A 144179-nucleotide genomic window follows, 5' to 3' on the forward strand; every position below is an offset into this window, starting at 1 on the left:
GTGCAGACAGGCAATGCATTCTGGGAGATGTAGTCAGGGAACCTCCAACCATGAAGTGAATAGCACAGGACAACAATGCATGGTACACACATTAGCCAAAAGAAGGCAGAGGACAATGTGAGAGTGTTACATGAATTTATTGTGATGCTTGCAATGCAGCCCTTCAGGTACACTGAGCTGATGTTGCATTTCTGTCCACAGATGTGACATCGCGCAGGACAGGACATGCTGCAGGAGAGAGGGCACACCGGCCAGACAGATCATCTCTGGCCAGCACAAGTTCAGCCCAGGGAGCATTGCCACAGACAGCCGCACCACTACCACAGGCAGCCTCACCACTACCACAGGCAGCCTTACCTCAACCAGAGCCAGCCTCACCTCAACCAGAGCCAGCATCACCTCACCCAGAGCCAGCATCGCCACTCATGTTTGAGTCACCGGCCACATCACCGCCTGCATGTGTGAGGTCGAGGAGGCGTGCTGCTGCCAGGCTGCGAGCCTTAGACACCTCGTCTGACGACAGCAGGGGCCCTGAGCAAAATACGATGCCCCAGGATGGGAGCCATGCCACTGTGCCCTACACCTCACAGGTAGAACACACGGGTGCAAGACGGCGCCGCAGGTCGCGTGTGCAGAGTCCACCAGCAACCACTGACAGCCATGGGGTCTTCTCGGGGCTCGAGGGCAACATGTTAAAGCAACAGCGCCTGCAAACAAAGGCAGTCATGTCAGTCCAGAGGCATATACGGGGCATGAAATCAACTTTTGTCAACATGGACAAGAACATCAGCACAATGGCAGTGGGGATGGGTGAAATGGCAGCGGGCATTCGGGACATGTCCCAGTCAATCCAGCAGTTGTGCAGCAAATTAGATGCTGACAGAGATGCACGGCGCCGGGAACGGCAGAGGAGGGACAGTCCCACCAGGGCACTCAACCGTCTGGCAACTGCCACTTCTCTACTCTGCCGGCGCTCTGTGTCGATGCAGGAGGGCCTGACACACTGCTGCACCGACGTGTCTCGGGGGATGGTGCAGGTCACAAGTGCACTTGAGGTGCTATTAACAAGTCAGGCGGCCACAACTGCTGCAGGGGATGCTGCGGAGAGCATCGACTCCAGCAGCAGGAGCAGCATCACACCCTCCAGATACACGCAGGAGCAGCAGGCGGCTTGGGGTTGGCAGTAGTGAGGATGCTCAATCCGTGCCATCCCACACTGCAGCGCATGTGCGCAAACATTGAGGCAGCCCTGCGTAGCCAATACCTAATGGGTGACGTAACCCTGGACTTACTCCTTGTAAATATGCAATGTTGCCAGATTGGCTTGTTCTTGTTGTAATGGCTTAGTGGCGCATTATTAAACTACGTCATGACATCCAACAACTGGCTGTGTCCCCTTACTTACTCAGAAATAGTTGCATGTGATCTCTGCCCGTCTCTCTCTCCCATCTATTGCAGTTGGCACTCCAGCTGCGTTGGCCTCTGGCTGGCCTGACTCATCCTCATTGTCCTCAAAATCTGTTAGTTCCACCTCTGTACCTCTCTTCGTGGCAAGGTTGTGCAGCATTGCACAAGTGGCAATGATCTTGCAGCAGATGATGGGTGTGTACTGGCGTGCGCCTCCGCTCTTGTGGAGGCAGCGGAACCTGCTTTTCAGTAGTCCAAACGTGCGCTCCACCACATTGCGTGTAGATTTATGTGCCACGTTATATCGTCTCTCACTCTGGGTTGATGGGTGTAGGTAGGGAGTGAGGATGAATGACCGGCAGGCATATGCACTGTCGCCTAGGTGAGTAAAAGGGAACCATCAGTCACATGCCTCAATACACTATGATTTGCAGGTTTCATGGGGCGTCACTGTTACTTACCTAGCAGGTATCCCTCTCCAAATTCTCCGGCAAGCAGTCGTGTGTAGATCCCACTGTTCTGGAAGATGTAGGAGTCGTGGGTGCTCCCAGGAAACTTCGCAACAATATCAGTGATGATGTTCCCTGCATCACAGATTACCTGCACATTGATGGAGTGGGTGGACTTTCTGTTCCTGTAGATGTGCTCAGTGGCAGCTGGTGGGCAGATTGGGATGTGTGTGCCATCAATACAGCCAATGACATGGGGGAACTGTGCCATGTGATAAAAGTCAGTTTTAGTTTTCTGCAGTTCAGCCTGTGTGTTTGGGAAGATGATGTAGTGGTGCATTCTCTGCATCATGGCATCCAGGAACTTCCGGAAGAAACGGGACAGGCAACTCTGGGATACACCGCCCACCGCAGCTATCACCCCCTGGTAACTGCCAGATGCCAGTAGATGTAGGCTGCAGAGCACCTGCACATGTGGTGGTATGGCATGCGCCCTTCTTGTTGGCTGGTCCAGGAGTGGGTGCAGGTCCCTTATCAGGTCCATGATGGTTTGTGGGTGTAGCCTGTACCTTTCATGTATCTCTGCGTCAGTCAGTTGGAAGAGTGTGATGCGCTGTCTGTAGATGCGTTCCTCCCATCTCCATATCCTCAGACCTGCTGCCTGTAGACGTAGGCGCCTTGCAATGACATACAGAGCGGCCATGTTGTCCACGCTGTTGCATTTTGGGATTGCTTATATGCACTGTTGATGCTTACCACCTGCTTTCAATCCGTGTTAATTACCGACTCTTAATTACCGAATTTCATGGATTTCTTAATTACCGAATTTACCTACATGTCTTTTTCAGTTTTACCACTTCATATTTACCACTTCATATTTACCACTTCATATTTACCGAAAACTGCTTTTTGCCCTCCTACATCTCACTTGACTAAATACCGGTCGGTAACGGCATATTTACCGAATTTCGGCCGTTACCGACCAGTATTTAGCTACCTACATGAGGCCCTTAGTGTGTAACTGCATTTCTGATATATACACTTCTACATCCAAAAAACAAATACTTTCTTTGCTGATATCATAAGTAAAATGCAAATTTAGTTCATTGATGTTAATCTGATCAACAAAGTTTTGTGCGCTCTCTTCAGATCCCCGCCATATGACAAAAAGGTCGTCAATGTACCGAATTCAAATAATGATGTTATTAGAGAGAGCATCAACAAACTTAGTATTCAGTAAGAGTTCTTCCCACAAACCCATATGGAGGCAAGCGTAGCTTTGCGGAAAGCTTGCCCCCATTGCTACTCCTCTTATTTGTTGGTATAGTTGTTGGTGGAACAAGAAATAATAGTTATTTAGGCAGAATTGAATTAGATTGATAATCATCTTGTTGTGTTGATGATATTCCAACTGCCTATTATTCAAAAAACGTTCAACCGCTCGTAAACCATCTCTATGGTGTATAGAAGTGTATAAATTAGATACATCAAGAGATAGTAAAACAAAGTCATTCTGCCATACAACATTTTGGATTTTTCTCAAAAAGTCTGTTGTATCCTGTACATATGAGGGCAATGATTTGACATGATCCTGCAAGAAAAAGACTATATAGATTGATACATTCTCCAGTAAACTTTTCTTAGCCGAAATGATTGGCTTGCCCGGAGGATTGTCTATGTTTTTATGGACTTTGGGTATAAAATATATGACCGGGGTTATCGGATAGTCAATTTTCATATACTTGTACTCGTCCCGATTGATTAAACCCAGACTTTTCCAGGCCAATAGTTTTGTATGGAGTTCATGCTGAGCAGCTAGCATTGTTTGTTTATTACTCAGTCTATAGCATCCACGATCATTTAGTTATATAAAGATATATATAATTTTTTTTACATTTTCCAAAACCTTCACTGACTAATTAAGCATGTTAACAATACACTTGAGTCAAATCAGAGCATCTTACACATCAGGCAATCCTCAGAATACAGTAGGCATATGAAAAGTCTAATCCCATAGTTGCATTGTCCTGTACAGCACGTCAGAAATACCATAAATAACAAAAAGCCAGAGGAGGTGATATCGATCCTTTAGGGGGAAAAACAGGCCCTGCCAGGGGAGGAACATGATCCAGGAGGTAGGCAATTACTGTCCTACACCAGCGGCCGCTGAAGGCGGAGTGCTGGTGGTGAGTGTGGGAGAGGCAGTTCTGCTCGAGTGGGAGCGTGAAAGGAGATATGTTACCAGGAGGCCCCAGATGTCATGTGGGCTTGTCTGGGGCCTCATCAGGTCCCAGAACTCAGACAATAGGGACTGACACCGCGAAGTATCTTTAAGCCAGTGCTGGGCGCCGGTCTACGACCCTAACACATGGCCACCCTACATCTTGCAAGAACGAGCAGCATTGCCGTCAGTCGGCGAGTGGCGTCCGGACAGAACTTGACAAAACCCAGCAGGCACAGTGGTGAGTCGGGAATAACCCGGGTGGAGGTAATTTCAGAGATGGTGGCACTGACCTCCAGCCAGAAATCCGACACCCTGGGGCACAACCAAGCAAGAGGAGTGAAGTCCGCAGCAGGGGCAGAGCAGCGCATACAATTATCGTTGGGTATGAGTCCCAGTTTTTGTAGCTAAACGGGTGTGCGATATAGTCTTCCATGCGGGAGATATTGGTGGACTCTGGAACCCCAGTTATGCGGAGATTGCTCCGACGGAAGCGCGCCTCCAAGTTCTCGTTTTTCTCCCGGATGATAGCTAGGATTTTTTCCATCTGCAGCGATTTCTGATGATCCTGAGTGGCGGAATCCTCGGCGTCCGAAACCCTGGACGCGACGTGGAGGAGTGGATTGTCATGGGAATCAACACAGGCCTTTACTGAGTCCAGGCGGGCGGAGAGTTGGTCCAGTTGGGTTGCAATTCCAGTGACCGTTGATTTGACATCAAGCATGATTGCCTTTAGGTCATTGTCACGGGAAGGAGGCACGTCCATGGAGGTTGCAGGGTCACCACTGTCCGAACTAGCGCCGTCTTGGCGAGTTGACCTGCGCTGATCAAAGGCAATTTTGTGCTGCTTAGGGTCAGTCCTTCCCATGATAGGTAATCCTAGACAGCAGGCGCCACCAAGGAGTGGGGGGGGAGGTGAAATGACCAAGAGAGGCAGAGGCAAAGGGTACAGCGCGCAGGCCAAGCCCCCACAGTGAGTGCAGAGAAACCAGAAAAGATGGTCAAAACGCCACTAAATGGGGGCAGCCACCGCCGGCCTCCAAGAGTGGTGAGCACCGGGATGGCGGCAGAAAAGTGTGGCCGACAGCGTGGGCAACAAAACGACAGTGCACCCAGGGAATGCCCCACCGGTGCAGCGCCCCACTTGATCAGAGGGCAAAAATGGAGGCAGGCGAGCACAACAAAACCCCACAATGAGGCTAGGCAATGTTCAAGCGTGGGGCCTACCCTGCAGGGCCAACGATGGCGGGGTTGAGCAGGAGGCCGGGGAAACAGTGAAAAATGCAGGGGGCCTCACAGCACGATAAATGCTTCCTCCGTGGTAGTCAAACGTGGAGTGGGGGAGAGGCAGGTGCCATTAGAATGAGCTGCTGATATTGAATCACAATGTGCAGAGTAGCCGACCAGGGGCCATGACGTGGCGAGATCCCGGCTGTAGTAGGTCCGGCCAGTGAAGGGGAGCAGGCCCAAGGACAGAGGAGAGCAGCGAGTGAGGACCGGGGCTGGCGCCACCTCAGGGACCGGAGCGGCACCAGGCACCATCAGCGGGGGCAGAGAGGCAGTAGGCGAGGAGATCAGCAGAGGTGGACCATGGTAGATGGGGGCCAGATCACAGTTCCAAGTGCAGAACCGACCCACAGGGCTGAAGCGGTGCCGGTCCACAGTCAGGAGCCACCAGAGCAGTGCAGGAGGCAGTTCAATTTGGGACCCAGGATCAGGCGCCTTCGATCAGTAGGTGGAGCACCGGGTGCCAGGGGTGGTGGTGTCCGGGCACGTCGGTCCGCAGAAGGCCGAATCCAGGGCGAAGCAGCGGCGAGGGCACCTTGCAAAGCAGAATAGGGGAGAGGCTGAGGGGCGCACGCCTAACTAGGGCCACACCAGCGGGGAGATGCGGGGGGTTCGCCGCTCCCGTCACCGTGCCCGGGAACCCACGGCCGCTGCGGAATGCAACCAGGAGGTGGGGAAGATGGCACCCAAGCCGCAGTGGCCCGGGCCGGGGGTGCAGATCGCGAACCCCCAACCCCACCAGAGCCAGCCGCCGCAGCGGCACCACTCACCAGATCCTGCAGCGCGGAGTCCAGCGGAGTCCTGCAGGCAATGAAGAGCACCAGGAGCCCAGCTCCGCAGCAGAAGGAGGAGGGTCGATCACGGCTGACCCCGATGCGCAGACCAAGCGCTGTGGTCGGGCAATATTTCTCAGCCCCAAGTTGTCGCTGAGGAGCAGTAGCAGGATCGATCGACGGCACCAGTGACGCCGAGTCAGGAAATGCTGTCCACGAGCAGGTACCGTGTAGATGTCATACTACAACACATATATCCATGGGTCTACAACTATAGTTTAAGCAAAGAGAACTCTAGAAATAATGAAACTCAGTACTGATTGTCTGAGTCAGAACCATAAAAAAATGGAAAAATACTTTTTAAGACTGATACCCATCACTCACCAATGGTGACATGCTTCATCATCTGGGTCTCCTCTTTATGTCACTCAATGACATTCAGGGCTACAACCCCTTACTAAGGAATGGGGAGCCCGAGGATGTTATAAGATATAAGTGTGAACATAACAAAACTGTCAGTTATATTCAATAGACAACCAGATGTGGATTAATTTTCTAAGTGTGGGCATTAAGTGCAGTGCAATACAAACTGTATAAAGTGGGTTAAAATGGAAAAATGAGAGAAAAAAAACTTTATTAATATCCCTCAATATCCAACCTAAAAACAGTGCAATTGACAGTATTTTTTTTTAATGTCTGGTGTATATAAAGGGTCAACATGTTTCAGCTTTCACCGAACAGATTAATTCCATGCTTTCTTCAGGACCACAAATATTTTGCTACTGCAACTAAACAAATAAAGTGTATAGAAAGGTTGGAACTAATACAACCAATTTACCTGTAATCAGGACACTACAATACTTCCGCCGCAAATTGTGTGTTGCAAGTGACATCTGTAAATAAATAGATTGAGGCAAGTACTGTAAAATCAAAGTGATAGAGTTCTCATAATACTAAAACCTAACTAACATCATAGTGACCATATATTGATCATATATGGACTACAACAGTGAGTGTAATCAGTACATTCTTACCCGAAATGCTTGGGAAGAAGACCTCTCCTCACCTGGCTGCGGCTCAGGATAAAGGGGAGGCACCGCTCTGTATAAAAAAAGTGGGAAATACCATACACATTATGGTTCCCTACTCAAATCATTATCCATCATATCATCTCCAACTACCCAAAGCAAAATGTGCAACAGCACTATACGTGATATATGAAAAATGGCTGTTAATTTGCAGTTAGAAGTTACCACTAAAACCCATTATCATCTGAAAATGCTACAGTATCAACTTCAATTATGAGTAACACGCCCTGTGTTCGTGCCATTCAGCCATATCTTCTCATTCAACAACCTACTGGTATCTCATGACAGACACCAATAACTCGTGTTTCCTTTGTGAGCGGCTCAGTTATTTGTAACAATCATATGACACTGCAGCGGAAGTGTACACTTCACTCGCGGCACTACTCACATATGAATCATATGACGGGCATCTGAACCCCATAGGTATAAATCTAATAAATACACTCAAGTTCAGCCAAACATATGCCGTGCAAAGATTTAAAAAACACTGAGAGCAAACCCACCTACCTCTCCGTCGGTACCTCTGGCGGTCATCTAAGACGTCTGGGGAGGTGCCACGCGAAGCAGGAAGCCATGTTTATATCACATTCAGCCAATGTAAAGAGCGTCAGTGCATGCATACGTATTATGATCACGTGATATTGTCATTCCCCACAATACTATGAATGTTGAGAAAGGTAGTCCCTCGCTCTAGTTGTACAGAAAACCATTAAATGCGCGAGGCAGAAAGCCATAAATATATCCCATTCAACCAATCGCGTCATTCCGCGCATATGTATTGTTGTTATTACGTAATACCATGGTTCTCCGAAACCGCTATGAATGTTTGGGATTGTAGTCCCTCATTTCAGCTATACTCAGACTATGTGGTGCAGGTTCTCCAATGCATAGGGCTGTAACTCCATACCCTCAAAGATTAAAAACCAACGCGTATTCTCGATCTAATGTAAACACAGCAAAGCTCGTAATGGTGTCATGACTCAGCTCAGACTACTTTTTCAGTCATCTTCCCATGTATATTAAATCAAGAGTTTGGCCAATTGTTTTTATTCATCATTAATATGTCTGAAATGTATAAGACAAGGTAATGTGCTCATCATGTTGTAATACATCCTCAATGTCACTTATACAACCAGTGGACCCAGATTCACCACAATAAAGACACTCCTCAGAATAGATTAATTTGTCAGACCACCTCAGCGCTGTATGAGTATTTTGCGCTACGTAATAAGAGAATATATATAAGAACTCTCCTATAGCATAACCCAAGGTATGGCATCATTCAGATCCAGGCTATCGCTACGCAACTTGAAAACCCATTTTTGCTCTCTAAGTAATAGAAACTTGGAGATATCTGTAATGTGTTCTGGAATGTGCGGCTGTTCTAGCACTGTCCATTTAAAATCATCCGGCCGGTGATTCACTTCCAAGAAGTGATTGTAGCTTGTTTCCTGCATCTTATAGTACTCTTATGTTCAGAGATTCTCAATTTCACTCCACGTATTGTCATGCCCACGTAATTCAAATTGCATGGACATGTTATCAAATAAATCACTTTTTCACTGTTGCAGTTTGTGAACTTCTTTTGAACCCATGGTCTGTTTGTACCAATATCAATCGTCTTGGTTTTCTGTTTTTGTGGACAAACCACACACGAACCACAAGGATAGTGGCCTTGTACAGCCAGAAGGTCCCATAGGGTTCCTACTGTGTGTGTTGTCTGGGACCTTGGTCTCGTGTGTACAAGTTGGTCACATAAATTTGTGCTTCTTTTAAAAGAGAATAATGGGGGTGGCACATGTATATCTCGAATATTCAGCATTTTCCAGTTCTTACGGACGCTTTTTTGAATGTCGTTAGAAAACTTGCTAAAGGAATTCACAGATGTGAGTCTTGTAAGTTCCCCATTTCATTCTGAGGGTTCTAATAGAGACTCCGTATTATTGTTCATAGCTCGTTTGATTGAGCGTCGAACCAATCTTTTGGGGTATTTCCTGGCATGCAATTGTGATGAAAGGATAGTCGCATGCTCTACAAACCCCTTCTTGGTGGAACAGTTCCTGCGGACTCGCAGAAATTGTCCGTAGGGTAAGTTATCTCGAAGAGATTTAGGATGATGACTACCATAACATAACAAAGAGTTTTTTGCCATCGGTTTCTTGTACAATTCTGTCTCTAGGGCAGTAGGAGTGGCCACTATTAATAGATCCAGAAAAGATATTTTCGAGATTACTAACAATACATGTGTGTTGGTTGAGCTGGACCTTGGTCGGTCATTCTAGTTGCTTTTGTTTTTCAAGATCCAGAAAAGATAACTTGTGTTTGGCAAATTCCACAGTGAATCTCAAGAATGCAATTTTGCTGTTTAACCATTTGAGAAACTCATTAATGGATTCTGTATCCCCATGCCAAATCACAAAGACATCATCTATATAACGTCTCCATAGATGTATAGACTTGTAAAATGGGTTAGACTGTGTCAACACATGTTCTTGTTCAAAACCGTGTACATAGGGATTTGCCAGGCTGGGAGCAAAAATGCTTCCCATACTGGTACCGGAGACTTGAAGGTAGATAGTGTCTTCGAATTTTAAAAAGTTCTCCCTCATTGCAGTTTGTGCACATGCCATAATGAAATGAACTGGAGTGATAGAGTCTAAATTTCTTTGAGATAATTGCATTGTGATGGCATCAAGTCTTTCATCTTGGGTAATTGAAGTGTAGAGCGACTCTACATCAAAGGACACTAGAACATCAGTTTCCATATTGAAATCAATTTCTGGCAATAATCTGAGCACATCCTTAGTGTCCTGTAAGAGGGTTGGCATCTCTTTTACCATTGGCCTCAAAAAATAATCAACAAAGGTGGATAAGGGTTCTAATAATAAGCCAAGGCCCGATATAATGGGGCGTCTCGGTGGTGGTCTTTGTGATTTGTGTACCTTGGGGAGTACGTAGAAATAAGGCATAACAGGATGTTTAGTTTGTATAAACACAGACTCTTGTGCCGTTATCCATCCTTCACTTAATGCCTCTTCTGTCATTAACGAGATGTTATTCTTTATTCTCTCTGTAGTGTCTTCTTTCAGCGGGCGATAGGATCTCCTATCTCCTAGCTGCCTTAAACATTCAGCGCGATAGCTCTTAGTATCTAACAGCACTATCGCTCTGCCCTTGTCGGCCGGTTTGATTGTAATGCGTTCATCTGATGTAAGATGACGTAGTGCTGTCTGCTTGTTCTTAGGGAGATTGCAAAAGCTTTTCTCATCTTTCTTTAAGAGGGCTGTTATGTCATCAGTTACGGCTTGTTCAAAAGTCAACACCTGTGCTGGCATTAGGTGTGTAGGAGGGATGAACGTGGATGGATTTTTAAGCCCTGTATTGGTATCCATCTGTTCTCTTAGCTCATCTTTCTCTTTATTAAAAAAGTAAAGTAAGCAAACTTTTCTAAACATTTTTGCAAGTTCCCAATGAGTCTGGAATGGATCACCCCTAAAGGTAGAAACAAAATCAAGACCTCTATTCAACACTCTCTGTTCATCCGGTGTTAGAGATCTTGAACTCATATTTATTACTAGTTCATTTCCGCACTGGTCCCGGGTTGATTGGGAAGTTTCTTTTTGTTGCTGCGCAAACTCCTTGGTGATGGCGGGGGGCTCCAGTGGACCTGGGCCTGTTGGTTCCACCACCTTCCTCTGGAGCGCCCGCGGCTAAACCCTAAAAAAAAGCTGGTAAGTAGTGTTGTTAGGAAAAATTGGTGGTTGAAAGGGTGGTTGAAAAGGTCCCATCGAGCGATGAAAAGGAGGGGCTGGAAAATTCCAAGGGTTTGGTTGCCACCACTGTTGATATTGGTTTGGTGGGCCACCTGCCAATTAGACTGAGAATATTTTCCGCTTCCTCTATTGTATTGACCACTTTTTGTGGAAGAATCCGAATCCGTTGATCCCTCATCTGAGCTCGATGTGCCCTATGAGGAGCCCAGCTTGTGTCCTTTGCTATTAAATTCTGGAGGGACGTAGCTATCACTCATATACGGATATACTCTCTCTAATGTAAAACGTGCCAAATCCTTCTTAAACTTCTCGATTCACACGCTTTGCTGTCTTGGTCTATTAAAATTAACCAATCGCTCGTGCAGTGCCATGCTATTAACGACCAATCTTTTAAAAACAATTTATCAGTAAGAAACAATCTAGGGGCATTCGTTACTAATAGACCGGTCGGGGCACAATTACCATGTAAGTACTCAGTCATTATTGTCCCATGTATTACTGTACGTGTAGATGTCTGCAGGATTATGATGGATTCTGTAGCTTTTGTGGGAATCCAGCGGATGCACACATACAGGTACAGATTTAATATACAGACAGATAGGGGGCGTGGCTTGGCCGGCTTCAAGATGGCCGCACTCTAAGTGGGCTCTGCCGGCCAAGCCACGTCCCCTATGTCAGGGCTGTGGTAGGCGCAGCTAGATTTCCGACATTTTACATACACCCTAGGAGTCAGGCTGGTCTTTGGGTAGGTAGGCGTAGAAAGGTTTCAGTTCGATCGCTTACTGCCTTCTTGCGATCCTTTAGCGCTTAGGAATCAGGTACCACTCCACCCCCAAGATGGCCGCTGGCTGGTACATCTGCTTTCCAGCTATTGTCAGGTGCATGCTGCGGTGTAGTCTTTTCTCAGTTTTGAAGTGCGCGAGCGCGTCCTCAGCGCGGCGCACTTGAACCGTCAAAATTGGTCTGACTAGACTGAGTTTCCTATCGCTCCGTATTTCCTAGGTAGAAATCCCCGTCAAGATTCAGTCAGTCAGTTCAGAGAGAGCCTACTTCCCCTTAAGGTTCCTTCCCAGCCCCTAGTCTTTTGGGTTCCAGTTATTTGTTCCCTCACCTCACCTCAGGAGTACAGTTCGAGTTTCTAGTCACAGCATGAGGGGAAGAGTCCAAATTCCTTCTCGTTCTACAACATCTGGAAAAGGGACCCGACACCGGACAACAGGACCTCCTACAAACTGGCCACCCAGAAACACCACCAGCTGATCCGCGCCGCCAAAAGAACAGCATTCAAGGACCGGCTGGACAACAACGCACACAACAGCAAGGAACTCTTCAACATCGTGAAAGAGCTCTCCAACCCCAACGCAGGAAACAACGACATCACCCCATCACAAGACCTCTGCAACTCCCTCGCCTCATACTTCCACAACAAGATCACGGACATACACAGCAGTTTCAACAACCAACCAACGCACACCACGGCCGACCAGCCACCCCCCCCCACCACCACCCTCCACGCCTGGACCCCGATCAGCACAGAAGACACCATCCGCACGATGAACTCCATCCACTCCGGATCACCAACCGACCCCTGCCCTCACCACGTCTTCAACAAGGCCGACGCTGTCATCGCACCCCACCTGAGAGACATCATCAACACATCCTTCGACACCGCCATCTTCCCTGAAAGCTGGAAACACGCCGAACTCAGCGCTCTACTCAAGAAACCAACAGCGGACCCCACCGACCTCAAGAACTACCGCCCCATCTCGCTTCTCCCGTTTCCAGCCAAAGTCATCGAGAAGACCGTCAACAAGCAGATGGCCGCCTTCCTCGAGACGAACGGATCCCTCGACCCCTCACAGTCCGGCTTCCGAGCCAAACACAGCACCGAGACCGCCCTCATCGCCGCCACAGATGACATCCGAGCCCTGATGGACAACGGAGAAACAGCGGCCCTCATCCTCCTAGACCTCTCCGCGGCATTCGACACGGTCTGCCACCGCACCCTAATACGGCGCCTCAGCAACATCGGAATCCAGGACAAGGCGCTGGAATGGATCATCTCCTTCCTCAACGGAAGAACACAGCGAGTCCGCCTACCACCGTATAAGTCAGAGGCCTCCGAAGTCATCTGCGGCGTCCCCCAAGGATCATCCCTGAGCCCCACCCTCTTCAACGTCTACATGAGCCCCCTCGCGGCCATCGTACGCAAACACCACCTCAGCATCATCTCCTACGCCGACGACACACAGCTGATCCTCTCCCTGACCAACGACCCCGCCGCCGCCAGAGCCAACCTGCACGAAGGGATGAAAGAGGTAGCCGAGTGGATGACGACCAGCCGCCTGAAACTGAACTCGGACAAGACGGAAGTCCTCATCCTGGGCCCTTCACCCTCCGCCTGGGACGACTCCTGGTGGCCCCCCGCCCTGGGCACCGCACCCAAACCAACTGACCATGCACGAAACCTGGGCTTCATCCTGGACTCCTCCCTCTCCATGACCAGACAAGTCAACAGCGTCTCCTCGGCGTGCTTCAACATCCTACGCATGCTACGGAAGATCTTCTGGTGGATCCCCACAGAGACCAGGAAGACCGTCACCCAGGCCCTCGTCACCAGCCGACTGGACTACGGCAACGCCCTCTACGCCGGGACCACGGCCAAGCTCCAGAAGAGACTCCAGCGGATCCAAAACGCCTCAGCCAGACTCATCCTCGACATCCCACGATCCAGCCACATCTCCGGACATCTGAGAGGCCTTCACTGGCTCCCCGTCAACAAGAGAATCACATTCCGCCTCCTCACCCACGCACACAAAGCCCTACACGACCAAGGCCCGAGCTACCTCAACAGCCGAGTCAACTTCTACGCTCCCAAACGCCACCTCCGATCAGCTAACCACGCCCTCGCCGCTGTCCCCCGCATCCGAAGAGCGACTACAGGAGGAAGATCCTTCTCCTACCTGGCCGCCAAGACCTGGAACTCCCTCCCGTCCGACCTGCGCCTGACCCAAGACCACCTCTCCTTCAGGAAGAAGCTGAAGACCTGGCTGTTCGAGCAGTAGCGGCACCACCCCTCCCCAGCGCCTTGAGACCCTACGGGTATGTAGCGCGCTCTATAAGTGTCACTGATTGATTGATTGATTGATTGAACATCTCGGCGGACAAGAAGAAGGTAGAATCAATTCTTGAACTTGCCCTGCTGGAAAGTAAGTGCTGATTTTGTTCCTATTTCTCGTGAACTCAGGATTCCACAGAAGGCAATTGTGACTTTCTATCAATTAAAAGAGAAATGAGTCAATCTCACTGTTGGTGAAATCATAGCGGCAGAGAGAGAATAGAGATACGCTATCGCTGAAAATACACAGAGCTCCAGAACGTTTTCAGAAAAAAAAACTAGAGAGAAAGAAGTCGCAAGAAACAAGTAAGGACTACATGAGACCATGCAAGAGATGCAGCAGAGCATATATAATATATATATATATATATACATATATGATTTGAACTTTCAACCTTTGTTTTTCTGCATCGCTCTGGAAGTAGAAGAAAGAGTAGTCCGCTAATGTATTTGGTGAACATTTTAATGAAAATCACACTATCTTCTGGTAGAATACAGGTAACGACGGACTTCTAGGGGGAGGTGGTGTGGAAGGGACATCAGGTAGATAAGGTTTACATGTGTTTCTATTTGCAGGAGTGGTACCCACCTTCAACTCCACTACACAGCCACTAGAAGGTATCTACTAAGCACGAGCAGAGAGCGGCTAAACACAGTGTCAGGACAGGTACAGTAGGTTAGAAGCCAATGTCTTATAAGTGTAGAGAGAGTGGTAAGAATTGTTGTTAAGTAATTCTCGTTGCAGGAATCGGAAGACAAGATCCGAGTCCAGTCCAGGAAGAAGACGCAGTGTTGTCTCTCTTTTCTGTCCAATTCCCCTTTCCCCCTCTCTGCTGCTCGTGAGCCCTTGAGCTCGCGGTAGCGGAGTGGAGGAGTGGAGATCAAGCATCGGCTCCTGTGGAAAAGGCACAATCGACTCAGGTACCTTGACAGAACCTTGACAGATTGAAGTGCCCGCAATTAAAATTCCACCCGAGCACGATGGCTGAGGGAATTGATGTAAAGGCTCTAGCAACGGTGTTAGATAGTATACAGAAACAGCTAAGTGACACCTTGGAAGATAACAAGTCCCTGAGAGAAGAGGTTAGGAAGTCTGCCCAAGAAGCTCGTTATTTGCGTCAGCAGTTTGACGAGTTTTCCGGGGGTCCTCATTCCTCAGTAAAGGAAGATAAGCCTCCTTCTTTTGCTCCTGCCCCGTCTGCTGCAGAACTCACTACTCAGGTAATTCATGCTATCTCCCCGACAATTCCATTGGCAGCTCCAGAAAGATTTAGTGGGGACCCACACAAGGCCCAAATTTTTCTCACACAATGTTCCTTACACTATCTCTGTCGGCCAATCATTTTTAAGGAAGATCAATCTAAGGTGGCGTTCATGCTGTCGTACCTGAGTGGAGATGCTGCTGCCTGGTCCATGCCCTTGGTGAACAACAATGATTCCATTTTGTATGATTTTGAAGGATTCAAGAGAGAATTTTTACGGATTTTTGACAGAAGATCCATCTCCCAATCCACAGACAATGAGCTGTTAGATCTAAAGCAGGGGAATCGTGAATTAGTGGCATACCTGGCCCAATTCAACAAACTAATTGTGGAAACCAGTTGGCCCGAGGCAAAACGAGCTGCAATTTTCTATCGAGGTCTAAAGGATGAGTTAAAGGATGGTCTATCACAGATCCCAAGGCGTCCCACTGAGGTTTCTGAATTAATTGACTTAGTCCTTCAGATTGATCAGCGACAAAGTGAAAGAAAGAATGAGAGACGTAAGGAATTTAGGAACGTCCCGCCTCGGTTTGACAGAATAAAATCAGAGGGATCAAGGTTAAAGGAAGCTGTGTCTGAGGATGAGCCTATGCAAATTGGTTCTGTAAGAGGGCCTCTGACGAAGGAAGAAAGGGAGAAGAGACGATTGGGCAAGTTGTGCATGTACTGTGGGAACTCTGGTCATTTTGTGCGGGAATGTACAAAGAAGCCCAAGAACAATTTTGGGTTAAAAGATCGGCTCCACCAGTAGAAGGGGTTGCCCTGGTGGAAGCGAAGGAACAGTCAACTCCAGAACCTAAATTAGTGGCGAATACCTTGCAATCATCGGCGCCACATTTGATCATATCTGTGCAAATAAGATTCGGAGGTCGGATCAAGGATGGGATTTCTGTCATGATTGACTCAGGGGCAACTGGAAATTTTTGCCACATAGGTTTTGCCAAGTCTCTCGGAATCACTTTTTTGAGACAAGAAAGGCCTGAGCCGGTCCGCGCAGTGGACGGTACGAGCTTGTCCTCCGGACCTATTGTGTATGATTCTGAGAAGATCCTGTTGAGTGGACCCGGACAACATCTTAGTTCCTTGCAATTTATTCTGATCGACGCTCCGCAATTTCAGCTGATTTTGGGTCTGCCTTGGCTCACTGAGCATAATCCGCAAATTGATTGGGCCAGACGTTCGATTTGCATGAACTCTGAGTATTGTCTACTTCATTGCTTTCACACGAATCCAGATCCCCCAGAAGTTTCACAATCCCAACTCTTAGCAAGCTTCCCCAAGACAATTTGTGCGCTAGACACCCAAGAAATTCCACTTGAATACGAAGATCTTGCCTCAGTGTTCGACGAAAGAGAGGCAGAACGTTTGCCTCCTCATCGGGAGTATGACTGTCGAATTGAGCTTGAGCCAGGAGCCTCCCTTCCCTGTAGTCGGATTTACGCACTGTCTGAAGCGGAAAATGCCCATCTCAAGGAATATCTGAACAGATACCTGGCCAACGGTTTCATTCGCCCTTCCCAGTCACCGGTTTCGTCCCCACTTTTTTTCATCCCCAAGAAAGATGGCCAATTAAGGACTTGCATAGACTACCGCGCCCTTAACTTGGTTACCAAGAAGAACCGATATCCGCTCCCCTTGATTTCGGAGCTGTTGGACCAGGTGAAAGGAGCGAAAGTTTACTCTAAATTGGATTTGAGAGGGGCTTACCATTTGGTACGCATGGCTGAAGGCGAAGAGTGGAAAACCGCCTTTCGTACCCGTTTTGGTTTATTTGAGTACCAAGTCATGCTTATGCAATGCTCCGGCTGCATTCCAGCATTTTTTGAATGATGTTTTGCGAGAATTTTTAGATCGCTTCGCAGTGGTTTACATAGATGATATCCTCATATTCTCAGCCAGCGAGGAAGAACATATCCAGCACGTCAGATCCATTTTGAAGAAATTGCTTGAAAATCAACTTTTTGTCAAACTGGAGAAGTGTGTTTTTCATACGACTCAAGTTGAGTTTTTGGGATTTGTGTTGTCCTCAGATGGAGTTTCGATGGATGAGTCTAAGGTGCGAGCAATCAAGGAGTGGCCCTCTCCGCGTTCAGTAAAGGAAGTACAGAGTTTCCTTGGTTTCGCCAATTTTTATAGGCGATTTATCATCAACTTTTCTGAGCGAGTTTGTCCACTCACGAGATTATTGAGGAAGAAGACCAAATTTGAGTGGAATGCAGAAACGGAATTAGCATTTAACGAGCTCAAGAAAATCTTTGTATCATCTCCAGTCTTACTCCATCCGGATCCGGGAGAACCATTTTTTGTGGAAGCAGATGCCTCCGATTTGGCCATCGGAGGGGTTTTGTCCCAGCGCCATAAGCAGACAGGTCAGCTACATCCAGTAGCTTTTCACTCTAGGAAGTTGTCTGCTGCTGAAATCAATTATCCCATTGCGGATAAGGAACTGTTGGCAGTCAAGGATGCCTTCACTGAATGGAGACATTATTTGCTGGGAGCAAGGCATGTGGTGACGGTATTTACTGATCATCGGAATCTCCAGTTTTTGAAATCTGCCCGTACCTTGACCCCACGCCAATTGAGATGGTCTCTATTTTTTGCAGATTACGACTTTGTTTTAACTTACAAACCTGGATCGGCAAATGGGAAGGCAGATGCCTTATCTCGCCTAAATGTGAGCGCTGACAACAAGACTGCAGAAAAAGGAGTCATAATTCCAGCAGAACGGATAATCGGAACACTCTCCTACTCCGACATAGAACAGAAGTTACCAAACTTGCGGTCTCTGGAAGAAGTTAGAGGTTGGACGGCTAAAGGGAAGGAATATCAAGTCAAGGATGGAAGACCCGTCTACCAAGACAAGTTGTTCGTGTCTAGTCGGGAGCTGCAAGAACAAATCATTGAACACTTTCATGACAATATGCTGGCCGGGCACAAGGGAGTGAAGAAAACTACAGAACTGATTCGAAGAGAGTTTTGGTGGCCAGCAATGGAAGCTCAGGTGCGGCAGTATGTAGCTACTTGCGAGTCTTGTATCAAGGGAAAGACACTTAGAAGGGCTCCCCAAGGGTTATTGCAGCCATTGCCCCCTGCCCCGTACCCGTGGCATACTATTTCAATGGATTTCATAGTGGATCTACCTTCCAGTGAGGGTCTATCTGTCATTTGGGTTGTGGTGGACCTTTTTTCTAAGATGAGTCACTTTATCCCTTTAAAGGCCCTCCCTAATGCTACACAGCTGTCCAAACTGTTCACACAGCACATTGTCAAGGCCCACGGAATTCCAAAGGTCGTAATCTCTGACAGGGGTCCTCAGTTTGTCTCTCGTTTTTGGAGATCCTTTTTGAAAAGATTCGGTGTAGACTCTCGTCTGTCTTCCAGTTTCCATCCTGAGACTGATGGACAGACCGAGAGAGTGAATCAGGAGCTGGAGCAATTCCTGCGCCTGTTCTTGATGGACCAGGAGGGAGATTGGCCAGACCTGATTTGGGCGGCAGAGTTCGCTTATAACAATGCTGAGCATGCTTCCACAGGTTACTCTCCGTTTTATTTAAATTCTGGTCGTCATCCAAACGCCTGGGTAGACAAAGAGTCTAGTGATGTTCCTGCCGTGGAGACAGTGGTTCAGGATTTACATAAGGCCTATCAATTAGCTTCTAGAAATCTGTCTCAGGCTAAGATTTCCTACAAGAAGCAGGCCGACAAGAAGAGACGTCCAAATCCTGTGTACAAGAAGGGAGATCTAGTCTGGTTGTCTACTAGAAATTTACGTCTGAAGGGAAATAGAAAGTTTCAGCCGAGGTACATAGGTCCCTTTCAGGTAGACAGAATGGTGAATCCAGTCAGTGTGAAGTTATGTCTTCCTCCTACGTTGAGGATACATCCAGTTTTTCATGTTTCCTTGCTTCAGCGTAGTCCAAAAGGAGTTAGGTCCAGAAATTCACCTTCCCCAGTTTTGGTACAAGGGCAGGAGGAATTTGAGGTGAAAAGAATACTCGACTCTAAAGTTCAAGGAGGGCAAATTTTCTATCTTGTAGATTGGAAAGGTTGCGGTCCGGAAGAGAGATCTTGGGAGCCCCAATCCAATATCCATGCTCCACGTTTGCTGAGAGATTTTCACCGCACACACCCCACTAAGCCCAAAGGGGTTAGGGAGGGGGTTTTGGTGGGAGGTACTGTCAGGGCTGTGGTAGGCGCAGCTAGATTTCCGACATTTTACATACACCCTAGGAGTCAGGCTGGTCTTTGGGTAGGTAGGCGTAGAAAGGTTTCAGTTCGATCGCTTACTGCCTTCTTGCGATCCTTTAGCGCTTAGGAATCAGGTACCACCCCACCCCCAAGATGGCCGCTGGCTGGTACATCTGCTTTCCAGCTATTGTCAGGTGCATGCAGCGGTGTAGTCTTTTCTCAGTTTTGAGGTGCGCGAGCGCGTCCTCAGCGCGGCGCACTTCAACCGTCAAAATTGGTCTGACTAGACGGAGTTTCCTATCGCTCCGTATTTCCTAGGTAGAAATCCCTGTCAAGATTCAGTCAGTCAGTTCAGAGAGAGCCTACTTCCCCTTAAGGTTCCTTCCCAGCCCCTAGTCTTTTGGGTTCCAGTTATTTGTTCCCTCACCTCACCTCAGGAGTACAGTTCGAGTTTCTAGTCACAGCATGAGGTGAAGAGTCCAAATCCCTTCTCGTTCTACAACATCTCGGCGGACAAGAAGAAGGTAGAATCAATTCTTGAACTTGCCCTGCTGGAAAGTAAGTGCTGATTTTGTTCCTATTTCTCGTGAACTCAGGATTCCACAGAAGGCAATTGTGACTTTCTATCAATTAAAAGAGAAATGAGTCAATCTCACTGTTGGTGAAATCATAGCGGCAGAGAGGGAATAGAGATACGCTATCGCTGAAAATACACAGAGCTCCAGAACGTTTTCAGAAAAAAAAACTAGAGAGAAAGAAGTCGCAAGAAACAAGTAAGGACTACATGAGACCATGCAAGAGATGCAGCAGAGCATATATAATATATATATATATATATATATATATACATATATGATTTGAACTTTCAACCTTTGTTTTTCTGCATCGCTCTGGAAGTAGAAGAAAGAGTAGTCCGCTAATGTATTTGGTGAACATTTTAATGAAAATCACACTATCTTCTGGTAGAAAACAGGTAACGACGGACTTCTAGGGGGAGGTGGTGTGGAAGGGACATCAGGTAGATAAGGTTTACATGTGTTTCTATTTGCAGGAGTGGTACCCACCTTCAACTCCACTACACAGCCACTAGAAGGTATCTACTAAGCACGAGCAGAGAGCGGCTAAACACAGTGTCAGGACAGGTACAGTAGGTTAGAAGCCAATGTCTTATAAGTGTAGAGAGAGTGGTAAGAATTGTTGTTAAGTAATTCTCGTTGCAGGAATCGGAAGACAAGATCCGAGTCCAGTCCAGGAAGAAGACGCAGTGTTGTCTCTCTTTTCTGTCCAATTCCCCTTTCCCCCTCTCTGCTGCTCGTGAGCCCTTGAGCTCGCGGTAGCGGAGTGGAGGAGTGGAGATCAAGCATTGGCTCCTGTGGAAAAGGCACAATCGACTCAGGTACCTTGACAGAACCTTGACACCCTATCTGTCTGTATATTAAATCTGTACCTATATGTGTGCATCCCCTGGAGTCCCACAACTGCTTTTCAGGGTCTGGAGCATTTTCCTGTATCTCTCTTAGATACAGGTGAGCTGTTTCTGTATAATGCCTAGAAGGGTCCAGGGGATCATAATATGCATCTGTGTTGCTAGCTGCTGTGTCAGTCATTAATAGAATTGTGACAGCTATATTGTTTAGAGGGAGTTTGGCTGCTTCCTTGGCTGCCCAATCGGCCAAGGCATTTTCATGGAACACAGAGTCTTGAGTATTTGTGTGAGCTGTGCATTTTACTACAGCGACTGCATGTGGTAGAGCTAGAGCTACAATCGAGTCTTTTAAAAGGGGGAGATGCATGACAAGGCTTCCGTCGGATTTTAGGAATCCTCGTTTGCTCCACCACATAATGCTGGAATGCACTGTTGTAGTGACATAGGCTGAATTACAATACACGGAAGTTGTTTTACCTTCACCCTGTTTAATGGCCGCCACCAGTGTTACTAGCTCGGTAGCCTGAGCACTATAATGGGATGACAAAGTTATGTGTTCTGTTATCTGCAACGTATCTGAAGAATCATGCTGCATGGCTCTGACCACTGCTGCCCCTGTATGTCGTATTCCTGTGTCCTAATCTATTGCGAAAGATCCATCTATAAAATATACGACGCTACCTGGAATAGGGTCTTCTCTTGCTTGGCTACACTCATCTGGAGTATATGTTGCACGGTCATGGGGGGGTCACTATCTGCATCTTCAATAGGGGGTGCAAAGAAAGTAGCAAGGTTGACAGTATGACACTTGACTACCTTGAGAGATGGTAGTGATAAAATGATCTCATAGCCTGATACTCTCTGTGTTGTTAGTGTCGTCTTAGCCTTCTGAATTATTGCAAAACCTGCATGTTCTCCATACAGCGTCAGAGGTGAACCCATGACAATGGGGGCTCTTTTCTCAACCGAAAAGACTTCTGTTGCCAAAGCTTGCTCGCAGGGGTAATGGCCTTTCATAACAGAATCAAGTAGGCCACTAAAGTATGCAATTGGTTTGTAGCCTAAAGGATACTTTTGGGTGAGGACAGCCGTTATCACCTGGCCATTGCAGTGGCAAAAAAGGTAAAACTATTTAGTGTAGTCTTGTGTTCCTAACACGGATTCATTTGTTATCTCTGCCTTTAGATTATGAAAGGTTTCCCGCATTTCTGCAGTCCATGTTATTCTGTCTTTCTGTAACAAAGGAGAGAACAAGGACCCCCTGATCAGCAAATAGTTCAAATCCTAGGACAGGGTAATTTTAGTATAATGAAAATAACTCCTAGGCAATCTTAATATAATGAACCAAATTCTATCACAATAAAATATAGGGAAACATGAAAGAAATTCATAAAAATACTATAATGATTAATAATTTATTTTTTCATTATTCATTTTATGAAAAAAGACTCATAACACATTACATTCAATTTTGTTTAAAAAAGATAAGTCAACAAATATAAAAACCAGTTCAACATAAAGTTAAAAAGTGGCAGTTTTTGAAAAATCGACGCGCGTTTCGGCGTTCACAACGGCTTCATCAGGAGTAGCCACACAAGTATCTACAATAATAAAAAAGACATATACAAATTCATTAACTAAATAAATAAATAAATCATAATTAACAATATAATGTATATTAAACATCATCAACATATTTCTTAAGAAAATATCTATCCTTACATTGCAAACGAATCCATAATAATAAAAATTTCCAGGATTCCCTATATAAACATCATAATTCATATCATGATATATTGTCTGTCGTATTTGAGTGCTCATTTTAACTGATCTATTCAAAACCAGAAAGAGGAAGAAATAAAAACTAGATTGGATGAAGTGAACAGTATTTCCTATTGACTTACTTAAAATTGATTCACTTAAAAGAAAGCTGCACTTCGGATTTTGTCTTTCCGTTTTTAAGAATTGCTGCAAAAACGAAAATATCGCTATAAGATTATCTTTTACGATTCCATAATACATATTTGTAACAGTGTTATAGTTTATACTAAAGCAGAGAGACTTACTTCCACAAATAATAGGATTACGAATTCTTCCAATGAGCGACCTGTGTCTGCTACAGATTTATTAAGGGCTCTAAAAATGAGAAATCGTATTTTATAATACTAGTAATGTTTAATACAGAGGTCTATAGCGAAAAAGGATTGGCCTATAGATAGCAATACTAATATTGATAGTTATGAACATGATGATTACCTTTTAAATTGGAAAAGATCGTAAATCAAAAATGGGAAGTAACTGGTATCTTCTTGATTTTCAATTTTGTGATGATTTAATTTGACTGAAGTATGGTTTCAAAAAAAAAGAAGAAATTACCATAAAGCTAAAATAGCTAATTTTCGTTAACATGAACGAGTATTCGGAAGGGTAAAAATAACCAACATTACCTCAAATATGCAGCTATAGAAATACACGCTGTCTCTAAGGTATATTTTGATTCAAGACTGTATTCCAAAAAACGGCTCTTCTAAAATAAAAGAATGATACATTTGTCTAAGAGACAGAACTCAAATTAATGTCTCCGCAAGGTAATTCATGTTGATAGAGGAATATTTAGAGGCTAAAAATACCTGGTTCCGTTCGTGTCGGGCTGAAAATGGCCTCCAGCGTTTTAGGCATTAAAGAAAAATGGATAACACAGCATCTAGACCAGCCATATGGATAAATACTCTATGGTATGTCATGTGACGAGTCCCATGACACACCTCACTATCGTAGTGTTCAAAGGTATGTCACGTGACGAGTCACATGTCATTCTTCACTATCGTAGTATATTTATAAAATGTGATAATAAATGTACAAGGGTAAACAATTAATTATCAGATACCTTAGTACTTTACTCAAAAAATGTACGTCAATCGATAACTCCATAAAAAGGAGAAAATAGAAAAAGGACTATTTTTTGTAAACGTTCACACTTGCTTATACAGGAAGTCACAATCCTGTAGTAACAAGGAAACAGGCAAGATAGAAAGAGGACTGTTCACATAGTCTTCAAATTTCTCAACAAACTTTATTGATTCCTAATCTCAATTATATGGGGCGAGAATTATATTTATAAAGTGTTATTAAAAAACATACCAGGATTCTAAAAAATTAGAAAATATAAAACAAATTAATCTTGAAGTATTATACAGTAAAGATTATGCATCTGAGTAATTCGGCATGTTAGAAAAACCGATACCGTTACATGATAGATTATGGATGTAACTATGGCCAGTTCTCTAAATCAGAAAGTAATCACTTAAAAGTTTTCAGATAATAGCGTTCTCCCAGGGTATCTCACTGTTTAATCCATTTTTAAATGTATTAAGGGAGAAAATCCAAAAAACCACGTTTTTTGCGTATTTTCTCGCCACCCTTACTATTAGGAGTCCTGATTTTTTCCAGAATCTTCCATCGAAAATCTTCTGGTTTGTGGTTCATTTCGATGAAGTGCTTTACTAGAGGTGCCAAGAGTTCAGCTGTCCTAATAGCAGAGCGGTGTTCAGTAATCCTAGTATGAATAGCTCTAGAGGTTTCTCCGAAATATCCAAGATGACATGGACAAAGAATAAAATATATAGTGTTCTGTGTTCTACAATTCCACATCCCTGTTGCTTGTATAGTGAAACCATTGTGCACAAAGGTTTCTCCTTCTAGAATCGAGTCACATGATTTACATGATGAACACTTAATTGTTCCTTTAATGGGCATGTTGCTATCAATAGATTTCTGAATAAAAACTCGACTCTGTGTCTTTTTGTCGAACCTAGAATGAACAATTAAATCTTTAATATTCTTGTTACGTCTATGGGCAAACAAAGGTTTTATTAGTTTTGGACGTTCAGGAATACTATTTAAGATATGCCAATTTGCATTAATGATTTGTTTCACTTTGGAATCCAAAGTAGAGTGTCTAGCAATACATACAAGCTGAGTACTTTCATTATTTTCTCTAGATTTAAGGAGATGGTCCCGATCATAAAACCTGGCGCGTTTGTAGGAGTCCCTCACCAGCCGGTGGGGATATCCTCTGTCTAAAAATTTCTTTCTCATATTGGTTGCCTGTCGATCAAAATCCTTCAGATTAGTACAATTTCTGCGAACTCTCAAAAAATGGGAGAACGGAATACTCTGTTTTTGGTTGCGCGGATGAAAACTATTAAAATGTAATAAAGAGTTCCTTGCTGTTGGCTTTACAAATAAATCTACTTCTAATTTACCTTGTGCATGTCTTATTATAATATCTAAAAACTCTTCTTTTTCAGTACTTTTTTGAGCTGTAAATCTCAGATTCAGATCTGCAGCATTAAGCCACTCCAAAAATTCAGAAAGTGAGTGTCCCCCATCGGTCCAGATAGAAAAGATATCGTCGATATATCTGTACCAATGGGAGATTGACTCAAAGAATGGTGCAATTTCATTATATATGAATTTAGTTTCAAAGGCAGCCATATAGATGTTGGCTATCGATGGTGCAACCGATGCACCCATACTGACGCCTTTCACTTGCCGAAACAAGATTTGTCCAAATTCAAAGATATTTTCAGTAAGTACTATGTCAAGACATGCATGAATAAGTGCTTTGGAACACGGTATAGCAAATTCATCAATGAACCACTTTGTAGCTTTCATAGCTCCATCTAGAGGGATGTTGCTATATAGTGACTATATCTAGAGTCACTAAAATGTCTCTATGAGGATTACATCTATTATTTTCAACTTTATTAATCATTTCCCTAGTATCCTTGATATAAGATGTCATTTTAGGAATATAGAGACGTAATTGATAGCCGACAAATTTAGATAACGGTTCAGTAATTGTTCCAATCTTGGAAACTATTGGTCTATAAGGGGGATCCTTAGTGTTCCTATGTATTTTTGGCAACCCATAAATACATGCTGTTTTATTTTTATTGTGATTTAAAAAGTCATATTCTTTATTGGTGATTTCTCCTGTGACTAAAGCTTGATGGATTAAAATTTGAATCTTTTTGGATATTATAGCTGAAGGATTGGACGATATGTTAGAGTAAAACGTATTGTCACTAAGCATGGTAATCATTTTGTGCTCATAATCATGAGTATTAACGACTACTATCCCACCTCCTTTATCACAGCTTTTTATAATCAAATCTTTATTCTGAGCTAAGGAATGCAATGCTACAAATTCATCTCTATCTAAGTTCTATAGTAGTTTGGGGATGAAGTGAAGAGCTTGTTCTAACCTCTGTAAGACCACTAGTTCGAATGCCGCTACTTCGGGTCCTAATTGTTCTAGAGAAGGGCAGAAGGTAGATGGGAGAGCCAGAGGTCTGATAGTAGAGTAATCAAAATTTGAATTAGTATCATGTTCAAAATATTTCTTCAATCTAATTTTGCGGAAAAATGAAATAATATCTTGATATAATTCAAATTTATTAGCATGAGTATGAGGTACATAGGATAGACCTTTGGACAGTAGATTAACACTATGTTTGTCTAAATTATGAGTTGATAAATTAAAGATAGGGATTATATCCCCTGTTTCCAATATTGTCTGTTGCGTGTCTCAGATATTGAGGGTCCTGCCGTTGATGGTGTTGAGGTTGATAATTGCCTCTGTTTTGTGACTGAAATCTGACTCTCGATCGTCCTCTGCGTGACCCTCGATTGGCTAAAAAAGATTGTGGCAAATTATGTTTTGCTGCAAAAGAATTATAATTCTCTTCAGATTCATAATATGTAGCACTTCCTTCTCCTTCTGATTCAGAGGTATCGGAAAATGTGGTCACTCGTTGCTTGGATCTGTTTACATCCAAATAGTGATTCTGTTTATAAAAATAGGTGCTCTCCAATGAATAAAATCTTTTATCTTTCATAAAATTATCACCTTTACGTTTATTCAGAAAGCTGGCAAAGGATTCCAACTCTTTATTGGAGTCCTCCAATTTTTTCTTAGCCTCCTCTACATTATTAATTCTTTTGATTTTTTCTTCTAGTTCGTCTAACTCCATTTTAACCGAAGCAGCAAGTTCTTTAGCAGTTTCGATTATTAATATCATTAGATCTCTAGAACACCTTTTCATAAAATGAATAATGAAAAAATAAATTATTAATCATTATAGTATTTTTATTAATTTCTTTCATGTTTCCCTATATTTTATTGTGATAGAATTTGGTTCATTATATTAAGATTGCCTAGGAGTTATTTTCATTATACTAAAATTCTGTCTTTCTGTGTCTTTGCATGTTTGATGGCGGTGAGCAAAGGGTGCTATAGTCAAACATCCATTGCCTGACATGTTGCCATACCAAGATAGGACACCGTTTATCTACAGAAAACTGTCATCTGAGGGTACACTCCCCTTAAGGAAGAGGTAAACTAACATTACCTCTTAGACATCGGACCTGACTGAAGCTGGTGCCTTTGTCCAAGAATTACCATATTCAATCAAGTATGGTTTTGTATGTCTATTTTATTGAGTTTATACACAGAGTGACAACATCATAGGTCCTGATGAATGCCGCGAATTTATGTTCAAACTGGCAGAAACATGTCGACCATTGATAAATAGGATATTCTTTCAGTCCTTTATCACATGCTTTTACTTTAGCCCATGGGGACTACTATTAAACTTTTTTTTGTCACCCAGGAGCTAATTTTAATGCACCTTTTTGTTTTGTACTGTGCACTCTGTCCCTTACTCCCATTGCCTAAATTGGTAACTCTGTAAAAACACCTCACGCTCCTCTCATTTTTTGGGGAGAGTTGTAGCCCACACTGTCTATCTTGCGGTGGCAGTGCGCAAGAGGGGACCCAATGATGAAGCATGTCACCTCTGGGTGAGTGAGGGCACTCGTCTTTATAAATTAAGACATTTGATTCTATTTCTTGTCTTCCTGTTAATAGACACAGTAGTGACCTCTCTAGGTCAATAGCATTCCATCACCTTTGTGAGATATATAGTTACATAAGGCACAACATTTTTACATTCCCTTCACTGTCTCAGGCTAAGTCATCTGTCTAATTGACGCTGCTCTTTCAGGTGTCACTCGGTATCCTGAGGCCAATAGCAATTGTCCCAAATAATGGACTTCTTCCTGACAATATTGTAATTTGTCTCTGTCTACTTTGTAGCCTTGTTGGGCGAAGATGAAAAGCAGGGTCACAGTGTCTTTTCCTCACTGTTCTTCTGTGGCACTACAAATTAGTAAGTCATCGACATACTGCAGTATTGTGCTGTCACTTTGAAAATTAGCGAGGTCATTCTTGACTGCTCTGTTGAAGATACAAGGGAATTCACAGTACCCCTGAGGTATACAAGAATGGAGGTACTGAGAGCCACAAAATGAGAATGCAGTCAAGTAATGACTATATGGGTGTAGTGAATGCTACAGAATGCATTTTTTAAGTCTATGACTGAGAAGTATTTAGCATCTTTAGGTATGTTAGTCAGGATAAAGGAAGGGTCAGGTACCACAGGGAATTCCGGTATTACTATGTCGTTAAGGGGGTGCAGGTCTTGAATCATGCGCCATGAATTACCTTGGCCTTCTTGACCGGGTAAATCGGGATGTTGCAGGGGGATATACCTGGTTATATGACTCCCTGCTCTACCAATGCCTGTATAACTGGGGCAATGCCCTCATCTGCTTCTTTGGATAGAGGGTATTGCCTTACCCTTGGTAGTATTGCTCCCTCCTTCAAAGTTATTCTGAATGGGGCTGCTGTGCGGACGAGGCCCACATCGTGGGGGCCTTTCGTCCACAAATCAGAAGGTGCTTGCGCAAGGTCATTGTCCTTACTAGGACCAGAAACAGTCTTTGGTGTTGCAGACCTTGTTTCCAGTGTAGTACACAATGGAATACTGTCTTGAAAAACGAACACTGACCTTGTGGGGTCATCGGCAAACAACTGGTATTCTGATATAGCTTTTACTTTTATATTGGGGTCATGAAAGATGACACAGGCCCACATCGTACGAATATAGCACATTTCAACGTGTGCTTTTACTGCGCAGCATTTAACAACGCGGTCGTTACAATGACCGCATTGTTACAATGCAATGCCATTACTACGCAAGTCATTACATTGACTTTCAGTAGATGGCGCCGTAACATTAGGAATATATCATTTTATTTTCCAACTTCAGCCTACGCAACAGTAGGTAAGGTTTTGGAATAGTAAACTATACTATCCCTTATGTTACAGCGCTATCTACTGCAAGTCGATGTAATGACTTGCCTAGTAATGGCATTGCGTTGTAAAAACGCGGTCGTTGTAACAACCGCGTTGTAAAGGCATTGCGGTCTAATGTAATTGCTGGCCATCGCCATCCCCCAGGTGGAAGATATCTCCACAGCTTCCACCTCCAGTATGAGATCTTTACCTGACACTTCAGAATTCAGCTTGGCCAGGGGCTCTGGCAGCAGAACAGAAAGTTCCTTGGCAATTCAACTAGCTTTCCTGTTAGTTCTGGTGTTTCAGCTATGATAGTATACACTGCTCTAGTAAAGGCAGGGATGTCTATAGGCTTAGCTCTGGTTCGGTCACTGTCTGGGTGGTGAGTGACCACTGTCATGATACGTGTGTGAGACATTCCTGGTGTTGAGCAGACCATTGTCCCATCCTCCTCGAAGTGGATGGACATGTTTAATTTTGCCATTATATCATGTCCTAACAAGTTTGCTGGGGCTGTGGGGGGGAGAATAAAACACTGCTGTTAACGTACCTCCCCCCTATCTCCATCTTTACAGGTTTGGTGAATGGAACTCTCATCACTTCCCCTGGAGAACCCCTGTGTGTCCATTGATGAATTTGACAGTGGGAGTCCTCTCTCACAGATACAGGACCTAGTGGCCCCAGTGTGAATGAGAAAGCTGTATTCCCTATCATTTATGGCTACTGTCACAGTGGGTTCCTAGTCTGGCCTGGTAGTTATCGATAGTACTGGACACATGAGACTACTCCGTGGGCACCTTCATTGAGCATATCCTCCCACATAATTTTGCTGAAAGGGTTTTCCTCCTCTGATCGTTACCCCATCTCGTAAAGTCTGGTGTTGTACAGTGGGCTACACTGCCTGTTGTTGCCCATACTGCATTTGGGGCACGTGTTGTTTGGCCATATATTGATCCCTCCTTACCATCTTATATATCTACCAGTATATTGTTCTTTACCGAGGTATAGGAGGATAATTTGGGTAAACCCCCACAATTCTTTACACATAATTGGTTGCACCCTTTTCGGCTAGAACTGTTGTTGAGGCTGCATTTGGGGCCTTGGAAGATTTATCACTTGGGCGCTCATGGCAGGCTGTGCCACAGTGCGACCAGGTGGTACCATTTGTTGGCCGTATATTGCCCCTGCCTTTTCATTGTTCTTTTTGGTCCTACATTCTCTAATGAAATGTCCTGGCATCTTACAGTAGTGGCATGTTTGCCCCCCCGAATGTGTTTTGCCTATTTCCCCCAAACCTTACTCGCTCTCCTTGCCCATTCCTGTTATTAAATCTGGGGGCATATTGTTGGGGTTGCGAAGTGGTGTTTACAGGTGCCACACCCAAAGACACTGAGGCAATCTGGGTAGCCAGAGTGGCAGGTCCTCCCTCTGTCCTCTTTGCTAGTTTCTGTTGTACTAATTTAGCTGCTGCTTTCTCAATTTTATTCTTCTTGCTCTTTTAATTATCCTGTCTTCTTTTACAATAATGTATTATGTATTATGTGAGCCTGTATCTCAGTCCATGGTTTGGCTTCTAAGGCTACTATGTTGTCTAGTTTGTCCTGCACTTCAGCTGGTAATCCCTTCTTCACTATGTTATGGAACAGTATTGCATTTTGGCCAGTCACATGTCACGTCCTTTACTCCTGCTTCTGTTTCATCTCCTATAAGGGAGCTTAATAAACTTTTGATGTCACCTATTGCAAGGGGTATCCCTGCTGTGTGTTTTTCAAAAGGAGCTATCCACTTCTCCGCCCCTTCGGCAAGTGGTGATAGCTGTTTTTTAAGATTTTCTTTATCCACCTGGGGCCATGGTATGTATTGCGGCGTCCCTGAACCTTTAAATATTAAGGGCAGTTGTGACAGGACCATGTCCCTATGTCCAGTAGGATAACATGAGTCATACTCTCGGGCATATCTTTGCCATATTCACAGACTGTTCTTCATACAAGAATAATCTCACTCAGGATCCCCTATACAGTGAAGGATGCACATCTCCGCATTTACCATGTCTCGTGGTTCAAAAAACCATCTTGTGGCCATGGTGTCATTTGTGGTGCTAGTCTTTCTGTCTACCCTGCTAGATTGTCAGTAAAAGGGACAACATTGTACCAACTTTTTTCGGGTTGGACCACTATTTCATTGGGTGTCGGGTCACTGCCTGGGTGCACAGGGAGCAGGCGTGCTGTGTCTTTTCTCAATGTCATTCTTCCCATCATGTTAAATGTCCCCTGCTTCGCAAAGGGGCGTGCATGCATTCCATCAAATCTCAATCTGTTTAAATCTCGCAATCTGCTCTGTAAGGCCTGAGCAACCATGTTGGTGTCTCCCCCCTCACGGGCAAATTGTGACTGTTCTCTATCATAGTCGTTAATGATGGACATTCTACTAACCTGCTCTGTAACATCATCTAATGCCCCATCTGATCCTATGTAAGATCTGTCTGACCTCGGGTCTCCTTCACCTAAGAGGTTATGTGTAGGGGTGGGCGGAATTTGTGAAAGTGACTTTCGCAAATCATTGTGAAAATGTTAAATATCTCCGCAAACAAGTGGAAATATCGCGAAGATGCAGAAGTTTTTTTCCTGCCTGTTCGGGGTATTTTCTGCGTGGTCGCAGCTCGCCAACTTACCCATGCGGTTGCTCGCGGGCGCGGCCATCTTGTTTTCACTCTTCTCGCGGTACATGATCGCGAGAAGAAAGACGTGATCGCGCGACCAATGACATTACTGCGGGCGCGAACTGTCGCGAGACTGTGCAAATGGCTACCAGCAATCCAACATCTCGTGGAGAACACGACCGGATTGGGAAAACTTGTCGGCGAACGCGGGGATTCAGGTAAGGCGAGAATGTATTATTTTACAGCGCGAACAAGAAACAAATTATCGCTAAGCTGCGGAATGTGGAAATTTTGACACGTTTGCGCTCTCCGCGGAACGCGAAAATGTCAAATTATCGCAATTTCCATGAGCGGAACGGAAATTTAGCCCAGGCCTAGTTATGTGCACGAAGGAAGTCCTCCGAGCTTTGGTGTTCCATCATTTGTGACCTGTCTCGTAACCTCCGATGCCACAAGGGCACCTCCTCATTTTCCCACGTCATTCTTGTGTCTATCTGTCCAACTTCCCTTATCTTGACCCATTTGCTATCACCACCCTCCGCTGTCAGCCTCCAGCGTGCTGCTTGTCGGCGAACACGGGGATTCAGGTAAGGCGAGAATGTATTATTTTACAGCGCGAACAAGAAACAAATTATCGCTAAGCTGCGGAATGTGGAAATTTTGACACTTTTGCGCTCTCCGCGGAACGCGAAAATGTCAAATTATCGCAATTTCCATGAGCGGAACGGAAATTTAGCCCAGGCCTAGTTATGTGCACGAAGGAAGTCCTCCGAGCTTTGGTGTTCCATCATTTGTGACCTGTCTAGTAACCTCCGATGCCACAAGGGCACCTCCTCTTTTTCCCACGTCATTCTTGTGTCTATCTGTCCAACTTCCCTTATCTTGACCCATTTGCTATCACCACCCTCCGCTGTCAGCCTCCAGCGTGCTGCAGGAGGTGTTTTTTGTGTAAAGGCTAACTTTCCTGTCCTCCTCTCACTCTTGGGACTTGAATTTCTTGGACCGCAGACTGTTTCCCTAGTAACACCTCCTCTCTGTGTGTCCTTTGAATCTGATTTTGGGTGCTGACCTTCATTTAGAAGATGAAACCACACCTACCAAGAAATAAAAAAGTGAAGTGGAAAGGTAGCATCCAGTGTACACATTTATTGGCGTCTCCCCCCAACATTTCCCGAGGTGTGCTAGCCATTCGTGGGCATGGCATTAGCCGGACATATTGGGAAGATGATTCCTATGGTGGGCTACACTCAGGGTCTGAATATCCCACAGCAGGTAGATGTGAGGAGGTGGGAAGTGCATTTGATGTATTAGCCTGCATATTATACATGCCCTGTACCTTTGCAATGTCTAAACTTGCTTGTGCCTCTCGGGACAGGGGTGGAGGAGCTGAAGGAGGGGACTGGGGCCTTTTCTCAGTCTCATTTCTGTGTTTTTCCCACAATACCTTCCACTGATCTAAGATGGTCTTCCTTTTTTCTAATTTCTTCCCATTATATTTGCTTTGTAAGAGGGTAGCTAAATGATCTACCGTTATGTTGTCAAATGAGCCCTTTTCAGGCCATGCATGTTCAAGTTTTGATGTTGCCTTATGCCACTCCTTACAATATTTCTCAATTTTTTCCATGTCGCCAAGGAACACTTTAACCATGTGTTCTAAAGGGGTCCCCATTATTTATGCGGTGCACTTGGCCCCTGTTTAGGCTTATATTTGGGCCTAACTTGTCCCTATTATAAGTGTTCACTCTTCCTAATAATATTGCTTATTCTTAGTTCTATTATACTTTCCACCTGATACCCTTATCTACCTCATGGGGTATTTCCTGACTTCACGTACATTGTGGTCAGCCCGTGAAGGTGGACAACGGAAATGCCTATCCATAATCTCTGTAGAACTTCAGTTATGCATATGTCTTGGGCTGGAGGCTGGAGCATTGATAGGTGGCCTATATTTAAGTATCTATCCTTGGTGATTATGGATTATGGTAGATTTCCTTCAGGCTATTCTCCATGATACTCATATAGGTAATGAGTTAATTTCTTGGGAGGCCTTCAGTGGGGTGTCTCATTGTGGGGTGAACCACTGCAATATGTTTTGTAGAATTCAAAACCAATTCCAATATTTTAAATACGGAAAGGCCCTGTTCAGGCTTATTTGCAAGAAAATTAGGGAAGTTCCTATCAAGTCTATCTGTTAATACTTCTATAGTATGTGTTCCTTGAAATTAGCTATTTAGGTCCTCATCTATACTATTTGATAGTTCTTCTAGGCTCTAATCTGGAGGCTCAATGGTTTGACTATAAGGGTAATAATTGATAGCATCAGTATTTGTTGTGGGGTTCATGAGGTTACTGTACCCTACTCTTAATCACTGTAATGTGGAGGACAATGCCTTTGTGTTTACTTCTTTGGGACCGATCTTTTTAGTTATCTGACAGGAGTTTTATTGTCACATCAATGTATGTTGTCAGGAGACCCAGCGGTGATCTATAGGCAATATCTAGAGGCTCACAAGTCTCTGACATTAAAGGGTTATCAGATAGTACTGGGATTGCTGGCCAACCAGGTTCAGTACCATTAGAAAGGTCCACAGGGAGACCGTTATAAAAATGCATGATTAATTCAGGAATTGATTGTGGTTGGGTACCTGTGCGCCCTTGAGACATTTTTCTAAATAAAAAATACTTTTCATAAAACTCGACAGTATTTCACACAGTTAAGAAATCCTAAGTATAAACAGCACCAAACTACAAAATGACATTAATATGTGTCCTTACTTCTATTTACATCTGCATAGGCATATTAATGTACTCTGAAACTTCATATTAGGGCAAAAAAACACTATTGCTGCTGCAGCTGGTCGCTTCTCCCGAACTCACAAGGAGGAGATCCTTCACTGCCTGTAACATCAAACTGTGACTTTCAGACTTAAAGTCTGAGATGACTTGAATTGTTCTGCTCTTACTCAGAATAAAGTTCCAATGAACACCAGGTTTTCACCTGTTTCTTTGCCACAACGTCAGAAAGTACGCTGGCTGTCCAGCTTCAAGTCCTACTCTTTCCTGACCACTTCTGGCTCTTTTAGCCAGGTCCCCTAGAACCTTCTGGACTTACCACTAGAGCTCTAGTCCTTGTTATTGTGTCAATGCACAATCATGCATGCATTTCCCCACATATGAACATTAATAAACATAATACCATAGGACACATCATACTGTCAACATGCTACCTGTAAGGTATAAGGGACAACATTCACACTGTTCTCACCTTTGTAGAATGCCAACTCCCAAGCCCCACCTGTCGCAGAGGAATGTGAATACTTCCTAAACAGCTTCTTACCTTCTTTTAGTTGCGCAAAACCATTTCCATAAGGACAGGCGGTGTCCAGGGTGTGGCAGGAGGCGAGAAGAAGTGGAACTCCTGGTTGAGGCTCATCACGATGTTGGAGGGAAAAATCTCTGTAAGAATAACAAAGAAGCAGGTTGACAATACAATATGGTTTAATCCATTAATCAGCTTGGGAGATCAGCCAGGCTCAGCCGAGACTGGAATCTGATGTCCGACAAACAGTCAAAAAGCAGTGGCTTATAAACTCTAAAACCGCAATAGAAAAAAGTTACAAGCATAGGATTTATGTCACAAATGAGTAGATTGAAATCAGCAGAAACAAAGCACATATAGATATGGCCCACATGGCCCTCGCATCTCATATTGGCGGAAACCCCCTCTGTGTTTTTTCTGTTCTCAGACTTTAAACGTTATTAACAACATTTTAGATACATCTGTTTTCCTGCGAAGCGAGTGATTATATTTTTGCTTAACGCTTATGGGCTACGCTTATCTGACCTCTGGCCTGTGGTTTCATCCATCATGCTTAGCATTGTGTAAGTGTGACATGTGGTTTTCAACTGAAGCAACATTCATGTCATTATGAACAGTGGCAAGGCTTGCACCTGGGCCTGTCCATCCAGTGCGCGTGCTTAATCTATGTGTGTATGCATTAGTAACACGATTACAAAAGACATGATTGACACCTTTCAGCTTGTCGCTCTAGCAGATGGACTTGTGGTAACCCAATTTTGCAGTTCCAACATTTAAAACACTACAGGTTTCCCAAGTCTGGAGGAAGATATAATCTACGCATCATGCAGTAGCTTAGCTTTGTGACCGCAGGCTATGTCCTGAACTTTCAACAAAATGTGTGACCTGATAAGTTCAGCTAAACACATTGTCCACTGTAACATGCTATTTTCTGACCTATTTCTACTGAGGCCTTAAGCTGCTTTTAACTTGAAACTTATGCATAGAAGTTGCAGGCCTTAGATCTGTGTGTGTTTGCGCAAAATGGATCCTATTATTCCCTATATCATGCCTTTAAAAATGCTTGTCTTTATCTTGCGGAGGTTTCCAAAACAGGGTCACAGAGCAGCGGTCCGGTGTACTTTCCAGATTCAGTAGTGCCATTGGGATTTAGTATCCACTGGGCCAGGGATTCAATTATAGCCAGGGTTGACAAAGGAGAGCCTGCTCCAATGAAGGATAAATGCAGCCAAGCACAGATGAGTGCTACTTTATAGTCTGCACTTCAAAAATGGCAGCCAAGTATTGCAAGACTTCGGGGATCTTGGTTCCACAAGATCTCGAGTAAGAAAAGGAAACCGGAGTGTACCCTTGCTACAGTACTGCGCGCTGGAGGCCCCTGTAAGCTGTACAACAAAGACAGCGACATCCCAAAACTTAGAATAGTCACAGCGCGATGGAGAGTGAAGGACTCAGTGCGTTCAAAGGGTGACTGGGGAGTGTCTGTGGGCTTATAGTCATACCTGCAAGTGTATGTGACCACCCATTGGAGGTACGGTGTAAAGTGCAACAAGTCTAGATGTAGGCAACAACTGGGCCCACCCAGGTACTATAGACTGTGCAAGTATCGGGAGCCATAACAGCCAAACTGCTGTATGTTTGAGGAGGAGCAGGGGAGTAACCGGGATGAAGTAGATGCATCCCCGATCACGTGGGTTTTGTCCTGCCGTGGTTCACGTTCATAAGACGTCACCCTGATGGTATTCATTTGAAATGGGATTCGTGCAAACTCTTTGAGTGACAACCATTTGCACTGCAATAGGTCTCACATTTACATCAGATTTAGCTATTGGCATTGTAAATGACAATGCCTTTTATTTATGTTTTCGTTTTTAAAACATAAATAAAAGGTATTTTCATTTACAATGCTAATAGCTTAAACTCTCACAAATTCGAGACCTATTGTTTTCCAAATTCTTGTTTCTAAAAGCGCCTTATGCTGTGCTTTCATGCTAATGGCGGCCATGCGCCTTTCTTTAGACGACCCATATCTAAAGAAAGGTCGCAATCGCCATTGAAGTGAAAGCCCAGTATGGGGCACTTTTAAAAATAAAAAGCATTTGTTAAGCAGCAGAGTACGTGCAGAAGTGCTAGGCTGTGCAGGGAGAATTCTTGAAAGATAAAGCACAGGGTCCATGATCGGGTGCCACACTATCATTAAAGAAAATAGTGCTCAGACTTTAGCTAAAACAGACTGTGTAACAACACAAGTAAAAAGTCTAGTCTTCATGGGAGGTTACAAATGCAGACAAGGCATTACTAACGCGGGACTAACAAGCCTATTAACGAATCAGAAGCAACCATTTACCATTTATAAAGAACAGTAGCAAGAGACAATTGAAAAGATGGGAGGAGAGTGGTTGGAGCTTCAGGTCCATGCCTGAATACAGCATGCCACTCAGAGCAGCGAATTAGCTGCCCAGGCTTGACCTAAAACAGACTTCAGTCATCAGAATGTTTCGGGGGTCGCACAGTAGACCAGGAGAGTACAAGTTGCTTGCATGACTGGTCCAAGAGTATCGCTTTCCCCAGAGCAAAACAAGGCGTGCACTCCCAGTTTAACATACATTGCACTTCTATTTACGACCATTAGCAAGAATGCATTTCCAAGATCCCAGCAGATTTCCTAGTGCCTGGGGACAGGTGTCAGATAAGGATAGCTCACAGACGTTTTCCTAGGAAAGGCCAGCTCTGGGTGACAGTATGTATTATATTTTAGGAATAGGATTGCACACTAACCAATACCGTGGGGATCGATATGTTAAGCAATAATTACATATTCACACCCCTTTCATAGGTCAAACTAATCCTAATTTAAAAGGTGACTGCAGGGAGCAAGATCAGCTTTTTGAGTGGTGGAGAGTCAATGAGCGAGTCCGCTATCCCCTAGGCATAACCTGTTAAAATGCGTCCAGGCTCAGCATTCTGCCTCCAGGTGCTTCACAAAACCTGAAAGTGTTGCCTTATTCCAGGTATCAACCGCCGGGCTGGTTATGGCTGTGGGATACACCTTCGCAAGAACAGCTCTATCCGAGAGAGTTGGTATATCCCACAGTCATAACCACACTGTTAAATGGTAGCGGCAGTTTCAGTCGATAACCTTTCAAGTATTGCCCGGTGGTAATCGCCTCTTATACCATTCGATAATTTACCAATGAAAGAGGCAGGCGCCGGAGACTGGAAGGCAGGAAACAAAGTTTTTATTCCGTCGGAGCAGAACACATCAGATCAGACAGCAAGGTATCGTCACGAGGTGCTCTAACTGCATCTCTGAGGCCTGGCCTCTTATACACAGGTTTATGACTTTATTGCAGGTTTATCACACATGGCACATTCTTGAGATCACTTTGATGCATAAAAGAACGTCTTCAGAATCCTTGGCTCAGATCCGATCCCACGCATAGCTACAGTAGAAGTTCCCACCCCACCCGCAGTAGGAGATGGCTATCACACAGCAGGATATTCCGCCAATTCCCGGGGGTGTGTGTGACCGGTCGGGTCTCAGGGGGTGGGGGGCCTTGATCTACTGTAATCCCTTTGATGTGGGGCGTTTCCCTTACAGTAGGGACAATAAACTGCATCCGTAGGGCTAGGTGATGGCCTGGGATCGGTTCGGACAATGGGGCGCAGAGGAAGGAGGTTATCAAAGGGATGCATGACCATGTATGGGATGTCGGTCAGGCGTGGGATGCGGTTCCATGGCAGGGTCGCGCAGAAGGAGAGGGTTTATGGCCCGTGTATGAGAGAGCGGGGGTGGCCGGCGCGCGGGGGATGCTTGCAGCGCCAGGGGGACGCGCTGGCGATCGGCAATGAGCAGGGAGAGACCAGGGTGCCTAAAATGGCTGCCGTGCGCTTTCCTGTGTGTCGCACTGGGGAGAGACAAGATGGGGCAGATAATGTTCAGTTTGCAAGCTAAATTTCCACAGTCCTCCCTTTTAACATATCTCGCCAGCTTGTCTAGTTCGGATCTATCCCCATAATACTACGAACTTCCACCTCATACAGAGCTTTCATTCGTTCCGCTTCAAAGTTCAAAGTCTTAGGGCAGATGCAGTTCATAAAAAGCGAACATAAAGGTGGCAGACACTGAATCCCCAAGCAACATCCACATAGTATCACAATCGGTATTAGGATAAATTAAAACAGCCTCCATCCCCAACTTTTAATAGTGTCCCAAAACCAACTCCCAAGGGACCATCCTTCTTGCTCCTGAAGAACCTCTGCGGAAAGTCTGTGGAGGTGTTCAATTGCTTTGTAGACTGAGGGTGAGTTATCCGGTACGTAGGTACAACAGCTGGACCCAATGATGCAGCATGCTCCTCCACGATCAGCCAGATCCACATCTAGAACGAGGCGGTTCTGAAGAGCCACCAGGCGGACGGCCTGAAGCTCGGCGGTGTTGTTGGCGAGGATGCCAGCCGTAATGTTCATCGCCGTCTCGACTGCCTGAGTTAAGTGGCGGATGGCACGGCTGTTTGCCATTGGACCCCAGAGTGGAACAAGTCCCTTTACTGCATCCAGGAACTGTGCCCCGGTGGAGTCGGCTTGTACAAGGTCTTTGGCACGTTTCTGTCGGTGATGGATTGCTGGAGCCACATATGTCGGAGGAAGGACAAAAGCGATGTAGCAGGTGCCTCCCGAACCTTTCGGGAGCCAGGTGTAGGCCTTAGTACCACAGATGAAGTACATATTCGGGGAGGCAACAAAGGAGGGTGGATCAACTGAGTCCAATGTTCGGGTGATGAGGCAGGAGCTGTGGCCCACCAGCTGCGCCCCCAGGCCTTCGAGGCACACAAATCCAGTGATGTTGATGACGGATAGGGCCACTGTCAGGGTGGCGGCCGTTTCGTTTCCGGAGGTAAGAGAAGGTGGGTCTGGCTGGGTTGTTGAACACTTGCATTTCAACTCGTTCTTTGGCAGGGATGTTCATGTGAAAGGAAGTGTTTGATCTCAGAGGGCAGAAGGGGGCAGAAGTTTTTCCAGTTTTGTTCAGCCAGAACCCATGGTAGAAGTGCGACACAGTTTTGCCGGAAGTGGCATTGTCCCTGTAGCTTTCCTGCAGGAGGATTAGCCAGGCGAGGCAGGAACCATGGACAGAAAAAGGTGAAGGGATGAAAGGGATAGAGTGTCCAGTGGCATGTGGTAGCAATCCACAGATCCAGCAATTAGTGGCATTGGCGGCAAGATTGTGTTGGTGGAGCAACTGTACAAAAGAGTTATTCCAGAACTCCTTACGCCTTTCTCGGAGTTGGGGTGAAAGTGAGATCAGATGGTGTTCTTTCATGGTGGTAGGTTGAACGGTGGTCAGCAATGTCTTATGAGCGGGTGTGCTCTCCTCCATGATCCAGAAGGTGACCATGAGGAGAAGGCAAAAGAGAAGGGTAATGAAAAGTGCAATAGTCTTTGAGCTGTGCATTCTGTCAGTCTTTGGGTTTTTGTAGTAGATCTTCGGACGTCCGGTTGCTTCCATCATCTTCATGTCGGGCGCTTCCATCACCTTCAAGGGACTCGGTAGCGGGCAGAACCACAGACTTTGTTTAGTTTCTCTCCTGGTGGCCTTTGAGGTGACTAGGCTACCGCTCTGAGATTTCCACTTAGTTTGTGGTCTGCTTAGCCGAAGTTCTCTCCTTTCGTCGCAAGTTATACCCTTCCTTGGATGGCACGGTGGGATCGGGATATTTCACTAACTCAAGTGTCTCCGTATCTGGGCAGCGGCTCAGGGATGGTCGGTCTTTGTCCAGAAGTTCTTCTTGGGCGGTGATGTTGTCCGTGGTCGTCAGGGTCGGTGATACCTTCTTGCAGTGGTGTGCATGCAGCCAATTGCGTTTCCCCTCCACTCGAAGAGCTGATCGGGTGGTGATCAGGACTTGCAGGGGGCCCGTCCACCGGGGCTCCAGACTATTGGTGCGCTGGAAGTTACGCACTAAGACAAAGTCGCCGGGTTGGATGTCGTGCCCGGGGCCCCTGGAAACATCGGGAATGGCTTGCAGCACCTGCTGATGGATAACAGACAACGTTTTAGTTAGGTTATACAAATAGTCAGACATGAGGACGTCCGGGACGTCGTGGATGGATGTTGGCTTTGGTGCAGTCCAAAGGTTCATGGGCCGCCCGAAAATGACCTCGTAGGGGGTTAAGTGGTGTTTAGTGGGGGTGGAACGCATTGATAGCAATGCTAGCGGGAGAGCGTCTGGCCATTTCAGTCCTGTGGTGGCAACTATTTTTGCTATCTTAAGCTTCAATGTGGCATTATGTCGCTCAACCAAGCCTGCAGATTGGGGATGGAAGACCGCATGGAATTTCTGTTTTACACCCAGCCCCTTTAAGATGAGTTGGATAACCTCGGCTACAAAGTGGAGGCCGTTATCGCTCCACAAAATTCGACAAAGGCCGTATCGGGGGAAGAATTCTTTCAGTAGTACTTTTGCGGTAGTCATAGCGGTGTTGTCGTGGGTTGGGTAGGCTTCCACCCACTTGCTGAAGGCACACACAACGACAAGTACGTACTTAAAACCTTGGCACCTTTCTAACTGGACATAGTCCATTTGTAGGACTTCAAAGGGGTGATTGGGAACCCCAAACCCTCCCCGGGGTACAGCAGTTCCTTTCCCAGGGTTGTGTTGGAGGCATACCAGGCATTGTTGGACCAGACGTTTGGCTGAGTCTGGGATTTTGTCGTTGTGCCAGACTTTGGAGATGAGTTCGATCATGGGGGCAGACCCTATGTGTGCGGGAGAGTGTGCCATGGTCAGCATGGGGATCAAGTATGAGTCGGGTAGCAACCATTTGTTCGAGTCTTTAGTTCGCCAGCAACCGTCATCGTCCTTCAATCCCACTTGGGCCCATTCAGTTAATTTGTGTGGTGTGCTGGCTAGTTGGATATCCCTAATCCTTTCCCTAGCATCCTTCCATTTCTCAGTTTGTGACCTGGTCACGTACATATGGGTCGTGGACCTATTCTCGGCTGTGGTTCGGGCAGTAATGTCAGCTAGTGCATTTCCCTGTCCTATAATGTCTGTCACCTTCTTGTGTGCCTGGCATTTGTTCACAGCCAGTCGTGTGGGGAGGAGGACTGCTTCGGTCAGGGCAGAGACTAGATCTCCATGCAGGATGGGTGTGCCATGGGAAGTCAAGAATCCCCTCTCTTTCCATAAGAGCCCAAAGTGGTGAACTACCCCGAAGGCGTACTGACTGTCTGTGTAAATGTTTGCGGTTGTCCCTGCTGCCAGGATGCATGCTCGTGTGAGAGCAATTAGTTCCGCCGCCTGTGCGGATCGCTGTGTGATGCGGGCTGTCTCAACAACTGTTCGGGCTGTGGTGACTGCATAGGCAGCTGAGGTGGTGCCATCGGAGAGCTTGATACATGAACCATCCACCCACAGTTCTCCGTCAGGGTCCGGGAAGGCAGTATCCCGGAGGTCAACCCTACTCTTGGTCTGTTCGTCGGTGAGGGTCACGCAGTCATGTATAGGGGACGCATTGGGGTCAGCGTCAGGGAGAGGTAGTAGAGTAGCTGGATTCAGAGTGGTGCATCGTTTCAATGTGATGTGGGGTGCAAGCAGAGTTAGTTCGTAACCAGTCAGTCGTGCGCTAGTCAGGTGTTGAGTCTTGGTTTGGTTCAGGAGGGTGTCAACCGCATGGGGTACCAATACTGTGAGGGGGTTCGAGAGCACGATCCCCTCACTTTGCCGGATAGAGACAGCAGCGGCGGCTACTGCTCGAAGGCAGGCGGGCAAAGCTCTGGCTACAGGGTCAAGAGTGGCAGAGAAGTAGGCACAAGGGCGTTGTTTAGGGCCTATGGACTGGGTTAGGACAGACAACGCACATCCCTCCCTTTCGTGGGTGTAGAGGGAGAAAGGTTTAGTGTAGTCTGGGGTTCCTAGGACTGGGGCCGAGCAGAGGGCGTCTCGTAATTCTTTGAAGGAGGATTGGCATTCGGGTGTCCAGGGGAGGGGGAAGGGGACATCTTTAGCCAGCAGGGAAAGCAGAGGTTTTACAATAAGACTGAAGTTTGGCAACCATTGTCGACAAAAGGAGGTGAGGCCTACTAGAGACCGCACTTGTTTCTGAGTTTTGGGAACAGGGGTTTCTAGGATGGTCTGAATTCGGTCAGGGGTAAGTTTCCTCCCGTCTTTGGATAGTAGGTGACCTAGATATGTCACTTGGGGTTGGCAGAATTGCAACTTCTTCCTGGAGACCTTGTGACCGTTTTCCGCGAGGAAGTGGAGGAGGTGAATGGTGGCTGTGACGGCAAGTGGAGTGGTGTCGGCCGCCAAAAGAATGTCATCGACGTACTGTATTAACACCACTCCATCGGGTAGTTGGACTGCATCTAGTTGTCTCTTGAGGGCTTGGCTATAAATGCTGGGACTCTCAGTGTAGCCTTGGGGTGCCCTACAGAATCTGTACGAACGGGCTTTTAAAGTGAAGCCGAACAGGTAGCGGCTGTCTGGGTGGATGGGGATGGAAAAGAATGCGTTCTTGAGATCAATAACGGTAAAGGTGGTGGCAGTGGACGGAATCAGGGTGAGGATGGTGGTGATGTCTGAGACCACGGGGTACTCAGGTATGACTACTTTGTTAACTTCTCGTAAGTCAACAATAAAGCGGTATGCTTTCTCATCTCCCTCGCCTTGCTTTTTTACAATGGGTAGGATAGGGCTGTTGCAAACATTACTGACTACTTCTTCTACCACTCCTGCATCGACTAGGGACTCGATGATTTCCACCAATGCCTTCTCGCCTTCGGGCGATATCCGATACTGTGGAAGCTTTGGGAGCACTGCGTCCGGTCGGACGGTTATGTGTACTGGGTCGATCACCATGCGCCCTACATCTGAGTCGGTTTTAGCCCATAGATGTGAAGGTAACGTGTCGAGTAGGGACAGGTCAGCATCGGTTATAGAGAGCATACGTCGTGTGTGACAAGGTCTGAACAGATCTGGGTTATCGTGCAGGATGACTCGCACTCCGTCTGGGGAGCATCTGATGGTAGCTCGAAAATGTTTTAGCAAATCAAGTCCCATAATAGCATCTGGGGTGTTGGAGGAGAGCAGAAAGGTCGTGTCAGTGGCGTTATCTTCTAAGTCAAAGGAGATTGGTGCAGATAAGGGGTTAGTGGAGGGCGTTCCATCGAAGCCTATTGAGGTTACGTGTGAGCCAGACAAGGGTGCCCTAGGAATCAGTCGTTTAGATAACGCACTACGTATCGCCCCAGTATCTACCAGGAATGGAGACTTGGTGCCCAAGACCTTAGAAGTGACGTAAGGACCTTGCTGGTCAACACGGAGTTCGACTGGATCCCTCCCTTGCCCCTGGCAGTCCTATGCGAAGTCATGGGTGCTTTCGTAGTCGGACTGCTGACACTGGTTTTGTCGGGGGCGATCAAAGGTGTTTGGTCTGCCTGGCCTGTCGTTGATGGCGTCGTTCGTGTACCCTCGTCCCTGTCCTCTATTTCTGGGGTCATATGCTGTATCTCTGGGGTCCCTATTTTTGTTCAATTCCAGAAGGACCGGGCACTGGGATTTCCAGTGTCCGAACCCTCTACAGAACGCACATTGGTTCCCATCTAAGTCTCTCCGTCCGTTGTAGGGTGCAGGTGTGTGGTCTCTAGGGGGTAGCTTTCTAGGGGCGGTTGGTTGGTAATTCCCTTTCGGGGGTTCCCTTCCTATGGTCACCCCTTGCAACTGTGCTATCATTACCCTCTCCTTCAGTTCCTTTTTCTTCCTCTCTGACGCCCTATCGTTCTCATTCTTTTGGTTTTCGAAGTATTGGGCCATCTGGAGGATTGCTGCGGGTTTGGAGGCTGCCCAACTACTCTCGCTGGTCTGTAGCTTCTGGGAGACTTCTTGTGACAGACCCTTCACATAATTCTGGACAAAGAGGTGATGTCCGGTTGCAGTGGTCATGTCCTGGCCACTATAATCGGAAAACACAGTCTCGAATCGAGAGAAGTATTCAGACACATCCTCCTGGGGTTTCTGGCGACAAGCCGTCACTATCGACCAGTCTACCTTTCTTTCTGGGATTAGAGTCTTCAACTTCTGTACAATCTTGTCTGGGAGCTCCAATATGGCTTTCGGGGGTTTCTGTCCCGGTTCTCGCTGTTTATCTATGGTATCGAGTTGTACCCAGGTATATCCAAACGGCTCAGCGTGGTCAACTTTCCGGATTTGCTTCCACACATCAGCCGGCAGACATAACCCGAAGAACAAGTCGATATCTGCTAAGGTCATTATTGTTGAACCTAAGGCTGTACCTAGTTCGGTGTAGAAGGCAGTCGGGTTCTTTCTGAAGTCGGGTAGGGTTTTTCTAAAGGTCAAAATGTCTTGTCGGTCCCATGGCTGGTAGACCCAATTATATACAACCCTTCCCTTCGCATCTTGGTGGTTGATGTCGTCATGTGTTCCCTGACCTCATGGGGGGACCCAGTAGGGGGCGGCCTCTTTGATGGGCATCATGGTATCAGTCCTTCCTTCCTGGGGCTTAGTCGCTATGGGGGTTTCTGCTTTGGTTGTCTGTCTGTGTTCTTTAAGGTGTCGATAGACTACGAGTGAAGAGGTTCGTCACATCGCCCTCTCCTTCTTCCCCAATGTCTACCTTCCTATATAGGGCCGCTAAGCCTTCGGGACCTTTATCGTGGTACCTATCCTCATATGTATTCAGGGCGTGATAACAAAGTCGTACGACAAAGTGTCGTCTGCGGCTGTCGGCATACGAGTTATACACGTCTGTTATATACTCCTCACTTTCCTTACGCTCCACCAGTGTCCCTACTATCTTGTCGATTCCTGCTCGTTCATCCTTTGTTAGTCGATTCATTCTGGTGGAATCTTTCTTTCTCATCTCAGGGTCATCCAACGTTATTGCCGACGTTGTGTTCAGTACAAGAGGCTCGGCCGGCGCGGAGGCCGTGAGGACCGAGGCCCCTGTACTGCTTTCGCTCGTGTTTGGGGGTTGTGGGTGTTGCACTACCGATTGGGAGGGTGCGTATGGAGGGGGCATGTAAATGATCGGGGGACCTAATAGTAATTCATCATTCGTTCGTTGCTTAGAGGACAACTCAGGGTAGAGCATAGAGGGGGTCCTAACAGCGTACTGGCCTGATGTTTCGGGCTCCTGTCTTAGTTTAGTTTCCCTTCTCTCCTTTATTTCTTCTTCTAACTTTCTAGCGGCAAGGTGAGCTGCCTTTCGTAATTCTTTTTCTGCTTTTACTTCTTCCCTCTTTTTCCGTTGTGTTGCTTCTTTGCGCCACATGCCGATACTGTCAAGCATAGTAGGCGTCGTCTTATTGCTACGCAGGGCTATTTCTAGCGTTTCTATCTTATGGTCGTCGAAGGATCCCATCAGTGGCCACTGACTCTCGGGGTCCTTCCTTGTATATTTATGCCATAGCTTGCTCTAAGCTACGGCGACTAGTCCATATTTAGTGAACATGTCCTTATTAGGGGTGCCTTCCAGTGGAGCCGGATGGTCCACCTCTAATAAGCGGTCCGGGCAGAACCAACAACCAATCAGTGGGGAGAAGATAGGCATGACGGGTTTCAACGGGGACAAAAGTCAGCACTACCTATCCTTTCACTGCTTGCAAAGACTAGACAGAATATCTCTATTCCTCGTTATTTGTAAGCAGAGAATACCTCCAAAGAACCAATATCGAACAACTAGTGTTCGGACAATCAATCAATCAATGGGGAAATAAAGATAGGCACAACGGGTTACAACTGGGACAAAAGTCTGCGTTACCTACCCTTCACTATTTGCAAAGACTAGACAGAATATTTCTATTCTACGTTATTTGCAAACAGAGAATATCTCAAAGAGCACTATTCTTCAAAACAATCAATGTTCGGACAATCAATCAGTGGGGAGATAAAGATAGGCACGACGGGTTACAACGGGGACAAAAGTCTGCGTTACCTACCCTTCACTATCTGCAAAGGGAGAGAGAGAGAGTATTTCTACTCCTCCCCGTTTGTAGACAGCGAATATCTCAAAGAGAACAATCAATGAGCAATACTAGTATTTCAGTCAATCAATCAATTATTTCGCAATTTGTCGTGTTTCACGACCTTACCCGGACCGCGAGGACAGTTTCTCGTCTTCCGCCTCCAGCGCCCGATCGTCCTCTACTCTCCGTATTTGCCGCGGCACTCCTGATGGTTCCCAGTCAGGACCGTAGATCACTTGAGAGAGGTCTGCTCGGAACCAGTGAAGTTCGGATGATCGGCTGCCAGACGAGGGTCTATCGGGCAGGAGCTCTCCCGATCGTTGCAGTCGTTCACTCTGTCGTCGGGACCTCTCCCACTGGATCCACGTGTCGCTGATGGGCCCCACGTTTGGGACGCCAATTGTTAAATGGTAGCGGCAGTTTCAGTCGATAACCTTTCAAGTATTGCCCGGCGGTAATCGCCTCTTATACCATTCGATAATTTACCAATGAAAGAGGCAGGCGCCGGAGACTGGAAGGCAGGAAACAAAGTTTTTATTCCGTCGGAGCAGAACACATCAGATCAGACAGCAAGGTATCGTCACAAGGTGCTCTAACTGCATCTCTGAGGCCTGGCCTCTTATTCACAGGTTTATGACTTTATTGCAGGTTTATCACACATGGCACATTCTTGAGATCACTTTGATGCATAAAAGAACGTCTTCAGAATCCTTGGCTCAGATCCGGTCCCACGCATAGCTACAGTAGAAGTTCCCACCCCACCCGCAGTAGGAGATGGCTATCACACAGCAGGATATTCCGCCAATTCCCGGGGGTGTGTGTGACCGGTCGGGTCTCAGGGGGTGGGGGGCCTTGATCTACTGTAATCCCTTTGATGTGGGGCGTTTCCCTTACAGTAGGGACAATAAACTGCATCCGCAGGGCTAGGTGATGGCCTGGAATCGGTTCGGACAATGGGGCGCAGAGGAAGGGGGTTATCAAAGGGATGCATGACCATGTATGGGATGTCGGTCAGGCGTGGGATGCGGTTCCATGGCAGGGTCGCGCAGAAGGAGAGGGTTTATGGCCCGTGTATGAGAGAGCGGGGGTGGCCGGCACGCGGGGGATGCTTGCAGCGCCAGGGGGACGCGCTGGCGATCGGCAATGAGCAGGGAGAGACCAGGGTGCCTAAAATGGCTGCCGTGCGCTTTCCTGTGTGTCGCGCTGGGGAGAGACAAGATGGCGCAGATAATGTTCAGTTTGCAAGCTAAATTTCCACAACACGGATGAGCTACCTGTCCGGCAGGTGTTAATAAGGAATGTTAATGACCGAGGAGGGACACAAAGAAGGCATGGGAGAACAGTGTGGGGTTCTGAAGCTAGTGGGAAGAAAGCAAGTGGAGGGACATCACAACATCCATAGCACATACACAAACAGGCGCATGGGTGGACATAGGCTGAAATCACAGGCAAACAAACAGGAAAGCCAGGAGCATTGACAAAAAGGCAAGCACATACAGCAAGGAACACGTGTTACAACACACTGATGAGCGGGCATGCTGACACACAAGCAAATAGTAATACAGATACACTGACAGACAACAAGCTTCAACTGATAGAGTGTGACGGGTCATCTCCGGACAGCCCACCCGAAGACCCATTTCCCCCTTATCTTTCTCCTTGTCTCCTCTTGCAGCCGGGACCCGTATCACCAGGGCTCTCTCACTTTAAAGCAGAGACGCGGAGTCCGGAAGGAAAACACCATGTGACCGGGTCCCCTGACCCGAGGGCGGAGTTAAGAGACGCGGAAGACAGCAGAGGGGTGTGGGAGACGCCGGCTGCGGACGAGAGACGGATTCCTTCTGAGAAACTCCAGACCTTCATAATACCCCCACAACCTCGCGACGACGATCCTGACCCAGAGCCCGGGAGAGAGTGCTCGACCAGACGGCCACGCCGATGACCGAGGAACCAACAGAAAGAAGGGAACCGGACCTACTCCGGTACCGCCAGCAAGCGAGCCACGTCCCTGGAGGGGTGTGGCTTGACATGTCTTGGGGAAACGACTGACGGCTTGACAAGAAAAAGAACCCCCCCCCGGACTAGAATCAGAAGATCAAAGCCTGACCAAGTCCTGGGCCCCTATCCTGCAGAGGAAGCCGACGGACAGTCGCTCCTTTGATGTCCAATCTTTATTTGAGTCTGGAACCTTCTACTTCCTGGACATACAGTTATACTTATAATTTCGTTTGAACCGTTAATAAACAACGTACCACTGAGAACCCTATTGACTCTCTCTCCTTGCTTCTCCACCGCGTCACACGTTGAAGTACTGGGTTTTTAGAACCCAGCGGTGCAGGGGAACACACCCTAAGACTTCAAGTTCTTCCTGTTTCAGACCCACAGAAACACAGAGTCTTCTGGGTGAAGTCAAAGATCAGTTTATTGGCTGCAGACCAATTACAGGTATCCGAGAAGTACAACACAATGTATTTTCTCAGGAGACTGCTTAAACTTACAGAAACTGGCTTCTCCTTAAATACAAAATATCATGCTTCAGGCACACATTCCTCGTTTTACGATATGGTCATTCACATGTAGTCATTACAAACGAAAAGGCAGAGTCATGATGACCATCCCACATTCCAGTTAAGCCAGCCCACAATTATTTACCCAGCGAGGCTCAGATCCCACATCAGATATCAACAGGCCCCAATAAACACGGGCACCTCCTGTTTGTAAAACAAGCCATAAAGCAGGAAGGGTCAGGTGTGAAAGAGATTAGCCGGAGGCTTGTGTGGGATGAAAAGGCTTTATGGTGTGTCAAACCCTGATGCTAATCACAGGTGGTGTAGGACGGGCAGCTCGTGGAACCGGACTGACCCGGGGCGGTGGAGCCAAGTCGCACAGGTCACAGAGAAGTCAAAGGAAGGCACATGTGTTCTAAAGGTCCATACTTGTTCGTAATGTGTAGCCTATGTGAGGGCAACCATAAGATGGCCACCGCTCTAAGATGGAACCCACGAAGTCAATGTGTAATATCGTATACATAGTGCATTTATCGATGAAATGTTATACAAAGCACTTGTACATACTGCATTGACCATTCGCGGTTCGCTAATACTCGAATAGACAGGGGTAGGGCCCTGCCTCCTACGCGGTCCCGAATTTCAAAGTACCACAGACCCTCCTTTTGCCCTTACATAGGCAATAACTATGCTTATATCAATCCGAGTCTAGGTCAATATTCATGAAGTCATGGAGATGTTGCTGTAGCATCATCCTATTGCTTAGCTCGTCCCTCGATACAGGTTTCCTTACACATAATGTAGCACAAAGGCCACATATCGCAGGAGCACACTGTATACACAGACAGAACAGGAAAAGAATGGCTAAGATCATTCCAATGACCATCAGAATCTTCCAACCCCAGGCAGATATCAGTTCCCAGAACCACCCCATCAGTGACCAATCTCCTTTATCCACGTGTATAGATTCAGATATTTTGTGCAGTTTGGAGATGGCTTGATAAACTGTTGGAGCGTTATCTGGTATGAAAATGCAACAGCTAGATTGGATAACCTTACATACCCCACCGCGGTCTGCAAGTATGACGTCTAGAACCATACGGTTCTGCAAAGTCATGAGGCGATCCGCTTGGAGCTCAGCTGTCAAATTACCAAGGGCACCAGCCGTAACATTAACAGTGGATTCAACCACACGAGTCAGTTGTCTCAGGTTCCTACTATTGACCATAGGTCCCCAAAACGGCAGGAAACCCAAAAAGAAGTCTCCCGCTTCCTGACCGGCAGTATCCTCCTTACTAATCACTCCTCTCACAACTCTGGTCTTGTGATAATCAGAGGCAGCAGTAAATGTTGGTGGTAGCAAGTTTGCAATATAACATGTGCCCGAGAAATCAGGGGGCAACCATGTATATGCTCGGTCATTGCAGACAAAATATGTACCCTTGGCAGCCAAAAACGCAGGGGAAAACTGTGATGGAAAAGTGTACGTTTCAGTACAGTCACTTTTTCCTAGTTGAGCTCTTGGATTCTGGCCATTACCTTGTAAACAGAACAGACCTATGTGGGGTACGACCCAAACTGGGGATGAGATTTTTCGCTGCCTTTCACCCAGACTAATGCTATACCCCGTCGCGTTTCACCCTACATAAGCTCGCAATTCTTCCTTGGGAATAGAGGAGTATGCGTCGATATCTCTGCTCATATCGGCAACTCCTTTCATTAAAGCTTTATTATTGGTGCTAAGTCTGATGGAACGCGGTTGTCGCGGGGAGTAGGCATCTAATGCAAAAAGAAACATGGTCTGGAATGCCCATGACGATCCATTATAGCTAAACGGCAGCACTAGATAAGGAATACCTTTGTTAATGGTATGTGGCATTAAACCACACACCCAGCAATTGGTTGTATTCATGACTAGTTGGTGCTGGTGCAGGAGCTGAATAAACGAGTTGTTTACAAACTCAGACCGTCTAGCTTGTTCGTGTTCAGGCAGAGGGTGAGAAGAGTGCAAGGAGGCAGTAGGAGGAGGTATAGGCTGTTCAGTGGGTGCAAAGGGCTCTTGAGAGGAGAAGAATACAAATCCTACAGTAAACACCATCATACTACATAGTATAAACAGACAGGAAAATACAAAACGTTTGCTCTTCATTATTTTACATATTTTCGTTTTAAAGTTCATTTCCTCAGCGGGTCTCTCCATATTGAAAAACTCCATCCTCTAATCGTGCCGCTCGCGGTGGGTGAGTATCTTCTGCTAAGGAGTACGCCTGTCAGTCCAGGGAATGCCCTAGACCAACCAGAACCGTTGACCTAACGTCTTCGGCCTGTACCCCAAAGTCTTGGCACCACGACCCTGTGGCTCAACCCGGATGGTGGTTCGAAAAACAAAAATCAAGAAAGTCCTTCAGATGGGAGAGCTATAATATCAAAAAAGGTAGTAAGGGAAAGGAATATTTATTTGTCCATAGGCCTTGGTCTCAAGTGATATCGGTTTCTGCCAGGTACTGTCTGGTCTTGAAACAAGAGTTCAGGCTCTGTGGTGTCCAATCGAATTGACGGTGGCACAGCTTCTTGCAAAATATCGTCACTTTCTTGTGCTTAAGTTGTGCCTCTTACGCGTGCATCACTAAATGGTACAAAACGAGGTACAGTGTCTGTTTCAGAATCAGCGATACCCTCCTGGACCCACTGGTCATATGGTAGAGGCAAAGGGATCCGTTTACAGTGGGCGCCGTGAATCCAATTATTTTTCCCTTTTACCCGAACCGCTGATCTTGTCGACAGAAGTACGAGGTGAGGGCCAATCCAACGGGGCTCATCGTTGCTCTTTCGCTGGAAGTTCTTCACGAGAACCCACGTGCCAGGGTCGATATGGTGTCCTGGAGCTTCAGAGGCCTGGGGGAGAGTATCATGCACCTGTTGGTGTAAAACACGCAATTTAGCCGTCATTTCATACAGATAGTCAAGCAGTACTGGATGTTCGATTTCGCTGAATTTTGTCGGTCTTGGCACACCCCATACATTGGCCGGGCGGCCAAAAATAATCTCATATGGGCTAAGTCCCACTCGTGAGTGCACGGTCATTCTGGTGGATAGGAGTGCTAAAGGCAGAGCGTCAGGCCATTTAAGACCGGAGCTCGCCTGGATTTTGGCCAGCTTGAGCTTTAGAGTGCCATTGTAGCACTCTACTAATCCAGCTGACTGGGGGTGATTTGCAGCGTGGAACTTTTGTTTTATCCCTAACCCCTCACACACATTCTTCATCACTCGACCCACAAATTCACTCCCATTATCACTCCACACCATTCTTGGCATTCCAAACCTAGGGAAGAATTCTTTCACAAGGGCTGTGGATAAAGCAGTGTTGTCTTTTAGGGGATATGCTTCTATCCATTTTGAAAAAGCGCAAACAACAACCAGTACATATTTCAAGTTGTTGCACCTTTCCATGTGGATACAATCTAGCTGCAAAACCTCAAATGGATATGATGGAGGCACAAAATGACCAGCTGGAGTTGGGGTTCCCCTACCAGGGTTGTATTTCAAACATACCATACAATTCTTGACCACATTCTCTGCACATTTGGGAATTCCAGCGTTCTGCCATACTGGAGCCAACAACTTACAGATTCCTTTCACACTGATATGTGCCATTCCATGTGCCATAGTAACCACTGGAAGCACATATGCATCAGGTAACAACCATCGCCGGTGTTCTGACAAATCAAACCAACAACCATTCTCATCCAATTTACCCGCACTTTCTCTCCACTTGCTCAACTCTCTCTCTGTGGCTTCAGCTTGAAGGGACTTCACACTCTCTATCGTGTCTTCACACATTCCAACATCACCAACCCATCTTGCAGGGCCTGCAACATAAATTCGAGTCTTCACATCTTTTGCTGTTTCTTTCGCGATTTCGTCAGCAAATGCATTACCACGACCAACATCATCAGTGACTTTCTTGTGCGCACTGCATTTCATAATCGCAACTTGTAACGGTAGGGTCAGTGACTCAAGGAGATCATTCACCAACTTGCCATTCTGAATTTTAGCTCCATGCGAAGTCAGGAACCCACGTTCTTTCCACAATCGCCCAAAACTATGAGCCACGCCAAAGGCGTACTGGCTGTCGGTATATATGTTCACTTTCATTCCTTCAGACAATACGCATGCTCTTGTAAGGGCAATTAATTCTGCTGCTTGAGCCGAATTATGTGGCACTCGTGCAGTTTCAACAACCGTGTGCAAAGTCGTGATAGCATATGCAGCAGTCGTATCACCATTCGGAAGCTTAAAGCACGAACCATCCACCTATAAGGTACCATCACACTCAGTCAGGGGAGTATCTTTAAGAGCTATTCTCCCTTTTGTCTCTTCTTCTGTTCTGAACAGACAATCATGTTGCTCAATCTCATCTATGTCTGCTGGAATCGGCAATAATGTAGCTGGATTCAACGTGTTGCATCTCTTTATGTGTATATGATTTGCCAACAGTGTCAATTCATATCCTGACAATCGCGCACTAGTTAAGTGCTGTGTCTTGGTCCTGTTTAACAATGTGTCCACAGCATGTGGAACCATTACAATCAATGTGTTATCCATTACCAGTCCAGCAGACTGTCGAATAGACATAGCTGCTGCGGCTGTAGCTCTCAAACAACTTGGCAATGCCCTCGCTACCGGGTCCAAGGTTGACGAAAAATATGCGCATGGACGCGGTCTATCGCCAAAAGGCTGTGTTAACACTGATAATGCGCAACCGTCCTTTTCATGAACATACAATGTAAAAGGCTTGCTGTAGTCTGGGGTACCCAACACAGGAGCTGAACATAATGCATTACGCAATTCCCAAAAACTTTTCTGACACTCTTCAGACCATGGGACAGGATTCGGTGTGTCTTTACATGTTAATGCTAACAAAAGTTTTGCCAGCAAAGAGAAATTCGGTATCCAATGCCTACAGTATGAAGTAATGCCCAAGAAAGCACGCACTTCTCTCTGTGTTCTTGGCACACTTAATTGTGCAATGGCTTGAATTCTTTCTGGGGTCAGTTTCCTTCCCTCCTTCCATAAGAGATGACCTAAGTAGATCACTTCTTGTCGACAATATTGCATTTTTGAGAGAGACATTTTGTGATGAAAGGCAGACAAATGACGCAACAATGACAATGTAGCTTCTTTGCAAATCTTTTCAGTATCCGCGGCGATTAGTAAATCGTCAACGTACTGAATAAGGATAGCGCCACTAGGTAAAACAAGTGCATCAAGCTGCGCTTTTAAAGCCTGACTGTATAGTGATGGACTTTCACAGTAGCCCTGTGGGGCGCGTTTAAAGCGGAAGCTTCGACCTCCTAAACTAAAGCCAAAAATGTCCCTGCTCTCCTCTGCAATTGGGATGCTAAAGAAGGCATTCTTTAGATCGATCACTGAGAACCATGCAGCGGAAGCTGGAATCATAGTTAACAAGGCAGTTATATCAGGGACAACTGGAAACTGTGGCACAACAATCTTATTAACCTCTCTAAGATCAATCACAAATCTGTAAACAGGTGGCTATGAAGGGTCCGTTCGTTTTAAGACAGGTAAAACAGGACTATTGCAAATGTTGCCTCTTGTTTCTTCAATTACACCCTTTTAAATGAAATCGCTGACAATTGCTAACAACGCTTTCTGACCTTCATTGGAGATCTTGTACTGGGGAATGCGTGGCAATCTGACATTGGCTTTTAAAGTGACCACGTATGGCGGTATTTCCAAGAGTTCCACATCATTGGGACCAGTAGCCCAAAGGACATCCGGAAGGGATGACAATTCAGGCGGCAATGCATTCTTTGACAAATATATTGGGGAAATCACTTCCTTACCCAATGTAAGTTGTACCCCTGAGGGAGAACAATATAGCGTTGCATGCAATCTTTTTAACAAATCCAACCCTAACAGATTTTCACCACATCCTGTCGTTAGGATGAGGGGTGCTTTTAACTCACAAGGTCCAACAGAAAGTGGCATAGGACTAGAAATCGGGTTCCTAACTGGGGCGCCAGAAAAACCTACTGAAACATTAATTTCGCCAGACAAAGGCGCGCCAGGGAGTTTTGAATACATGATTGAACTCTTTGCAGCACCAGTGCCCAGCAGAAAGGGCTCTGTTATAACCGCTGTAGTCACCTTAACATATGGTCCACTCTGATCCACTGGTACTGAAACAACTCCCTCTCTCTGTCTATGGCTGTCCTAGTAATCATTACCTTCCACATTGTCGTCTTCTGCATAATAATCATTATTATAGTACTGAGCTGTATTACCAGTCGCGTTGGCTTGCTGATCAAAGCTATTTATCGTATTTTGAGGCGGAAGAGGACGCGCGTTCTGGGGAACATTTCCACGCCCTCTACCTTTAGGAGCTTGCTGACCACCTCTACCCATCGCGCCATACGCATTACTGGTACGCTGCATTAATTTAGGACAACTATACTTGAAATGACCTTCCTCTCTGCAATATGAACATTGATTGGGACCTATAGGAATACGTGGTTGATAATACCCATTCATTTGCTGGTTATTCTGAAACTGTTGGGGTTGGTGATGGATACCTTGGGTTTGCCTATAATTATTCTGTCCTCCACGTGGCGGATAAGCCTGCTGTAAAAGGACCTTCGTTTTCAGTTCTTTCGTTTTCTTTTCTGTTCTATCCTTCTCGTCTTTATCTCTACTTTCGTAATACTGTGCAGTAGCCAGTATTTGCGCTGAAGAGGAAACAGCCCAAGAACTTTCTGAATCTTTTAATTTCTTACACAACTCGGGAAGTAGATTCTGCACAAATTGATCAACAAAAAACCGTTGGCCACCTTCAGTACTCATGTCTTGACCACTGTGGTCGATAAACTTTTCCTCAAACCTTGTAAAGAAATCGGACACTGTCTCATCTTTCTTCTACTTGCATGCGGATAGTTTATCCCAATTCACGCGCATCGCGGGCATTAAAGTTTTCATGTATGTAATAATTCTACCAGGGAGTTCTCCTACCAAAGGGTCAGGCTTGGCACCACCATCTTGTCTGGTGTCTGCAGCAATGATATTAGCCCATGTGCCCCCTAGTTCTGCAGCATGATCCGTATTACGAATGGATCCCCATAAAGGCTGTGGAACCACATTCCCGAACAACATATCTATGTCGGCTAGATTCATGACACACGAGTCTGCAGTTTGTGATAACTCCTTATAATATCCTGCAGGGTTTTTACGGGGGTCAGGCAATGTCTGTTTAAGTGCTATTACTTCAGAACGCTTCCATGGGACATGTACCCAAACACGCTGAAAATGAGCTGGAACAGCTGGATTAGCATTCGGATCAGCAGGTCTCCAAACTGAAGGAACCTCACGCATCGGATATTGGCGCGCTTTTACCTTTTTCCCCACAGGGAATTCCTGTTCGAACAATGATTGCTGACAATCGCCATTTCTGAAGGACAGTAAAGTCGCAACTGCTTTATCTACATCGGGACCCACAATTGTACCGGTTTCAAAATCAAATCGCACTCGACACAATTCCTGCGGGATTGTGTTTGAACCATGGTCCTCCAATTCCTCACAGAGGCATTCACACATTTTGTCAAAGACATACCTCTGTTTTGGGGCATCCCATTGGTGAAAAACGTTAACAACTGATTCCACCTCATAGAGTGAAGGGAAACCAATCCACCTACGCGCCAGATGATCTAACACCTCCTTCTCTTCAGGACCAGGCAGCTGACTGCGCAATTGCTTACGTTGTAAACCAGGGGTCACACTAGATGACCCAAAGAGAGGCGACATTAAACTAGTAACTACATTAGCTAGACGTTGTCGCGCTGAAGGTGAATTTGAGGCGAAAACGGGGGGAAAGACAGAGGGAAGAAAAGAGGATGCAGATACAGGTACCTGGGTAGTGTAAGAAAGAGCGCCAGGGGAGGCAGCTGATGTGCAAGGCAAAGCCGCAGGAAGCGCGGGGGCAACAGGTCACAAAACTGGCGGCCCTTGAGAGGGCTGCACTGTAGGGATAGGAGCCAGCTGAAGAGGAGCTGGCGGCTGCGGGAAGGCTTGCGGCACATTAACTGGAGGCTGCACATTCACGAGCTGTGTAGGCGCTGTGGCATTTTGCGCATACGGGGGTGGTGAACTTAGCAAATGGGACATTAGGGAATCCTTTTCTTTCTCCTTTGTCTCATCTTGTACAAGGGGTGACAAAACTGGGTAACATTTATCGATCCCTAGTTTGCGCTGTCTATGTAATTGCTCATTCATTTGTTCCTCCTCATTATCTTTAAATTGCACAGCTGCTTGCATCATTGATATACCTCTTTCTCTCTTATTCCTTTTCGCTAGCTTAATTTCCTTCTGTTTGGCTTCCTTTCACCATAGGCGGAAAGAATCAAACATCGCCGGCCGGGCTTTCTTTTTAAACAACTTAACTTCCAAATTATCTAAGATATCTGTATCGAAACTACCATTTTGGGGCCATTTTAAAACACCGTCCTTTCTGGTGTATCGGATCCATACTTCATTATATGCAATGGGGCCCACGCCATGTTTTACATAAAGCTCATACGTTGGAGTTCCAATTGGAGGAACCGGACATGAATCCTCTAATTGGGAATCCCTTCTACAACCCAAACAAAACAAATTACCAAATATACTAGAACCAGGCATCTTCGCTCACTAGTCTAGTTTCAAACTTCAAAGGATTATCAAATATGATAGTCTCGTGAATACACGAGTCCTCTGGCTTTGGCACTTGCAAGTTCCAAATCAAAGCGATCCCGAAGGATACCAAATTCCCGAAGGATACCAAAACAAACTGGGAGACGCTCCACTTATACTTAACTGAATATCGATGATCGATGGCGTCACCAGAAGACTCTCTTGATTGTTTTGCTCTACCAAAATCGTCAAGGGTCCAAAACAGGGCGATTAATCAGGGCAGCAGTCCTTCGTAGCCGTCGGGACGCGGAGAACCTTGCAGAAAAGACTTTCGAACCACGTCGACATGCAGGGGTCGATAAAGTGGCGGCCTTCCTCCAGAATTTCCACACGAAGCTCCTCACGAACCTCTGGCTTGGACCGGTACCGCTGAAATCGCCCAGAGTTGGGCGCAAACTGAAGTACTGGGTTTTTAGAACCCAGGGGTGCAGGGGAACACACCCTAAGACTTCGAGTTCTTCCTGTTTCAGACCCACAGAAACACAGAGTCTTCTGGGTGAAGTCAAAGATCAGTTTATTGGCTGCAGACCAATTACAGGTATCCGAGAAGTACAACACAATGTATGTTCTCAGGAGACTGCTTAAACTTACAGAAACTGGCTTCTCCTTAAATACAAAATATCATGCTTCAGGCACACATTCCTCGTTTTACGATATGGTCATTCACATGTATTCATTACAAACGAAAAGGCAGAGTCATGATGACCATCCCACATTCCAGTTAAGCCAGCCCACAATTATTTACCCAGCGAGGCTCAGATCCCACATCTGATATCAACAGGCCCCAATAAACACGGGCACCTCCTGTTTGTAAAACAAGCCATAAAGCAGGAAGGGTCAGGTGTGAAAGAGATTAGCCGGAGGCTTGTGTGGGATGAAAAGGCTTTATGGTGTGTCAAACCCTGATGCTAATCACAGGTGGCGTAGGACGGGCAGCTCGTGGAACCGGACTGACCCGGGGCGGTGGAGCCAAGTCGCACAGGTCACAGAGAAGTCAAAGGAAGGCACATGTGTTCTAAAGGCCCATACTTGTTCGTAATGTGTAGCCTATGTGAGGGCAACCATAAGATGGCCACCGCTCTAAGATGGAACCCACGAAGTCAATGTGTAATATCGTATACATAGTGCATTTATCGATGAAATGTTATACAAAGCACTTGTACATACTGCATTGACCATTCGCGGTTCGCTAATACTCGAATAGACAGGGGTAGGGCCATGCCTCCTACGCGGTCCCGAATTTCAAAGTACCACAAAGTGGGATCAGCGACGCCTCCGTGATGGAGAACCTAATACAGCAACTGATCCGTGGCCAGGAGAAGCTGAAGTGGGCCGTTAAAAACAAATGACTTCCGTCCAGGCCGACAGGGCTTTGTTCAAGGACAATATAGCGGGTCAAGCAGAGCACCTTCAGAAGGTTGCTGACCGCCGTCAGGAACTGGTTGTGCAGTTACAGAATAAAGCAAGCACCGGGCCCCATGTGTCATTGCAGAAATACCGGACCGGCGAAGACCCTGACTCCTTTCTGTTAAATTTCGAGAGGGCTGCATGGGCGTCAGGATGGCCTGAAGTCAAGTGGCCCTTCTTTTTGGCCCCGTTGCTCACCGGAGAAGCACAGGCCTCCTATCAAGAGGCCAATCCCCACGGCAATACTCCTTACGCTGAGATAAAGCGGGTCATGTTAGATCACTTGGCCTGGATTCCGAGGCCCATCGGGTCCGGTTTAGCAAAGAACGTGGGTCGGCGGCAGATAACCCCAAGACGCTCTACTTTAAACTGAAAGCGGCCGCCGACAAATGGCTCAGACCGTACTTACACAGTAAGGAGGAGATCATGGATCAGATCTATTTGGAGCAGTTCTTAGAAGCCCTGCCCTATCCTATCCAAAGGTGGCTAAAACAACATTCGGGGCTGACTCCCAAAGAAGCAGTCAACATGGCCACCTCATATTACCGGGCGCAGCCCCGCAATTACCCCTGGGAGGTGGAGAAACCCGCTCAAACCCCTAACCTACTCCCTAAGTCAGAAAAGAAAACACCCCGTCTAGGGTTAGAGCCCCCAAAGCCTTGACCTTACCGCCCTGAGCCTGTTCCATCAAGGGGCCCACAGTGTTTTGATTGTGGGGAGTGGGGTCACATCGCGTGGCTGTGTCCTCGGAAGAAAGTAACAGATGAACCGATGGATGTGAGCTATCTTCCCCGTTCCATCCTGTATACAGATGAAATGGGACCTGCCTTTTATGTAAGTGTGACCCTGAACGGCAGCCCTATAAAAGCCCTGTTGGATTCCGGTTGTCGCCAATCAGTCATCCACAGTTCCCTCCTACATACATCAAAACGATCACCTATAGAGACTGTACCCATTAGATGGGTACACGGGGATATCAAAGTCTATCCTATGGTAACAGTCCCAGTCGGTCTGCCAAGTGGGAGGGTGGTGAACACCAAATTAGGGGTAGTTCCTTCTCTGCCTAAGGAGATGATAGTCGGGCAGGACAACCCAGAGTTCCTTTCTCTCTTACGGTGTCATGTACAAGCCATTAGTACCCAGGGACCAGTATCCTCCTCGTTGCTAACGCAGAGTCCGTGGCTTCAGGACGGTAGTTTTCGGTTTAGCCAGCAGAATGATCCCACACTACAGAATGCATGGGCTCAGGCTAAAGACACGAACACCACCGCCCACATCACATACCTGAGGTTCATTATAGAAAGAGACCTCTTATATAGGATGGGAGAAGAGGGAGGAACCCTTCAGCTACTAGTACCCCAAAGCTTCCGAGAACAAGTACTGTTTTACGCTCGCGCACATTTGTTAGCCGGACATAGGGGGGCCCATTAAACCACGCAGATGGTTTTACAACACTTCTACTGGCCAGGTGTTTTTTCCCAGGTTACTAAGTTCTGCCAGGAGTGTGAGGTCTGTCAAAAGAAAAACCCTTACAGGCCCCCAGGCGTTCCCTTACAACCCCTACCTATTATAGGCCGACCCTTTGAGAGGGTGGGGATGGACCTCATAGGACCCTTGCCACGCACCAAGACTGGTTGTTTGTATGCCTTAGTAGTAGTTGATTACGCTACAAGATATCCCAAGGCTTTTCCTCTAAGGGCCCCTACTACCCAGAACATCAGCACGAAGCTGATAGAGCTGTTCTCTCGGGTAGGAATTCCCAGGGAGATTCTAACAGACCAAGGAACGCCTTTTGTATCTCGGTTGATGTCACAAATCTGCAAGACCTTGGACATCTCCCCTCTGTCTATCACCCCCAGACAGATGGATTGTGTGAGCGCTACAATGCCACGTTAAAACTAACCTTAAAAAAACTCTTTGGAGGGCAGAGAATGGGACCTTCTACTTCCCCTGGCCTTAAATGCAATCAGGAGTCAACCACAAGACAGTCTAGGGTGCTCCCCCTTCTAACTCCTGTATGGGAGAGAACCACGCAGTCTCCTGGAGATAACCAAGGAGAGTTGGGAGCACGAAACCGAAGAAGAGACCCGAACCTTCCTTGATTATACATGGAGACTGCGCTCCAAACTGGCGAAGCTCAGAGAGTTTTCTGACTCCATCATCGAAAGAGCTCAGCGAAAACAACAAACCGTGTATGACAAGGGGAAAAAGTGGAGGGTCCTACAAAAAGGGGATTGGGTCCTGGTCATGTTACCATCTTCCCTAGCTAAGGTACGGTCCGAGTGGCAAGGGCCCTTTAAGGTACTAGAGAAAATCGGGCTTACCACCTATCGAATACAAATCACGCCCCGGCGTACCCAGCTATACCACATTAATCTCCTGAAGAAATGTCTGGGTCCTCTCCCCAAAGAGATACACTCTATCGAGCCCCTTTCGGGCGATCCCTCCACCCTGTGTCACCTAGTGATCAATACTGATCTCTCAGCAGAACAGAAAGACTCCCTTCAGAGGGCATTGCGCCAATATTCACACCTCTTTTCTGATCGTCCCGGGAAAACCAGCATGGCTGAACACTGTATCGACACTATTCCAGAGAGACGAGTGAGACTCAAGCCTTATCGTATACCCGCAGCCAGAAGGGAGGCCATAAGAAAAGAGGTGGAGAACATGTTGGAGTTAGACGTCATCCAGCCCTCGCAAAGCGACTGGTCGTCCCCGATCGTATTGGTCCCGAAACCGGATGGCTCGGTCCGGTTTTGCATGGACTTCCGCGCTGTCAATGCGATCTCCAAGTGCGATGCTTACCCCCTCCCACGCATAGACGAGTTGATAGAGAGGCTGGGGACCGCACAGTACATTACCACCATAGACCTCACCAAAGGATATTGGCAGGTTCCCCTCAGGCCCGAGGATCGTGAAAAAACGGCCTTTTCTACACCCATGGGCCTCTATGAATTCACAGGCTTACCCTTCGGTCTGCATGGGGCACCTGCCACCTTCCAGCATCTTATGAACAAGGTCCTAGCAGGACATCAACAGTACTCCTCAGCCTATCTAGACGACATCGTCGTCTTCAGTCCCTCCTGGGAGGAACACCTCCTGCACTTGAAGAAGGTTCTACACGCCTTGGAGGTGGCCGGCTTGCACATCAATGCAAAGAAATCGACTGTAGGCTTCCTGAAGGTCAGATACTTGGGGTATCGGTTGGGGGAGGGCCTCATAGAGCCACAGGAGGAGAAAGTCAGGGCCATTAAAAAGACTCCTTTCCCACAGACCCGAAAAGAAGTAAGGGCGTTTTTGGGTCTCCTTGGCTATCACCGGAGGTTTATACCCCAGTACTCAGAAATCGCATCACCCCTCACGAACCTCCTCCAGAAAGGGATACCGTCCACAGAGCTCACCCATCCTTCTCCAGCTGCCCTACACGCTTTTCATCTCCTAAAACAAGCCATAACCTCCAGTCCTGTGTTACATTCTCCCGACTTTACAAAGCCCTTCATTCTCCACACTGATGCCTCGGAGCATGGGTTGGGAGCTATCCTGTCCCAGATGTCCAGCAATAACGTAGAACATCCTATTTTGTTTTTGAGTCGCAAACTATTCCCGAGGGAGCAACGATACCCTATAATCGAGAAAGAGTGCCTGGCCCTGAAGTGGGCTGTTGATACTTGGAAGGCTCCCACTTCCTACTGTTCACGGACCATGCCCCCTTACTGTGGATGAGCCCCAACAAGGGGATCAACCCTCGAATCCTTCGCTGGTTCCTTTCCCTGCAACCCTTCTCTTTCAAGGTCAGACATCGGAAAGGGGTGGATAACGGGAACGCTGACTTTCTGTCCCGAGTCCCTATGTTCCCCGACCGGGAACATTCTGGGGATGGGATGTGTGACGGGTCGTCTCCGGACAGCCCACCCGAAGACCCATTTCCCCCTTATCTTTCTCCTTGTCTGCTCTTGCAGCCGGGACCTGTATCACCAGGTCTCTCTCACTTTAAAGCAGAGAAGCGGAGTCCGGAAGGAAAACACCATGTGATCGGGTCACCTGACCCGAAAGCGGAGTTAAGAGACGCGGAAGACAGCAGAGGGGTGTGGGAGACGCCGGCTGCAGACGAGAGATGGATTCCTTCTGAGAAACTCCAGACCTTCATAATACCCCGACAACCTCGCGACGACGATCCTGACCCAGAGCCCGGGAGAGAGTGCTCCGACCAGACGGCCACGCCGAGGACCGAGGAACCAACAGAAAGAAGGGAACCTACTCCGGTACCGCCAGCAAGCGAGCCACGTCCCTGGAGGGGTGTGGCTTGACAAGTCTTGGGGAAACGACTGACGGCTTGACAAGAAAAAGAACCCCCCCCCCCCCCCGGGACTAGAATCAGAAGATCAAAGTCTGACCAAGTCCTGGGCCCCTATCCTGCAGAGGAAACCGACGGACAGTCGCTCCTTTGATGTCCAATCTTTACTTGAGTCTGGAACCTTCTACTTCCTGGACATACAGTTATACTTATAATTTCGTTTGAACCGTTAATAAACAACGTACCACTGAGAACCCTATTGACTCTCTCTCCTTGCTTCTCCACCGCGTCACATAGAGATAGAATCGCATGCATACCACAGTCCACAGCGGAGTCAGTTACATTCAGACAGAAAGACAACCACACGAACACCTGGAAGCACAGTTTGTGCACACACCATAACAAGGAACAATGCAGCTCAACACGCAAAAATATACAAAGAAATTAAATGGCGATGTGGCCAGACAAGAAGTGATAAACCAACAAACGAGATGAATAGACCCGTGAACACCACAACTCGTTCACATGATAGAGACACTAAATTTCTGCACACAATCTATACTCAAATTATTGCGCACATTAGAAAATAGGCAAATAAGTATCCTGGTACACAGACACAAAGGTCAACAGGCCAACCCGCACATCGCCAAGCACAACCATGGGCTCAGGGAAAAACTTAATAACAGACATGCACCGACAGAAACTAGCACAAAGAAACACAATCGGACAGGCACACAAAAACACTCTAACAGGCAGACATATATAAATTGACAAAGTCACAAAGTCAAAAAAAGACAGACACAGTGAAACATCAACAAAAAGACACAGAAATATGAACTCAAGCAGGCACAATCCACAAACTGGCACATGGAGACAAATTCTGACAGTCCTACAAATACAGAAGGACAGGCACATAGAGGCACTGCCACAGAGAGACAGATAGAGAGGCATATACACAAAGATGGACTAAGACTTGAGCAAAGCGGCAAGAACACACTCGAGTACAGAGTTATGTTACGCTGGTTGAAGCCATGGAGGTGGAGATACTGGGTGTGACCGGTAGGGCAGAGCCCATAATGCACCCATGTGGGGTCAGTGGTACTCGGTGTGGCTTGTCAAACATATCCCACGCTGCACCTCTGTGTAGTATCCGATGGTGGTGCTGGCTGCGGCTAGTCGGGCAGAGGTTGTGCTAAACCAGTGTAGAGGCTCTGGCCCTGTGCGGTCTGTGGCCTTTCGGACTCCATCCACACTGCATCCATCTGGAGCCACGGAGGGAATGCCTGATGCAGCTGCACAGCACAAGCCATATAACACAGGTTTAGTGTCCGTGGCGGATATTCAGGCATAGCCTATATTACAGTAATGCTGAGCCTATTGGGCAAGTACTGGCTGCAGCCATCTGGTACTAATGCAGGGCATGCGGTGCCCGTTGAGGCCCCAGCAGGAGCAGACCATCCTGAGTAAGTGTGGTAAGATATAAAAATATGGCACTATTGAGTTGGGTTCAAGCATAAAATCAGCCTCATGATTTATGTTCCACTGGTTGTCCTCTCCCTGATCATTCATGTAGTAGATGTCCTCAATGATGTCCTGTGTGGGATCTCTACTGAGTTTTTAAAATTCCTGGTGTAACCTAGGAGTATCAGACATTCTTGTCTGTACATATCCACTGGCATTATTACTATGACCCTGCTCTTGTCAGCTGATTTTATTATTTACTGGCCAAAACCTCTAGTGCTTCCTTTTCTGACTTAGATGTGATGTGGAATTAATGTCTGTTAGTGTTTCGCAAGCCATCTACCTCTCAGGCTTTTCGAAGGTTGATACCTTTTAGGCTTGTTTGTTTGTTTGGCCCTCACATCGGGCGCTGCTCCGTGGGTCCCCTACCTTCTTTCCAGCCGAGCTTGGCTCCGCATCCTGCTCCTTCCTGCTGAGACGACCGGCTGGGCTTGGCTCCGCCGGTCCGGTAGCCCAGGACTTCATCCCCCGGATCCTTTGGGACAGGACGCTGTCACTGCAAAGTGCCAGGAGGCGCATAAAGCCCCGCCTGGGGCCGAGTCCTTCAGTTGTTTGTTTGCTTGTCCCTCACATCTATCGGGCGCTCCTCCGTGGGTTCCCTACCTTCTTTCCAGCCGGGCTTGGCTCCGCCGGTCCGGTAGCCCAGGACTTCATCCCCCAGGATCCTTTGGGACAGGATGCTGTCACTGCAAAGCGCCAGGAGGCGCATAAAGCCCCGCCTGGGGCCGAGTCCTTTGTTTGTTTGTTTGTTTGTTTGGCCCTCACATCTATTGGGCGCTGCTCCGTGGGTCCCCTACCTTCTTTCCAGCCGGGCTTGGCTCCGTATCCTGCTCCTTCCTGCTGAGACGACCGGCTGGGCTTGGCTCTGCCGGTCCGGTAGCCCAGGACTTCATCCCACAGGATCCTTTGGGACAGGACGCTGTCACTGCAAAGCGCCAGGAGGCGCATAAAGCCCCGCCTGGTCCCTCATCCCACGAGGATGCGTGTGGGACGCGCCGGGCTAAGCCCTGGCAAAGGGCAGGCCGTCTACGGCCATCAAAGGCCGGAAGAGGCCGTGCTGGGCTTGCCCTCTAACATCTGCACCCCGTTACCGGATTGCGGATTAACCCAAAAGGTACATTGGACGGAAAAAGGGGGTCTCTGTGGTACATATAACCAGCATCAGAGCTGCCTTATTTTTCTATTGGCCTATACTGCTTACAAATCTTGTGGGTGGCAAGGGGTCATTCTTTGAGCGAGACTTGTTCTTTCCAAAGTAGCCCATTAGTATCAATGGCCACAATTGGTAAAAATAGTAATAAATCATATCCGATGACTAGACAACATGTTGCCGCGACTCAACCTCTTCCGAGTCTAACAGCAATCAATAAGATGCTCCAAAAAATGATAGGGGTGGTGGCGACAGCAATAGAAAATACGGAGAGGTGATTATCGATCACCCCCAGCTGGCCCCCCCATTACAACCAGTGGGGGACTCTTCTGTAGTCACGGTTAATCCCCTTGATTGTAGTTTTTTTCTCACGTCATCCTTTTATGAACTACCTTGTGCCCAGGCCGCTATCAGTACCACCAATAGTCCACTCCCACCCAAATCCCTCCCGCATGTTCTAGTGGAAAAGGTACCCAAATCCCGCCCCAAAAGCAAGAAAAGTAAAATCCAAAAGAAATTAACTAAAAGATATATACCCCCCACTGTACCCACACAGGTTGTTGACGGCCCTTTATCATCTCCTGTAGGAACCCCTCTTTGGATTACCCACTTATTACTTGATTTTCAGGTCCATATCGAACAGATTATCAGCTCACTTATTAAACCATTGGCATCCAGATTGGATAGACTGGTTTCCACACTTAATAACATTGATCTAGGGAAGGCGAAACCTGTGAGCTTAATAGTAAAAGAAGTTAATGGACTGAACTCGAGTAACACCAACCTTACCATACGAGTTGCTAATGGAGCAGATGGGAACCTTGCTGTCGGGCCAACCCCTGACAGCACTAAATTAATCGATGGTACCCGGGCCTCGTCCAATAGTAACAGCAACAACATTGTACTTGCAACCTCTCAGGCAAAAGGTAACCCAATCACAGGACCGGTTCTGCCTTTGCCTAGTGATGGGAAAGTAGTGGGTGGCCCTAATACAGCATTGAGGGGAGGGTCTAACAAGGGGACAAGAAACCCGGATCAACAAGATTTAGGTAGTATAAATAGCCCATCAAAGGGTTATTCCATGAAGCTGCCCACCATTAACCTACCCCCTGCCATATGTTGTGGTCCTCAATGGGGTTCCCCCCCTAGCATATGGGAAAAGTGAGGATCACAGTGACCTTAAAATAAATGCATACATTGGTTAAGGACCAACAGGCCTTCTCCCCCTAGCTCTTCAGGAGAAATTTTATTTGTTAGAAGAGTCGACTGGATTTGGTCGGGACCTAAAACTCTGACATGAAATTGTGTGGTTATAAACTTTAGGCACAAATGTGCCGTCGAACACATATGTAATGGATCGCCAATCTGGTCGAATACTCAAATCTTCATATTTTTATCCCACTGCCCAGAGAAGAATAGGTTGGGACTTGAGCCCCAGGCAGCAGGGCGCTTACAACGAACCTTCTTATAGTATCCATCAGGGAATTTCATTTTGGGAGGGTACAAGCCCACATATCCCCTTACTCTCCCTATTCCCTCAAAAAAATAGGTTCAGCCCCTTGGAGTTGGTGGATTGACGCCCTGTGGGGCATTACTCTATACCTTCTATGGCTAATAGTACTTATAAACAAGTCGATGAAGTGGAGGGAAAGGACTCTAGCACTGATCCAGTGAACATAAGAATACACCATCTTCGTATCCCCGAAGATGGGATGCAATTGGGGGCACCCAAAAAATTTGTGGAGTCTAGTGCCCCTAATGATCCACCACTTTGTGGTGAGACCAAGGAAAGGATATCTGAGCCTAGAAATCTAATTCCAGGTGTCGGACTTCGCCCAGGCATGGAACGAGCACCATCCGATCCTGTGAGACCTGATGGTAACATAAAAATGTTGTCCTGGAATGTGGCTGGGCTGAAAAATAAATTGCTGTGGCCCGAGTGGGGTTCCTTCATGGCTTTGCACGATATCTGTTTAATGCAGGAAACCTGGGCTTTGGAGGAGAGCGCTATGTCTGGTTTTGCCACCTATGATATCCTGGCTTCAACAGGGGCTAGGGGGAGACCATCGGGTGGGCTTACAATATGGGTGGCCACGTACCTGGGTGTCAGGGCTGTACAAATGCCTACCAATTCCCCAGACGTCCAATGTGTACTTCTAACCCCAGAAAATAGGCCCCAGGTGGCTATACTGAATATTTATTCAAGACCAGTTAAGAGCAGACGGGAGTCTGTTGCAATGGATGCACTAAAAAATGTTATACAGTCACTTGACCCAACAACGGTTTTGGTCATTGGAGGAGACTGCAATTGCCAGTTTGAGCCCTTGGCGAGTATAGAGCAGGGTGAACAGGATGACGAAGATCAGTTCTGGCATGTTCCTGATCCACAGATCCCCCCTGTTAAGGCATGGTCCCCACTGGTCCTACAATTACAATCATTCTCTCTCACAATGTCAATGCGGGCGTGCAATGGGCGGGTGGAGCCTGATAGACCCGGGACAGCTACGTTTAACAGGCTACGCCAAACTTCCATCATCGATTATATAATGATGGAAGTAAAATATTGGGATAGGCTGCTGGAGTTCAGGGTGGTACCAAGATATGATAGTGACCACAATGCCCTCGTACTAACATTGAAAGCTGGAAATTTTGGGCTGACAAATTTGGTGCCCGAAGGAACTATTGCAATCCCGCCCTACATTATGGCTAACAATAGGCGTAGGGTAAAATGGCCATATCTACAGGAGTCCCCCACTAAACTGGCTAAAATATATAATATAGCCATACCATTGATTTCCGAAATGGGGGATGATGCCTCTAAGGGCAGAGCTGTGAAAATTCACAAGCAATTGGCAGACGAGCCAGTGGATGTGCTTTGCTCCGCGGTTGTGGTAAACCCACCGCGGGCTAAGACACACCCCTGGTACGATGCCGTCTGTAGAAAGGCAAAAAAAGAGCTATTAGCATCAATTAAAGCCCAAGATAAAGTAGGTATAAAGAATTCTCGACTTCTCTATAAAAAAGCAATTATAGGGGGTAAGAAGGATTGGGAGTATAAGATGTGGGAGGAGCTCAGGGACACCAAATCCTTTTGGGCCATTGTTGCTACAGGCACTAGCGGGGGCGGTCGGGTATGCGCCCCTAATATAGCATCCACAGTGTGGGAGGCACACTTTGAAGCTCTATATGCTAGCGTCGAATTAGAGATTATATCAGACCCAAGTAGTAAACTCCCTAAGGAATCAGGATTGATGGGGTTGGTTGTTTTGGAACATGGGGAGGACGGGGTGCCTCACCCGCCGGCCTCCCCGGGCTCCCACCATGAGTATCGATTGGTGGGGGCCTTGGGCGGCCGGTGGAGGAGGGAACATAATGAGGTTGGGGAAGTGTGCCATCTTCAATGGCACGAGGTTATTACCCTGAAGGAGGTTGAGTTAGCAATAGGAAGGTTATCTCCCAATAAGGTCCCTGGTTTGGACAAACTGCCAGGAGACCTATTTCGTACCCAACCCAAAATATAGGCCCCATATTTGGTTGTCTTGTTCAATGAGATTCTATCCGGGGACTGATTTGCTGGGGACATGGCTCGGAGCTGAGATCGTCCCCATTTATAAGAAAGGTTGCCCATTATCCCCATCCAACTATAGGCCCATTAGCCTTATAGATACAACCCAAAAACTAATGGGCAGGATTATTCTGGATCGGATTTTGGGTTGGATGGAGGAGAATGAAGTATTGACAATCCTCCAAGCTGGTTTTAGGTCAGGCATTTCCACCCTGGACCAAATAGTAAGCCTGCAGGTTTTATTTTGGAAAACGGCAAGTGTGGCAGCCTCTACCTTGTCTTTGTTGACCTGCGGGCTGCTTTCGATCTTGTGCCCAGGGATAAGCTATGGAAGGTCCTGACAGATCTGGGTCTCCCACCCTACTTCTTGGCCGTACTAATTAGACTACATACTGGTAATTATGCCCGGGTTAGGTATGGGAGGCATGGGGACCTTTCAAAACGTTTCCCTGTTCTGAAGGGAGTACGCCAGGGTTGCGTTTTGGCCCCAACACTATTTAGTCTGTATATCAATGGTCTTGTAGATCATTTGTCTGGCATAATAGACAATGATGCTCCTAGACTAGCGACCGGGAGAGTGCCCGCTCTGATGTTTGCAGATGACACTCTGTTATCCAAAACATCATCGGGCATTTTTTTTTTTTATTATTATTTTATTTATTGATTATCTCAACACAATATACAATATAACCAACATAACCAGCCAGTCTTAGTGGTAGCATGAGAGGATGCATGATGTACACAGGCGCCATACAGGGGTATACAGGTTATCAAACGTGTCTTGTCCATTACACATAGGTCACAACGTGCTAGGATAAGTCCAGGAGTTATCGGGGTTGCACATATTTACACATGTTCATGTAGACATAACGCTTTCGGAGCCACAGGCACTTTGGCATAACAGTGAGACACACACGCGATCATCCGTACAGTGGACCATGGATTGTGTTCCAGTACTGGACATAGGGGAGTCTAAGTACCACATCCGTGCATGAAAACCGCCCCTAGCCACCCCTCCACCCATCACGAAGGCTATCCAACCAGGGTGGCACCCTCCACCTCCAAGTCCTGACGCTCCTGGGTCCAGCACACAAACGGCTCCCAGATATCGCGAGGACGCGACGCTGCCGGCATCAACTCCCAGAACGTGGTCAACTGGGTATGCCCATACGTTACATCAGCCAACCAGCCCTTAATCTTAGGCACCCTCCGCCTACCCCAGTACAGCGCAATCTGTCTTTTAGCGAATAGTAAGAGCAGCGCATGCAATTTGCGCGACTGCGGTGGAGTGTCCTTAACATATCCCAATATGCCAAGCACAGGAGATGGGACATCAGAGCGCCCAACAATCTGGTTGACGAAAGTGAAAATCTGAGACCAATACCGCTCCAGCATTGGGCAAGACCATTCAACGTGTAAAAAAGAGGCAGGGGAGCCCCTGCACCTCCAGCACTCATCTGTCTCCCGAAGTCCCATTCTGTGTAAGCTGATAGGGGTTCTCTAGACTCTATGCAAGTATTTGAAATGTATCAATCGTAACTTGTAGTTGGGAGAGAGCTCAGTGAGCTGCCCACAACAAAAGTTCCACTGTTCCTCAGACAGTGGAGAAGGGAGGTCTTCTTTCCAACACTGGAGGGACCGCGGCGTGATCACCGGTACCGAGTTTTGCATTTGCCGGTAGATACGGGTGACTAACTTGCGTGGAGAAGGGGAGCCCACTACACCCTCCAAGGCAGTAAACGTCGGGGGGGCCTCCGGGAAGCTCTGGCTAAGAGCGCGGCACGCCGCCCGCAACCTGTGATACAAAAATAGCTCAGCGAAGGGCACAGCGTTACCCTCCTCTGCTACCGGGGGGGACATGAACCAGTTGTCGGGGAAGAGGTCTGCAAATGTGCGAAGGTTCATCTGCCCTCCTGGGTGTCTAGAAGCTCCATCCACAATGCACGGCAGCAACGGATTATGCGTCAGGGAAAGTGAGGGGGCATAAAGCAACGGGACTCCAGCCCTCTTGCGCAGTTCCTCCCATGCCCATTGTAGGGTCCCAGCCGTATCCACCTCCCCTCTAGGTCATTTCTCTGTGGCACAGATTGCTACTCTCAGCGGAAGTGGTGCAACAGCGTCGCGTTCCACCGCCACGTGTGGCTGAAAGGGAGTCGGGTGGATCCAAAAATGTAGATATTGGGCCTGAGCACAAAGAGCGTATAGGTTCATATCTGGGGCGCCCAGACCCCCCTGTTTCAAAGGCAGTGTCAGCATGTCCCAAGATACTCTTGCCTGCCCTCCCGCCCAAGCCAGCCCGACTAGATGGGATCTCAGGGTGCTAAAAAAATGAGACGTGAGTGGAATTGGTATGTTTGCAAAGAGGTAAAGGAACTTAGGCAATATGATCATTTTAGCCACCGCTATCCGCCCCGTGAGGGACAAGGGCAGCTTCGCCCATATCTTCACCTTTTCCTCCAGCCATGTGATCGCTCTCCCATAGTTAAGGTTCCAGATCGCCTGAAAATCTCGACTGATCCATATCCCTAGATATTTTGTCTCCTCTGCTTCCCACCGTAGGGGGTATTCAGAGGATACCTTTGCGGTGTTCTCAGTTAGGGGAAAGATCACCGACTTGGACCAGTTGACTGAGATGCCCGCAAGGCCCTCATAGCGAACAAACTTGCGTAATACAGGATTCAAATTTTCGTCCGGATTAATAAAATAGAGGATCACATCGTCCGCGTAGAGTGATATTAGGAGGTTTCTAGAGCTGAATCCTATGCCTCTTGCCGTGTGATGTTGCCTTACTCTGGCAGCCAGAGGTTCCATAGCTATGGCAAACAGCAGCGGGGAGAGGGGGCAACCCTGCCTCGTACACCGCGAAATGGAGAAAGGCTCAGAGACCAGCCCATTCACCCTCACCCGGGCTCTGGGCATTGTGTATAGTGAGCACATTTTTTTGAAAAGGAGCGGGCTAAAGCCCATCCTTCCTAATCTAGTAAATAAGTAGGGCCATTCAAGGGTATCGAAGGCCTTCGTGGCGTCCAAAAACACCGTCACCGCTCTAACATCAGGGTGTAGATAATGCAAGACTGAGAAGACCGTGCGAAGATTGTGTGAGGTTGACCTCCCAGGTATAAAACCCGATTGATCAGGAAGCGCTATGATAGGCAGCATGAGTTGCACCCGGTTCGCAATCAACTTGGCAAGGATCTTCACGTCCACGTTTATCAAGGAAAGGGGCCTATAGGAGTCCAAGTCATCAGCTGGTTTATCCGGTTTTAGTAACATAATGATCAGAGCCTCACGCATAGATACTGGCAATATGCCCGTCTCCAGAGCTTCTTCATATACTGCTAACAGTCGAGGAGCCAGCTCCTCAGAGTATGCCTTATAAAAGGCCGTGGTTAAGCCATCCGGTCCTGGCGCTTTATCGGGTGGCAAGCTCTTTATGACCTGTGCTACATCTCCGGCATGGATCGGGAGGTCCATGTATTCTCGATGCTTGTTATTAAACCATACCAATGCAATTGAATCCAAAAAGGATTCCAGCCCGTCTGGACATGTTGCTTGGGTAGTAGTGTATAGTTTAGAATAAAAATCTGAAAAGGCCCCTAGGTTCTCCCCTTGCCCTCTAACCTGGTCGCCAGATTTTGTGCACAGTTCATGGATGTATGTCGCAGATCTCGGTGCCCTTAACATGCCAGCCAATACCCTGCCCGGCCTTCCACCTTCGCCATATCGCCTAGCCTCCGCATATTTGCCCAGGAATTTGACCTCGCGCTGCGCTTCTTCCGCGTAATCTAATAACTTAGTTTTCAGCAAGCCCGCCTCATACTCTTCACCAGTGACCATGAATTTTTGTTTGAGTTCTTTTATATCTGCCTCTAGTGATGCAAGGGTGTTCCTAATAGCTTTTAGCACTCCAGCCTGTCTGGCGATGCATTGGCCTCTAATAACAACTTTAAACACTTCCCATAGGGATGCCTCAGTATCTACCGATCCAGCATTGAGTTCGAAGTAGTAGGTAATATCCTTTTGAATCCCCTCCTTGAACGCATCATCTAATAGAGCGTGGGGCGGGAGGCGCCATGCAAATGCTGGGCGTGGACCACCCAGCATCACCAATTTCAACAGGCAAGGGGCGTGGTCAGAGAGTGTACGGGGCATGTGTTCCACAGCCACAGTCCACAGGGCAGTGTCCCGCGACACCAGCCAATAATCTAAGCGGGACCAAGTGCTTCGGTGAGCCGAAACACATGTACCCTCCCTCCGCTCCACATGCCTGCTGCGCCAGATGTCAATGAGGTCGCCATCTGCTATTATTTCCTGGAGAGCTGTGCTCGCCATCGGGTTAAGTGCTCGGGCGGCTCCTTTTCTATCCTTTGTGTCATCTAGGACCGCATTGAAATCCCCTCCCCAGAGGATTGTACTGCAGCCAGTAGCCCGAACCTGTCCCCAAACCTTGTGGAAAAAGGCGGGAGAATCAATGTTAGGACCATAAACTGCCACAATAGCCACCAAGATACCACATAGCAGGCCCTGCACAGGACATATCTTCCCTCCGGGTCACCCTGGAACAGCACCTCCCTCCAATCCAACCCACGTCTGATCAATACAGCAACCCCGCGAGCATAGTTGGAGTAGATAGCCGAATAAGCGTGCCCCCATCTAGCATGGCGCAATCGCTGGGATGGAGTGGCATTTAAGTGTGTCTCCTGTAACAGGCAAATATCCACATTGTGACGGACCAAGTAAGCATGCACCAGTCGTGACTTCCTACAATCATTCAACCCCCGAACATTCCAGGTCAGACAGTTCAACGTTTTCCCTACGTTTTGCATATTCCGCTATACAGTAAGAGGGAAGATCAGCATTTTGACAAGACCCATTCCAAATGCAGATGACCCCGGACACTCATCATACAATATCGGTACTGGCAATGAACAAAAAACAGCAAACCCCTCCCTCCACCCCCCACCCACTCCAACCCCCCAACCGGGTTGTAGAATACCCCTCCCTACAAAGAATCCCCAAACATCATGAAACAAGTATGGGAACATTCCCAAGGGGGTCTGGCTATGCCGGCCACTACCCTGCATCGAACAGGGTGGCCAGAATATCTGCGGGGGATGTTTACCGCCCAGGACCTATATACCCGAAAACAGAGAGTTATTATAGTGGACATTTGGGTTCGGAGACCGGAAAAATGTAGCTACCCGCCACAGTGGGCCCCAGCCCCATTGCCTGGCCGCCCACGTTATCAGTCACCAAACAACAACAGCACACTGCACTTGTCAATCATTATCACTTAGTTGGCTCCCAGAGGCCGCCGCTCCACCCCGAGGTCCCTTAGGCTTCCCGCCACCCACATGCTTGGCGAACTTCAGAGCAGCCTTAACGTCAGTGAATATGTGGGCAGTCCCCTCAAATGACACTTTCAATTTGGCAGGGTACAATAGTGAGTATGGGATCTGCGCCTGTAGGAGAACCCTCTTTGCCGGAAGAAATTCTCTCCTCGCCACCTGGACAGCCAGGGTGAAGTCAGGGTGGAAGGAGATGTTATTGCCTTTGTGCGTAATGTTGCCCCTTTCTCTGGCCAGGCGCAAGATGAGGTCACGGTCCTGGTAGTTCAAAAGCTTCGCAATAATAGGACGAGGCGGCGCCCCGACAGGAGGCCTCTGTCCCAATGACCTGTGAGCCCTTTCAACCACAAATACCGCAGATAAGTGCGGATCAAACAGCTCGTGCAACAGGTCAGTGATGTAGGTTTCCATTTTTGAAATTGCCGTGGTCTCCGGAATACCGGTAACGCGAAGGTTATTACGCCTCGATCTCGCTTCCAAGTCCTCGTTTTTAGCTCTGATGACGCCAAGCAGTTTGTCCATATGTAGCAACTGGTCCTTTGTTTCAACTTGGAAGTCATGGAACCCCGTCTGGCGCTCCTCCAGCCTGTCCAGCCTCGATTCGTGGGTGGCCACTTGCGATTTCACAGAGTCCAATTGAGAGGTTAGAGTATCCAATTTAGTGTCAATGTTTCGGAGGCTCGATCTCATCTCCAGCATCAGCGTTCTCAAATCTTCACCCCCGTCCTCAGTCGCGGGCTCTCGCTGATCTTCCACCGGGGTGTCTTGCTCCGGTTTCACCTGCCGCGTGGCGCGCTTGTTTTCAAAAGTCAGCTTAGGCATTTTAGAGTAGTGCTTGCCCATTGCCAGGGAGCCACAGCAATGTCACACAGAGAAACGCGGCAGGGGCGCCGGTACCGGGAAGTGCTGAGCCTCACCGACGTGCCGCACCTTGAGCAGTGTACCTCCTGTCGAAACGCAGTAGTGGATAGGGGGGGGCGGCAGGAGGACCAGCCGTCACCACCTATGGAGCCGTCCCCAAGGCCAGCCACCCCCAGCAGTAGTCTTAACTCCACCACGTGGCGAGGTCTCCCCGTTCCCACACTCCACAACACCTCGGGGGGGGCCCTCCAGCGGTGCCTTTTCAGAGCCCCTATTACGTAGTGGGGACAGCCCCGCAGCGTCGACTCAAGCAGGGCGAGGAGTGAACAATTAGCCAGCTACGGGCACAGTATTGTAAATAGGCAGGTAATGTCTCCGGCGTCAAAAACGCCAATACTCACGCCTGCAGCTGACCCCAAACCAAGACTCTGGGTCGCCGATCCCCCACGACGCAGCCTCTCGAGCGCGCCATAATCGACCCCGGTCTGCAGCGGCAGAGATCCAACCAGGGGAGGGGAGCCGCGCCTGTGTATGATCCCAGATGTACCAGGGGCCACCGCCAGCCCGGCCACCGCAGCCTGCAACAGCCCCCGCGGCAGGCGCAGCCTCCAAGCGCCGTAAGGTAAGCAGAGTTCACCACCGCTGCCCCCGGTGTCCCACGACGCCTCTCCTGGCAACCAGGCACTAATGGCGCCCAGCCGAATCTCGTTTCCCAGGCCAAGTCCACCACGCTCCCAATGCGGCAGCCGCACCACACCCCAGTCACTGACCGTGTCTGCCCGCAACTCCGCCTGTCTCCTCCGCAATCCGGCTCCAGAACCAGGAATCCTCCTACGCCCCCTATGGGCATGCGGAGCTCACTGGGCCTCCCGATCACCGCCTCACCTTCGTGGACGCCAGCCGGTGCTCCTCACAGTTGCTCAGCCCTCCGCAGGCCGCCGCGCCACCGCTCACCTTCACAGGCAAAAGGAGCAGCACGCGTCGCAGTCGTGCACTTTCCGGGGGGCGAGGGGGGTATCCGGTGCCAGGGACAAGCAGTCTCCAGACGCTGCAGTTGAACCTCTCCTCCTCCGGATGCAGGCCACGCGCTTCGGGACAGCCTCTGCCTCAATTCACCCCGCCTCCCGATGTCAGCTCCACAGCAGCCGCCGGTGCCCTCCACTGTAACCGTCAGCAGGCTCCGCTCCGGTCCGCCCGAGGCGAGGCGGGTATGAAGGATCTCCGCCAATGCCCCACCACTATAGCAGCAGTTTGCGATGGCCTGGGCCGTTCAACATCACCCCGGAGTGCAGGATTGTTGAAGGATCGATGTCCGGCCGGCGGAGCTCACTCAGAGAGCGGCCATTTCGCTGCGCAGCAGGCCACGCCCCCAACATCATCGGGCATTCAGCGTATTCTGGACGACTTCGCGGCGTTCTGTGCTTCGCGGGGATTGGAGATTAACTTGGATAAAACCAAGTTTATGATCTTCAATCCCCGAGGCAAACACGCCCGAACCCTGTCCTCAATTGTATTTCCCTGGAGAGGGTCAAAACCTTTGTTTACCTTGGCATAACCATAACGGAGAATTTTGATTGGGGCTTTCAAATTTCCAAATCTGCTCTCAAGCTAACACAAATAATTGGGGGCATCAGCAAAGTTCGTAGAATATCTGATCTTAAACCGGTTTCCCCGGCCCTTGAAATCTATCGAATTCAAGCTAGAATGGCCTCCATCTACGGCGCTGAATTTTGGGGCCATAAAAATACATCTAATCTATTGAGGGTGGAGCAGAATTTTATTAGGAATTTGGTAGGATTACCTCTAAGCACACCACTCATTCCTCTGCGATTCGATCTGGGGCTGGAGTCGATAGAGGAGATTGTAGCTGCAAGACCTATGCTCTATTGGAAGAGGCTGTGGTCTGTCCCCGAATTGGCTCCCTATAGAGCAGAGTTTTTGGAGATTTAGCCCTTGCTAAAATGTAAAAATATCCCATGGTTGCTCCATATTAGGGCTCTTAGTAAGCGGGTAGGTATGCCACAACTTTGGGAGACACCTGAGCTGTCTTGTCCGGGGATGCCGAAATTGAAACTACAAACCCAGTTGAGGAGGCAGAATCTGTTAGCCCTGCAGACATCGGTAACCCGGGGCAGGCTGTCCGCTGAGTTCCTCCTAGTAAAAATGGAACCCCGATTCGAGGAATTCCTAGATGCAATACAACCTCCCCTAACGAGGAAGTTGTATCGCCAACTAAGGTATGGTAGCCTGCCCATTAGGTCTTTTACCTCTAAATGGTCCAAATCAGATGGGGAAGCTTGCCCTGTATGTAACCATAAAAGTGAAGACGTTCCCCACGTTATGTTTTTTTGTCCTGCATATGTAAAAATAAGGAAATGTTGGTTAATCCCACTATGTAGGAACTTTGGATTTCGCCATTGTGCGCAGGCCAGTCGGGTCTTGACTTTCGATACTTATCCCCTTGTTGTTTTTTCTGTATCCCGCTTCCTATATGGCATGTGGCGCAGAAGGCAAATCTTTGTATAACATATGTGACTGAGTATGGTTGTTTTTATTTTTTCTTCTGATAACTTTTGAGTTTAATTCTTGTTCTTAACAATTGTTGTTTTGTATTGTTTCAATCTCTTGTGCTCTGTATGTATTTTATTTGCTCTTTTATGGTCTTTGACCGAAATAAAGTTATCAAGAGAGAGAGATACTTCAACACGCATAGTATTTGTAGGTGGATTAAAACATAACTTTCTTCTTAGACCGGTGTTGATCTCTCTCTTTACACTTGGTTTATTCTTGAAAAGTATTTTAAAACGAATAACATGTGAGAATTCTGCCAGTTTGTTCTTTAATTCAAATAGGTCATGTTTCTGTGTGTGGACAAATTATAATCTTTTTTTAGCACCCTCAATTGTTTCATTCAATACAAGGTCACTCGGGTTAATTACTACACCCTTCCCTTGCTCGTCCTGATTGTGGGGATGGTTCTCTCTGTTGTTGAATACCCCACTGTGCTCTGTGATCTTTTCTCCTTTTTCTGCCCCTCCCCCACCTCTTGATTAAAAAAGGCAGTGGCCGCTGAAGCCATTGTAAATTCCCAAAATGGGTTTGTAAGTGGGGTCCTAGGAGGGATTCCAAACCATAGGGTTTGTTGGTATTGCGGTGGGCCAAAGTATTGTTGTGTGTGTGGGGGGGATCTCTTAGAGTAACTATCTGATTTCTCTATTTTCACTTGGGAATCAGGTTTGGAATAGGCAAGTACCCCCTCCACAGAACTTTTTTCAGGTCTTTTAAAAAATGTCTGCATTTTTGATGCTGTCAGGTACTCCTTAAACTCATTGATGACCTTACTGGTTTTGTCAGATATTGAAACCTGTGTTTTAAAGGACGTCTCACTAGTTTTGATTCTTATCCATAAAGCATTGGACATTTTTTTGGCTGTCTAAATGATTAACACTAGACAGTCCCAAGTGCATTTCCATGCTACTAGGGAGCAGTTGTTTCTGAATTCAGCGTCTTCTAAAAAGATTTGGTGTTCATTTGTCCCAATAAGGCCCCTTGGAGCAGCATTCCCTCGTGAATACTCCATCATTACTGTACTGTCTTTATCTGTGTATGTTTAAGGTCTGGTAATGTCTCCCAATCGTTTGCGTTAGAGATAATTTGTTTAACTGAAGTGTCACTTAAAAGAGGTGGTGCAGAAAGTATGGAAGAAACCACATTGTTGTCAAAGTCAAGGCCTTTCGCCGTGGTTGAAAAGTAACCTGTGGGACAATACTACTAGGAATTGAGCAAATTGTCTCATGTAATTATTGGAGCTGAGCCGCTCATCACCACATCCAATCTCCACGGGGTAGACAAGAGGGACTCTTTAATCTTCCATATGGATTACACTACCCATAGAAGTCACATGGGGTTTCTAAAAAGAAAGCACCTTCTCTTTCTGACATGGATTCCTACTGGAGCTCTGATAATATTTAATCCACTACCCTTAGGGTCTCTTCTTGTGAGATACTTGCATAACGTGCTTCCACATTCATGCCAATCAGTAATTCTTCATCTGAGTTGTACCTCAAGTCAGAGAACATCAAGTAGTTTATTTCAGTTCTTTGAGTAGGTTGGTGTCCTTCCCACTATGGGTCTCCAGAACCAATCACAAAACATAGAGAAAGTTTCAAGGACTGATCCAATGCCTTAGACAATGGTTCTACCAGTGGGAGGAAGAACCTCTGTATGTAGCTTAGGCAGAATGTATAAATTTGGATCCCAATCCTGTATCCTCCAGGAATGTTACTTTCGCCAATACTTCCCTTGCAGGATCTTTCTGTAGTTTCTTGCAACTTCTTTCTACACTTAACAGTTTTAGGTACTCTTTCCGGTACATATGTACAGGGAGGTTGACAGTCGCAACCCCTTTATCTGCTGGATGTATAATAATGCATTTTGCTTTTCAAAGTTCAGTAATCACCTGCTGTTCATTTGTTGTAATGTTGTGAAAGTAGTTGTGTTGTTGCGTCTCTAATTTATCTATTGCCTCACTCACTGCTTCCTCAAAAGACAACACTCCAGGTGGCATCAGGCGGGTGGGTAGGTGGAGTAAATGTTGATTTTCTCTTAAGACCAGTATTCTCATCAGCATCATCTAATATCTCCTGATCCATAAAGAAAGTTGGAGACAAACTTTTCTGAAGAATACTGTAATCTCCGCTAGTACCCTAAACAGCTCACCTCTTGGTGTTGGTAGAAAGCTGAGGCCTTTGTTGAGATCCTTGATCTGTGTCAATCAAAGTTTTCTCACCAAATTGAGTACTATATCTTTGGTATCAACTAGTTCTTTCTGATGCTTGGTCCCTATTCTCCCAAGTGACTTTCTGCTCTTTCCCCTTCCTAAAAAAGGGGGGAGCTTGGTTTTGCCAGGGGACAAAAGGCGTATTTATTGTTTGTGGGAACCCATAAAAGTTGAGCCACCCCAATGTGGATCTTGAAATCTACCAGGGCCATACGACCTCTGTGGTGGTATACTGCTCCATTGACCTCATCTTGTTTAGGGAGCTTTCTTCTTTTCAGTTGTGTGGAATGTCTCAGAGAATTGGACTGTATGTACTCACATCCTCAAAGGCCTTACAGGAGACACTTTTTATGACACATAAGAAGAAGATGAAGTCGAGAATGGTGAATATGTGGTGCAATTTAGTCTTGACCCTGCTCCAATCTGAACAGTCTAGCCCGACCTCCCAAGACAGGTCATACCCAGACCAGAACACAAGCAACCTATGGCTGGTTTATCCTTAGTTATGGGCTCATCAGCCAGGCACAGCTTGGTTCCAGTGATAGTGTGCATAGGACACACGTCTGCTCATACCCGTCCCACTTAGGATTGACACAATAAAGTATACAAAAAAGTGATGGATGGAATGGTTGAATTAATCTCAGTCACTGGTAATTACTAGGGGCTGCATCCTAATCCATTGTTAATTTGCACACCATGTTACATCAATTTGGACCCTGCTGTATGTAAATCAGTCTTGACCTAATTTTTTCACTACTGCAAGGCCTACCACTCACATGGGACAACATTGGCGTTACCTTATTATATTTAATAAGATATAATTTCCAAATGGGGGTAGGTGACTAGTTCATGTGTAGTGGCTTTGGAATTGTAAAGAAAAATCATAACCTATGGTGAAGTTGAATTTTAGATTACAATTTTGAAAATGCCACTTTTAGTAAGTTGTGAAGCTAAAAAAGGGGGTTACGTCCTATATTGGTAGCCAGGTGGGCGTGAATAAAGCTTTGCAAAAAATAGAACCCAGCAGCCATTTTTCTTTTGCTGCTATATTTTTCAGCAGTCTAGGGGCCAATATTTATAATCCTTGGTCCTGGCTACATTATTTCACCATGATTTATACATTTTTTAAGGAAACATTTCACAATTTTATGTCTGAAAACATGTGGTGATACACTTTCAAATAAATATTACTCTGTACTGATTTTCAAATGGTCAAAACATAAAACATTCATAAACAATACATTTTGATAAATAAAACAGTTGTGCTTAAGTTTAGTACCTATGTAAATCAAAGCAATTATACTTAAATTCAGTGCATGTGTGAATCCTACAAACAATTATAAAATTACATAACTTTATAATTTATACATCTATTCTATTAAGGAGCACTCTCATTGAGCCCAAAAGGTTTCCTCTTTTAGAGAGTTGCTCTCCTTGAGGAGAATAATCGGTATCTGTGGGGATAATTCAATGTTCATGTTCCCTCTACAGATTCTGAGATTAATTTAATCAGTCTCCATCAAGGTGGAAGAAAAAAGAAAGTACAGACGCATTTCAAATCCCTGTTCTACTCAAGGGATTATCTTCAGGGCAATAACACGGTGTAATCTGGAATTAATAAAGAACAAATTAAAATATTCTGTATTTCGTGTCCCTTCTCTCTATCACCGTTTGTTCAATGTGGGGAAAAAATTCTGGTACCGGAGTTGCGTTGGTAAACAATCTTCCTGACTTAAAGGTAAATTACATTTCGGGGTTCTTGGTTTTGTCACTTTTTGAATGCTCAAAAATGATAAATAGACAGTGTTGTTTATTCTTGTATTTATACTGAATTAAAAGAATGTTTTGCAAAAAGAAGAAATTCATTTTTGGCTTACTTAAAGAGTTGCTTTATGCCGGAAAAAGTTTGTGTTGTAGCAGGCCTCTCGGTTACACTGTGAGCTTGTTAAACCAAAGCTGCTGGTTGTTTTTATACTCAAGTTCGATTTAAAGACTTCTGCAATAATAAGAAGCAACATTGTATTTTCGTACAACTGTTCCACGTTGAAACAAGGTTGTTTTAATTGAAAATGCGAGACAGCTCTCGGAAACTTACTCAGAATTGCAACATTGTGTTGGAGTTCTGTTTTGTGTCTGTTAAGGGCCCGGTGAGCCTGCAGCGATGCTTGTAAATGAAGTCTGAGACGAAAGAAAGGAACATCATTTGTGAAGCCTGTTTGTCAAAAGCACAGGGGTTTATTAGATGTACTGCTTCCATTCACTTACTTAGGATTTGCTCGATAAACTTTACGGGCGTCCTCTGAGTTTCAGTTACTCTGCCGGCTGATTTGTCGTTTCAGTTTTTCCGGTTTGTAGCACATATTTTCTACTTTTGAACAGGAAGTGCTTTATTTAGTGGTTTCTGGGCGATGTAGTTCGAAATATTGCATGTCTTCCGCTTGGGAAGTCCTAATGCACATTCTTCGAGTGGTGATCTGCTAATTTATAATTTTATTCAGTTCGGACATTTCGTTTAACCCTTTCTGGGTACAAATTAATTTTAAAATTGAATATGCCTCTTTTTTCAGTAACATGGTTTCCACATTGCCACCCAGTGGCGGTTGTTTCAGTACAGATAACACTGTCCATACAAAGCCTTTTTCTGAGTGTTTCTTTTCTAGAAAATGAGACGCCAGAGGGGCTGGCAGAACCTTTTTCTTAATCCTGGAATGGTGTTGCACTATACTTTGGTTTATTTGCTGGTTTGGTTTCCCTATATATAGTTCAGGGCATGGGCACTGAATTGCATACCCTGTGTTTTTGGTTTTACAATTTGAAAACTCTTTGTGAGTTTATTTTATTGACTCATGCGTGAATTCATAACCTTCAATTGTGTTGTCACAAACGGACCAATTGCCACATTTATGGGGGCCCTCGATGGGTCTCATGTTCCATTGCGCTCTTAGGTCTTTTTGTTGATGGATGATGTGAGATCTGCCCTTATGATTTTTTGAACAATGCTTTTACTTTTTTCCATTGCGAACTATGGTCGTTCAAATGGGCATTCTAATTGCATGAAGAGATGACAGTTTTTCAAAATCGTCTGTCAAAATTTGTTGGTGTGTGGGCCAAACGTGGAGCCACAGACAAGTTTGTCTATAGGTTTCTTTTCTTTTTGATGAGCAGCTCTTCTCGAGGCATATACCATGCCCTTTTTGTCGCATGTTTAAGCATTTTTTTGGGGTAGCCTCTCTCTTTTAGTTGGTCACAGAATACCCCTGAATTGATCAGGAAATCTTCTTCTCTTGCACAATTTCTTCTGATCCGTAATAGTTGGCCATAAGGGAGGTTGTCATTGAGATTTCTTGGATGGAAACTTTGGTAGTGTAAGATTTTATTTTTGTCCACCGGTTTGCAATTTAGGGTGGTCATCAATATTTGTTCATGTGGAATAACTTCAACATCGAGGAAAATCAAGCACCTTTTGATTTTAGACATGTGAATTTAATGTCACGGTGTCTTGTAGTTAGCCATCCATGGAATGGTTAGATTTCGTCTTCTGTGCCATTCCAAAGGCACCATACGTCATCTATATACCGGTACCATTGCTGGATATGTTTTCCAAAAGTGTTGTGATTGATGATAAATCTTTCCTCAAAGCGTGTCATAAACAGCACAGCCATTTCTGGGGTGAAGGGACACCCCATTGCGGTTACTTTGATCTGCATGAAGAATGTTTCATCGAACTTAAAGTAGTTTTTTCTTTGAGGCTAATGCTGATAGTTCAATTATGAAGTCTGTTGGTACTTTGTGGGGCCTTTGTCTAGTTTCCAAATAATATTCCATTGTTTGGAGGCCTTACTCTAGAGCAATCTGGGTATATAGTGAGATGACATCAAATGATACCATCCATTGCAAAGCAGGGTCAAATGTATGGCCTTCTATTTCATTTATGAAGTCCGTCGTATCCCTTAGATAAGATGGTACTTGATCCATAAAGGGCTTCAGGAAGACGTCAACGTATTTTGCAATAGGTACCAACACTGAGTCGCAACCGGAGACGATTGGTCTTCCGGATGGTTGTGTGGGGCTCTTGTGAATTTTGGGGAGAAAATAAATAACTGGAATCCTTGGGTGTGTTTTATTGAGGAAATCAAATTCCTTTGGGCCTAAAATTCCTTGCTCTAATCCAACTTTTAGTTTGGTGGAGATCTCTCCTTCTTTTTGACGTGTGGGGTCTTCCTTGAGCTTTCGCTACCATTCTTGGTTTAAAATTTGACTCTTTGCTTCAGCTAGATACATCTCTTTAGGCCAAATGACAAGGGCCCTCCGCTGGCTTGATAATTATTGTGTCATCTTTTTGTAGGTCTTCTTGTTGGTCCCTATTGATGTTCCTGTTGATGTACGATTTTCTGTTTTCCACTTGGCTGATAGAGGACTAAACCGCCTGTTCAATGGCGGTTACTTGTTTTGGAATACTGTATGGTTCAGGATTAAAATTTGATTTTTTAGTTAATCCTGAAGGTTCAGTGTTGCCCATATTTAATTTTCCGTGGAAGAACACTTTAAGACTGATCTTACGAAAAAATTCCAATGCTTCAATTTTCAAATTGACGTAGTCTGTATGCTGGCTTGGAACAAATTTGCGTAGTCTGTATGCTGGCTTGGAACAAATTTCATACCCAGCTCCAAAACCGACTCCTCTGCTTTGGACAACTGTTTGGTTGACAAATTTATAATTGATGCTTTACTCAATTTTTGTAAAACTTTCTCCTTGTCCTCATTTCCCACGGTTGTTGTTGTTTGAACCTTACTCGGTTTCTTTGATCGCCTTTCTCTAAAAAAGAACCCTGTCTTTATGAAGGGCCTTCTCTTGGATCTGAATCGCCTGTCGAATCTGATGATGAAGATTCTGAGAATGTTAAAAATCTGTTCTTTGATCTGCCTTGATACTCTGATAAGGCTCTACATTAATCAACTTTTGTGTAATAGTCGTCCTTCAAGTAGGGGTAGAATGTTTCTATGTTGAAAGATTTTGAGTCCTTTTCGAATTTGGGCGTTTTCAAGTTGATGGTGTTGTCTTTGAAGGTCCGAATCTCTTTGTCTATTTTCTCGAGTGTTGCCTTTGCTTCAGTCACGTTATGATTGTTTTTAATTGATTGAATTAAATTTCCCTGACCTCTTTCTGGCAAATTCTTTCGGCAGTTTAAGTATAATTGCTTTGTTACACAGGTACTGAACTTAAGCACAACTGTTTTATTTGTCAAAATGTATTGTTTATGAATGTTTTATGTTTTGACCATTTGAAAATCAGTATAGAGTAATATTGATATGAAAGTGTATCACCACATGTTTTCAGACATAAAATTGTGGAAATGTTTCCTTTAAAAAATGTATAAATCATGACGAAATAATGTAGCCAGGGCCAAGGATTATAAATATTGGCCTCTAGCCTGCTGAAATAAATAGCAGCAAAAGAAAAATGGTTGCCGGGTGCTATTTTTTGTAAAACTTTTAGTAAGTTGGCACTTTCCTGCCTTACCCATGTAGTGCTTGTATCCTGTCTGTAGGTCACATGCATCACAAACTCGTTACCACAAGTATTAAAACAAGTATTAAAAGTCCATCTCATCAGCATGTTTGTACCAATAAACAACAAGAAACGTTGTATTACTGTAATGTCTTTTGTTTGTGTACTTTAACACTCATGCCAGTAAGGGGCTGCACTTTATGACTCATTTGTTTGTGCTGACTCTACTGGCTCATTTGTTGTTTCCCTTTGGCAGCAGGTGTCGGTTCTGGAGCATGCTCAAATGATCTGCTGACCCTGATGACACATTTGTTTTTGCTGACTGATGACTTCGTTATTGCTTCCCATTGGCAGCAGGTATCAGTTCTGGAACATGCTTGAAGGCACCACCTTCTGAGATGGCACCTCTATTTAAAAAGGTTTTCCTTTTAGCTACGCTTGCTTTTCATGTTTGGTTTTGAAGTGAGCTGCCACATCAAGGAGCTAAACAACCAAGGGGTTTCTTGATTTCAAAGAGCGGTTCCAGTCGTCATTCAGATCCAAAGCAGCACTTTTTTCCTACCACACTCTGTAACTGCGTGCTTTCATTCCCCTTCACCTTTTTCAGACGTTCAGATGAGGTACCGCCTTTTGGCACAAATGCAGAAATTCTTCAGGCAAATTGAGAAAAACTGCAAGTGGTGCCACCTCAGTCCTGGACCAGTGGAAGTGGGCCTAAGGTGCTCCGCCAGTCTCTGTGGAGCCAGCATAACTGAAGCATCTCCTCTACTGTGCCGCACAACATGAGCAGAACCTATGCATCACTGCTGCTACTTGGATTGGACCCATTGCAAAGGCTTGCATTGCGTCTGCAGCCTCTACAGAACTGCCGCTGTGCAGTGCATCTTCAGCGCAAGCCATCACATCAGTAGCGGAGCAAAATGTGAGGGGGCCCCCCTGCAAGATATGCTAAAGGGGCCCCTCACACTCACATCAGTAAGGGCTGAGGGGGCCCCCTCCAGTATGAGTAAACTGTGGGACCCCCATGCTCTGCAAGGGCAGCGGGGGCCTTTCTTACGTCCCTGCCCCATATACCTCGTCGATGGTGGCCTCAATGATGAAACTGGGCTCTGCATTGCAGGCTCTGATCTAATTGGAATTGACACATCACACCGGCTGCACAGCTCATCCTTGACGCTGAACTGCACATCGCAAGCCCTCAACATTGGGATCATCAACGACAATGCAGGGCCTCACAATTGCAACCTTGCTGCACCTCTGAACCAATGCATCGCTTCAGCAGCATAATGCATCTTCTCACATCTTCACAATGCTCCCCAAACCAGGATAGAATGTACTTAGTTCAGCGGGCCAAACTGGGTCCATGTGCCTGGACCCGCGCTCCATGATGGTCCAGCTGAACCTGTGACTTGTCCCAGGTCCTGCACAGCCAGATATTCACAGTTGTCACTTTGTGCTTTTCGGAGCTATTTTCACGAAATTCTTTCAAATTGATTAACTCTTGTTTTACCGATTGGGTTATTGTTGTTTTGGTCTTGTTTTATTTACTAAAAATTCCTCTACTTTTCTAAAACTATTGTACAATCCTTTTGTGGTGCATTCACACCATGCGACTGTTTGAATTATTGCATAAATACTCTATGTATTGCCTTTGAGTTAAGCCTGACTGCTCTGTGCCAAGCTACATGAAGGTTGAGCACAGGGGTTTGCTTGTGACTTCAGCCTGAGAAGAATTGTGGTTACTGCTTGAGAAGGGTTTCACCTCCTTCAACCAGTAACCTAATTTGTTATGCCCACCTGCCGCCTTGTATGAAATTATTGCTCCTCAGGTCACCATTATCACTGCTACTTGATTATCATTCATCATTGCATTTACTGTGTATGTTGTGGTTTTTATGAATGTCATTAACGTATCTAATAGACTTTAATGCAAAATACTGCATTAACTTTATGTTCTAATATCTTGTGGTGGATATTCTTATAACTGTAGTAAAAATAATTCCCTTCTTTGCACAAATTATAGGTGCTTCATCGTTGTCTCACATGGAAAGAAACACACAGATGATGATTTTGTATGGACTTTGGCCAAAGCGTACTCCATCGCAGCATGAAGTGTAGTTGTACTTAGGGTCCCAGGTATGGCACTTTCTGTGGGGTTGTATGCTATTGCTGCCAGTCCTCAGAGTGCAAATAATCACAGCATAAAATTAGATGTGATGATGAAGCCACCACCATTTAAATATCCCCTTGTTTCAGCTCTTTTTGGAGTCTGGCAACTTTGTACGTGATAGATGTGCTTGGTTTGAATTGTTGGTGGTCTCTATGATTGAGGTATCACTTCGGTGTGTTTTTTACCGTCCTTACTCCAAGGAATAGCTAGTGAAACATGCTTTTGGGCATAGTTGGCATTATCCAAAGTAGATACCTTTCCCGATGGGGGATGAGAATACATTCTTTAATGTTAGCTGTCTTATAGTTTTTTTTCCTGGATCCTGTACCTGAAAACTGACAGGGATAAGATTGCTCCGTTTTTGTTCTTGAAAAAAGACTTTATTTACTTACAACAGTCATCTCAAGTCCTGGACTATCTTCTATACTCACTGCAATTTACTGTTTCTCTATCTTCTCTTTTTTGGGCTCAGTCCATTACTTCTAGATATCCATTACTATCTCATAGCTGGAAAGATAGTATTCTACCTTGTGCACTTTTTTCGACCACTCGGAGACATCTTTGGTTTAGGCAATGTTGCTACTACATTCAGGCTCACTTTTACTAACCATGGTGTTACTCAGCTGTACTAGACTTTTCAGCAGCACTTATAGCCACTTATTCCTTCATTCAACACTCACAGCAGCCATAAAAAGCCATCCACCTCTTTCTAAATCTGCTGCAGCCTTAGCTGGCCCCACTGATGTAGGCAAATTTCAACATATTATAAATTTTATCTGTGAAAACATCACCACACTAACAATAGAGCATACATTCTGCACAATACACAGATACATATCGCCTTCAGAAACAATCACATTCACCCACACATAATGCATTACATACAAAATCCTCTCACTATACGGCTGTGTCCTGACAGGCAAACATCCATCCGTGAAATGCAATTTGATGGCATAGCTCAGTCCTGTTTGAGGTGCTGTGTTCCCCAATGTTGCTGTGCTCCTCAATGACAGTTATGATGATTTGGTGTGCAAATGAGCATTATGGACCAAAGCACATTCCAGGATGTTTTATTGCTTGATCTAAAGTTGGGGCAACTCTTAAACCCTGAAGCTAATCAGATGATAAATTGCATGCTGGACTGTCTTTAATGATGGGGATCCTAAAGTTCAGTCCATTCAAATAAAGGGAGTTCACTCCACTCAGATGTCTCTATTTTAAGCAAGTAGTGATGTTTTTTGGTGTTCTGTGTGGCTACCCAAGTGAAGGTGGAGCTGAATATAATTCATAAACATTTGGAATGCAGGAGAAGTTGAGTAATCACCTGGAGCAGTGGTCGGGTACAGAAAAATAGGAGAAGACTGTGCTGTAAAATGCACCTGCCACATTTTTGCAAATATGCTCTTGAGGGGGCTAACCCCTTACCCCAACGCTCCTAGAGAGCATCAGATTTACATATTGCTCTTGCTTTCATCGATTGATTTGCAGCTTAAAACACACAATTACAAAGTGAATGGGTGTGCTGCTCAGAGTAAAAAAAAACATAAGTGAATTTTCTTGATATAACTTTTGCTTCCTGGTCCAGGCCTGCTAGAGTCTACCTACAGAGCTGCAGCCACTGTGTATGGCTAGACCATTGGATACTGCTGCTTTAGGTGCTTAGTGCCTAAAAGTCAGCTAGGAAAACTGTGTCCGTTGCAGTTAAATGTCGGCACGCCGAATACCAAATGTGTATTGTCCTCAAAAAAGGAACGGGGTTAAGACTGATTTGCATATGACTGGGTCTGAACTGGAGTGGCGAAGTGAACTAAAGAATGAGGATGGATTCAACCCAGATATGTGACTGGGAGTGAGGGTCTGAAAAGTTTCAGTGCGCCATCCATCATCTCCATGTCTTTGCTTTGTTCGCCCTAAGTTGGCAGGGTATGGCCAGACGTGGGTCCCTTGCTCAATTTGCCTCTGGATTCAAGCTAGCCTGACTGATGAGGGGTGTTATCCTAGGGGTGTTATCCTGAAACCAGTCCCAGGATGCTTGTTTCCAGTCCAGGAAAGCCTGGCCTTGCAGTACAGGCTGGACTGTTCCCATGAGGAACGGGGTCAAGACTGATTTGCATATGGGTGGGTCTGAACTAGGGTGGCAAAGTGATGTAAAGACCAATGATGGATTAAACCCAGATCTGTGACTGGGGGTGAGTGTCTGAAAGGTTTTAGCGCTCCGTTCATCATCTCCTTCTGTTTGCTTAGTTCCTAATATACCTCATGCATCTTTAATCCACATCCTCGGTCTAACTCCTACAACTGCTGTCTTCCCTTCCTCCATCTTACTGCTTTGTTTGTTTTTCCATCTCTTGCTCCCGGTAAATGTGAGATGCAGAATAGTAAGTACTGATAGCCCTCACCTGCATCCACCTAATCAAATTAGGCACTGGCTACTTTCCATGCTGTTCTGTGCAGTAGGGATGTTTTTACAAAATGGGCAGCAGCAGCTGTCTGCGAGCACCCCTGATAGAAGGTTAGTGCACTGTGCAGGCTGCTTGTACAATGCATGCTTTGTATATCGGGAAATCACCATTCCACTTTGCTCTTGCAGTGCACCCCATTTGCCGCAGACAGAAGTAGAGTGCACCGTCGAATCAGAGTGACTATTTCAAACCATATTTCCCGTACAAATTGAGACAGCAAATATGTGCAGGCTCAGCACTGAGTCAGATTGATTGTACTCTTTATCTGAACAGAGGGATTGGGGGCAGAGAAGGTTAATAGTTCCTGCACAGGTTTATCTTCAAAAGCATGGTATGCATTAGACCATGTGCCATTTTCCAGAGGAAGGCTAACCGCCTTGCTTTCTGAAGTAAGATTCCTGGCTGTTTTCAGTATACAATATTATAGTGCGCTTAGTCGTGCAATGGTGTTGGGGTCAACCACCCTTACAAATGGTGTTGTCCTCTCTTACCCCACAAAGGCGACCAACTCAATTTCTTGGGTTATGACATAGAAAATGTACCTCACATGAGACAAGGTGGTATAACAACCACTGCAACCAATACAATTACATAGCAAATATAGCAATAAACACGACAATCCTGCCCATGAAATTGCACATATCCTAGTTATATCTTTATTTGGGGGCAGCAGAGTAGAGGAAGACCACATGAGGTAAAGTGACACATCAATACTCACATACACGAGCAGCAGATTGGTCAAGAATTTTACCAAGGAAACATCAAAGTTAGATTTTGCCTCTGCTGTGTCTTCAAAATATTTGGATATTCAAAGATATTGGAGTAGACGCCTAACTAACTTATCGTGACCTGCTTCATCATTGACGCCTATCCACACCCTGGTAAGATGGTACTACAAGGCAGACTCAACCATAGATGGAATGGGAGTTCTTAGATAAAACCAAACTGGATAAGCAGGGACCCAGAAGAGTGCTGTTTAAAATTACCTCAAGGTATACCCAAAGATTTTACTTTATTAGGAGGGTACCTAGGGTATGGATAAAAACGTATGTTTATGGGTTTTATTGAATCTAATTATTCAATTGTACCCTTTGTGTCTGTGCCAACATGTTTCGGCCCTCTCAAAGTGCTCGATCGGGTCTGGTGCCTTTGTCAGGGCTGTGTATTGTGTATCCCTGCTTTTTCTTGTTCACGCACACCATGCACACTCATGAGGCCTAATGCTCTCACCTGTCTTGGTCTTTGCTCCAGAGGAATTTCTGTAAGACAGAAGGGTCAAGAAAAAAAGAGATTACTTTTAATTCAGTCATCAATCCTGAATATTTTTATGCATCTCAATCATCTCTAATTATGGACCATCTTGTTGAATTCACAAGTAACGTTAATCTCTAATCATCTGACCTGACATTAATCCTCCTTTCTTTTTCGAGCAAACTGAGTTATTTTGTGCTCCCCGGTGAATGTGTTGTATTATTTTGGATTTGACTGCATATCCAAAGTTAGAGTAGTAACTATCTTTCTTATACCATGACAATTATAAAAAGTCTTGGTCCAGATTTCTTGGTGTCTAGAGTGCAGAGTGGGTGAGTTATGTTGTGGGTTCACTTCGACCACCTGCATACCGTGTCAGTCATACTCAACTTGATTTTGTATGCTTACCCTCTAGTATGTTTTTTCAGGGTCATACATTTTGTGCGGGTGGTGCTGTCTTGAAGTCACACACTTAGGAGAAAAAACAAGCAAATGGGTTTTAGGTGGTTGGTATCCATTTAGGTTTTTTGCATGAATGCATTAATCTATGCTCCTTATATTGGGGTGTCACCCCTTACTGCTCCTGTAGTAAATCAAAAGGTCGTGAAGAGCTCACCTCCATCAGACCACTAGCCAGCTGATCACTCCTGTATCATGCTCTCTTTCATGTTCTGATTGTGGGGTTCTGGCTGTATGGACTTGAGGTTTCTTCTATATATGTTTATATTTACATATCTCTCACACACCTATTGGTCTTAAAAAGGTGCTTCAATAGGTAAGCTTTTAGGATTAATACCCCTTACCTTGGGCCATACTGCCTTGTTAGGAAGTGATCCTCACTTGTACCCATATTGCGTCCACGATGTGTCACACTGCATGTTAGCAACAGGTGCTCACCCACAGTCATATTGAGTCGGCGAAATGCCCCCAAAAGCCACCACTTTGTTTGTTTGTTGTACCGCCAGAGGCCCTTCACCACTGGTATCGCTCAAGACCGGTGCCATGGAATTTCTTTGCTGCACTGTTGACTACTGAATCCCTGACCCAACACACTTTGACGGTTTTCCCTGTAACGAAACAAACAGAGGCTGCAACTCACCTACCTCCAAAGTAGTGGTGAGGGGTTAAGGAGGGGGGGAGACTCTAGCCACTCTGACCTTATGCCAAATGAGGCCAGACATAGCATTGACAGCAACTGGGTTTTCATCTTCCCCTCAATCCCCGCTGGTTACATTCCCATACCTGCCGCAGTTGTAGCTGCATCAATTCTAACCGTCTGTGAAGTACAACCTACTGTAGACATCCCCAACACTCCCAAGGCTTTCTTGCAGACTTGTGTGATTTGCATGCATCAGGAAGTTGGGGTGTCACTCCAGTGGTCTGATTTGAAGGTAATCTCTGGCTAGAGACACAAGACAGCCATGGCAGTGTAGCTGTACCCATATGCCCTTACCTCCAGTGTCGGTTTTGGATCTCCTGACTAACAGGCTCAGTGAATGCAGACGAAGTATCATGTCCTCTTGCTTAATCCCTGCGTGTGTGTCAGCCCTAGACCTAGCTACTAATTCTGAAAGTCTGAATGCACCGAAGAGGGCCAGGGAATAAGCCAAGATTACCAGCATTAACCCAAAGGGTGAAGAACATACCTTGGGTAAGACACGTAAAAGCTTGTATAGTCTAGCTACATCAATCGTGCTCCTGTCTTCCTGAGTGGTGGGCACTAGCTGCTCCCAACCTTTAAGGGCCTTTTTTACTCTGAAGTCCTTGGTGGCGTCTGTCACCCCATATAGACCAGCAAAGAAGGCAATTGCTGATGCCTGTTGCCTCACAGGTGCCACTCACTTCCCCGCCTCCCATTGAACTGCCACAAAAAACAATACACTAACTGCCTGAAAGAGATCCTTCTTATTGCACTCCAGCATGGAGGCCTGGTATGTCTGCAAGATGACTTCATCTGCTCGCTTTGTTCCAGGCACCAATGCTGCTGTTATCAGCTCTGGCTCAAAGGGACACCAAGCTTCCATAGGTTCACAGGGAAAGGCAACATCTCCTTGTCCGCATTTGTTAGTTGATTTCTGAAATGTGCCAACTTAAAACAAGACGGGGCATCAGCTACAGCATTCCTAACTCCTGAAAGATGTTTAGTTGTGAAGTGCACAGCAAGGCAGACCGGAATCATAGATTTGGGAAGGGGCAGGATAAGTGGGCAATGCGCTCTTAGTTTAATAATGGCAGTGATGACGGACATGTTGTCGGACCAAAAAATTATTCTTCTGCTAGAGAGCGGACACCTCCATATATGTAATGCCACAATAATGGGAAAGAAGTTAAGAACTCAAGGAATGTCAAGTTCTTGGTCAAGCCTCTCTCAAACCAATTATTTGTCCAGTGTTGCAAAAACCATCTGTTCGCCAGGATGGCACTGTAGCCTACACTTCCTGCTGCATCTGTGTACAGGTTTAGTTCAGCATTACTCAATGCTGGTGGAGGGCAGATCACTGAGCTGTTCAAATTTTTCAAGAACTGCACCCATATATGCAGATTCTCTCTAACCCATCATGAGAGGCGGGTGTGGTGGTGCTTGGCTTTCATGCCCGATGTGCGGCTGGCGATGTTCCTGGGAAAAGCCCTCCTCCTGGGTATGATCCTTAGTGCAAAGTTAAGCTGCCCCACCATCCTCTGCAACTGATGGAGGGTCACCTTCGTAGAAGCCTGGCAATCCAATAAGGTTGTACAAAATTTCTCAAATTTAGTTGGTGGGAGCCGTGATACGCCCTCTTCTGAATCCATTTCAATGCCTAGAAATGTCAACCTAGTGCTGGGTCCTTATGTTTTCCCTCTGGCTAGTGAGACCCCCTAGTGCTTTAGCTCGTTTTTGGAAACTTTTAGGGCGTGCTTGCAAGCCAGGAACCCAGGTGGCCCCAAGATCCAAAGTCCTCCGGGTGGTAAACAGTGTCCACTGACCTAACCACATCTCACGCTGCCCACTTCAGAAAATGACAAAAAATCTCAATGTGCAGACACATAAGCACAGCCCATGGGCATGCACATGTCTATTTAGAACTGGCCCTCCAATGTAAAACCTAAGAGGTGGGACTCTTGTGGATGCACTGGCAGCAGCCTGAATGCGACTACCAAGAGTACTCAGCTTGCTAAGGGCCTCACCAAATTATGTGTACCTGACTGCACACATGCTGGCATCTAGCTCATTATTGACTGACCCAGTGGGGAGAAGATTCGATTTTATAATGGTGGCTTGAGGTAAGGGTCAGCCCCCATACCTGCCCTCACTTCTTTAAAAATGTTTCCCTTGGCAATATTAGGCTGCACTAAGAAACTTGTGATTTTTGGGGGGAAAAGGGGTGTGAATTACATTGGCTGGCATATGAAACCAATCACTGAAACCACAGTAAAGGTTACAAGCCTGATGCATCTTGTTATATCTAGCCAGCAGATGAGGCAGAATATGCAAGCGGTTGGGGAATGTTGCTTTGTTTAATGAAGGCTGCATGGTAATCTGGTTGCCATCTTCCCTTGCGGGAATTCGTTACAAAATATTTTAAAGTCAGAAGTCCAAGGTACGCCGAGGAGAGAGTATGTCAATTGTGGTTAGAAATAATGCTGGTGTCAAGAATGGATCTGTCATAGAGGACATTTATCTCTGGTAGAGGGGAAGGTGGAGCTAGGGGGTATGAGGCCCCCATCGTTGAGCTCTCCTCCCATGTTGGACCAACAGAAAAAATTGAAACTGAGACAGACGCTGAGCCCTAAAGTCTCTGTCTTGAGCGTGTCAGACAAAGTCTATGGGACCTGAGTCGTCCGGTCTTTCTAACCTGATCGAGGGGCTCCAAGGTCCAAGGGGGAGGGGTCCTAGGAGCCAGACCCCCAAAGTCTTCATCCTCTCCAATATTTGAGACGAGTTTTGTCTGGTGTAACCTTGATTGAGCCACCGTACAATGGTCAATCTGATGGTATTCCCTCTGCTGTGTACTGGGAGCATGAGGAAAGGATGGATGGACCTATGAGGGGGACTGATGACGATGATGATAAGCATGCTAAATATGAACTAACAAATTAGATTAATTCCCTGAGAAATGTTTCTGATTTCTCCCAAAATTAGGTCAATATTGAAGCTCCTCTACCTAATCCAAACAACCTTTCAGGGAATATTAAAGGCATTGGTTTTAAATGATACTCAAAATGTTAAGCTTATCCAACTGCTCAAAAGTATTAGCAATCACTAAAGGATGGTTCTTGGGATGCAATTTTGTAAGGAGATTTAAATGGTGTTATTCCTGAGCCGAGCCCTTCTTCCCCTGCTAGAGAGGGGCCATCTAGCTACTTACACCATTAATGATGACATATGTTTCTAGATGTCTCTACCTAGTTTTAAAAAGGGTAAGTGTATTTGGGAAACAAAGGGTTCTATCTTAGTGCTGCCTCACTATTATTATTAATATTTAACACTTAAGCGCATAGCTACCCTGAGGCATCCCAGCGCTAGCGGCAAAATCAGGTGAAGGAAGGTGGCTCAGCAGTTAGTGTTCTAGAACAGCCAGGTTTTGAGATGCTTACGGAAGGTGAGGTGGTGGGTCTCTGAGCGCAGATGCAGGGGAAGGGCGTTCCAAAGCTTAGCTGTAGTGTAAGAGAAGGAACGACCCCCAGTTTGCGTCCTTTGGATTTTAGGGATGACGGCTAAACTTAGGCACGCAAAGCGGAGGAGTTTCCTGGGGTGGTAGAATGTGATGATGGACCTGTTAATAAAAGGGCCTTTTCCATAAGGGTCTTGTGGGCTATGCAGATGGATTTAAATAGTTCCGTTCCTTGATAGGCAACCAGTGTAGGGTCTTCAAACAAGGCTTGGTCGACTACGTTCTAGGTATGCCCAGCAGCAGTCGAGCAGCATTGTTCTGGGCAACCTGAAGTTTCCTTATGGTGGATTTAGGTGCTCCCAGGTACAAGGAGTTACCATAGTCCAAGTGCGAAAGAACCAAGGCCTGGACCATAGTTCTCCTAGCCCCCATAGGGAGGAAGGGGAGAACTTTCCGCAGCATTCTAACAGTCACTTACACTGCTTGTTGGTCCAATTTAGGTGACTTGTTAAGACAGATGCCCAAGCTTTTAATCTTGGACTTTGGAGTCGGGGTAGGTCCCAGACAGGTTGGACATGGCAGTTTGAGATCCGTATTGGGTAGATTGCCTAGATACATTATTCCGGTTTTGTCTCCATCAAGTCTGAGACATTAGTGTTGCATCCAAGTTGCCACCTTCTCCAGGTAGGATTCTGGTCGGATGGAGCATTGTGCGGATGGTTTAGAGATACTACGAGCTGAGCATCATCGGCATATGTGACAATTTTGATCCCATGTGGCAGGATGATATCAGCCAGCGGCGCATGTTCACATTGAACAGCGTAGGACTCAGAGAAGATCCCTGAGGTACTCCATACCTGAGAGGTAGGGACCTAGAGGTAGATTCCCCTGCAAAGACCTGAAATGTTCTGCCATTCAGGAAGGATTGGATTCAGGAAATGGCTCCCCCTTACAGCCCGGCCCTCCTAAGCCTGTTAAGGAGAATGTCAAAATTAACTGTCAAAAGCGGCGCTAAGGTCAAGGAGGATAATAGCTACTGCTCTTCCCTGATCGATTATCTTTTTTGCTTCTTCAACTACTGCAATAAGTGCGGGTTCAGTTCTATGATGGGGACAAATGCCGGTCTGGGAATGGTGTAAAAGCTCATCAGTTTCTCAGAAATTGAAAAGAGTGGCATTAATAAGCTTTTCCAGGATCTTGCAGATCATGGGCAGCAGACATGTGGGACGATAGTTACTCAAGACGTCAGGGTTTAAGCTTAGCTTCCACCATGGCATGTTTCCAGGAAGGTAGTACATGGGCATTGGTGATATAAAGATTTATTACATCCAGTATGACCGGTAGCACTACCTCTTTAATCTTACACAGAAGATGAGAGGGGGCAGGGTCAAGAGGTGAATCCAACTTTATTTGTACAAAACTTTCTGATAGGGTATCCAGGTCCAGGTGTGGAAATTCTTAATGTGATCCGGAGGCCTGTTTATTAAAAGGAGGTCACTGGTCACTGGGACATGGAAGTCAATGGGACATGGAGAGTCTGGCAACATGTTATATATATTCAGAATTTTTCCCTGAAAGTATTTTACAAGTTCACTGCAGAGATCAGAGGATATTACCATTAATGTATCGGGGAAAAGGAGCTCTAAGAGGGTCTTCACAATACGGAAGATTTCTCTGGGAGCATTAGCTGCTGAATGAATTTTTTCTTCAAAATAAAGTGCCTGAGCTTTTATAATTCCAGCTTGGTAGCATTTTATGGACTCTCTATATTTCATTTTACTGGTCTCGCTTTAGTAATTCCTCCATTTCCTCTCCAACCATTTGCAGGCCTGTTTAAGCAGCGAGATTTTCTCTCTCATCCTACAGTAGGTAGTTTTATCAGGTATAACTGTGTCCAGTGTGTACATTTCTTGGACAATAGGACAGGACTGGAGTCTAGAGTAGGTTTTAAGTATTGAGCACAGTAGACCAAGACTCAATGGAGAGTTTGGACCAAGGGCGGACTTTCCTGGTGCTAGGTTCCGTAGGATCATGTTTGGTAGGAGGTTTTAAGGAAATAGGGATCAGTGAGTGATCCGACCAAGGCATCGGAATGGGTACCTCCCTCACCAGCTCCATGTTATAAGTAAACATGGGATCTAAAGTATGGCCTTTAATGTGTGTGGGGCCTATAACTTTTTTTATTAATTGAATTGCTCATAGGTCTTGGATAAGTTCCGAGGCATCTGTTTTACTTGGGTCATCAAAATGTAAATTAAAATCCCCAAGAAGCGTGATGTTTATGGATAAGCTTGCCAAAGAGGCTGCCACTTCCGGAAGAGAATTGAATAATTGTCCACCCACCCCCAGAGTTCGATATATAAGGATTCCTGAGAAGGTAAGTGTTGCAATGAATGAAATGGAGAAAAATAAGCTTTCACAGTCGTAAACCGGATTGAGCTCAACCCAGCATTTAAAGGAGTCTTTAAAGATGATAGCAATGCCATCTCCTTTCTTCCTCTTGCGATATTTGCGCTGGATATTATACCCAGGAGGAAGCGTTTGAACCACATTGGGTACAGAGTCCTTGTGCAGCTAGGTTTCTTTAAAATAATACATCTGGTTGGGCATCTGCTAAAAATATGTTTAGTTCTCCAGAGTGTTTAGACGGAGACCTACAGTTCAGAGAGATCATTTTGTACATGCAAAGGGCGTGTCCCTCTTGCTGTGTTTCCGAAGCCGTGCAGAGTCTGAATGGGCAGTGGGCGCATGAAGAATCACCATTAGCTAGGTGCATAGAAAGGAGGCAATTGTCTTTACCCAAGTCCCTTAACCCTATAAATTTGTGAGGGTGTATACACGATTTTCTCTGACGATAGCAGGGCAGGGGTTCTGGCCCGTGGACCCGGTTGGGTGCAGACGGGCTTACCTTTGGCACTCCAGCGGCGCACCCGCTGCATGTCTGCCCTGCAAAGCAGCTCTTATAGTGAGTGCCCGGAAGTAGGTCCTCCAAGCCCCGCCTCCTTTCCCACAGTCCCTCCACACAAATGGAGCCATCGTTGGAACGGGGACTGTAGGGAGTGGGCCAGAGTGCAAATAAGTACAGTGCAGTTAAGAAAGATATTAAAATACAAGTCGCAGGTTAAAAACACTTCTTAAGCCCTCTCATACCTTGTTCAGCCTGATTTAGCTGAGCAGGCAACAAGCCCCTTCACTGCACGGCACTCCAGCAACCAGGTCTTCTGGAGAAACAATATAGGGTAATTCGCTAAGACCTCTCTATGTTTTTCCATTTCTGTAAACAATTTAAACCCATGAATGTTCCACACCAGGGCACAACCCGGCAGCAGATGCCCTGCCACCTACCATCAGCCCTCCTACTGCTCCAAGCAGTTCTCTTGGGGATATACCCCCTGTCACCCTGTCTGCTTTCCCTCCTATGCTCATCTAGCTGGGAATAGTGAGGGCGATGGAACCAATTTTGACTCCTCATGTCAAGTGCTCTATCATTGTGAAATGTTATATTAACTATTCTTTCTTGCAAACCATCTTGTTAGCACCAACTGCTTCTAGCAGCTATTCTCTGGCCTACACCCAGAGTTCAAAGAAGACTTTTTACCCTAATCAAGTCTCATCCTGCCTCTTGAAGTAGTTTGCCATAACGCAATACAAGTTTTGATTACCGAAGATTCACTGCAGGCTCTCCCCTCAAACTAATTTGAGCATCTTGACCTGGAAGCTGGTTATGATGTGCTCCATTGGTAGTACAGGTTAACAAAGCAATTGTTAGCCCACTTCAAACTGGCAAAGGGGAGCCCTTATTCACCTAGTAGTACCAGAGATAAAGGAAATAGCTGGTTTGATGATAATTGTCAAACGGGTAGAAGAGTGGCAAATAGGAGTTGTCGCCACTTCAAGCCAAATCCTAGTGATGTCATCTTAAAAACAGCAATGGTGGCTGTGAGAATTGCCTATCGAAACCTCTGTGCCCATAAAAAGAGAGTTTTACAGGTTAAATCGGGAGATAATGCTGTCTGCCATTGTTGATAAAAATACTATGCGCTTTTGGCTGCTAGTGAATTCTTAACTCTTTCATCACCATTCTCTCTTTAGGCACAGATAAGTGAGAAAAATTGGTACACTTTTATATATAAGTTATATAGTGGCAGAAACTCTGAAATGAAAAGTGATTGTAAGTACTCCGACAACAGTAATGGCATCCAAAATAATCAGTAATATGAAAGCCTCCAGGGCTGGTGGTGCGGATGGGCTCCCATCTCTGATATTTAAATACATCCTAAAAAATGGGGACTAATGTTGAGTGGGTTCTTCCAATGGGTAATGCTCGGAGGCATCCTCTCAGATTCCTGGAAAGGAGCCATAGTGAAGCTCATTCACAGAAATAGCTAAACTGGATAAATCTGCTGTGAGAAGTTGGCATGGTATATGCTGTCCACTAGTTAAAGTGGGCACCCTGTACCAGTTCAAACAACCCTCATGGTGATTAGGTCAAAGATAACCTTTATTGAAAGCTATCCAAGTAGTAGCTATGGAGAGCAGCCTCCAGGCTAAGTCTTGAAGGAATGTTGAGCACCTTGTTTTACCAGAATGCAACCATATAGTATTGGTTAAATGAAAGAGAAACCACACAGAAGTTATAAAAATATTTATTTACTATGGATAACACTTACAAGGGTAGAACACAAATCATATATTACAGTTGCAAAGAAAAGGTAAGTAGCACAATACACAGTAGGCTCCAGGGGGAGACCAAACCATATACTAAACAAGTAGTATAAGAGCCAAGACTCTGGACTACACTTAGTCTAGGAGGTGTAGAATCGCTGGGACCCCACGGAACCATCCAAGGTGAGTGAATAGGGACCCCACGGAGGATGGGTGCAGAGTGAGGACACAACAGCGTGCTCCATACAATTCAATGGGAAAGTCGCGGTTAGAAAATCCGAGATTAAGGACCCTTCCCAGCAGATTATGAAGACAACCATTGGAATTTAAGAGTTTGAAGAACCACCCCACTGGTGGATACCTTTGTACCAGAGTCACCTATCTCAGAGGTGCCTGGTGCATAGGTGCGAAGTGTCGTCTGGAACCCTCGTTGTTTTCTATGAATGTTGACACAGAAAAGCGGCTGCAGGAAGTACAAAAGGTGTCGGGTGGAATCCAAACGTGAGTTCTAGATGAGAGAAACCTGAAAGCAGAGGGTACAGAATCTGAGTCACTTTGGAGTGACCAGGGGCTCGGTAGACGAATGCCCACCGATGTCGGGTGCTTCAGGTATTTTGATGTTGATCTTGACTCTTCAGCTGCGAGAACCTGGAGATGTCTAGGACAACCAGGAGCTGGAGGTGAGCTGTCCCACAATGGATGTTGAGTGCTGAGGGGTCAGTGTCCGGCTGGAGCACCAACAAGCCTTGGCAGCGGCAACAACGGAGATAGTCAGATTCTGTGTCAATCTGACCCAGCAAGGACCAGGAGACTCACCACAGCAGGGGGAGTCGGGGCAGGCCTGGAGCAACCAGGGGAGCCCAAATAAAGCAACATTGACCCACAAGTGGACCCACAGGCCAAAGGCACAGGAGTCACAAGGGGACCTCAGGCGGTTTCACAGGATACTAGCTAGCAGGGCACAGAGTGCAAGGATGCTGGAGTCCTTCTTAGAAAAGATGCGCTGGGGTCAGGGCTACAAATGGCCTAATGCATGGGTTTGTTGCATGACAATTACTATGTGCAGCTGCAAATAGACACAGTGCACAGGAGTACAGGTATACGGTTCCCACAAGGGATATCCACCTCAAATTCAGTGAGAGGGCAGCTCAATCTCGGAGACCTTCAGAAACCCAGCTCCTGTGTTGTTGGAGCCTTCGGAGTCCACAGGAGCTCAGGAGCAGCAAACCAGTCAGATGCATTACGGTGCCTGCATTTGCAGGGGAGTGACTCCTTCACTCCAAGAGAGATTCTTCTGTTGTCCAGCGTGTCCAGACAGTCAAAGTGTAGTGTAGTGGTATCTTCTTGAAGAATCTTGTCCACGTAAAATCTAACGTCCTGTAGCCAGGTAACCAATTTTATACCCAGGGGAAAGGGTTGGACAGATTCTAGGGACCCTCCTAGGGGAGGGACAGGACAGGACAAATGTGCCCCTTGTGCAGACTTTCAGGCACGGAGATCGTGCACCCACCCAGCCCATTACACTAAATCCTGCCTGGGAGGTGGTCACACCTCCCTGTGACAGGGTACCTATTGCCTGACCTTCCTCTGTGCAAGCTTGCTCAGCAGCAGGAGGGCAGACTTGTGTCTGTGGCTGGCAGTATCCATTTTGTGCCGTAAGGCTCGAGAAAGTTGGTATCGGTAGACTTACGTACCCCCAGAACCTCGGTTCTGAGGGCAGGAATCATACCTCCCACACCAGTTACTGGTGGGGAGGTATGATTCCAAGGTGTTTGACACCAAACACGACCTACTTAGTTGCAGTCGTTTTCGAGATAGCATTTACCGCGAGGTTACAATGCACCTCTACCTATATGTCTGGCAGTATCACGTACACCCCAGGAGAATGGTCTCCTAAGACTGCAGAGGGGCCCTGCTCATGCAGGAGCACCCTGTCATGTAAAACCCAGCACCCTGCCTACAGGATTGTTAATGCCTGCTATAGGGGTGACGTATAAGGTTTCAAGTGTAGTGATATATATAGATATATTGAAACTATTTCTTATACAGAGCAGCAGCCGACGTGTGTTTCTCCCTCCCGGGCTTCCTGTCCCACAAACGTGTCAACGCAACCGCTCCCTATTTCGCGTGAAATAGGGAGCGGTTGCGTGGACACGCTTGTGGGACTTACGGAAATACACGATGGAACTTAATATGGTTCCGTAAAAGTAAACAAACCTGGAGGTGATAACAGACATCATATACTTAGCGTTTGGGACCTTATTTTGAAATCGGAGACGACAGGAAAACCACTGTAACATACTATCCTTAACGATCTATGAGACTTTATTAGCGACCTTATTGTACAAACGTTATGGTCTAATTGGAGACATAACGCTAACACTACTAGAATAGCGAGCCTTGAGGATGCCCGGGAGGGCAAAACGCGCGTCGGCTGCTGCTTTGTATAAGAAATAAAAGATCGAATTTGGAATAAATCTACAGCTACGATCATTAATTTTGGGAGTGTCCTTGTGGTGACATCATTCTCAGAATTTTTGGGGAACAGTGCAGAATGCACGTAGGATGAAAGCAACTACCACGTGGTGTGCTCTGGTGTCCTTGATTTAAAATGGTACCTGAATTACCACGGTACATCCGAGAGTTTGATACTCTAGGTGGATGAGTATTTGGCACCAAGGGAGCACCCAAGATTGAATGTAAGGACATTTTTTTATTGCTGTGTATATCGCTTAGAGGATGTATTGATGTGCAGATCTTTTGTAGCATATCCACCATAGCGTCTTTAAAAAAGTCCCAGACCAGTCCTTGATGCTGCCCATAATTTAATGCAAAAGACACACAATTGATGGACGGAATGCAGAACAAATCAAAACATTTACCCCCAATCAAGAGATCTGGGTTAAATCCATCATTCTTTTGCTCACCATGCCACCCCAGTTTAGACCTGGCCATATGCAAATTAGTCTTGACCCTGTGCCTCATGGGAACAGTCCAGCCCGAACTGCCAAGCAAGGTCCTCCCTGGACCGGAAACAAGCATCCTAGGACCAGTTTCGGGGTTTCACCCTTTATTCAGCCATGATAGCTTGAGTCCAGTGGCACAGTGAGCCCGGGACCCACATCTGGGCGTACCCAGCACACTTAGGGCGAAAAAGCAAAAGACACGCAACTGGTGGTTTTGCATTTGTCGCTCCAAGTGGGACGGGTATGCCCAGACGTGGGTCCCGTGATCTCCATGCCACTGGAAACAAGCTATCCTGGCTGAAGAGAGGTTAAACCCCGAAACCGGTCCTAGGATGCTTGTTTCCAGTCCAGGGAGAATCTGGAATGGCAGTTTGGGCTGGACTGTTCCCATGAGGCACAGGGTCAAGACTGATTTGCATATAGCTGGGTTCAAACCGCAATGGCATAGTGAGCAAAAAAACAATGGATTTAGGCCCAGATCTCTGTACCGGGGTGAATGTATGACATTGTTCTGCATTCTGTCCATCAACTGTTGTTTTTGCCCATAATTTAATGAACTGCATTTGTGCTGAAGGGTTGAACCCATCTTAGACTTCTCAAGTTGCCTTGGTCAGATGTTTCAATGCTGACTGCGCTCGCTTAGGTGCCATCCTAAAGTGTAAAGTGCTCATGTTATTGATTGTTTATAGTGTGCACAATGTACCCAATCCATAGTAAACATTGTGACGAGCAATGGTACGAGCATCTAGACGAGAGGGGATTTCCGTATAGCCACTCATTTCCCTAGGGATATACCCTGAGACATGGTTAATGACGTTATGTTGGTCTTCCCCTGTTCAGGCCCAGATAAAACCATCTATGCCCATCCTCTGCAGTGTGCCCCTAGTTTGTGCCCTGGACTGTGATCACTCAAAAAGTTACCACTCACATACAATCTTGGTCCCACTAATATGCACACCCACCCACTGTCGGACTTTTTATCCAAACCTTCATGAGCTAGACAACTTACCCCAAGAAATGGCTCCTGGCCCATCAGAAATGATTTCCGACGAGTAGATTAGTTGTTAAATGATGTTACTAAAATACCACAATAAACAGTTAGCAGCTTGTCGAGGAATATCAGTCTTGGTAGGATGAACTTCCTCCGCCCTCTCCGCATCCCCCAGTAGGATGACCTACTTCACCCAATTATCCATTCTAGCCTAGCCTGGTCTTACTTTGTCAGCCCGAAAACTGTCAACTCTCCATCCAGCATGCAAGTAAGTCGCCAATAGCCTTCGAATTTGTGTTCATTACCGCTTGTGACAAGTAGGTGGTGCAAATGCTCCATTTGCCCATGCAAACGCAACACACATTTTTATTTATGTATTTTTATTTAATTCGATTTTATATAGCGCCAACATTACCCGAAGGTGCCAGAGCGCTTTGCAAAAGAACCAGTTGCGGTACATAAGGACTTTCGATTACATGAGTTGCATAAGAGATACAAACAGAAAAAAATTGCAAATGTACAAGGTGTAAAGTCACTCAAGGAAGAGATATGAACAGGAAAAAATTGCACATGTTCAAGTTGTAAAGTCACTCAGAGACACACAGATAAACTCTAAAATCACATAGGAATGGTAGTAAGTACAATGGTCTACTACATATACTAGTGGTTAGAGTTCTATATATACAAATAGGAAATTCACTCAGGATTACATTTTAACAGCGATTAGGCTTGGACAGGTATATAATACATATTTACATATATAGTAGAGTGAGGGAGGGAAGAGGTAGGGGAGGGGGTGATGAGTGATGGAAACAGGGACAGGGGAGTCAAAGAAGTCAGTCACAAAATGGCGGGGAGCATAAGAGTCCAAGTCAGAAAGTCAAGGGAGCAAGTTCCTAAAACATCAAGAGCCCATTCGTGCTCTTGGCTTGAAACCAGCCGGTGTGCTCTTTCCAGCAACACCTCCAAATCATCATCCATCTCTAAGTCCCCGCCCGCCCAGCCTGGCACCTTCCTGTTCTCTTCAGGTGGAGCGGGGACTCTTTTTCGCTCCCTCTCTGCTAGCCCCGTGAAATAGGTGGGCCGTCGGCATTCCAGTGGCTCCCTGCCTGGCATTACTTCCCACTTTGCTGGTCCTGAGCACTGCGAGTGCACTCCGGTGCTGCTATGCATTTGCAGGTGCACCCTCCTTATTATTTTACACGCACCGTAATGTACACTCCGGAGCTGCTGACATGGTACTCCACTAGCCCTTGACGGAAGATGGCATGTCTGTTGCGTGTCTGGGCGCTGCTGGGGGCCCCGTCCTACAACACCATTCCCACCCGGTGCGGGTGATTTCGTTTGCACCCTGACTCACCAGAAAATGCTGGTGACCAAGGAATCTTTCCACCGCTGCGTCGTCCCGGTCCCCAGGGTTCCGTCACTGCGGCACTCCGATTGCCGTTTGCAGGCAGTCACTTCCCTGCAGCCACACTGGGTCACTTCTGTGCTTACCGGGGATGCAGAGGGGGCAGCTCAGGGTTTCGCCACTCATGCCATGTCGCCTGATCCTGATTACTAGTCCCCTGCTCTCGTTATGTGTTGAGGCGAGTCAGCTACGCCCCAAGCGCCATTTTGAGGCATAATCATCTGGAGAGTTTTAGCCGACTATACGGCAACGAAATGGTTTGGGGGAACAGCACCCACAACAGCAGACGCTCCCAATGCTCCGAAGTCGGGAGTGAGTTTTTTTCTGCTGGTTTCGTTGCGGTGAAGTGCCGTGCTTGGATGCTGTGGTGTTGGGCTACCACGGAGCATCAGCTCCGAGCAGCCATGATGGACTCAGGCCACGCTCCCACGACATCTTCTCAAAAGTAGACAAAGATACAATGTAATCGGGGTTATCTGATACCGGCCTTTAAATGTTCACCATTACTGGCCAAATGACCAAGACTTATAAGTGAAGAAATGTAAAAGTTGTTAGGGCTCTTAACCCAGCTGTATTTTAATATTACTTCTGGGGCCTAGCTGATTGCAAACTAATGAAATTAGTTAAAATGCTAACATTTCTGATTTTCCCATTTATATTGGTCAGCTTGACCCCAGGGGAATGCAACCCTTTGGGTGACCTCATTATATTTATTTTTGATCCTGCGCCGGACTTGAACCTATGGCACCTAGTTGCAGGTCGGAACCTCTAGCTACCAACCTGCATCCTCATCACTACTAATGGCTGTGTCACAAAGGCCATAAGAGATTTAGCAGTGCACCGTTGCCACACCACCAGCAAAGTGCTGCTTGATGATAAACATACGAGACATAAAATGGATCCCTCATTTTTTGGGACATGTCATGTGCGAAACGCACTTGAAAACGCCCAGTTTTTAAGCAATAATCCAGTGAAACTCACTGTAACAATGATCCCATTGCTATGCCAAGCCTCCCCCATGCTGCTCACTAGCCTGGGAAACCAGTCAAATTAGGTCCGCGACCTTGAAAATTTGATCAGCAAAATTCGGTCAGCCACCTTGCATTGCAGCACATCAGGGGACAAAGATGTGGCCACTAGGCACCAGCCCTCATTTAAAAGATCTTACTCTGCCTCCTCCCCTAGTTACATGCCCCATGACCACTACCATTCACACACCATTACCTTCGGTTCCCCAGCACTTCAGGGTGGAGCGACTAATGATGCCCACCTGCAAATGGCGGTGGGTCTTAGCCAGAATAGCAACACAGAGTTAGTACATGGCAGCAATCTTTACCCCCCTCCCCTTTGAGGGAGTAGGAAGATGGAAGTATTGGGTGGACACATACATACTGTCATTATGACTTTCTTCTGAAATTAGAGAAAAGGGAGGACACCTATAGGAAGGGGCCATAAATCTGGTGAGAAAATGAGGCTACCGAGAAGCACAGTGCTTATAGTAGAAGGAACATTTAAGAACCTTAACAATGGCTGCATTTTTGGCTGACTCTTTTACATGCATGTAGTGGAAAGTAAAACAATCCTCAGCTCAAACACCTTATACCATGGTATTACAAAAGCAGATTTTTGGAGGTGATGTGTAACCAGAATATTTGTTCAATTTTGTTGTGTTGTATTGCAGTTAAGTTAGTCAGAAAACTGTTGATTTCCTCGATTGTGATAACTTAGCTTACAAAACAACCATATGCATTGTCCTCACAAGGTACAAAACTACACTGGGAGACCTCCTTTAAATTTGCCTGCCCATTGGAAAAAAAACAACAGCATTTACAGTGCAGTCACAAAACCACTTTTGTCCTCATCACAAATTCAGGGCTGAAATCTGATCACAAGGCACAAAGAGTTTGCACATGTATCAGAATTATGAGTTGTATGATAATTATCACACCCTGGCAGTATTCCCGGAACAATTCTGGTAGGTTCAAAAACTACAGAAAGTTTTTGCGGACGAAGACATTGAAATAAGCAAAAGATGCAGAATTTAGTGTGTTAAAAGTTGATTATGCATGTTCTCATTTTCAAGCAATAAACGTAGAGTAGGAGAAATTTACCACAGATGGTAAATACATCAACCTTAGGGTATGGTATTTAACACGTATAGTTAATACCCCACCTGGCTCTCATTACATGTGGCCTGGTAAATTAGGTGATATTTATTGCACTTGATAATCTGACTACACTGAGTTGGAGTTTATCAAGTGCAATAAATACCACATAATTCCTAGTTTTTGGCATATAATATGTGAATTTTGGTGCTTGGAGCAACAACATCCATTTGCTCCGGTAATTATTTTGACTTTTTTTTTCTTTGTTAGACCTGCTGAGATTTACCACAAAGCCCATAATGATGATATGCGCAGTAACAGCTGTTTTTTGCTTTTTTGATCACCCGTTTTTGGCTTTTTTCTGTGAATGAATCTCACTACATCTCTCAACCATGGGAATCAAATGGTAAATGGACTGCATGTGCAGTGTCTGCCAGTTAAGATAAGGCTGCTGCAATGCAGCTACAATAAGGGGCACTTTGCTGTTAACACACGCGTGTGAGCCTACAGTCTAGCCTTGCGCAGAGGGGACTCTACAGGGTTAGATATTGAATGGGAGTTGCCTTACAATATTAGTGGGCACTCACAAGTAAAGTCAGTATTGTTTACTGCTTTGTCTGCAGTGACACTTTATTATCTGAATAGGGACAATTCTGCCTTAGAATGCAGTTTCACTTCCCTTAGGACTACACAATCCTGTGAAGTATGAAACTAGTAGTGCCCACCAACTTCATAAAAGCAGGTCCCAGGATCATACATGTGCACTTTGTGGGTCATCCAGAATATTCACATTTCGCTGCCTCAGCTCAGGTTCAGAGCCAAGGTCTTTTATCACCATTCTGGGCCATGTTAATTACATTTCTCACCAGTAGAGGGAACTGAGGCCTTCCCACACACAAGATTAATTAACTGAGCCTCCCTCAGCTCCTGTGGAGCAATGGGAGGGGAAGAAAATTGGCATCTGTTAATTAGCTGTAACAATTACCAGGGCTGGGGACAGCCCAGGCCCATTGAACCAAGGAGGAAGCACAGACAACTCAAACCACCACAGAAGGGGGATCCTCTTTGAAGATTTGGTGGGAAAGGTCCTAGCAGTGATGTCGGCGAGGGGCCAAGCTGAGGTCCTCAAAGGATATGTGACTAGTGACTCCTGGATGATGCCATCTTGAACTGTCCCAGCAAGCTGTGCAGGATGGTTGGGACAGAGGTGGAGAGCTGATGTGGCACCCTTGGATTGGCCAGGGGTGCCTGGCTTCTAGAACCTCCAACTCCTATATAAAAATTCTTGCACAAAGGAGAGTGTGCTTTTTGCTTTTGGAATCTTACACTGGGACTGTGATGGAGGCTGCCATGGACAACTGTAAGGAGAAATACCCTGATGCCTCAAAGAACTAAGGACCAGTGGGTCTTTCCTAGGGCCAGTGAGGCCAGCCTCCTTACACCTCCGAAGGTCCAGGTGGTTGGAAAGAGTGGAATTCTGCACCCAAAAGGAGGGGAGTAGCTCCAGAGACAATGACCAGGATGAAAGTTGGCACGGGAAGCCAGTGGAACTAGCTCCCTGCAAAGTGCACCGCCATGGATGTGTGGATTTCTGCCACAATTGCTCCTAGTAGCTAGAGCTTGCCACCAGGAATAAATGAGTCCAAGATTGTCCCCACAGAGCCCGAGTTATGGCGTGTATAAGACTGGTTAAAAATATTACCAGGAGTAATGGGCATGTGTGAGACCTCTCACCTATACTGAGATTGCCCTCGGGGGTGGCCCAACTCCCCAAGAGCCAACGCAAGATGAAGGGGATCACCATTGAGCCTCCCGAGAAAGAAACAAGCAGCCCAGGGCCCCAACTCTGGGCTCCAACTAGCAGAGGAGTAAAGGGGTGTGCCGTCACCCTCGCCAATATCAGTGGTCTTGTCCCTGCTCCCCGTGCCCATGTCGGAGGAGAGCAGGGTGGCCATGGAGCAGGCAGGGGAGAAGCATGCTGCCAGCTATCCCTCTAGCATCAATGAGTGCCGGGAGTGTGGGGAGCTGGCTGGGACAGCCAATGGTGGGATCACTACCCCCAAGAAAAAAGTAAAATAAAACCAAAAGGCGCATGCCAAAAAAGGAAAAGTGACTCTACCTGGCACAGTATGAGGACCGCTCATCAATATTCACTGCTCCCCAAGGATGGAGCACCCCATAATGCCCTGCAGGGCTAACTTTCATATTTGTCTGCTTCTTCTGGTGGCCCCAAAAGGGCAGAGTGACAACCAGTGGCTTTGGAAAGTGTTGTGAGGGGGGCTTTAAGCGCTGCGGCAGCCCCCACAAAAAATAAAAACATTACCCTATGTTTACCCTATGTTTCTGGGGTCACCCCCCCCCCTTGGGATTTTCATCAATATATAAACAACAAGAAGGCTGGAGCTTTTGCTCTACAGCTGGGAATGCAACATTATCTAGGGGTTGGTTCTATGATTCAACTTTATGTATCCTGGAAGTGTATAAAAACACACATGTAATGTTTATTTTCAATGCTTCATTAATTCTTTATGATCAGTGATTTTGATCAATGTGTAAACGCTCTGAAGTGTTTTATTGACATTTCAGGATTTTCTAAACATGATTCATGACTAGTGAAAGGGTGATGATGTTTAACATGTGGATTGATTGGCATGTACTGTAGTGCACCTTTGATAAAGTCCATAGACTTGCCCTAAAGTTTCAAAGTTGATTTTATTCATGTTCGGTGAATTAAAATCATTACATGTACGGATCCATACTGTACAGTTACATATTGATTATTAATAAGGGATTATCAAATGCAGTCAATACTATTTCTAAGAAAAGCACAACACCCTATACATAGTATTTAAAATTATTAGGAGTAAAATGAAATGAATAAAAATATTTTGTCAGGTTAGTGCTGTAGAGGTAGCATCCAAGGTACTAGGAGTGAGGAAAAGGTGCATTTAAATTAATTTTCCTACTGCATTATTACATAAAATCATTGCGATCATTACAAAGTGAAACTTCATAAATAGTATTTTCTGATACAGAATACACCATTACCTCATCGATAAAAGCTCAGAATAAAAATGCCTACAAAGAATTAAAATCTAATGATGGCATACGTTTTTAGGTCTGTGTCTCTTGATGGTCTGTCTCCAGCAAGGCTGCTACAGCTGTCATCAATTTTATAAAGCGAGCTGCCAATTGTACAGAATCCCCTCGCAAACATGTCTCTAGCACTCCTTAGCATGTCCGGATGTATAAAATGCACCAAATTGGGCATAGCCAGAACTTTCTTAACAAGGTCAATGCCTTGCAGATACAGAGCATATGGGTCAGCGATTCCTCACCATTGAAACAGAGGCGACATTGCTTGTCCTTCTCTTTGAGATTCCTCTGTCCATACCAATATGCCTTCAACGGGAGTAATCCAAAGCGCAAGCGCCATAAACTGACGCTTCATTACCAAGTTAAGAAGTGAAGAAAGGTAGGCGGAGACCCTGAGTCATAGAGTTTTGCTGACCACCTGCCGGGCCTCAGGTTTTTCACTGATTGTGCATCACAATTTGCCAATATTACCTTTGTTTATTTTGTCAGTAGCTTGGCCACCACAGGAGTAGGCAACCCGCTCATCCCTAATGACTGTGCATCCAAGGCCTTCACGGAGTGCTTTAGGAACTTTTTCCAGTTTGTTACAGGGTTGCTTATTAATGCCCAGATATGGCTTCTTAAGGTACAATCCTGGGTCTGCTTAGCTTTCAGACAGTAAGCTACAAACCTAGCTTTTAATTACCATGGCTGTGATGTCAACTTGAATTCTGAATGAATTTGAGCATGGGAGGTACAATACGGCAGCAGGAACACTCTACAATTGCAAGCTGATTGCACTCTGTCAAACCAGGTTGCCATTCTGCCTCTGAATTTCATTGCCCCATAGGCCACTGTGGGAAGAAATTCACTGCTTATTATCTTAAGGAGAGAAAATAAGTCTGGCATGCTCGTTGTTCTTTTTACCATGCTAAAAGCCCCTTCTAAGGAATTTGCAACCCCCTGTTGGGTGGTGATGTGTGTGGCTAAGCGTCCCCTATGATCAAGGCAGGCACTGAGGTATTGAGATGTGGTCACCACTTCTATTGCTTTTCCCTCGATGAACTAGGACCCTTTTGTTGCACCTTGCTGAGTGACTGACCTCGCCTTTGTTTGGCATTCATGAGATTTGCCTTGGAATAAGTGGTAAGTGCCCACGAATAGTCTCTGCAGTACCGTGTTGTTTACATACTGTAATGACTGGATTTTGACTACTGCTAATTTGGGTGGAAATGCCCTCTCACGTGCTAGGTGCTCTGGGAGATCTGCTAGGTACAAATTGAACAATAAAGGTGCCAAAATGCACCCCTGTTTTAGTCCTTTGTTAGTTTCAATTTTACTTGTGGTGGCCCATCTGGAGATGACTCTTATTTTCACCCAAGTGTCTGAGTAGACGGAAATTCTTTCTTTTTATAGAGTTTGGAAATGCCCCAATTATTTAGTTTTCCCACAGCCTTAGGCATGATACTCTGTCAAAGGTGGTTTGAAAGTCAATTTGTCTTAAGTACAGAGCCCTTCTCTTTCCTACTAATGTGTCTTTTATCAACTGGGCAATGCAAATAAGATTATCTTATAAATGGCAGCCCCTTTGAAAGCTGGTTTGAGTTGTGGGAATCCACTTTCTTTCTTCTACCCAGCCTAGCAGCTCTTGTTGTAATGCGTTGGCGTACCACTTCCCTTCCACATTTGACAAAGCACTCAATAGTCGATAGTTCTTGGGGCATGCTCAAGACTCTTTATGTGGATTGGGACCAGGAGTGAGGCTCTTCATGTCTTCGGAATGCTTCCCACTCCTGGAACAAAGGCACCATCACTGCCGCCCATCTTGGCGTTGCCCATTTATATACTGCAGCTGGAAGGCCGTTTGGGATGGATGCGCCACCTACTCACATTTGCCTAATAATTTGTACAACTTGGGCTGATGTTACTCTAGCAGTTTCTGCATCATCTAGAGCCACCGGCCTATTGTCACCTTTGTGTTCTATGTGTTCCATTGGCTCAATATGTCATCCCTTTGCGTCTACCAAGACAGTTATTAATCATGGGATCCACATAAGGAACTAGGATATGATTGCGTGTGACCCTGCTGGGTGTCCTCTATGTTTTCCTTCTTGAAGCGTTCCCTAGCCGATGTTGTGGGTGACATTCATGTTGGTTTGTCTTTCAGTTTCTTCTTCCCCATTGTCTTTACAAGTGTTCATGTATCTGGCTTTATTAAACCCTTTCCTGAGGTGATTATTTCCGGGCTTGATGGCAACCCTTTTTTCTCTTCGCTTCTTTGTGCCATCTTCTTCGGGTTCCTTGTTTCTGGAGGGATGATCTATTCTAAGGACCTTGATCCTTGAGACTTCTTGCAAGTTGAGGTCCGGTAATCTCCAATATCATTTTGGTTGCGGACTGGGGTTATAACTGGACTGCTCCATGTCTAATCCATTATTGCACCACATTTGCTGTTTCCTGCGTTCTGCTTCACGAGGGTACAACATCCTGTATTTTTGGCTTCTTCTGTGGGTGCTGATGTGCTTTTAGCTGTGCCTCTGTGGCATTTCGTGTACACATGATCCTGCTTATCCTCTCTTGTTCTGGGTGTTATTTTCCCTTATGTCCTTGTAGTGGGCAGAATTTCTCAGGGGGATGCCATCCACACCCAGGCTTGACTGGTTCAGCTCCTAACTGAGGCCCCTGAACTGGTGGCATACTTGCTAAATCAGTGGGTCACACTCCTTGCTTCAAGTGACCACCTACCAGGAGTTCTGATTGTCCCCGGCTTCAAGTTTCGAGATTCTTCGTTCTCAGCGCTGCCTCACTCCTCCCCCCCACTGCTGGTTCACTGCTGCTCCTCTACGGTGGAGAGGCACAGCGTGCTCCCAAATTTAGCTGCTAAATGTTACTGTGATGACCCTTGACAAAGCCAATAGGCTTGCTTTATTTAAAGTGTTACCCCCTATATTGAGATGTGCTATTTCGTATAGGTGGAGGGTACTGTGACCTGGGAGGTCAAATGTTATTTCATAATGTAATCAAAGGTATTTTTATCTGTCTTATGTATCTATTTGTAAAATAATGCATAGTATAGAGTTGTGTACGTGAAATCAAGGTACTTTTCTATTTTTCTATAGAAAAGGCATTGACTGGACAATCATTTATTGAGTGTTGTTATTGCGTGCCAGCAAATGGAGATTGTTTTTTTTTTTTAGGCCACACCACCTCACCTAAATAGGCCTTGGATTGCTCTGCTTCGCTATCTACTTTGCTAATCTGAGAGAGTCTAGCGCTACGATTGAGAGCTTGGTTCCCAGTAACAGGAAATTGTGGACCTTATTACTTGCCCAACTAAATATCCCACACTATTCAACTTGGAATTATGCTATTATCTGGTCCTGAAAATCCAGATCTTGCAGGCATTACATTCAGTTCGCTCAGCCAATTCACTTACTTTAACGGTTCTAAAGATTAGAAAAGCTCAACAAGACAGACAAACTTTGTAAGATGTTGAATTCTTTTCTAATCTGTTACATTTTCTGGATTTTCCAGAACACTGCTCAGAAATGGGGTTTCTAGACCCCATTGGTACCGAGGTACCAAAATCAGACAGAAAACCTGGCGGGCTGCAACCATCCTGCAACCCACTCAGCATTAGTTGAGTGAGATACATTCTAGATAAAGAATCAGCTGTTGGAAATGGGCGTATCTAGAGTTCCTTCCCTCAGCTTTCTGCTTTTCTCCTTCCCAGTTTTCTGCTGATCTAGGTGCTAGCTTTAGGACATTAAGCGCGTCTGACAGTGCCATTCAATGCTAAAGTGCTGTTCTTGTCATATATATACTGGTGATTGGTGTATATATGATTGGCTGATTTTGAGTTAGCTGTAAGCACCTTGCCTAGGGTAAGACATATACTCAGGGCATGTACCTCAAATGCTGCTCTGTGGGCTTGCAGCTCTGGTTGAACAATCCATGGAGGTGGCTCATCGATCATGCCGCAGGCTTGCCCTGGTGGGGCCTGGGTGCGCAGGTTACTGTTACTCGGCTTGGCATTTAAAAAGCTACATGCCAAGGTTCTGCATGTCTCTTGCTATATCTGAGTTCTCCCTGGGGCTAGGGTGCTGTGTTGGGGCATGTGCACATGTACATTACATGCAAAGATCATGAATAGCACTGGATGGTGTGTTTGGTATGATGGGGGCCTGCTTCTCACATTGGATTAGCTTGGGGGAAGGTAGGGAAAGACATCTGAGCAGTATTTCCTAAGTACAGCATAGTAGCAGTATAGTGTTTGATATCAATGAGTTCATAATGGTGAATCCTCTCTGGTAGTGCGAGTGGATTCAACATTACTAAATGGAAATATCACTTTGGAAAGGTGGGCATTTTGATGTTCATGGCTCTGTGTGCCTGTCGGCCTTTCTCTAATTCACATCTGTGTGCTGGGATGACAGATAGATCTGTGCGTTCCTGATAGAAGGCAATAAACTAGCGTCTGAAAGGAAACTGCAGACCTCTGATTCTGAGGGGCATTTCTGGTATGGTTACATGGGGGTGCAGTTGGGACCTGAATTCCAGGGGGCAGGGTCTTGGCCCCAATAAAGAGTGATCAAACCTCCCGGAGTATGATGGCAGACAGGACAACATTTAGAGAGGTCTGTGCATCTCAAAGGTGCCTTTTCGACTTATTGCATCTTCAAAGGCCATTGTAGGTATTACTACTGGGGTTCAGGCCTCAGAAGCTAGTCGGTTTTAAATTTGGAACCATACTACGCTGTTTTGATGCTGTGACATTGACATGAGGAATCATTAGGGCAGGAGGGACTGCAAATGGATTATCAGCAGACTTGTGGTGGCTTGGAGCTTGTCGTGCTCCAGGAAGGGGACTATCACTTGGTGGATTTGACTGGACATTGCTGGCCTGGAGCAGCTAAGTGCCAACTGTTCTTCCCTGGGTCCCTAAGTACTCTCCAAGTGGTGGTTGACTGACCTCCTGTCCACCAGATCCCAGGGGCACAAAGGATCTCCCCATTTCCATGAGATAGTAAGGACCGTGAAGGGTTCCGCGGAACCGGGGGGAAGTGATTGTCGGTTGGGACAAGGACCATCCTGCATACACCATCATCACACTGTGCAGAGGAGTGTCCTTGTAAAGATCAGCAGCCCACCTGAGGTGCTGGGACACAAGGAGTTTAAGAATTTTAGGGGAAGCTTGCAGTGTCCATGGGACCTTCGCTTGCAACCAAGGGACCTGTACTAGCTTGCACTGCAGAGAGTGCCGAACTGGCCATAGCGGGTGTTTGCCCAGGAGGCTGGAAGGGTGGGGGCCAGTTCTGGAGCAGCGGGTGCTGGTTTTGGAGAGGTGGGAGCCAGTTTTGTTACTGGGGGCCGGCTTGCAGCGATGCTGAAATATCGCCCCCACCAGTAACAAAAGCAGCAGTGCCAGTTTTGTGAGGCGGCAGTGCTTCACGTCTGCCCCCCACATCTCCCTCCCGGGGGTGGGGGCCGATCTGACAAAATTGCCAGGACTACTTTGGGTTCCCAGTCCGGCCCTGACTCCAGAGTGTGTGGTGTCTGAGGGGTGTTGGGGGACCTGAGCTGGGAGCTGAAACTGTCTTCGACCTCCAGATCGGGAGTACAACAATGCATGACATCGCGCAGCCTTCATCCAAAGTCACTGGCTCCATCTCCCTGGAGCACACTACAAGGTACTTTATTATGGAGAAACATTTTGAAGGGGCACAGGGTGTTTTGTTGAGCCTTGTGGGCACCTACGACTGGCTGTTGGGAGCTATGGCAGCTCGCACCTCCACTTGAGGTGAAACATTTCTCCAGACTTGGAAGTGCGCCAGCTTCCTGGGTCACAACCCTTTGTCTATGGGGTGATAGCAATCCCGTACTCGGACAGGTGCCGCTAGGTGCCTGGAGGTCTATAACGGATAGACGAAACTAAGTAACTGTTTCTTTCCGTTTAGGTGGTTCTGACAATCTCATCAACATAGCACCAGCAGGGGCAATGTGTATCGTTTGCTGATGTACTTGAGTGATGGAGAGGCTGGACCACGAGTCCAAGACCCGTGATTACTTGACCATTGCAACTGTTGGGGGTATGTGACATTGGGGAAAGTCATGCTGGATGAATACCTCTGAACAGGGCTTGTATGTTTATGCCATTCTGCTGCTAATGGGAAGGTTCGACAATTTCATATAACTGCAAAGTGTATATACAATGTGTGTCTTGTTTTGATTTCAATGTATTTGTAATAGAAAAACAAGTGTTTTATACATATGGTGTGTAGTCTTTTGTAGTGTACACAGTGTTTTGCTAGGGTGGTATTATGCCAATACTTTACACTAGAGCCCTGAGGATAAGCCCGACTGATTGGTGCCAAGCTACCCAGGAGTGAGCATTAGTTATTGGACACGTGTATCGTACTCATCCTATCTAGGATGGTGGATTATGACTGGCTTCAAACCGGAAACTACTGGTTCTAACATCAGTCCTGTGAGATTTCATAGTGATAGCTGGTGGAATCCAAAGCCTTTTTTTATCATAGCAATGCAAACCCAAGAAACCGAAGAATCAGGACTATATTTTTAAGATTTATTTAAATTCAAATTACTAGGCTACTGCATGCTAACTGAATAGTAACTATTAAGAAAGAAAGCAGTATAGGGGCAGCATGGTGACACTATTGTAAAACTACTTAATATCAATCTCTGCAACCTTCCTTCCTCTCGGCTACCGAATATAAATTTAGCACAAAAAATGCGTTCTTGAATTCACATAGAGTTCACAACTGCATACCTCTTCTGAACAACAGAACCAATGTTAAGCAAATCAATATCATCTGCTCATCTCATCTGCAGTCAGGCAGGCAGATAAGGCAGCAGAATGAAGGCTGGATGTGCCTTCCCTCTAGCCAGTTCTTAAGTTGAGCTAGTGGTTTCTGGTGCTCAGCACCTGTGCTTGTGACAGTCTGCCTCAAGATGGCGCTCTATAGCTAATTTAGAGATAACCACAACATCAGTTAATTACTAATTCAATATACATTGCAAATGACTATTACCTGCTGCCCAAGTTATTGGTATAGCTTTAGCGGCCTGAAATAGTCCGAATTATTACATTTGTAGGAGTGTGATGGTTAGTAGTTGTGTTGTTACTTTCATTGGCAGAATGGAAGGGGCAATGTGTGGTGCAAGGTGCAGTGGCCTCCTTACGAGAGCCATGGCACTTAATCTTTTTTACACATTAAGCACTGCCTGTAGCCTCTGTGAAAGTAAGGTGAAAATGACAAAGTTATGGGTCCCTGGTACAAAGTTCCTCTCTATCTTATTATATTATGTTCAAGTTTATATATTGTATTTGAACATTGTTGAAACTTTTCAGAATAAACAATTATCTGTAAAGCGCTTGCTGCCTTTCACTTGCATTTCGTGAAACCTTGTCCGTTGTTTAAAATAATATGTTCGAAATGAAAATATTAATTTCTATGAAGCCTTGTTCATTATTTTAAAACAATTACAGGAAAAGAGTATGCAGTCTATCTAGAAAACATAAATGTATTGAAGCTGACTTAATTATCAAATTGAAATGAATAATAACATGGGGATTATCACATGGACGGTACCTAGAAGACAATATATATGTTGAATATAACCGATCTATATTTGCTCAATGAGTAGCCATCTTCAATTTTGGGAGGCTCTTAAATGAGGCTGTTCACTGTGTGAATGCCCATTAATGCTATTAGCACCTGACACCTTGTTTGCAATTTGTGCAGTTTATAAATTGGATAAGTTAATGTGAATGAATGCTGTTTTAGTGTTGCATGTTTTTGTGTTGCATTATTGTATTGTATTGAGAGACTGTGGATGCTTAATTTCATTTTGTTTAAACTGTTTTGTTGTCTGCTTTTAGGATTTTTATGCAGTTATTTTGCTTTGCAGTATTCATTGTGGTATGTTCTGTTATGTAGAAATGTGAAGTCAAGTTTATTTTTTAAGTTAATTAAAACCATAGCAATTTTACAAAATTATACTGATACATTACATTTTGGTGGTGTCATTTAAAATGAGTCTAAAAGAAGGTACTTCTATCATGTCATGCAATCCTTTCCTTTAAGGATAACATTTTAAAAGGAGACTGGATAAAACGTATTCTCAGCTTTGCTAGGCGGTAGCTACGGATCAGATACTGTGGTTATAATTTCCTCGCATCCTGAAATCTTCGTCAGGCTGCTGAGCGACAAAGTAATAGCTTTTTTGCATCCTATCACGAAACATTAGACAATACAAGATGAGGTACATAAAGAGAACATTTCTGATCAAGTGGCTACTAAACAATGAAGGACGTGGAAAAGTGCAAATCAAGGTTCATTATGAGCGCATGTATGAGATAAGAGGTACCGGACAATAAAACAATGATTTTAAATTTATGGTTGCCAAGCATCATCATTGTCCTTTTCCTTAGTCTTTTACATGCTTTCCATGAGCGTGCGTGGGGTATTTTGGTGGAGCCTGTCCTATGAGGGCTATAAGGCACATAGTTAGTGCTTTGATGGAGTGAATTCAAGAGGTCTGGTGATTATCCACCCTCACATTGCTATGAGTGGAAGGCACACTACTGTAGTACAATTGTTTCAGCACGGGCTACTCATGGCACTTTGTTAAATTCAAATTGAAAGACAGCACATTTTGTTAAAGTTCCGGTGACAAATACACAAAAGTTTACCACTGTCTAAGGAAGTACAATGCTGCTGCTCCTCCAGCTCTTCCGCCATATAAGACACCCTTGAGCCCAAAATTGTGGTAGAGACAATGCTGAAGTTGGCACTTGCTGTGCTTACTTTATATGATAAAGCCCCTTGTGCGAGCCAATAGATCTTTGTTGAACTGGTCAGTCTTAGGGTGGTCTTCCCCTAAACTTTTGGCCTTTTCTAAATTTTGCTGAACCTATTTTTGTTGGCCTTAGGAATCTGGGCACTTTAACACTGCTAATCAGTGCTAAAGTGCTTGTTCTCACTCCCAAAAACATGTTAACATTGATTTATACATCAATTGGCATATTTAATCTAACTGTACATCCCAAGTAAAGTGTACTACATGTGCAAGTGCCTGTATATTAAATGCTACTAGTGGATCTAACAAACAAAACGTACCTCTTCAACCATAAATAAAACATTACTAGTACCTCAGTAGTCCTTTTTATTAACTCTGGGCTTAATTCATTTGTATTCTTTTTTTGTTTTTTTTAAGCAAAGGTTTTTTCCCATATTAAAAATTCAAACATACACCTCTAAATCTTTTGCAATATTCACAAAGACAGTGTCGGGAAAACAGTATTTACATGACACACATACATTTAGTAAATAACTGAGACTCTTTTTCAAACATAAAGGCAAAGTCAAACATTACGGTACATTTAGTTCTGTTTTAAACTGAAGAACATTTCCACAAAGACTTAATGTCCTACAGACTTGTGTCTGGTACCTATTGTGTTTGTGTCCTCAATACTTTCTATTTTCGGGGTCCTGGAGAGGTCAGAGTACTAGTTCAAAAGTCTATTGCTGAGCTTGTTCAATCAAGCTCAGAAACTCAGTTGTTCAATATATTGTTCTTCTTTTTGGTTGCTCTTGGCCTCATGGAGAGAAAAGCCAACGCGGTTCGACCTTCATATTGGGACCAAACCGATGTATTGGAAGAAGGTCTTCATCAGGGCAGGATAGAGTTCAAGTAGGATACGTGTTTCCTAAATCAAGGGAAATAGTAATAATAGGGATATGTTGGGTCTGTTTATTCTTAATTATGTGTGACACTGAATTTTTTCTTACTTTAAAATGGCGCCTTACATACCAAATGTCGATTTCTTGATGTACCAGCAGTGACATGGGTGCAGTTTTTAATAATCACTCAGGCTCATCAGGCTATGTGCTTCTTGAGATTCTGGCTCCTTCTATATTTGTGCTTTATGTTGTTGCCTGGGGAAGAGAAAAGAGAAACATGCCTTAGTGTTGAGGCATGAAGTTAATCGCGTACGGGGCGTGGCATGCATTAGCACCTGGATGTTCCGATTTGCCTAAAACTATCTTTATTGGAGTGCAGGAATGGCGGAGGCGGGCCTGGTGCTGTGAGCATACCAGTATCGTAAAATGTTTTCGTGCTCTTCTTCTGTGGGCAATGAATACCGGGTAGTGCAGCTATATTCAGGTCGTGTGGGTGCCCCGTAAGTCAATATACTGCGCAGTTCATCTGGTGACACATTATAGCATGCACGTAAAACTTGTCTGTGTTCAATACTTGTGTGCGCAAGCTGCGCAAGCACTACATCTAGCGTACCTCGTTTTGCCTTCAAAGGGACGCAGATGTCAGTCCTTGAGCGAGCCCATGTAGACTCTTCGTGTTCCAGCTTCTTCTTATTCCGGGAGTGTAACTGTTGTCCACTCTCGGAAGTTATATTTAAATGCCGGATCCTTTCTTCTTTCTGCCGGCGTGTACCTGCATGCTTCTGACGCATTTCCTGTACTTTTCACATTGCCTGACTATGTCTGACTTCCTGTTTACTATGGGCTTGCGCATCTTCATGGAAATGCATATCCCATGGATCGCAATGAAGCATTTTATCCTGTGTCGATTTTTCATTTTCATGATGGTTGCACCCTGATCGCCTCTGCCTCACATGTTCTCTTCTGTTACTTTTTTTCTCAATGCTCTCACACATCTAAGTTATCCACAGTGTGTAACCTCATTGTAAGAACCTGGCTCTATATATACTGCACCAAAGTGAGGTACAGTGTGTATAGAGTCCAAGGGTCTCCAGAGGTTTGGCAGAGGTTAAAGTTAGATAGAACCTTACTCTCTAAAATGGTAGCTTGGTTGAACAGTAAGGCAGTATCAGAGGACAGTGTTAAGCATATGATGTACACACTCAGTCAGCAAATGAATTTACACACTCAAGAACTGAACTCTAGGCCAATTGTTTTGTAAAAAAAATATACTGTTGTTTTATTTCTAGAACCAAACAAGCCTGGCACAGGTAAGCATGTAAATACTTTTCAGCTACAAGATGCTGTTGTTGAATACTTTCCAAAGATAGTAGGACTTTGTACCAATTCGAGTTTACAGGGGTTGCAATGCACAAACTTAGTAGACTCAGTACATCGGAATCAATAGGCTTTTTCAGTAAAATGCAATTAAATTGCTTATCGGATTACTTTTACTAACACAGTGTTGGATCCTAGATTCAGCACCGGGGCATTTCCTGAAAACAGTTGAGTAAATAGTTTTTAGTTAAAGGAACGATTTTTAAAGAATTTTATCGTATTTTAAAAGTTGACACAAAAACTTTTTCACATAGAATCACCAATGTTATCCTATGGGAGGAAATTCACTTAGCAGGTAAGTTACTTTAACGATACTTTTCTTACTCAGTGCAGGATACTTAGATTCAGCACTGGGATATTTCCTGAAAACAGTTGAGAAAATGCGTTTCGGTTAATCGGGTGATTTTTAAGGAATATTCTCAGTTTTCAAAAGTCGACAGTTGGAAACTTTTGGGGAGAAAAAGTGTCAATATTATTCTATGAGGAAAAAGAGGTTATCGGTCTCCAGGTAGGTAATCGGTCTTTGGAGATAGAGTCCTGGGGATAGACTCAGGGATCCCCCAGGGTCAGTGATGCACTGTTGTCGCACCCTCAGCGGCACTCAGGCGGCCGGGTGCAGAGTGTTGAGGCCCAATGTTATCCTATGGAGGATAGGGGGACTCCGGTTGGGGGCTGCTGGCAAGCAGGCCGCGGGGTTGTGAGACCAAAGCTCCTAGGGTTAAGCTCAGGGCAAGTTGGGGACCAAGTTAGCACCAAAGGGGCACCCTCAGCAGCACTAGGGCGTCCGGGTGCAGGGTGCTGTTTTGAGGTCAGGTGCCCTGTTGATTTCAATGGAGATTCTCCAGGACAAAGAAACACTGCAGGCTCAGGGACGAGGATCTTCCAGGAGTGACCACCACTTTGAGGGGTAAGTTGGGATGTTGAGGGGTGGTTAGGCACCGCTGGGTTAGGCACACAAGGCCGTGGGGCGTCAGGTGCAGGTGTGCCTTGGGACGTCAGATTTTCTTACCCGCTCTGGTCGCGGTAGGGGCGGTCCTCTGGATTGAGGCTGCAGGCGCCGTCTGGAGGCTTGAGGCAGGTCAGGGGTCACCAGACATCGGGTTAGGATCACCGGGGGGACCTCCTCGTTGTATTTTTCCACTCGAGCTCGGGTCAGATTCGGAAGGTGCAGAGTGGGCTGGATTCGCGGTTCCTGGCTGGCACCGGAACCTGCAGTTCAAACACGTCCGGTGTTCATGGGAGAAACAGCTTGGAAAGTGAAGGCAGACAGGCCCTCCGGGGTTAGTGAGGTTGCTATACACTGGACACGCCGGGGTTTTGCAGGAGCAGGTCGAGGGGAGACAGGCGTGTAGGGCTGGGGCCAAGTCAGTGGACGTCGTCCTCTGGTTAGCTCTGCACGGCTTCTCGTCCTTCTTCTCTTCTTTTTCTTGTGGTTGCTGGATCTGAGGAAGGAAGGTTCAGGGGGCCCCTAAATACTAAATTTAGGGGTGTTACAGGTAGGTAAAAGGCAGGTACCAATGGAGCCTGTCCATGGTTGGCTGGGTCGCCCCATCCTCAAGATGGCGGGGACTCGAGGTTGTGCTTCACCTCGCCTCCCCCACCCTAGGGGTGGAGTTGGCAGAGGTGAGCACACCTCTCTTCCTCACTTGTTTTTCCCGCCAGTTCTCCAGCCCAAAGTGGGGGGTAGAACCAGTGGTGACCAGTTGCTGAGAGCAGCAAGTGGTCTGGATAGGCTCACAAAAGCTTCTCCTTCGTGATCCCTGCCCATCCTGGGGAAGGAGGCTTGGCACCTCGTCCCAGGATGTGCATTGTTTCCGGCCCCCAAGAGCCCAGGCTCTCAACCCAGGGATCCAGAAACATGTCTGGTAGTGGCAGCCTAGGCAGCCACTCAGTCAGGTCACTGGAGGTTGGTCAAGTTTCAGGGGGCATCTCTAAGATTCCCTCTGTTGTGCATTTTACATTAAATCCCACACTGGCATTAGTGTGGGTTTAATATGCTGAGAAGTTTGATGCCCAACTTCCCAGTCTTCAGTGTAGCCATTATGGTGCTGTGGAGTTCTTAATGACAAACTTACAGCACCATATACTCTTAATGGCAGCACTGCACTTACAGTGCCCAGGAATGGACCTGGGTGCTGTAGGGGCACAGGGCTCATGCAACTGTACCCCCACCACTGGCATAGGGCACCCAGCTAGAGGGGTGACTCATGTATGCCAGGGCAGTGGTTTGTGGGCATGGCACACAGGGATGTATGCCATGTCGACTCTTCACTTTGTTCTGCACCAAGACATGCAGCCTGCAAAGGCAGTGTGTGAGTGTCACGGGACAGGGCCTCTAAGGGTGGCACAATAAGTGCTGTAGCCCTTAGGGGCCTTCTCTGGTCACAGTGCCCTGGGTACCTGTGGAACCATTTACCAGGGGCTGACCTGTGGCCAGAGATGCCAATTGGGTTTAGGCTTCAATGCAGTTTTATGGAAGGAACACAGGCCCTGGGCACCTGATTGGCAGGAGCCCAGGACACACTCAGTCAGAGCACATCAGCAATTCAGCTAAAAGTGGGAGCATACCATGCAAGAAAGATGGCACTTTCTCACACTCATTGATCTCATTAATTTCATTTAGACCATTTTCAATGGTTCCCAGATCCATTATGGTTTTCGCTTTCAACCTGATCAGTAAATGTTTGGTATTGCTACCTGTTACATGTTTTAACACTGTCTGTTAGAAATGGGGGTCTCTAGTTGGCAAGGGCACCTTTGCCCAAATAGGGACCCTTCTTCCTAGTCAGGATAAGGGAGTTACACTCCTAAAATAATCCTTGCACACCCCCTTGGTAGCTTGGCATGAGCAGTCAGGCTTATCTTAGAGGCAGTGTGTAAAGCATTTGCACATAACCAACAGTAATACAATGTAAGCAGTACAAACGGACACCACACCAGTTTCGAAAAATATCCAATATTTTTATATACTTAAGACAAGACCAAAACAATAAAAATACACAATACAGTACTTAAAAATCTTCAGTTATCAAAATAACCTTGTAAAACAGTTCCTTGATGTCTATAGCTCTGTCCGGGGCTATCACAGCCTTGTGAGCAAACCAATCCAAACAGTTCTGGCTGACCGCGGCGTCGCGGGCCAGCTACGGCGTCGAGAAGACTCGCAAACAGTACCCTTCAGAAATGCAGGGCGTCAATGACCTATCGTTGAGCTTCTGAACACATGGCGTCCACAGGCGTCAGTTCCAGAGGTCGGTACAGGAGTCGTCGGGGCCATCGAAGTCACACGCATGGCAGATCAAACTCCTCTTTGCTGAAGTCTGGAGCACTGGCGTTGTCAGGCATCGAAGCTGCGGTGCGAAGTGCAGGGGTGCGGCGTGCGGTGCCCTCAGGTTGCGGTGCGAGCAGCGGCTCGGTGGCGGCATCAGATGGCGTTGTCAGTGAGACCAGGGTTGGGGTGTGAGATGAAGGCGGTGCTCGTCACGGTGCTGGCAGGTCACGGTGCAATCAGTGGCGTCGTCGTTGCTGAAGTGCTGTCGTCAGCTGACGAACTGGAGTCCATGGCATCGGCGTCGGTAGGCCAAGGCTGCGGTGAGGGATGAGTGCGGTGCGTCGTGTAACTTTACGAGCGGTGCCCTCGAACCACGGTGCAAGCAGCGGAGTCGAGTCCGGCATGGAGCGACGTCATCGGGGAAACTAAAGCATCGTCGTGAAGCAAGGCGGTGCGGAGTGCGGTGCCCAAAGGTCGCGGTGCGAGCAGCGGCTCAGTGGCTGCATCAGCAGGCGTCGTCGGTGAGACCAGGTTAGCTTGCGGCGGTGCCCTCTGCGGTGCCTTCAGGACATGGAGTCGGCAGCGGTGTCATAGACGGCGTCGAGCTTGAAGTCTTTGCTGTTCCTGAGACTTCTTGAACAGGGGGCAAGCTCTACCTCAAGCCCTTGGAGAAACTCACAAAAGTAGATTGCAGAAAGTTCAGTCCAGTCCTTTCACTGCCCAAGACAGAAGCAGCCACTGCAGGCCAACACAGGAAATCACACAGCAAAGTGGTAGTTCCTCCTCACAGCTTCTCCAGCTCTTCTTGGCAGTCTTCTTGATCCAAAAGAGTTCTGAAATCTTGGGGTCTGGGTCCCAATATTTATACTAGCAAATCCTTTGTCCTCTGAAGGCAGAGGGTCCTGTACCTAGTTCGAACCAGTTCTGGGTGCATTCTGCCAGTGTGCACCTTCTTTCTTTGTCAGTGTGGGTCAGGGTCCTCCAACCCACCACAGGAGGTGGAGCCAGCATTGTGGAAGGCAGGCATAGCCCTTTTCAGACCCAGGTGCTACTCTTCCCACCCATCTGCATGCAGATAGGTCTATTCAGTCCTGTGCTGACTCACCCTGTTTCCTGGAGTCTCCCCCAGCCCCTGTCACTCACAAACCAGGCAGACAATACACAAGCTAGCAGAGGCAGGCTGGATGGTTAGGTAAGAAAATACCTACTTTCGAAAAGTAGTATTTTCACACACAGAATGTTAAAACCATCTTCACTAAAAGATGTATTTTATCATTCTGAGTTCAGGCATACTAAACTCAAATTTCTACCATGTTCCCTGGGTCAGTTAGGATTATAGGATGTTATAATCAAACTGCCCATTCTGGCCTATGGGGAACAGGTAGCCTTGCAATAGTGAAAAACGAAGTAGGCTGTAATTCACTATCAGGACATGCCACACACACCTGGGCATGTCCTACCTTTCACATACAATGCACCCTGCCCACAGGGGTACCTTGGGCCTACCTTAGGGGTGATTAACATGTAGAAAAGGGAAGGTTTAGGGACTGGCAAGTGGGTGCTCTTGCCAAGTCGACATGGCAGTCCCAGACTGCACACAGGCTCTGCAATGACAGGCCAGAGTTACACTTTACGGGCTGTTTACGTGGGTGGCAAAATCCAGTGCGGCAGCCCACCAACAGCATTTGATTTATGGGCCCTGGCACTCGCAGTGCACATTACTAGGGACTGACACATAAATCAAATAGGCCAATCATGGAAACACCAATCCATACACATTTTACACGGAGAGCATATGCACTATAGCACTGATTGGCAGGGGTAAAGTGCCCAGAGTCCTAAAACCAACACAAACGGGTCAGGAAAATATAGGAGGAAGAAGCAAAAAAGTTTAGGGATAGCCCTGAAAAAGGGCCACCTCCAATACTGTCCATTTAATATTGTTAGGGCCATGCCCTTTAGCAATGCAGTGTAGGACCATTGGTGCATTAAATACCTTGCATCTTATTCTAGAACGATTTTGGGTTATCCTTTTCTTTATTGGCTGGGTAGTCTTTCCAATATAAGCCTTTGGATATGGACATGTTACACAATATATGACATTATGTGTATTGCAGTTGGTAAACTCTTCATGCTTCATATAATTATTACCATATGTGATTTGTGTACCTTCAATGGTACTACCGCAGAGCACACAATTGCCGCAGCACTTGTGGCCTTTGATTGGGGGCCAGGCCAGCATTGTTCTTAGGGATGGAGCGCATTTTAGTGGATCTGTTGCACTGATTGTGGCAATCACTAAATTAGCCCTTTAAACATGTCTCAGGCTTGCCATTACAGAGCCTGTGTGTGCGCAGTTTTAACCTACCTTGTCGTGCTGTCAAACGTTTTGCCAGACCCAAGCCTGCCTTGTTCATACATATGTCACGCCTAGAATAGGCCCTGGACAGCCTAGAGGGCAGGGTGCACTGTATTTAAAATGGTGGACATGTACTATTAAGTTTTATGTCCTGGTAGTGAAAAACTCTCACTACTGCACGGCCTATCTCTCCTATAGGATAACATTGGAGTTGCCTTATTATATTTTATAAGTGTAATTTTTCCAAATTGTAAGAGATAACCGATTAATGCTTGGTGTCTCTGGAAACCTAATTTAAAATCCTAACTTATGGTCAGATTTCAATTTTAAATTCTGAAAATGCCACTTTTAGAAAGTTGTCATTTTCTTGCCTTAGCCATTTGGTGCCTGCAGCCTGTTTCTGCTCACACGACTGAGTGTAGTTGGCTGTTGGACTTTCTATATTCCTCCTAGACAGCCAAACACAGTGGGAGCTTAGGTGTGACTGGATGGGCCATCACTGTAAGGATGGCAGGGAGGACCTGGGTCCCGCCTCATGTACACCTGAATAGCCTGTGCTTTGCCTTCACACATAGGGTCTAACTATTCTGCATTGTCACTATAGCCAGCTTGGTGCCGGGCCAGGGGAGGAATGGAATTCCACAAACTTCAAAGCCATTGTCTGGAAGCTTCTCTCATCTTCCAGAATCAGGGCACTAGGGTATAAAAAGTGGACCCCAGACACCAACTCTATAGTGCACTTCTGGATCTGTTGAATATTTGCCTGGAAGAAAGACTGCTGTGCTGACCTGCTGCCTGCTGACCTCCTGCCTGGAAAAGAAGAACCGGACCTGCAACCCATCTTGAACGCAGGATCCCCGAGTGACTCAAATGACTACTCTGCTGACTCCCTGTTCTGAGCCTCTGGGACATAAAAGGCTCCCTAACAGCTCCTAGACCCATCTTTAACGAGTTCCTTACCCCCAGGTGCTGCCCTTCCGGTCTTCGACCTTTGTTGTGGCTCAGTGGGCTCTTTAATCAAGCTGTTTTGCACTTCATGACCGCAAACGGGCCGTTAGCACCATAACCGGGCTTCTCATAGAAATTCTGAGCAAGCTGACGCAAGCCCATCTCCTTGAACAGCAAGCATCAATCGCCATTTAGCACCGACAATGTGAAGCTCCAGCCCGCTGTCTAAGGTGCCTGGTCTGCTCTTTGCACCACACCGACCACCATCAGCGATGCTCTCCTTGCTCATTGGGATCCTCACCAAGGCTAAAGGGACTCTTGCTACAAAACTTGAAAAGGTAAACCTTCAGCGGGACTAATCTGGGACTGCATCTAGGCACGCTCCATTGCGGTTGGAATGAACTGTTGACTTTGACCCGGTCCAGCGCAACCAGTAAGCCGTGGTTGGCGCTTTATGCTTTTAGGTGCCATACTGCAGTTTTTTCTTTAAAAGTTCATAACTTTGGTTCTACTGATTGGATTTTTCTAATTTTGGTCCTATTTTACTTATTAAATTCCACTCTATGTTTCTAACCTGGTGTGGGATCTTTTTCTGTGGTGCTGTCACTGTTTTACTGTTTGAAGTGTTGCACAAATCCTGTACATATTGCCTCTTAAGTTCAGCATGACTGCTTGGGCCAAGTTACCATGGGTGTGAGCACAGGTTAATTTGGGGTTTGCATGTGATTTACCCTGAATAGGAATACGGTTGATGCTTGACCAGGGCTCACACTCCAGTCAACCATGAATCCCATGTATAACATTCTTCACATATGAAATTGCTAAGGGACTTTCAGTTACTATTGGTATATTTATATTTAGGAAAAGATTTTCTGTTTTTAGTACAAAGAAAATACTTCATATAGGGATTTTATTCTTGTATGTTTGTTGAATTGATATCCTGACTGCTCCAAGGAATGAACTATCATTTATGCCACTCATCGCTTTAACAAATATTGTATGATAGAAGGAACAAAACAGAGAACTATGGCTAGTAGCTGGAGTAGTAGGTATGAAAGCTTCACTCAAGGATGACTGGACTAATGCTGCCCCATGTTGTGTGTGCCAGGGAACCTTGGTCTGCTGTTGCCTATGCTGTACATTTTGTTGCTGTCTTTTTGTGCAAGCCGGGGGCATTTTTATCTAGTACTGTGGCCAGATGGGTAAGGGGCCACTGCACCTGAACCATGGCTGTTTTGCTATGCAACCGGTGGGTAGGGTAGCCCATTTTAATTCAGAAATTAAGGCTTGTTTATTTATTTGTCAATTTTTATTTGCTGTGTTCAAGGTTCAAAAGCAACAGAGCACTTTACATAGAATAATGTACCATTATAGGGCATAGTTGGTAACAAAGCAATAAAAATTACAGCAAACTTTAATAATGAATCTAAAATAATATAAAAACAGCATACAATCAATCAGAGCTATGCATACTAAAACAGGATTTTTCACCTGGTTGCATATACAAATTTAAGAAGGTATTTATAATCAAAGAGGTAAAATACCAACAAATGAGACTCCAAAGACAAGGCCTGGTACTTAGGGTGTAGGAAGGATGGGAACTCAGATGGAGAGAGTTGCTTTAGTTATTTTTTAAGAGCTGGAATTCAAGAGCTTGTATGGATGGCAAGCAGAATAGAATTTAAGCCTTTGGGTGTAGAGCCTAAGATAAATTGTGCTAAATTGCGCTTTTTATTGAAAACTGATTTTGAGAAACAAAATGCCCATCCAAGCTGGACTTCTGAGGGGAACCTTTTAAAGTCTTCATCTTCTTAGCCAGAAAGTGGGAGCATTCAGAGCAAGAGTTTATGCACGCTAGTTTATCAATATCTCTGCCCTCAATTGGAAGCCAACGCATGGGTCTGATGAGACCAGAGTGGCAAATCACTGAAATCAGACGTGCTGCTGCTGAACCAGAGATTGAGTGCATAGTTCTCATCAGTGGAGCAGTTGCAGTGGGCAGATAGAATGATTGCAAACTAGCATTTAGTGGAAGGCAGGGAGAGACTTGATTTACTCAAGGTCGATGATTGAGAAAAATAAAGGAATATAAACTTGCAAGTGAAAGTGACATGACTGAATTTGAGGAGGAAGATGATCTAAAATAGGGGCAAATGTATGCAGGTGTTACAGGAGTTGCTGTAGAGAATAGGATAAGAATTATGCAGACTTGTGGGGCAAATGATAAAATTGTCTGTATGAGCCAGGGAAAGAAGAATAAACTGAAAAAAGGTTGAATAAAAATTAGGAATTAGTGCAACTGGTGGATGAAGAGGATCTAGGGGATCTAGGGTGCAGTAAAAAAATCTGAGGGCAGCCACTAAGGGTAAAGAAGGGAAGTCAAGAGGGTCACAAGGGCAAGAGGGTGTAGAAATGTTTCAGGGTTTGAGAAGTCATGAGAATTGTTAGTGGTGTTTTAAAGGTGGCAAATTGGAATCATTAGGAGGAGTCTGGATACAGTGAATCAAAAATAGGCTGTGCAACAAAAGTGAAAGTGAAAGCGAGTAAAGTGGAAATTCTGAGGTGTGGGTGTTGAAGGTCCCTAATGCAATGCAGCAGCATCAAAAAATTGAGGTCAATTCTTTCAAGTTTCTCTCAAAAGCCTGGTTCCTGATTTTTCCATGATTGATGAGGGATTTAACGGTAAGCTTTAACAAGCAAAGGTGGTATGTTCGAAAGATTCATGGGAAAGTTTCATGTAGCAAATTGATCCGTCCATAAAGAAGTATTTTTTGCGGAGACTATAAAGCCAAGGTGAATCATGAGGAGGTTGGAGGGTGAGTCTCGTAAAGCTTCGATCTTTACTGCCCTGTAGAGTAGTCTTCTTGACCCTGAGCAAAAGAGGAAGGTCCAGTGTTGAATTTTTTTTTCTGTCATTCTTTAATATGATTCATGTACGTCTCATGATCTGCTTCACTCAGGATTCTGGCATCAGAATGAATATTTCATGGCACCCTTGATCTATGTATTAGAGATCAAATTGTTGTCCACTGTTATAATAAAAAACAATCAAGAATAATTATTGAGGCACAGAAACCCAACTTTGAAAGAGAACATGGATAAGTTAAAGGTGCTAAAACCTCTCTGCATTCTATAGAGGATATTCCTTCTTTTATAACAAGTGTTTAAAGATATAGGTGCTAAACCACCCTTGCAGAAATATGATGCCAAAAATAGAGAGAAATCTGCACCTTCACATGAAAAGAAATGCTTCCACCGTGGGTCGAAGAATCAATCCACTAATTTTAGGAATTGTCCTGCAGCCAATAAAGTGTAATTCTAATGCAGAGAAGTGGGCCATTTTGTGAAAGTCTATAACAATTTCAATACCAGGAAAACTAATTCATTGCAAGAAGTTCCCAGGAAGAAAGTGAATCAAAACTCCATTTTATTCTCTGAGTCTCAAACTACCCATGAGTAAATACTGTCGGAAAACATCAAATCTTGGGTATGGATGATGAACCAAATGTGCCATATGTACGTGCGATAATTGATAACATATCTACTCCAGTTCTGGCTGACTCTGGTTCATATACGGTAATTGGTGATTTGTTTTTCAATGGAAGTTAGAAGAACAGAGTTCTTCATACTAAAGACATATTATGGAAATATTATGGATTTCTAATATTTTTGGTGTCAGAGATTCACTTTAAATGAATTAACATTTTTATGTGGTCATAAACATCAGCACCTTCTAGATTGGAGAAATCAAGGAAATCCAGAGTGACTTTGAGACCAGTCACTACAAATCTCATTTCTTGTGTTTCAAATAGCAAAAGCTTAAATACTGAAATTATCTTAAAGTGGTTTTAAGAATAGATTGCGGTTATTGGATACTCACTAGAGATAAAGTTAAGTTCCTGTTAAGTATAAATTAAGAAATGTAACTCTAAGTGTTAGAAAAAGATTATATCATATGCTGTAACGTGGTTGCATAAAATACAGTATCAAATTGGTAGAATCCATTAAATGGGCTTCTCCCATAGTAGTCATAAGTAAGAAATCCTGAAAATATTGTGAACTTATACAGAAAAATCTACAATGGCATTTTTAAAAGTATTTTTTACTTTTAGATTTAAGGGTAGTCTATCATCAAATTCAATTAATTCCAAATTGTGAACTATTGACAATGTTCCTTACTCATGATAGTGCTTTCTGTTATCTGCACATGCTTTTTGGGTTGGCATCTGCTGCCTCAGTATTTCAGAGACTAATGAATAGTTTTATTCGAAGTTTTAATGATGTAAAATCATTCCAAGGGAAACTTCTTGTTTTTGCACCTGCACTGGAAGAACACAATGAGATACTCAAGATTGTACTAAATACTATACCTGTCATGTTATTACAATAACAAAAGTATAAACTCATATGTGAAGAACTAGAATACTTGGGACATTGTATATCCAAAAAAGATATTCAAACCAATGAATCCCTTTTCAAAGCCATACATGAAGGTCCCAAACTCAGATCTATGGAGCAGTTGTCCACTTTTTAAAGATTGTGTTAGTACTACTCACATTTTGTAGGGGGCTGAGGGAACAGAAAGGGAGTTAAACAAACAAAAAAAACGTGCAGGCAATACAATTGGTGCAAACTACGTGAGTGGAGCAGAGAACTCATCAACCGTTATTGGCAGCAAGATATAACTCTGTGAGTGGTACTTCAATCTTCTCAGCTTCTACTGACCCAGAGGTGCCCAGAACCTTCCAGAATGTTCTGGCTTTTCTAAAATTTCCAGCCCTACCAGAATATTCTGTCTCTTTACACCTGTCCAAGAAGTTCTGATCTATGTCACTCTGTGACTCTACCCTCCTTTGCCTCCCAGCCACCACTGGACCACCTACCACAGGCTCCAAGGCCAGCCAGTAGCAAGCATACATGGTAGCATCTGAGAAATGTCACAGTATCCCTGCAACACTGAACGTGAGGCCCAGAGCACAAACTCCAAGATTCCGGATGACTGGAGTGCAATTCAGTTTTTATGAGTTGAAGAATTGTTGGTACAAATATATTATTTGCCATAAAAACAGGCCTCCTTATGCACCTCATTGGAATGGCATGAAAGAGTTAATGGGATTTTGACTGCGGGCATTCAAGCTGCTTTAGAATATTACAGAAAGGTGAAGAGGTGTACACAAGAACAAATGTGAGGTACCACAAAACTCCACACTCTACAAACTGATTTGCCTAAAACTCCACAGGTTGGGCAAATACAACTTTTATCATGTTAACCAATGTCATCAAGTTAACCAGCACATGTATGAGTTAACTACTCAAAGAGTAGGGCTCACACAACATTGAACAAAATATTGGCAAATATTGTACAATTAATCCAAGTTGTAAGTGGAGGATTAAGTCAAGATTAAAGGCTGTAGAAATGCAAATAAAGGTAGCACTACATTTTCTGCTCCATGAACTATTTGTATCAAAGCTAAATCTTCTGTCAAATCAACAAGATTGGATACATTAACTATTGTTTTTCCCAAAAGGATATCTGTGCTGAACTTTACATAGAATAATGTACCATTATCTCTGAAAAATATTTCAGTTCATTCAGATGTACTTCGTCTAATTCCATTCTGATATTTCTTCAGGAATTAAAACGAAAATTACAATGTGGAAGAAGATTCTCATAGAGCTGTTTCTACACGAGTTTCTTGTGATGTGCCATGTCAAGTATTAAAATGTACAGGTTCTCAGAATTTAGAAGGCAGATGAAATTCTAGAACGGTATTTCATCCTACCAATTTAAAGGACTATGTATAGTGTTATTATGTCATTGTGAGCGTGGGGGAAGGGCGGGCCGGATACACAGACGCGGAGGCTGGATATAGTGTGCAATCTTTAGTTTTTTTTTATTCAAGTCAACAGGTTCGTGGGGTGGTTTATATACAGTGGACTCCTTTCTTCCTCTCGTTGCTTCTCTCTTTCTTCTGGGTCTTTGGGGTTTCTCTTCGCGATGGTACTCTTCTCCGTGGTGGTGGCTCCTGTCAACAGGGTGGGCTTACGGAGGCTCATGCAGAGGGGAGAGACAAGAAGAGGAGCCGTCAGCTATTTTCCCTACGGTTTAGCTACACCAGTCACCTCACCCGGTTGGTGTACAAAGCAAAAAGACACGTGCCAAACTGAGAGTAAGACGCACAAAGGGTTTTTTTTTTGGATGAGGGACGAAAGATCTACAGGTCGTCAAGGGCCTGGGTATAGGTGGCTATGAGTACCATAACAAAAAGAAAACAAAAGGTAGGTGGTGCAAGAGGACGGAGTGTGTGGTTCCGGGTTTGTTACGATCTGTGCCCCTCGTGCTATGAAATGCAATCCTCCCTACCCCACCCCCGGTACTGGGTGACCACCCGCCGCCCTTTCCCCCACTATTCCCTGTATTGGTGGACTCACCGGCTCTGCCGCAACCCTCCGGGTTTGCGGCCGCTCTCCAGCGTCCTCCGGTGGGCTCCACCAATCCTCACTCCACTCGTCTTCGGCTTCAGGTCCGTCCGCGTCCTCCTCTTGGTCCCCGTTTTCCTCCGCTTCTCCTTCGCTCCGGATCGCCTGCTCCTTTCACTTCGTCTGCTGTCCTGCAGTGTGGCGCCGTTCCTCGGATCTCCTCAGTGTTTTCTCAGGTCTAGGGCTTCCTGTTCCGGGGTCAGTCATGACGACTTCTGCTATACTCCGCCTCGGGACTGGCTCCTGGAGGGACACATGACACGGGGGCGGGGTTATGGGGGTCGGAGGAGGTTCTCACTGGTTCAGTAGAGATTGTGGACGATCTCCCTGCTGGTGCCCTCGACATACAGGTATCGCGCTGTCGCGCCTATGCGCCGCCTCACATCCCCTTTCCCTAGCTGTCTTTCTTGTAGGGGTTGTGTCCATAGGGTACCGTGACAAGAAGTCCACGTTTATTTGTTCTGTGCCCTTTCGGTGTTTTGTACTAAATCTGTAGGGTTGTAGGGACAAGAACCAGCGTAGTACCCTTTCATTGTAGCCCTTGTTGCGGGCTAACCACTCCAATGGGGCATGATCGGTTAATAGGGTAAATTCCCGTCCTTCTAGGTAGTATCGTAGGGACTCGATAGCCCATTTGATTGCGAGCGCCTCCTTTTCAATGACTGCATAGTTTTTCTCTCGCGGGTATAGTTTCCTACTGATATATAGGATGGGTTTCTCTTCGCCCTGGGCGGTACACTGAGATAGGACAGCCCCCAGACCGTGGTCTGACGCATCTGTTTGTAAGAGAAAGGGAAGGGAGTAGTCTGGACTGGTAAGCACCGTATCTGTCGTTAGGGCTGCTTTCAGGGTTTCGAAGGCTTTGGTTTCTCTAGAGGTGGGTTGGCGTAGCTGGGCTTCGGTGTTTACGTTTTTCTGCAATAAGTCGGTGAGAGGAGCAGCGATTTGGGAGAAGTCAGGGATGAACCTCCGGTAGTAGCCTAGCAGGCCTAGAAATGCACGGAGATTTTTTTTGTCTGGGGGAATGGTACCCGAGTGATGGCGTCTATTTTATTGCTCTGGGGCCTTATGACTCCCTCCCCCAAAAGGAATCCTAAATATTTCACCGTTTGGGCTGCCAGGTGGCTCTTGGCCGGGTTGATCTTAAGGTTATGGCAGCCTAAAGCGCGAATCACATTATAGAGGTGCATGAGGTGTTGATCCCATGTTACACTGTAAATGATAATGTCATCCAAGTAGGCCCCTGCGTACTGCTCATGTGGTTGTTGCAACACTGGGTTCATGGCTCGCTGAAAAGTCGCGGGGGCGCCGTGTAACCCAAAGGGCAATACAGTAAAGTGGTATAACCCGTCAGGAGTGGAGAAAGCCGTTTTTTCCTTGTCTTGTTCCCGTAAAGGGATTTGCCAGTACCCTTTACAAAGGTCAAGGGTACTGATGTATTTGGCCTTCCTTATGCGCTCTATCATTTCATCGACCCTTGGGAGGGGATAGGCATCGAAGTCAGAAATCTTGTTGACTTCGTGAAAGTCTATACAAAAACGGACTGAGCTGTCAGGTTTTGGGACTAGGACGATAGGGGAGTTCCAGTCACTCTTGGAGGGTTCAATTATCCCCATTTGCAACATTTGTTTAACCTCTTCCCTAATCGTGGCCCTACGTGCCTCAGGTATGCAGTACGGCCGGAGTCGCACTTTCTTCTCGGGTTGGGTGTTAATGGTGTGTTCTACGACAGTGGTTCTCCCCGGGACCAGGGAGAAGACTTCCTGTAGGGGCCAGAGAGTGTCTAGGAGGGCCTCTTTCAACTCGACAGGCAGGTCCCTATCGATGCACTGTTTCATCAGGGAGGGCCTCACACCCTCTTGACCGCTTAAGACTGGGAGAGGCCCTACCTATTTTTTTAAGAGATTCACATGGTATATTTGGGAGGTACCCCGGGTTGGATCTAATTCAACTCTATAAGTCACCGGGGTCACTTTATCAAGTATGGTATAGGGACCCTGCCACTGGCCCAACATTTTGTGGTCTGATGAGGGCATCATTAGAAGTACTGAATCTCCCACTAGGGAAGACCTTTCTTTGGCACCCTCGTCATAGTGTTTTTTCTGGGACGTCTGGGCTTCGTCCATGTTTTGGCTGACTATAGCGCGGAATAGACCCAAGTGGGTTTTGAGCTTGTCTACGTACTCAAGTAGGGGCTTCGCTAGGTGTGACTCAGCTTCCCAGGCCTCTTTGGCCATATCTAGAAAGGAACGGGGCTGATGTCCATATAAGAGTTCAAACGGTGAATAGCCTGTGCTCAGTTGGACCTTACACCTGATGGCGAACAGAGCGAGGGGCAGCATGTCTTCCCACCTCCGTGTTTCTAGGGAGAGAAGTTTCTTGAGCGTCATTTTAAGGGTCGCGTTGTACCGCTCCACTAATCCGTCGGTCTGTGGATGGTACGCCGCGGTGCATATTTGTTTTATGCGCAGCTGGTCACACACCTGTTTCATGAGCTTTGAGACAAAAGGGGTCCCTTGGTCTGTGAGGACCTCCTTGGGGAACCCCACTCGGGAAAATACAGTGATCATAGCTTTGGCTATGTTAGGGGCGTCCGGCTGTCGTAGGGGAATCACCTCTGGAAAACGGGTGGCGTAGTCCACTAGGACAAGGACATACCGGCACCCGCTTTTAGACGGTAATAATGGCCCTATGATGTCCATCCCTATCCTGTGGAAGGGTTCGTCAATAATGGGAAGGGGTCGTAGGGGAACACGGGAGGGTTTGTATCTACTGTTCTTCTGACATATGGGGCAACTCCGACAATAAGTACGGACTTGCTGATAGATGCCTGGCCAATAGAATTTTTCCAGAATGACCTGTTCGGTTTTTTTATCACTAAAATGACCCCCTAAGAGGTGACTGTGGACGAGGTATAATACCTTCTCGCGAAAGGGACCGGGAACCAATAATTGTGCAGGTTGAGTAGGACCCCCCTTTCTATACAATAGCCCGTTTTTCTTAAAGAAGAAGGGACCTACTTGGAGAGGGTCGTCGCTTTCTAGTGCTTTGCTCCATGCTTCTTGTAAGACAGGGTCCTCTCTTTGGGTGGCGTGGAAGTCTCGGTCTGTCTCCCAGGGGTGTTCTTCGATCCGGACCGGGAAGACCCCTTTTTCTTTTCTCCTCTGTCTACTACTCTTCTTTTCTTTGGTAGGGGGCCATCCGGGATTCTCTTCCTGGAAGAAGGGAGCTTCTGTCCACCAGTCCTTTGCTTTAGGGGTTGTCTCATTTATCAAATCACCCAACAGGGAATAATCATTCCCAGAAATAAGCTGTTCGGGCAGGCGGGGGATGAGACCTACTTTCAGGGAGGACCCCGGGTCGGTTGGGTGTTGGATGCGAACCTGGGTAGTAGGGTAGTGTTTGGTATCACCATGAACGCACTGTATAGCTACGGACCCCTCAATGATCCCGAGTTTTTGTTTACGGTCTTGTGGTCGTAGAACACTCTGTAGCCACCCAGTATCTGCAAGGGCGGTTACAGTTTCTTCGTTTATCTGCACCTTACAGCGATATGGTGGTAGCGGCCTCCCTTGTTGGGAGCAGTACAGGTTCCGGGTGAAGCCAACTTCCATAGGCTCCTCTTTCTGCGGACAGAAGCGGGCTATGTGTCCCAGTCCTCCACAGTGGTAACATTGAGGGCCGGGTACAGGGGCTCTAAGGAGAGGAGGTCCTGGTACTATAGTGATAGGTTCCGGTCTCCGGGATACGGGGGTTGGGGTTCGGCTTGGTCGGTGGGTTCCAGGTTTCCAGGGGTTTTCGTCACATCCCTTCTGCAGCTCGTGCGCGCGGCTAAAGGCGCTGGCAATCTCAACCGCGGTCTCTAATGTGAGGTGGGCATGTTGACGTACCCACCTCTGTATGGGGGGATGTACTGAGGCGAGATACTGTTGGAGGTATATTTTGGACATGATCTTCTCCTTGGTGGAGGTGGACGGTTTGAGCCATCGGTCAGTTAAGTCTCGTACACGGAAGTACAGTGCCCTTGGTGTTTCTTGGGAGCCTTCTTTTACCTGTCGCAGCCTCATGCGGTATGTTTCTTCGTCTACCCCTAAGCGTTCGAGAATACACCGTTTTATGTCTTCATACGGGGTGAGGCCTTGTACATTGGCGGCCTGATAGGCGGCATGCAGGTCTCCTGAGAGGAGAGGTTCGAGGTACTGTCCCCACTTCTTGGCGGGCCATACGGCTGCCAGTGCCATTCTTTCAAAGTTGTTGAAGAAATAGTCGGGGTCTTCTCCACTCACATATTTCTGGAGAACAAGGGAGTGGAGCGTGGTGGTCCCTCTCTGTTGGCTGATGGTGTCGGCGAGTTTTCCTAAGGCTGTTTCCTGCGTCTGCCCCTGACCGGCTATCGTCTGTTGTAGTTGGTCCCGATCCTCTTCCACCACCGCGAGGAACCTCTCCATGGCCTTTCCCAAGCTCTCCTGGCTGTCCGCCATTTGTCTGACCACTGCCTCCATGTCTCCGGCAGATCCCACTTCTGGCACCACCTGTGAGCGTGGGGGAAGGGCGGGCCGGTTACACAGACGCGGAGGCTGGATATAGTGTGCAATCTTTAGTTTTTTTTTATTCAAGTCAACAGGTTCGTGGGGTGGTTTATATACAGTGGACTCCTTTCTTCCTCTCATTGCTTCTCTCTTTCTTCTGGGTCTTTGGGGTTTCTCTTCGCGATGGTACTCTTCTCCGTGGTGGTGGCTCCTGTCAACAGGGTGGGCTTACGGAGGCTCATGCAGAGGGGAGAGACAAGAAGAGGAGCCGTCAGCTATTTTCCCTACGGTTTAGCTACACCAGTCACCTCACCCGGTTGGTGTACAAAGCAAAAGGATACGTGCCAAACTGAGAGTAAGACGCACAAAGGGTTTTATTTTTTGGATGAGGGACGTAAGATCTACAGGTCGTCAAGGGCCTGGGTATAGGTGGCTATGAGTACCATAACAAAAAGAAAACAAAAGGTAGGTGGTGCAAGAGGACGGAGTGTGTGGTTCTGGGTTTGTTACGATCTGTGCCCCTCGTGCTATGCAATGCCACACTCCCTACCCCACCCCTGGTACTGGGTGACCACCCGCCGCCCTTTCCCCCACTATTCCCTGTATTGGTGGACTCACCGGCTCTGCCGCAACCCTCTGGGGTTGGGGCTGCTCTCCAGCGTCCTCCGGTGGGCTCCACCAATCCTCACTCCACTCGTCTTCGGCTTCAGGTCCGTCCGCGTCCTCCTCTCGGTCCCCGTTTTCCTCCGCTTCTCCTTCGCTCCGGCTCGCCTGCTCCTTTCCCTTTGTCTGCTCTCCTGCAGTGTTGTGCCGTTCCTCGGATCTCCTCAGTGTTTTCTCAGGTCTAGGGCTTCCTGTTCCGGGGTCAGTCGTGACGACTTCCGCTATACTCCGCCTCGGGACTGGCTCCTGGAGGGACACATGACACGGGGGCGGGGTTATCGGGGTCGGAGGAGGTTCCCACTGGTTCGGTAGAGATTGTGGACGATCTCCATGCTGGTGCCCTCGACATACAGGTATCGCGCTGTTGCGCCTATGCGCCGCCTCACAATCATATTGCTGTTATTTCCATATTGATATACTTATTTACAACCTTTTTGTGCTATTTTATTTGATTTATATGTAACATCCTGTGGTGTTTAGAAAGGTAAGAGATGTGTTGTAATGTATGTCCTGTCGTTATTTTATTATCTTCTTCATTTGTGTCTCTTGCTCTGTGCCAGTCCATTGTCTCTTCTGATATGCAATCTTGTGCTGTCAAGCATCTCTGTCCCTGTGTGCAAGATTTGCATTGTCCCTGGCTTCATCTGTTCCCGTTGCCTGTTCTAGGTCTAGCCACACAAATGGGGTAATGTTTTTATCATGAGAAGTTTAGGAGCGTTGTGAGGTAGGAACTTTGTGGATACTGGAAATTAACGTCTCAGAAATGTCAGGAAAATGAATGATTTTATCCAAAGTTTGAGATTTGCAGGGCACTGTGAGTAATAAAACAGTGGGATCTACACAAGTCACACCACCATATATTCCTCTTGGTGGCTAGTATTTAGAACTGGCTGGGTTTGGTAGGTATCTTTGGGTGGCAGCTGAGTCCGGTTCAAAGTACTGCAGCTCTTCACATGTCCAACAAGGGTATGTTCTCATGCCTAAAGTTTGATATCTCCACTGGGCTTTTTAGGACCTTTCGTGTCACAGGTGATTGGCCCAGCCACACTAGAGGGGCACCGTTTATATCAAGAGAAGCATTGGAATACGGAATAAAATAATATTTGTTATTACCTAACAGATTTCTCTCAATTTTCAGCTTTCATATGCAAGCCAGTGTACAATAGAGGACAACTTTTGCAAAATACCCCCTCAATCAGTGCCTAATTTGTAAATAAATAAGTGCCAAGGCTCGTATCAGGAGGTCACTGCAGCTTGCACCACACATTGCTCCTGACAGCGCTGCCAATGACAGTACCAACAAAACTACTATCCATCACGCTCCTACAAGGTGTGACAATTCAGACAATTTCAGGCCCCCAAAGCTATAAGAACGGCTTAAGAGGAAGGTAATAGTCATTTTTAATTTATATTAAATTACTAATTACCTGTTGTTGAGGTCATCTTTACATTATCAAGACAGCACCACCTGGTGGCAGACTCTCACAAGCTCCAATGCTGACAATTAAGTGCCGGTGCCGAGCACTGGAAACCACTAGCTCAAATTAAGCACTGTCCTAAATCATATGGTAGTATGGATAATCCCAAATTCAGAGGTTTACAAATATGCACTATTCCTAATCTGTGTGTCTTGTGCACATTTCAATAATACATAGGTGTCCTTCATACACATTTTTCATTCATTTGGTTTTGCCATATGAATTCCTACATGGTGGGTACACAATGAAAGATCATTACAAGCTACAGCTCAGTTATTGACTATGAGGTGTCACATATTTTCGGACAGCCAAAAAACACTGTATATCCCTGTAACTAGAAGGGTCTGCAGGATGTGATGGTATGTTCCTTTGGCAAATTGGCCATGAGGGCAAAACAAATTACAGATGAAAATGTGGTCACTAATTGCCATTTTTTCCTACTTATTTTCACTCTGTTTTGATTTCAACAATTAGTTTTTGGGGAAATCAACAACCAGCTACACAAATGAGCCCTTGCTGAATTTAGAATATTGTCTAGTTTTCAAAATGTATATCTTTCTGGGTTTACCAATGGGGTTTATACCCGTTTACAACATAAACTGCAAGAAGGTTGAAATTGCCAAAAAAGGGAAAAATGGACTACCAGTTAGTAAAAGGCAAAAAGGTTGGTAAAATAATTGTTTTTCCTTTACAACTCATCTGTTCCTAAAAGCTGAGAAGATGGTGATCCCAGCACAGCAGATCTTTTGGTGATGCCATTTTTAGGAGGGAAAAACATACACTTTCTTACACTGCACTTTTTATCCATCGAAAAAGCGGCATATTTTGGA

At 46.0% G+C, this 144179-nt stretch overlaps 1 long non-coding RNA gene and 2 pseudogenes across 2 annotated transcripts; all 3 read right to left on the bottom strand.

Moving 5' to 3' along the window:
• Window positions 1–22406: 22406 nt before the first annotated feature.
• Window positions 22407–83685, bottom strand: LOC146862550 (uncharacterized). Of its 2 annotated transcripts, XR_014978476.1 has the most exons (6): window positions 83606–83685; window positions 83436–83518; window positions 83218–83336; window positions 35195–35313; window positions 22897–22960; window positions 22407–22593 (listed from the first exon to the last, which is right to left on the bottom strand). It is a non-coding gene; the product is annotated as an uncharacterized LOC146862550 (long non-coding RNA). The 2 variants fall into 2 exon arrangements; XR_014978475.1 differs by lacking the exon at window positions 22897–22960.
• On the bottom strand, window positions 29998–32339 carry LOC146862551 (uncharacterized; annotated as a pseudogene).
• Window positions 32601–33526, bottom strand: LOC146862552 (uncharacterized; annotated as a pseudogene).
• Window positions 83686–144179: the final 60494 nt, after the last annotated feature.

The sequence above is a fragment of the Triturus cristatus genome, chromosome 2_2 (genome assembly GCF_964204655.1).
Source record: "Triturus cristatus chromosome 2_2, aTriCri1.1, whole genome shotgun sequence".
NCBI classification, from domain to species: Eukaryota; Metazoa; Chordata; class Amphibia; order Caudata; family Salamandridae; genus Triturus; species Triturus cristatus.